The sequence below is a fragment of the Protomyctophum parallelum genome, assembly GCF_964188405.1.
Source record: "Protomyctophum parallelum genome assembly, chromosome: 3".
NCBI classification, from domain to species: domain Eukaryota; kingdom Metazoa; phylum Chordata; class Actinopteri; order Myctophiformes; family Myctophidae; genus Protomyctophum; species Protomyctophum parallelum.
In genome coordinates this window covers 54,437,709-54,581,887 of record NC_139698.1, presented here as the reverse complement: position 1 = coordinate 54,581,887, position 144,179 = coordinate 54,437,709, and the positions used below count along the sequence as shown (strand labels likewise).

Sequence of the window (144,179 nt, the reverse complement as noted above, 5' to 3'; positions counted from 1 at the left end):
CAGGATCTTACATCACAAACAGCAGGAAAATCAGAGCACCTGTTTGAGCCAGAAAACCCCAGATCACAGAAAATCTACTGAATGTTAAAAGTTCATGTTTTTTGGGTGCAAGGAGCCTTAATGTAAACGAAGTCCACACCCACAACACCAGAGGGAGTGCAACAAACCATGTACAACCCAGATCCGGCACAAACAAGGGACTAAATTATTTTCGCTCCTATGCCACCAAAATGTGGAACGCCCTACCAAGGGTCATTAAGGTCACATTCTCACCTAATACTTCGGTAGACTCAGAACCGTATGGGCGGGGAAAGGGGATTCTTGCATATTTAATTGGCTGCGGTTTGCCTTCACACTGTTATTCACAGCAATTGGAAACGCAGCAGGGGGGACCTTTATCAATGTGTTCCGTTCATAAACTATAGCCTACACAGTGAAATCTATGGTGATAAAATTACACTCATAACGTGCATGTGTCGTGCCGCCTGGGACCCCCCCCCCCCCCCCTCTCTCTCTCTCTCTCTCTCTCTACGCACGCAGCCGCCACACACTGTTCTTTTGGGCATGGAGGCACAGCGCTGCATGAGCGCACTGATATAACTCCCCAGTCCCACACAGTGACAGCACTCCATGTTTACGGCACGCACAGACATTAGAATATTATGTAGGCTATAATACACTGCAGTGTTTTTATGTGTTTTCTTAAGCAATTGATTAATGTAGCCTACACGTCCTCATTTCAATCAGGGCTTCAGTCTCCTTATTCGACCACGTCTATCCACAGTAACGGGACATCTTTGCGCTGCGTAAAATATGCCTTAACCGTCTCCAACTGTGTTCAGCTCCTCACCCGCCACATTATGTTTGCTTCATTTCCTTTATTTACTGCGGATTGCATTCACACCTGCACCGAATCGTAGTCAAGTGCGATTCGAAGCGAAGCGAAACCCACGTTTTTGGACGGAGTAAAATGCGGTTATTTGCTGCGCATTAGGATTCGAATGAGCCTTCACACCTGCCAAACGAAGCGCACTTTCTGACAATGCGCAGCAGGATTCGTTTTAATCGCAGCAAAGCTCTCTGGTATGAATGCGACCTAAGACATGTTAATCCCTTGACTCCTTCAAAACCGCTCTCAAAGGGCACCTACGGACGGCTGCAATTCGAAACTGGCCCCCATAAAATCTGAATCCCCCCCACCGCCCCCCCCCATTTTTTCCCCTCACTGTATATCTTTCTTTTCCCTTTTTGCTTCCTTTATGATGAATTCCTGTTCTGTTCTTTAACTAATAGAAGTGTCTATTTGTACGTCTCTAAATGTTTTGATGAATTGAACATGGTGGACCCTGTTGTAAACAAGTGTAATGATTAATTGGGTCGTCCACTCACAGTTAACAGTCTTTGTATTGAGTTTGTGCTTGAAATGTACTGTAATTCTGCAAACTGTTAATAAATATTTCAATCAATCAATCTGATTGATTAATCAGAAGGTGGAATAGAAGTGACATCACACATTGTGTTGTGTTGTGTATATGGGTGGGTGTGTGTGTTTTGCCCCTACAGTTTAAACCTGAGGCAGTGTAAATGTTTAACATGTGTCCATTTGAGAATAAAATTACATTAAAACAAAAAAAGTATTTTATGTATTTGAAATACAGAAAATACTCAATCTGAAAGTATTTAGATACAAAATACATCTCATTTCTTCCATCCCAGCGAAATACAAATTACAAAATACAAAAAAGTATTTCAAATACGTATTTCAAATACTGCCCATCTCACATATCCTACATCAAATAAACAAATAAAACCTTGCAACATGGTGCCTATAGTGCCTCCTAAACACACAAGGTTAAATGGTGGTTCAAAAAGCGTTTTGTTGCATTCTATGACCACTGTAATGCATGCTTAGATGCTTACCTGTGTGCACTGTGCTGTATATGTCCTGCTGCTGCTATCACATCAGACAGAATGAATGACTGAGTGGTGGGTAGGCATGCCGCCGTTTACCGAATTTCGGTAATACCGCGACAGGAACAGCCACGGTGTTGATACCGTGAGATTTCCGACCTTACGGTATTTGAATACAGCTTCGGTGGGCGGCGCATGCTGCGCAAGCAGCGCATATGCAAAGCAACTCTACTCGCAGACTAAAGCAAAACATTTATTTTCACCACACAGCTGCAGCAGATTGAAAAGTTGCTTCCTACCTTTGAGTTAGTGTTGCTGAAAGACACCCAGATCCAATTGTATATTCCATATTTCCATATGTACTAACCAGCGACGTAGAGTCTGTGGGGGCCACGGGGCCATGGCCCCCATGAAGAATCCTAGGGCCCCTTTCGGCCCCCATGAAGATTTTCGTGGACATTTTACATTTACATTACATATTTTCTGGGAATTCCGAACATTTTGGACCTCTCCGCCGGCAATCTGAGAATCCCATCGTCAAATATTCGGGAAAACAGCGCCTCCCCTGTTGTTCCTCAGGCAACAGTCTGTCTTGAGAGACACCGGCCGTCCAAGAGGTGTTAAAAAGTGCTAATCGGGTTTCTTTTGTAGTTGATCTTGAGGCGTGACATAACACTGATCAAGAATTCACCAAAGAGACCTAACCACAGACTAGTGAGACTACACACTGACTCGAGAAAAGACCCATATCGTCCAAAATAGGCTGATCAGTCGCTGTCTGTGTATAGGCTAATTCATTGGTAAAAGTATGCTAAATAACTCATTTTTAGACCATTTGGGAAATAAATAAATAAATAAATCCGCGGCGGCGGCCTCGCTTCGCTCGGCCGCGACAGTCCCCCCCAACGCAATTCTGTAGCCTACCCAAAGGTAAAACGCACCCGCCGCCTATGATCTCTCTCTCTCCCTCCGTATCTCTCTATATCTCCCTCTCTCTCTCTCCCTCTCCCTCTCTCTCTCTCTCTCTCTCTCTCTCCCCCTCTCTCTCTCATAATAATAATAATATAGTCCTGAAAGTCCTCACCTTGGCTTGGACATTGGCCTATAGAAGCTGCTTTAAAAGTACCAGCGAAAACAACTTATTATTTTCCGCGCTGCGGCGGGGGGGGGGGGGGGGGTGCGGGGAGGCGGGGCTGCGGGGGGGGGGGTGCGGGGAGGCGGGGCTGCGGGGGGGGGGGGGGGGGGGGGCCCCCATGAGGATTGATCAAACTCTTCGGCTCTGGTACTAACTATAAGTGTGAACTGTCAACACGGAGGCACACACAGTTGTGAGCATGCACAGATTGCACCACCTCTGCTCCAGCGTACAGGGTACAAAACGGCCATTAGGGGGAGCCATAGTAGCCTACAGTGATATACAGTGGGGAATAGCTATTGCTTCATTGATTGAATACTTTATTGGCAGAAATGTAATCAGTAGGCCTATAGGGTACAGTCAAACACATGTCCAAATGGATCACTGATAAAAGTCATTGCTGTCTTGTTTCCATTCGGTCCTGGGTAATCAATTCATAATCATGACAAGTCATGACAAGTCATGACAAGTCACACACACACACACACACACACACACACACACACACACACATATATATATATATATATATCACCCATTCTTGAGATAAGGGACAAAACTTTTTTCAAACTGGATTTTTTTTTTTTTTAAGATACATTCAAATCAAATGGATGTATTTGTAGACACAGGTCTCAACTACCAATATTGAGAAGGAACAGGTTTTTCGCATAACATTTCTTTCTAAAATGGGACATTTATGCACTTAATACCCGATTCATGTCAACTCCGTCAGACACACTAAAATACCTTTTAATTGAATTTGATAATTTCAACAATAATATAAAGTCCTCAGTTCTCTTATAATGGCTTTCAGTAATCAAGTTAAGTAATACAATTATTTTAATATTGTTTTTTTTCCAATATCACACTATTATGAAATATCCAATTTCTCAAATCCGTCATATCAACCTCTATTTTCAATATTATAACATGAAAACCATGTAAAAAAAAAAAAAAAACATCATTACGTATCATTTCAGTTGGTGTTTCAATACATATGCACAAAATATTTAACATCACATTTTCTATTTCTTTGGAAATTAACAAAAACATCACGGGACGAACATCTGACGGAGTTGACGAACATCTGACGGAGTTGACAAGTTTAACTGATTTAGGTTCTAGATCACCTAGGATCTTGATTCTGGTGACTAATCCCACATTTTCAAGGATGAGGAATACAGTGGTACTATTTATATTGGCCCTGTGACCATGGCAGCCATTTTCAAAATGGCAGCCACCTGCTGTTATCTTACAATAACTCAAGTTCTACACCACCTAGGATCTTGATTCTGATGACTAATCCTACATTTTCAATGAGGAGGAATACAGTTTTATCTATTTAGATTTATCCCGTGACAATGGCAGCCATTTAAAAAAATGGTGGACCTGCTATTATTTTACCAATTTAGTCAGGGAATAGGCCTATTATCAGAATAATGTCAAATCTGTGAATACATTTCTTACCAAGAATTTTTTCACCAATGTGTTTGTAAAGGTGTCTACTAACATATCCCACATTGGTTTCTATTGAACCACCCTAGAGGCATTTTTGACAGCTGCTGAAAGTTGGGTACCATACCAAGTGGCTATGGCAAAACTAGGGAGTCTATGGCCAAACTAGGGGTCAAACCCCTTGGGCTAAATTCGGCCATATATCCACTTGCCCAAATGTGCTGACCTCATTTTGTGATGATGGCTATGGCCGTTTTCAGCCCAAGGAGTGTTCTTCGTGCATAGCTAATGCTTGGAATGCATTCAGAATCATGAAAACTCCCTAGTTTGACATGTCACATGCTACTTAAAGCATAATGAACATTTTGCCTTATATAGGTTGTTGATGGTACCCCAACTTTCAGCAGCTGTCAAAAGGTCCCCTAGGGTGGTTGAATATAAAGCAATGTGGGATATGTTAGTAGACACCCTTCCAAACACATTGGTGAAGAAAATTCTTGATAAGGAATTTATTACCAGATTGTATTAATATCCCCTGACTAAATAACTCATCTTCTAGACCACCTAGACCCGACTTCACAAACAGAGACCCGATTGACACCTAAACAACAAGTTTGGACAGCCCCACCAATTAGTGTTACGGAAAATAGCAAGTGTCTACCCTAGGCCCAGAGGGAGACACAGAACTTAGATGCGGCTCACATGTTGCACGACTCCTCAACAAGCTGCCACCAGGGATGAGAGCTGAATTCTGCCGCACAATGCTCTGCGGCCCAGGAGCAACCAACACCCTGTTGGAGTTCTCTGAGTGGTTGAAGCATGAGTCCTAGCCATATAGCCTGTGCAAAGGCAAACACCTTGAAGACCTGCTTGAGGTGAACAGTGAGCAGTGAACAGTGAGCGAAAGACTGAAGACAGAAGATCTGCCTTCAGGACTATCAGGCAGGATGTGCAGACACTGAAGGCATCAGTGTCGTTCTGTGTCCCCAGCATGTCAACCAAAGCAATTTTACCAAATCAAAGGAGCCTTCACCTCAAGTCACCTGGGGCTGGGTGAGCAATCGTATCCTGTATCTAGCCTCACAACTAAATACAGACACTTGGCCAGACTGCCGTTTGAAAGGGTCAAACCCTTCATCCTGATTGGGGAAGACCACCCCACCTAATCACACCAACCAAACAAGTGAGGTTGGGGCCTCCAGGTGGGCCAGTAGCCATCTGCACAAGACTGGGCTGGACCCTGCAGGAAAGCAATCTCCAGCCAAGACAATGTAAGTTGACAATAACAGAGCCCCAGAACACAGAGCTCATGAGAAGGATGGAGAAACACTGGCAGGAGGCCACCAAGATACAACGCCACACTGCAGTGGCCAGTGAAGTCAAACTGTGCGTCTGTACCTGAAAGAGACAAGTCAAAGGCCAGAAAGCCCACCTCCTTTTAATGTCCTGTCAGTAGCAACTCAACCTGCACCTGAAATAAGCCCTGACCCCTCCCAGAGAAAGTTCATCCTTGAAAATGTAATGATTAGTCGCCAGAATCAAGATCCTTGGTGGTCTAAAACTTGAGTTATTGGTAAAATAACAGCAGGTTGGTGGTCACTTTGAAAAACAATGGCTGCCATGGTCACAGGACAAATCTAAATAGTACCACTGTATTCCTCATCTTTTAAAATGTATTATTAGTCGGCAGAATCAAGATCCTATGTGGTCTAAAACTTGAGTTATTGTAAAATAACAGCAGGTGGCGGCCATTTTGAAAAACAATGGCTGCCATGGTCACAGGACAAATCTAAATAGTACCAATGTATCCCTCATCCTTGAAAATGTAGTCTTAGTCACCAGAATCAAGATCCTAGGTGGTGTAGAACTTGAGTTATTGTAAAATAACATCAGGTGGCGGCAATTTTGGAAAATGGCTGCCATGGTCACCACGAGACAAATCTGTGATGGCCCTATAGCCAAAAATGTTCCTTAAGGCATGCTCTAACTGTGTGCCAAATTAGAATACGTCCCATTATTCAAAAACTATAATTTTATTGTTTTAGGAACACTTTTGTCAACTCCGTCAGATACATGTCAACTCCGTCAGACACAAAACCTGACGGAGTTGACGTCTGACGGAGTTGACAAAATGTCATTTGTTTTCATCTTAACCCTCTGTAGTACAATGTAGCCATTTTGTTTTTGCTTCATTTGTTAGCTAAACCTAACCCTAAACTTTTATAATAAACATTATTTTGGAATTCTTAACAAAGATCATAATAATGTCCTGACGGAGTTGACATGTAAAAGCTGTGACCACCCTGATATCAACATTGTTTGTTTAAAATATCAAACAATTGAATGCTTTTCAGACCAGGTGCTCCACAGTTGCAACAAATACAAACGGGACTTGGAAAAGGAGTCTTCAGGCTAAATCTGTCGACAATATTTTCTGATTAATTTAAGACTTTTAAAAAACCTGACGGAGTTGACGGGAGACGTGGGACACACATTTGATATGAGATATCTAATGGAAAATATAAATTAAAATTATTGTGTATATTGTTTGCTATGTTGTTGACAATCTACTTTAATTTAGTATGTATATTTATGTGATTGTGACAGTATTAGACACTTTTTTAGCAGTTTGAAATTATGACCACTTGCTGGGGACAGGCTAAATACAGGCGTTTTGGGGTACAGTGCCTGCTTTTAACTAATTCAGATGGCATATGAAAACAATTATAATGAAATTAATGGCATAATAATACACAACTGTATTACATTTAACTTTGCAAGTGCTTTTATTTTTATTAAATTAATTTATTTTTAACAATAATAAGGCTCTTATGTGTGGGACATGTTTTTTCCACTTTTGTCCCTCATCTCAAGAATGAGTGATATATATATATATATATATATATATATATATTATGTAGGCCTGCAGGTTGGGGAACAAAGAAGGGCTTATGAGGAGGTGGAGGTATTACTGTTAAGTTGCATCCAAATCCAATCCAACTTTATTTATATAGCACATTTAAAAACAACAGAGTTGACCAAAGTGCTTTACATAACATAAACAATAAAAGTGCACAAAATCATCAAAAACATATTATAGAGATACAAATATACACCAAAAACAGAAACAAACTAAAAAAATAAAACAAATATCTCACTCTGGGGTAAAAGCTTGGGAATAAAAAAGTGTTTTAAGACGGGATTTAAAAATAGGGATAGAGGGGGACAGTTTTACAGAGAGGGGGAGTTCATTCCAAAGTTAGGGGCAGCTACAGAGAAGGCACGATCTCCCCTAAGTCTCAGTCTGGACTTCGGGACCTCCAGCAGGAGCTTGTCTGCTGATCTCAACGACCTTTCTGGGACATACAATTTTAAAAGGTCTGAAATATAGGGAGGTGCTAGCCCATGAAGGGATTTAAAAACAAACAATAAAATCTTAAACTTGATCCTGAAACATACGGGGAACCAGTGCAGTGAAGCTAAAATGGGGGAAATGTGGTCACGCCTTCTTGTGCCTGTCAGAAGGCGTGCAGCAGCATTTTGCACTAGTTGCAATCTATAAATGCAGCCCTGGCTATAGCTCCAACATAAAGTGCATTGCAGTAATCCAGGCGGGTAGTGATAAAAGCATGTATGACTTTTTCAAAATCTAAAAAAGTTAAAAAAGGCTTCACCTTAGATAAAATCCTGAGCTGGAAAAAAGCAGATTTTAAAACTAAATTAACCTGTTTGTCCATTAAAAAGTCACTGTCCATTCTCACACCTAGGTTGGTTACTGTGGGTTTAATATATTGTGCCAGGGGGCCGAGGTCTACTTCGGACATATTTGCAGCAAGACTGGGTTTAAAAATGATGATCTCTGTTTTGCTCTCATTTAAATTAAAAAAATGTAAAGCCATCCAGGCTTTAATGTCATCGAGAAATTCCAGGAGTTGGTTTGGAGGGGTGGTACTGTCTCGCTTGATGGGGAGGTAGATTTGGGAGTCGTCAGCATAAAAATGGAAGGACATGCCATGTTTGCGTAGAATTGACCCTAGGGGGAGTAAATAAAGTGAGAAGAGAATGGGCCCAAGGATTGAGCCATGGGGCACCTCATAGGGGAAGGGGCAGAAGATGACATTGAGCCACCGGTGCTGACGGTGAAGCTTCTCCCAGTGACGTACGACCTAAACCAATCCAGTGCTGTGCCCTTTATACCCACCCAGTGCTCAAGACGTGAAATTAGGATAGTGGGGTCAATCGTGTCAAAAGCGGCCGTAAGATCTAAAAGCAATAAAACCACAAAATTGCCAGAATCTGTAGTTATTTAAAAGGTCATTAAAAACTCTTAAAAGTGCTGACTCAGTGCTATGAAGTGGTTTAAAACCGGACTGGAACCTTTCAAAAATACTGTTTCTATCGATAAAATCCTGGATTTGTAAAAGCACGACTTTCTCCAGAATCTTAGAAATAAAAGGGAGTTTAGAAATGGGTCTAAAATTTGAGAGAATTGTGTTATCTAGGTTGGGTTTTTTAATTAAAGGTTGCACTACTGCCTGTTTAAAATATGTTGGTACAATACCAGAAACTAGGCTGCTGTTTAAAATGCGCTGGATGTTGGGTCCAACAGTGTCCCACACTTCTTTAAGTAGGCGGGGGGGATAATATCTGTGGGACAGGAGGAAGGTTTTAGTTTAGAAACGATGGTCGCAAGGGAGGGATGGGAGACGGCTTCAATGTGAGAAAAAGTGGCAGTGGAAGTAAAAATGATTGACGGGTCAAACGAAGGGGGAGTAATAAGGGCTCTAATTGTAGTGATTTTATTTACAAAAAAGTGCAAAAAGGCTTCAGAGGTCTCTGGGGAGGGCTCAGAGAGGTCAGCTTGGGGTGGGTTTAAAAAATAATTTATTGTGCTAAAAAGTACTCTGGGTTTATGACAATTAGTTAAAATAATTTTAGAAAAGTGCTTCGTTTTTTCAGCCTTAACAATTTTCTGGTAGCAGTTCCAGCTTTCCCTTAAGGTAGTGAAGGAGATTTGCTGTTTGTCTCTCTTCCACCTGCGTTCGGCTCGTCTACATACCTGTCTAGCAGCGCGAGTGGTGTCATTTAGCCATGGTTCTGATTGGGGTTTAGGATGCATGACTTTCTTTGAAGCAACTGTGTCAAGGATGATTTGACAGGTGGAGAGAAAAGAAGAAGTTAAATCCTCAGCACCACAGGAGGAGGAGGAGTCCCCACCACTCTGTGGTACAGAGGAGCCCGCATCCATGGCCCTAGTGAAGGCATCTGAAAATTGAGCAGCAGTGCCAGGTTTTAGCATACGGCCAAGGCGAGCAGGAAGGCGCTGTTTCAGAGATTGGCGAGAGAGAGATAATTCAAATGAAATAGGCATGTGATCCGAGAAAGTAGCATCATGAATGTTAACATTAAGACAGATAAACCACAGGATAAAACAAGGTCAATTGTGTGACCACGCTCATGAGTGGGACCAGATACAGACTGTACAAGATTAAAAGCCTCAATAACGTTTAAAAAGTATTTGACTTGTGGCATAGTGGGACAACAGATGTGTGTGTTCAAGTCGCCAACAATCAGGACCTGGTCATACTTTGGCATAACTTCAGCTAGGAGCTCCGAGAAATCATGTATGAAGTCCTTATTATATTGGGGAGGCCGATATACGACAGCACATAAAATTGGGTGTGAGTGACCCAGCTCAAACATGTTTAGTTCAAAGCTGTTAAATGAAATGGTTAAAAGTTGTTTACACTTAAACATGTAGCTAGGTGTAATGTTAGAGTCCACAGAAGACATGTAAATATGAAATAAATGCTTAAACATGTAGCTATAGGTGTAATGTTACAGTCCACAGAAGACATGTAAATATGAAATAAATGCTTAAACATGTAGCTGTAATGTTACAGTCCACAGAAGACATGTAAATATGAAATAAATGCTTAAACATGTAGCTATAGGTGTAACGTTAGAGACCACAGAAGACATGTAAATATGAAATAAATGCTTAAACATGTAGCTATAGGTGTAACGTTAGAGACCACAGAAGACATGTAAATATGAAATAAATGCTTAAACATGTAGCTAGGTGCAATGTTAGAGACCACAGAAGACATGTAAAAAATATGAAATAAATGCTTAAACATGTAGCTATGTGTAATGTTAGAGTCCACAGAAGACATGTAAATATGAAATAAATGCTTAAACATGTAGCTATAGGTGTAATGTTACAGTCCACAGAAGACATGTAAATATGAAATAAATGCTTAAACATGTAGCTTAGGTGTAACGTTAGAGACCACAGAAGACATGTAAATATGAAATAAATGCTTAAACATGTAGCTAGGTGTAATGTTAGAGACCACAGAAGTGAACCTTTCAAGCCTGTTTTCTCAACTCGCTGTTTCTCTGCAAGACGTTATACTCTATAAGCCATATCTCCACAACTGGTGGGTCAAACTGAACCAATATGTCAATTTGAAGCTACGATTCCCTAATTCATATGACATGGGGGGGAATAAAACGAAAATTCAGAAAAATCCAATGACGGCTCCTCAATCCCCTCATTCAAATTTGGCCACAAATGTCAGACACAAAGCAGCGTAACACCTTTCTTTCTTTCCCTCCACACTCTGTGTGTCCTGACTCCATGGTTGCTGGACAGCGACCAGGAGCTGTTTAAGAACTTCCCCTCTGTGTGTCCTGACTCCATGGTTGCTGGACAGCGACCAGGAGCTGTATAAGAACTTCCCCTCTGTGTGTCCTGACTCCATATAGTTGCTGGACAGCGACCAGGAGCTGTATAAGAACTTCCCCTCTGTGTGTCCTGACTCCATATAGTTGCTGGACAGCGACCAGGAGCTGTATAAGAACTTCCCCTTGGTCATCTCGGAGCGCTGGCAGCAGGAGGTCGCCGAGACAGTCTACGAGGCGGTCAACTCCGACACCGATAAGAACGAGGCTCGCAAGAGGGCCAAAAACAAGCAGCTGGGCCCCTTCCTCACCCAGTGGCAGCGACGCTACTTCTACTTCTGTGAGACACACACACACACACACATGCACGCACACACGCACGCACTCACCCCTATGTGCGCCCGCACAACACTTTCAAAATATTGACCCAGGGTGCCCGGGTGAAGTACTTAGTTTAGACAGTTTTTGGTTTAGACTAGTCATTGGTTAGACCAGTCATTAGTCCTGCTACAACTACAACCTATCTCAAACCCTCACCCTAAACCTATAACCTCCCACGGGGCAGCACACCTAAACCTAACCTTAACCCATGTCTAACCAATGACTAGTCTAAACCTAACCTCCCACGGGGCAGCACACCTGAACCTAACCTTAACCCATGTCTAACCAATGACTAGTCTAAACCTAACCTCCCACGGGGCAGCACACCTAAACCTAACCTTAACCCATGTCTAACCGATGACTAGTCTAAACTAAGTATGCACCCTAAACCTAACCTTAACCCATGTCTAACCGATGACTATTCTAAACCTAACCTCCCACGGGGCAGCACACCTAAACCTAACCTTAACCCATGTCTAACCAATGACTATTCTAAACCTAACCTTAACCCATGTCTAACCGATGACTAATCTAAACCTAACCTTAACCCATGTCTAACCAATGACTAGTCTAAACTAAGTATGCACCCCGGGTGCCCAATGTTATTTTTGTCTTCTTTTTTTTTATTTTATGAAAATCACAAAAAAATGTTTGTTTGTGTCGTATCTGGACGCATAATTCTACCTAGGCTAAAGTCACTGTGGGAATCAATATTTCAGTCTGTGCATAGTAAGTGGCCTGGCTCTGCCGGGTGTGACAGGAATTAGCATGCTCTATTGTTTCCACCAAGAGGCCAGTTGATTAAGTCTCATACGTCACTCTATAGGCATCCCCCCACTGTTGATATGCAAAAGTGTAAAACACCTCTGTTTGATGTGGACCACATATAATGTCTGTGTTTGCGAGGTTAAAGAAGTCTTGTTGGGGCAGCCTGACCGTACGGTCAGGTGGGCTCTGGGCTCCGCGGCTCAACTCAAGGGCCGCGGGAAGCCCTCTGTTTTTGTCTCGGTTCTCGGCAATAAATACAATCCATCTACACTTCAGCTCATCTCTCTGCCTGCGTGCTCCTTCCTCTGATCGTCTGAGGCGTGCTGAAATACTCTTCGTCCTTTGTCTATTTTTAGTCCAGTTTAGTGAGTGTATAGTTAGGAATTACACGTCATTTGTTTTTTCAAAGACGTCCACATACTTCATTAGTTTATTTGGTCGGGACAGTGTATATTGATGAACATTACATTAGAAATGCAGTGTAAATATTCCAGATTTAGCAAGACTTGCTAATTTCCATCTGCAGTCCCCAGACATCAAACATCAAACAATACAAACAGGACTGAGATATACAGGACAAAGCATACAAATACCTAGTAGTACATTTCAAACGTAATAAGACTAGTAAGAATAAGAAATAAGAAAAGATTAAACTATTAGATAAAACTATTATTAGGGTATAGGTTTACTCTAATAATCTCTCTAGCACAGCATACAAAAGAAATACACCTAAAAAAAATCATGAATGGTTGCAGCTTTGGTTTTCGAGCAACCAGATTGTATTTAAAAGAGGAAAATGTAGTGCATCCCCTTATATGCAGAGGAAGTCCATTCCATTTTACACAGCCCTGTATACTGAGAGGACATTTTGGCCCAATGTTGTTTGCCGGTGCGGCGCTTGGCAGTCTCCTCCAGTTGTTGCTCAGACGTCCTGGGCACCACATACGGTCATTCCCAGGACGTCTGTGGACGTCTGTGGGCACAAAATGTGTTTTAACATCTTTATTTGCATTCACATATAACCCATTCTGACCTGAGATCAGATTCATACGAGGTTTCCACTGGACACACACACTGGTCTGATCAACTCATTCTGACCTGAGATCAGATTCATACAAGGTTTCCACTGGACACACACACTGGTCTGATCAACCCATTCTGACCTGAGATCAGATTCTAAAAAAATGTCAGTCGTTCTTCGATTTTTCAAAAAATAGCAGACCTACAAGCTCATATCGCGCCACTCGGTGGCGCGATATGAGCTTGTAGATCTGCTATTTTTAAATAGCTAAAGCATAACATGATGCTAACACCAAAATGGGTTTATTATTGGAACACAAACAATAGTGGATGTGCAAACTCTACAACAAGTGCTTCAGGATCCAGATCACGGGTACAGGAAGCATCGCCTTCTCCATATAATGGCGACCATGCCAATTATTGCAGACACTGAACAGAATTTTGCCGATGCCTGATCAGCTCTCGGCTTATTGGGCATGCCTGCAATCTGCAGGCCCCCTCACGACTGATTTATGGACATCACCGACCACTCAGATCACACAGGTGTGATTTTTGTTATTATTATATTGTTCTTGCTCGTCGGATTCACAGTCAGTCAAGCAGTCCTAGATATCAGAGAATTGAAAAAGAAGTCAGACTTTCCATCCATCCATCTTCAACCGCTTATCCGTAGTCGCGGGGGCAACAGCTCCTGCACCAGAGAGCTCCAGACTTCCCTCTCCAGAGCAACATTAGTGACTTCCTCCTGGGGGGATCCCGAGATGTTCCAAGGCCAGTGAGTCGATGTAATCCCTCCATCTGCGCCTTGGTCTGGGGGGGGTCTCCTCCCAGTGGGACTTGATCCTTGGTCTGCCCCGGGGGTCTCCTCCCAGTGGGACGTGGTCCTTGGTCTGCCCCGGGGTCTCCTCCCAGTGGGACGTGATCCTTGGTCTGCCCCGGGGGGGTCTCCTCCCAGTGGGACGTGATCCTTGGTCTGCCCCGGGGGGGTCTCCTCCCAGTGGGACTTGATCCTTGGTCTGTCCCGGGGTCTCCTTCCAGTGGGACGTGCCTCGAGGACCTCCCTAGGGAGACGCCCGAGAGGCATCCTAACCAGATGCCCGAACTTTGAGAAACTGTTTTGAGAAACAAACGGGATTTGCCTTCAGTGTGAACTAGGGTTGTCCCGATCGGAAATCCATCTGTGTGTTGTCTGTGTGTCTGTCAGTGACTGAACAATGTGTCTGTCTGTCCAAACTCCACACTGTCCGTAGGATACGTGGCTAAATCCTTTTAAAACGCACACGGTAAGTGTTTAAAAAACAACAACAACAATGGCAGAAACCCTCCCTGTTATACTCGAGGTAGAGTAAAGGTCCCTGCAGTGCACACTGGCCGCGTTCTCTGATTTCTAGCGGCATTTTTCCCGTCTTGTTTTCCGAAAAACTCTCCCAGTGTGCAACCAACTTAAGTGATGTTTTGTTTTTGGTTAAATGGGTCCCGACTCCCGACCCACTGTTTTGGGGAAACGGTGGGTGTAGTGGACAGTGTCCTCCTCTAGGTGTCAGTAGAGAGCCTGTTTCCTTCACAGCCTGGGCCAAGCTCCTGCTAGTAGGACGAGCTGTTTCAGGACCCCCCCTCTGTTTCAGGACCCCCCTCTGTTTCAGGACCCTCCTCTGTTTCAGGACCCCCCTCTGTTTCAGGACCCCCTGCTTTCAGTCTAGTTACACAGTGGTGCTCAAACAAGGACCCTGTCACTCTGAGAGCGTTCAAATGGAACCAAATGGACCCCGTTCCGTAGTAAGGGTCCATTTGGTTCTCAGTTTGGCCCCTAAGAGTTAACAGACCTGTAAGGATCCATTTCAAACCCCCTTAAGGAATCCCAAGGGTCCTCTTTGAGCAGCACACTGTCCAGTAGTTCAACCTCTAAGCTGTGTAGTAATTGCGGTCAGATTTCAGGTGTGTGAGCTTTGACCGTACTGTTGTAAACGCTGTCTGTTTGCCCACACACCTTCAATCAAACACCACCCATGTGGTCCCACTCCCAACGACTGATTATTAATCCCGTCGTATTTTTACTAGAAACTACAAAATGTCCTTCTTCCTGCCGGTGGATTCGATTTTTCACCCCTGTGTCAATAATCTAATGTTATCCTGGGCTCTACACACCCTCCGCCAACCTGGGGAGAGCAACGGACTTGAACGCGCATGCTTCCTTCATGCCTGAGTGTCCAAGTCGCTCTTTTTACACCTGACAGGGGGGAGTTTCCCTGGTTGGACGTACAGTAGCGCGTGGAAGGAACACGTTATTCCAACCAGTTCCTTTCCCCTCCATCAGGCGCCACGGCTGGCCAGGGGGAGTCAGTTTAGTGACCAGGATTACTGCATGTTTTTGTGAGGGTACTATACCCTATAGGGGACACGGGGAGAACATGCAAACTCCACACACAGAAAGGCCCTTTCGCCAACCCCGCCTTCGGGTATCGGCACCTCTTTTTCTTCTTTTCCTGCCGGTGGATTTGATTTTATCGGGTTGTGATCCACAGCAAAACCTGCTGACCATGGAGCAGATCGTGTCGGTGGAGGAGACGCAGATTAAGGACAAGAAGTGCATCCTGCTTCGCATCAAAGGAGGGAAGCAGTTTGTGCTGCAGTGTGAGGTACGTACCAGCTTAATTACCCTCTAACACCCGCATTAATTTCTACTTGCAAAAAATTTATTTCAACCTTACTACTACTTTGTACTACTAGGACTAAGACTAAAAAATATGTTAAAATAAAGTTTGATGAAAATTTTATAATAATGATATAATAATATAATAAATTAATAATTTACATTTTGGGGATATTTTTCACAATAATGAATAAAACATGTTCTAGACATTCTAATCACAAAAAAACATATATTACAATTATTTGACCTACTTTTATTAGGGTAAAGGTCAAAAGTCTTAGGTTAAAAAATGTTCCAGACATCTTTTATTTGTGTGAATTTCAGCCTCTGTGGGGGGTATTTATATGCAAATATCATGACCAATGGCATTGAAATGGCATTGCAAATATAGTTTTGAGCAATGGAAATAAGCAAATTAGCACAACACCCCATAGCCCCATTCAATTCCCATTCAATTCAATGCAATTCATGTAGGGCTTATGGTAGGGGAAATAGCCAATAATGAGCTTTTGCACAAAATAACACCTGGACCTCTTTGGTGGGGACGTAACAACTACAAAGAGAGGTAAGAAAGCCTTTTAGTATGGAATTCTCCTTTAACGCCATCGGGAGGGAAGCAGTTTGTGCTGCAGTGTGAGGTACGTACCAGCCTAACGCAATCAGCGCCGGGATTTCTTTCAAAATAGAAGCTTGAGGTGCCGGGAAGATAATATGTCCGCTTTTACTCTGTAAAGCCCCCCCCCCGCCTTCCTTTTCGGACACAAACCGGGAGACATATTTTTGCCTGCTTACCTCGCCATCGTTATACGATGCAGACATCAGGACATTCCCCATTTACAATTTAGGCATTTATCAGACACTCTTAATCCATCTATCAGACGCTCTTAATCCAGAGCGATTTACATTAAGAAAGAACAAAAAAGCATGGCAATACATCACATACATGAAAAGTTCATGAAACATGCGTAAGCTAAGAACGTAACAGTATTATTTACTATAGTCCTAATAAACCCCAGGAAATTACATCTGGCCACAGAAGATCACAGGATCTATTGAATGTGAAGGTAGCCTACTGGGGGAAGGCTTATACTGTGTGTATAGGCTCAATATGTCAGTTTGTCACATTCAGTAGATCCTGTGATCTTTTGTGGCCAGATGTAATTTATTGGGGTTTATTAGGACTATAGTAAATAAAATAAGAAAATAAATCGCCATAATATTTTGTAAAAAAAATACATATTTAGCCCCATGCTCGAAGGCCCCGCCCCCCTGTCAAAAACTGCTAAAATCCCAAAAGCGAAAGAAAGCAGCAAATGAAAGAAAATTAACACTCACCTTTTAGTTTCTCTAATAACAACCTAAAACATGAACCTTGGTTGAAAAAAACTAAAGTTGTCCTTTAACATGCTATAAGTCTGTATCAAATGCTTATCTAATTCTTGGGTCTTTGTGACATGAGACCAGTGTTTTTGGCAGCAAATTTCTATTTTAGTTTTAGTCATAGTCTCTTGAATAGTTTTCACTTAGTTTTAGTCACATTTTAGTCACCTGGAATGTTCTAGTGTTTAGTCTAGTTTTAGTCGACTAAATGTGATAAGATTTTAGTCGACTAAATCTACAGGTGATTTAGTCGACTAAAATGTATTTTTGCGGGCCTTGATGCCGTCATAATGACTTATTTTACACTTGCTGAAAATAGCCGATCTACAAGCTCACAACGCGTCGCGCTGCGACGCATTGTGAGCTTGTAGATCGGCTATTTTCAGCATGCAACCAAGTGTAAAATGACTTATACTGGATCTCTTGTCCACTAGTCCCTTCCTAACATTTTAGTCTAGTTTTTATTTGTCGACGAAATTGTCTTAGTTTTAGTCACCATAGCATAGTTTTAATTTAGTTTCCATTTAGTTTTCTTCAGTGGAAAAAGGTAGTAGACGAACATTTTTCGTCTTGGTTTTAGTCGACGAAAACAACACTGCATGAGACATGACCCTTGTTGTTTGTTGTGTATGTGCGTGTGCGTGCATGTGTGCGTGTGTTTGTGTGTGTGTGTGCGGTGCAGAGCGACCCGGAGTTGGTCCAGCGGAAGAAGGAGCTCACCGAGGCGTTCACCGAGGCCCAGAAGCTGCTGCGTCGAGCCCCAAAGGTCATCGGCAAGGGTCGCGCCACCGGGGGGGGCGTGGTCGATGGGCAAAATACATAAAAAAAAAAAAATTGATACAAAATACAAATACTGGGTCGAAAAATTTATCTAAATACAAAATACAAATACTGGTCTGAGAAATGTATTTGAGATACAAATACGTATTTTGTATTTTGAAAATACATGAAAATACATTTGTGTATAATAAGTAAATTCATAATTGATTGCCAAATATTAAATTAATGACCTGTCAGAATGTCTAATACATTGAAGATTATTAAGAATGATACACTTTATATTTTAAGCAAATAAAACAGGACCCACAAAGGAATGGTAACTCTGAACAACTGAAGGCCCGTCCTACTCTGCCTCTCATTTGTGGTTCAATTTGAGTGTGTAAGCCAATCAGAAGGCGGAATAGAAGTGACATCACACATTGTGTTGTGTTGTGTGTATGGGTCAGGGGGGCAGTCAGACAGATATTTCGTGAAGCCACTAAGGAAATCGGGACTTCCTGAAAGTTCATATAATGGCCTGTTGTGGCGCTGTCATTGGGCCCAAAAAAACCCATAGCTCCATAGAGGCCCATGTATTTGGGCCCAACTTCATCCTAGACTGTATTACCTTAATAAACATGGTCATGAATACTTTCTGCTTCCAGTCACTAGTTTAAAGTCTCATTTCTCATGTCATAATATTCTTTTTGGAAAATCATGGTCTCATTTATTAAAAAAATGACCATAAAGTCGCGTATGTTCTGAGGGGCGTGGCTACCGTTACAGTCTATGAACGTAGCCTGGGCACCATTTCATTTCGGTATATGATCCGGGCTGGAGCCGGATGATATGCTTACGTCATGTTGTAGGCAATGGTTTGCCTACAACAAACAGGAAGAACAGGCGGCGACAACTTCCTTTTCCCTCTCAATAAAAGCTCTCGCTTACGAGAGCTTTTATTAAACAATACTACAACATGACGTTACCACATCATCCGGCCCCAGCCCGGATCATACAGACTTTTGAAACAGAGACCAGGCTTTCCTCCGAGGCGGTGGAAAGCCTGGTGATGCAAGGTTACTATGAACGGGAGCCACCCCCCGTTCAGTCAAAATAAAAACCAACGAAGAGTAAGGGGCGAAGTCCCGCCTCGTTGTCTGGGCCAGCCAATGGCCAGCTGGGCCAAAACGGATCTAGAAATATGGCGACTTACAGTGCAAGGAATTACAGGCTTCATTTTACGTCCATGTTAGACCAGGGGAACGCTTTGTCCATATGGTATGGGTGTGTGTGTTTTGCCCATAGACTGTAAAAAATATGGACAAAGCGTTCCCCGGGTCTAACATGGACGTAAAATGAAGCCTGTAATTCCTTGCACTGTAAGTCACCATATTTCTAGATCCGTTTTGGCCCAGCTGGCCATTGGCTGGCTCCGTTTTGGCCCAGCTGGCCATTGGCTGGCCCAGACGAGGCGGGACTTCCCCCCCTTACTCTTCGTTGTTTTTTATTTTGACTGAACGGGGGGTGGCTCCCGTTCATAGACTGTAACGGTAGCCACGCCCCTCAGAACGACAGAGCGACTTTATGGGGAAAATAAATTATAAATGGGACCATCATTTTCCAAAAAGAATATTATGACATGAGAAATGAGCCTTTAAACTAGTGACTGGAAGCAGAAAGTATTCATGACCATGTTTATTAAGGTAATACAGTCTAGGTGAAGTTGTGCCCAATACATGGGCCTCTATGGAGCTATGGGTTTTTTGGGCCCAATGACAGCGCCACAACAGGCCATTATATGAACTTTCAGGAAGTCCCGATTTCCATAGTGGCTTCACGAAATATCTGTCTGACTGCCCCCCTGGTTTTGCCCCTACAGTTTTAACCTGAGGCAGTGTAAATGTTTAACATGTGTCCATTTGAGAATAAAATTACATTAAAACAAAAAAAGTATTTTATGTATTTGAAATACAGAAAATACTCAATCTGAAAGTATTTAGATACAAAATACATCTAATTTCTTCCATCCCAGCGAAATACAAATTACAAAATACAAAAAAGTATTTCAAATACGTATTTCAAATACATGTATTTCAAATACTGCCCATCTCTGCGCGTGGAGCTGTCCAAACCGCCCCTCACACACCGCAACAGCAACGGCCTGTGAATGATGGGGGGGGGGGGGGGGGGGGGGGGAACACACACACACACACACACACGACACAAACGCACACGCACACACACACACACACACACACAAACCTATTATCACACACACACACTGCATACCCACCCCCCTTCCATAGTCTATGTGCCCGTGAACACCACCTCCTCCTCGCCCAGGACTCCCCCATGTACCCCCAGGACTCCCCCATGTACCCCCAGGACTCCCCCATTTACCCCCAGGCCAGGACACCCCCATGTACCCCCAGGACTCCCCCATGTACCACCAGGACTCCCCCATGTACCCCCAGGCCAGGACACCCCCATGTACCCCCAGGACTCCCCCATGTACCCCCAGGACTCCCCCATGTACCCCCAGGACTCCCCCATGTACCCCCAGGACTCCCCCATGTACCCCCAGGACTCCCCCATGTACCCCCAGGACACCCCCATGTACCCCCAGGACTCCCCCATGTACCCCCAGGGCCAGGACACCCCCATGTACCCCCAGGACTCCCCCATGTACCCCCAGGGCCAGGACACCCCCATGTACCCCCAGGACACCCCCATGTACCCCCAGGCCAGGACTTCCCCATGTACCCCCAGGGCCAGGACACCCCCATGTACCCCCAGGGCCAGGACACCCCCATGTACCCCCAGGGCCAGGACACCCCCATGTACCCCCAGGACTCCCCCATGTACCCCCAGGGCCAGGACACCCCCATGTACCCCCAGGGCCAGGACACCCCCATGTACCCCCAGGGCCAGGACACCCCCATGTACCCCCAGGACACCCCCATGTACCCCCAGGGCCAGGACACCCCCATGTACCCCCAGGGCCAGGACACCCCCATGTACCCCCAGGACACCCCCATGTACCCCCAGGGCCAGGACACCCCCATGTACCCCCAGGACACCCCCATGTACCCCCAGACCAGGCTGCTGGCTGCTGAAACCCCATACGGGCTGATTTAGTAAACATTGACTCATCACCTCCCCGCGGCGCTCTCCCACTGACTTGTACTGGCGAAGGCCCGGTGTGTTTGTGTTGTGTTCCAGAAGGCCCGGTGTGTTTGTGTTGTGTTCCAGAAGGTCTGGTGTGTTTGTGTTGTGTTCCAGAAGGCCCGGTGTGTTTGTGTTGTGTTCCAGAAGGCCCGGTGTGTTTGTGTTGTGTTCCAGAAGGCCCGGTGTGTTTGTGTTGTGTTCCAGAAGGTCTGGTGTGTTTGTGTTGTGTTCCAGAAGGCCCGGTGTGTTTGTGTTGTGTTCCAGAAGGTCTGGTGTGTTTGTGTTGTGTTCCAGAAGGCCCGGTGTGTTTGTGTTGTGTTCCAGAAGGCCCGGTGTGTTTGTGTTGTGTTCCAGAAGGCCCGGTGTGTTTGTGTTGTGTTCCAGAAGGCCCGGTGTGTTTGTGTTGTGTTCCAGAAGGCCCGGTGTGTTTGTGTTGTGTTCCAGAAGGCCCGGTGTGTTGTTGTGAGATAGATCGACCCGGATGTGTCGCGCAACCCAAGTATTATTGGAGCCATTTTAAGTCTTACACTCGACTCGAAACAACACACACACACACACACGCCTCAGACGTCATGGTCTTGGAGATTGGACGGTATGTGCTGTGCCCCTTACCCTCCCCCGTACCGTACCGCCGTACCCCCCCCCCTCAGAACACTGACTGAATAGTCCCGCTCCCTGGCACCGCCAGGAGTGAACGGAGGGGGGGTGAGGAGGAGGAGGGGGGATGGACGGATAGATGTCCGTGTGTGTGTGTTTGTGTATTTCGTTTCTTAAGTCTTGCAGGAGTCGGTCAGTCAGTCGGGGAATGTATTTGTGTAGTCTTTCAAGAGACAGAGGGAGAGAGAGAGAGAGAGAGAGACGGAGGAGAAATAGCAAGGCTGCTTGGACATTGGTCCCCATCCTCTCATCCATTCCTCTGACCTGCTGAAAAGGGGAATGTTTTTTTTTCTTCTTTCACAAAAACCTCTTGAGGGCGCAGGGCCTGGGAACGTGAAAATAAGACCCATTTTTACACTTTGTCGCACGTTACTGGGGGGGGGGGGGGGGTAGTAGCCGCTCGACGCATGCCAACGTGACGCGTTGGGATCGGGGCCGTTTCCCCTGCGTTGCCGTACATTGATGACTTACTAATGAAGCATATAGCGCGAATCTGTGCGCGTCGTTTTTCAGACACTCGGGCCCCAAAGTCTGCATGTCAGTCCATCATCACATCATAGTCATGTCCATCACATCATAGTCATGTCCATCACATCATAGTCATGTCCATCACATCATAGTCATGTCCCTCACATCATAGTCATGTCCCTCACATCATAGTCATGTCCATCACATCATAGTCATGTCCATCACATCATAGTCATGTCCATCACATCATAGTCATGTCCCTCACATCATAGTCATGTCCATCACATCATAGTCATGTCCCTCACATCATAGTCATGCCCATCACATCATAGTCATGCCCATCACATCATAGTCATGTCCATCACATCATAGTCATGTCCCTCACATCATAGTCATGTCCCTCACATCATAGTCATGTCCCTCACATCATAGTCATGTCCATCACATCATAGTCATGTCCATCACATCATAGTCATGTCCCTCACATCATATTCATGTCCCTCACATCATAGTCATGCCCATCACATCATAGTCATGCCCATCACATCATAGTCATGCCCATTTGCAGCCATTCCGGTTAATTAGAACGTTTTTAGAAGCCTTTTTCGGCTCACAGATAAATCATAATCATTTGGTTTATGCTTTGGGTTTATAGTCAGTGTTTTTATACCGCCTTCCCCCCCCCCCCCCCCCCCCGGACGCGACACAGAGCCCACATAATACATTTTAAAAAAATACAGGTGTAAATAGGATATTAAGGTTTTTTGCAGATGGGACTTTGTAAAGGTTTTTACTAGTATAACTTAAGGTCTACAAAAACAAGGCGAAAGTGCTGCTGCGTATTGTGTCAAATCAACAAGTCAGAGAGAGGGGGGGGGGGGGTGAGGGGGGTGAGGGGGGGGGGGGGGGGGGGGGGGGAGAGGAATGTTGAACTAATTTCAGGGGTTTTAATTTGTCATGCAGTTGCAAAATGTTCCTCATCTGTGTTTGTGGATGCATTCCCAGAGCTGTGACATGCGTGTGTGACTTAAAAAAGAAAAAAAAAAAAAAAAAAAACATAGGAAAAAGGGGTGGGGTTTGACTATAGGGCTGTGTTTGTGATATTCTATTGTAGCCTTTATCCAATTAGGGGGCGAGAGGGAAGGAAAGATTATTGTCTTATAGAGAAATCGTTGTCACCTTTTTAAGGTGTCTTTTATTTTTGTAAACCAAACTGGTTTTTATTGTTTTTCATTGTAATTATTTTTATTTTGCCCAATGTGTTTCTTAATGGTCGTTCTTTGTGCCAAATAACCTGTTGCTGAGTGGAAGCCATCACCCCCCCCCCCCCCCCTCTTTAATCGATTTAGACCTGGGAACGATTCTTACAAAATGTCTTCTTAAATCCTGACAGTTTTCTGAAAACCCCATGTTTCTATATGTCAGTGGTGTCGAACTAGTTCATGTCAAGGACCCCCAAATATATATGTCATATATATGTCATATATATGACATATATATGTCATATATATGTCATATATATGACATATATATGTCATATATATGACATATATGTCATATATATGACATATATATGTCATCGGCCGCCGACCCCCATCTGAAAATATGTTGTTCCAGGACATACTTGTGACGATATCAACATTTTTTATCGATTTATTTTTTTAAACATTGTAAAAGTTTAGTTTTATTGCTTTTCTACCCGAACCCCAACCTGAACCTTTATCCTAAGCCTAACTTTAAAAGTATTTTTTAAAACAACCCTTTTTTTTTAATCTTGTGGGGACCAGGGGGAAAAACAATGTCTTATTTTACCTCACGAGTACAGTATACCTTAGTAATACAAGTACACCCACTTGCACACATTTGTATTACTGTGTACTTGTAAGGACATCAGTGTTGTAAACCAAACTGGTGTTGTGGAACGGACCATTTAATGGATGCCATTCGCTTGTTTTATCCTGTGTGCCATTTTTTTTATCCCTAACCCCAAGGCCGAAAAATAAGCAGATCGTCAAGCTCACAGCGTTTGGCAGCGCAACGCGATGTGAGCTTGTATATTTATGGTGCGCAACTAACTTAACTTCTCTTAACGAGGACCTGGAAAATTGTCCTTGAGATATCGAGTTCCCCACATTATACCACACTTTAGTGGACAATGGACATATCCCCCTAACTAGTATAGTAGTACAAGTACACACACTCTTAACGCACACGCACGCCTACTCTAGAGCAGTGGTTCCCCAGACTGGGGTCCGGGGACCCCTAGGGGTCCTTGAGGGAGTTCCAGGGGGTCCCCAGCTAAATGATAGTTAGGAACCAAATCGAGCCTTATCGCATGTTGCTCCTCTCCTCCCCAGGACAGGTTCATCCGATCCCTGGCAGCATGTTGCTCCTCTCCTCCCCAGGACAGGTTCATCTGTTCCAGCTCCTGCTGGTCCACAGTTCTGCGCCAGGTGGTTTTTGGGCCTAGTAGTCCCAGGTTTTCTTTTGCCTGGTGGTGTCCATCTTAAGGCCACCTTTGTGATGCAGTCCTGCTCCATCCTCAGTACATATAGTCCTATTAGCCATCTCAGGCGTCTGTGTGTGTAATGTCCTTTGTAATTCCCCGGCTCCCTGTTTGTTTGTACAGTTCATTGTTTGATATTTTATTCGGCCAAAATATCTGACCTTTTTTTTCATTGAATAGGGTCATTAAATAGGGTCATTAAATAGGGTCATTGAATAGGGTCATTAAATAGGGTCATTAAATAGGGTCATTAAATAGGGTGCCGTTAGCCTAATTTAGGTCAAACCGCAGGGGGCCCTTGACATGAAAATGGTTGAGAATCACTGCTTCTCTCGTGTGTGTGTGTGGGGGGGTGGGGGCCCTTGGCATATATTTTCAAAATGGCGGGGTCCGCGGGGCTAATGAGTGTCATTTTGGTGGTCCTTGACATGGGAAAAGTTTGTGAACCGCTGAGTAGAGTCATGTCCTCTGAAGGACACAGCACGGTGACCAAACGGAGCAGGAGCTTGAGGCTGTTTGTTCGGGTGTGTATCGCGGTGTTTTCCACCAACTGGCAAAATTGGATGTTTTTTTTATTAGTTGTTTTTGTTTTTTTTAAAGAAAAAAACGACACGAGCCAGCTAGCTCTCATAATATTGCTCCTGACGGGTTTCTGTCACATCGTCTCTCTCGGTGTGTAAATGTGGTGAGTGCGCGCAACGCAACACAACGCACGGCGCGCAACGCAACGCACGGCGCGCAACGCATTGCGTTTTATTCAGTGAAAGATGTTTTTGTTTTTGTTTTTTTTTGTCATTACACAATTTCTTGACTCGCGTAATATGCTCGACAAGACAACGAAAGGGTGGCATATAGGAAGAAATAGAAAATGACAAAAAAAAAACTACATTTTAAAGTAGGCCTATATATAAATATATGTGTATATGAAAAATGGACAAAAATGCTCTAGGTTTATTTAAAAACAATTAATGTAGAAAACAAAAAAAAATTGTTTGCGGGGGAAAGACTCAAGTTCTTTATTTTTATTTTTATGTGAGTATAATTGTTTGTGGTGAAGACTTAAAGGCTCGGATCTTGCACATAAAGAGTTTAGATATTGTACCTGCAAGTAACAGATGATTATTATTTTTTAAATACCAAGAAGACTCCTGCGCTTTTCATATTTATTGTGTTTCTTTTTCGGGGACGTGCCCCTCCTCCTTTCCCCCTCCCGAGATATTCTCTGTAGAAATACTCTTGGTTTACACACACCCATCGGAAAGAAAACATAATAATATTTTTTCATAATGCCATAAAAACACGAAATACTACTGGCTTTTGGGTTATTATCACCATTAAGGTCATGATGATACTGATATACTATTGATAATATTATTCGATGATGATTATTAAAAAAAAAGAAAAAATCGTGTTATACTGTGTGAGTTTACATGGTTCTTTAAGGTAAGAGGGCTTCTGCATGCTTGATACTATAGAGCAGGGGTTTTCAACTGGTTTTGACCCAGGGACCACCATTCTGACTAGCAGCAGCCTGGGGACCACCACTGTTGTGTCGGGTGGGTTCGATCTACGATGGACCCACCCGACACAATAGTGGTGGGGCATTCATGCACCATGGGTTAAGATTGTTTTTGTTTTCTTCTTACTTGTTACTCACTAATCACACTATCACAGGCTACATTCATGAGCTGGACAAAAAAAAACTAAGTATTTTAACAAAAGTGTTTTTTACTTGTACTAAGCAGGACTCAAAATAAGTCTCAAAATAATAATCCATTTCAGTTAATCACCCAAACACTGAAGACACATTTGACAGTCACAGTAGGTTTGTTTCTGACAACCCCCCCCCCCCCCCCACACACACACACGCACACACACACACACACACACACACACACACACACACACACACACACACACACAGAAACAGAATATATATTTTTATCTTATTCTATTAATCTAATAATCTTCTCTTTATTTTAACCAACCTACAACCTGCACCGGTTTATACATTACCTTTCTAACATACAGAGGGAACTGTTCATTGTGTACCGTCACTTTAAAAGCGTAATGTATACATCATCGTACGACGGTGTCACGCACCAAAAATAGCCAATCTACCAGCTCACATTGCACCTGGTTGCATCGCATTGTGAGCTTGTAGCTCTGCCTTTTCGGCAACGATAGACTGAGAAGTTGCACATTGAATAGTGAATACGTCACGTATTATGTGAGACTATTCAATCGATCCGCGGCAGATATTATAACTCTATGGCAGGGATATTTGACTTTCCCAAACGTATTATTATGAATTGGATGAATAATTATGGCAACGTCTTACCGTGCTTGCCTTGGGCAGCAAGCACGGTAAGCATGCATGCGTTGGGTGGAAGCACAACATGCGTTGGGTGGAAGAGAAGGATGGTTGTTCCGCTGCAGCAGCTGATGGCTCCGTCAGCTTTTTTTTAGTTTATTTGACACGTTGAGCACTTGACTTTTTGAATTGTAATGTTAGATTCGACTTAAGTTATTATTATTATTCACAAACAAGTAAAAATAGTGCAAATAAGTTTTAGCCTATATATATATTAGAAAGGTAAAAAAAAAAAGTAAAGAAAAAAAAAACCATTTCTGAATGCCTGGCTGCGGACCACCAGCAGTACCTCCACGGACCACCAGGGGGCCGCGGAGCACCGGTTGAAAACCCCTGCTAGCACCGAAGTCTGACGTCAATATCGGTAGAGGGCGCCAAATCCACAGGTTCATGTACTTTTTATTTGCATTATAATCCCCATAGGGGGGATTTTAGATCGCCTCGTATAAGAACTGTTAAAATAAACATGTCATCCCGGCCGCTTCACTCATATGGATATGAAGAATCAACTGACTGAGAGAACACGCTAATGTTATACTGCTACTGAATTAGTTACATTTTCGCTAGAAGCAGACTGTATCATATATGAGTGACTGACTGTTGCAAACGATACAGAGACACCTCCCTGACAATAACGCCGAGACAGCTTGTTTATTTTTGGACCACAACGCTTATAGTAGACGATATTAAGATCACCCCATGTTATTCTCCATAGAGACATTACTTCCGTGAACCAGGGGAATCGAAGGGATGAGCGAGTTACGTCAGGACTTCGGTGCTCTATAGATGGTAAAGTAAGTAGGCTATACTTACTATAGTATAGTGTAAAGAAAGTCAAGTATACTAACTAGACTACCAAGTAATATAGTCAACAGCGACATCTGCTGACCAAAAGGCCACTACCTTAAATCTGGAAGAATAAATAAGTAATATCTTTTCAACAGATTTTGAGCAGGCACGATAGTATAAATACATAATGTTGTTTTCTTTAGTTGGTTTGTTTTTTTAAATGATTCAACAATTTTTATAGCTATTTTACCTATTATTGAGTGGTGCAACAGCAATGTCTCCCTATGTCCTAAGTTGACTACTCCTATGTTCAATGATACGTGTGCGAAGGGCTCATCCACACGCAAACCAGTGTTGTTTTCGTCGACTAAAACTAAGACGAAAATGTTCGTCGACCTTTTTCCACTGACGAAAACTACATGGAAACTAAATGAAAACTAAGCTATAGGCCTAATGACATTTTAGTCTTAAATGACATTTTTAGACTAAATATACAAATATAAATTAGACTAAAATGTTAGGAAGGGATTAGTGGACAAGAGATCCACTATAAGTCATTTTACAATTGGTTGCATGCTGAAAATAGACGATCTACAAGCTCACAAGTTGCGGCAATACATTTTGTTCGATTAAATCAACTGTAGATGTAGTTATATTATATGTTGTCGACTAAAACTAGACTATAACACTAAAACATTCTTGGTGACTAAAATGTGATTAAAACTATTCAAGAGACTATGACTAAAACTAAAATCAAAATTTGCTGGCACATTTCTGGCCACTTTAAATCACTATCTTTGACAATCTTTGAGAGTTATTAACTTATTAGTGAGGACCTATTATATGAAGACAGGTTGAAAAGTGGTGAAGTGGTCCTTTAACAAACTGATTTGGACCAAACCCAGTTTCATCATAAACACTTTATTGATCAATCTGTCTGTGGTGTTAAAATGAAACAGATGGCTGTTATTCATTGATTACATTACATTGATTACATACATTACATAGTCTCCCCTTTATCTGAATAATATGAATTATCCTCTTGAACCCCAGCATGAATATTCTGGGGGGAACATTTCCCAAAATAGCACAATACCAAATGTCTATTTGGTGTACTCAGAAAAAAAGATGCATAACTAGAAAACTATTTCACAAATCCAATCGCGTGTCAACCCACATGGATAGTCGTACCATCCTCCATCATAAGCATAAAACGCAGCACAGTCTTCTCCTTCATCAACGTCAGGCTCACCAGGGCCCCAGTACCTGTAGAAGTAGAAACATTAATACATTACAATACCTTCACAACAAGGATTTTATCTGAATGTTTAGTTTTTTTTTTAATCATGACTTCAAATTATATTACATTATAATATAATGTAATATAATTAGAAGTCATGATAAAAAAAAACCCAAACATTCAGATCAAATATATATAATGATTATATATTTACGTACAAATTAACTGGGCAATGAAATAGACAATGGATACAGAGTAACTGTTGTATTATAGCCTTTGATTCCCTTTAAATTCTGGGCGGGAACCCCTTTTGGGGTTCTTTACAGTATGTAGACCTACAGTATTAAAAAAAGAAGAAAATGTGATGCTATGTAAATATTAGTTTTTCAGAAAACTTAGGTCAGTATTTAGGAGGCGTTTATAGAATGGGCCTCAGTAGAATAATGAAGGTAAAGTCTTACGTTGGTGTGGTCAGTGGTGTTCCATCCACCCACTTCCACACTCCTTCCTCGTCCCTGTCGGTCAATCCAATCCACACAGACTTGGATCTGACGAGTCTGACAACAAAGTCCTGGACAGACGGAGATGGAGTATAGGTTACAGCATGCACTAATGCACGCACTAATGCGCGCACACACACACACACACACACACACACACACGCACGCACTAATGCGCGCGCGCACGCGCACACACACACACTGCACCTGCTTCTCTCTGCTCTTTATGGTCATCAGGTCAGATTGTCTGGCTGTACAGTTTGCTCTGCTGTCCTCCCAGGTCTTCTTCTCAGTAGAGTAGTAGTAACACACACCATCACCAAATGTAAATCCATGTGATTCTAACGACAAAATATAATGTTAGACACTGTTTTTAATGTGATTAATGACAAAATGATGAACAACATGATATAAGAATGTATAAACACAGTGACGTCTCACTGACCACAATGAATCCTTTTCAGTTCGGTCAGGTTGGTATGTCTGCTCAGTAACTCATCAAAACTGGTCTTCCACTGGTCTCTCTGTTCAGTCAGGTTGTTAAATCTGGTCAGTAACTGGTCTCTCTGTTCAGTCAGGTTGTTAAGTCTGGTCAGTAACTGGCCTCTCTGTTCAGTCAGGTTGTTAAGTCTGGTCAGTAACTGGTCTCTCTGTTCAGTCATGTTGTCAAGTCTGGTCAGTAGCTGGCCTCTCTGTTCAGTCATGTTAAGTCTGGTCAGTAACTGGCCTCTCTGTTCAGTCATGTTGTTAAGTCTGGTCTGGAACTGGCCTCTCTGTTCAGTCATGTTGTTAAGTCTGGTCAGTAGCTGGCCTCTCTGTTCAGTCATGTTGTTAAGTCTGGTCTGGAACTCATCAAAACTGGTCTTCCACTGGTCTCTCTGTTTAGTCAGGTCCAAATCTGCAAGAAGGATAATCAACAAACTGATTAGTATTACATCCAGCTTTATTGTGATCATAAGTCTGCATTTGACAATGAGACAAAGAGAGGTGTCTGGTTGCTACAGGGGTTGAAGTTCTAGGAGTTTGAATCTGCCATGTTGCGTTTGTCATTGTAAAGTATCTATCTGTGTCCACATGGACAGACTTAGTGAATCTGCCATGTAGCGTTTGTCATTGTAAAGTATCTATGTGTCCACATGGACAGACTTAGTGAATCTGCCATTGTAAAGTATCTATGTGTCCACATGGACAGACTTAGTGAATCTGCCATCTAGCGTCATTATAAATGTGCATAACATAATGTCCTCTGCAAAGTCCTAGTAGTAGAAAGTAGTAGTAAGGTTGAAATCTCTTTTTTGCAAGTAGAAATATATCCAGGTCTTGCAGGGTTGAGTCCACTATGTGTCCACAGGGACAGACAGATCTGTTATGTAGCGTTTGTCATTGTAAAGCCATTAAGTCCACTTTGTGTCCACATGGACAGACAGTCAATCTGTAATGTAGCGTTTGTCATTGTAAAGCCATTAAGTCCACTATGTGTCCAGAGGGACAGACAGTTAGCAGACAGGACCAGGTCCTAAAGGTCCACACTGCAGTCATTTATTTTGGTGTTGGTGGATACCTGTTCATGACAAAATGTCTATAATGTTGGCTGTATATGCTCTGCATGTGTCAATGCACTCATATTGTGACTTATTGCATACATACACACACACACACACACACACACACACACACACACACACACACACACACACACACACACACACACACACACTCATTCATCCCCATCTACAGAATGTTCTGCTTTTCTAATAATAATAATAATAATACATTTTATTTATAAGGCGCCTTTCAGGGCACTCAAGGTCGCCGTAGGCTACAGGTTAAAAACAGTACAAGAACACAGTTAAAAGCAGAACAAAACTAGGGCACAGCTTGCCATCATGGGCACACTTCCCATACACTGCTCCTGCTTTGATGTATAGAAAATGTCTGCTTGCTTTTTAGTCACTGGGAATTTCCGTTGCTTAGTTTTTATTTATTAGTCCTCATTGGTCGCGTTACTAAACGTTCCTGTTCTCACTTTGAGCTTCTTCGGTAGTGGGTACTGTATTTATGAGCATTGTATGTCTGTCCTGTTTTTTGTTGTGTATTTTTTGTTTGTTACTGGCAGAGCTGTGTCACTTATTTTGCCTCTTGTCTTGGCCAGTTCACACTGTGTAAAAGAGACTTCAGTCTCAATGTGGTTTTTACTGGTTAAAGGTTAAAAAAAACAAAATCCATGCATGCACACACACACACACACACACACACACACACACACACACACACACACATCCACGAACACGCACGCATGCACGCACCCACACACACACACACACACACACACGCACCAAATCCTCAAATATCAGACTTTGTATTGAACTGTACTTTCCTGTGCTCTTTTTGGCAAACTGTTAATAATGTATTCAATCAATCAATCAATGAAACTATTCCTCACTCAAATATGAGACATAAAGATACAGTAGTGTTTATAAAATGCTACTCACTGAGTATGACCAGGACAATGATGCCAGCCAATAGGAGCAGCCCCACACACGCTGCAACAGCTTTGAAGAAATTCTTCTTAAATCCTGAATGTAAACATCAGACACATTTTCACTATTATTGTATACATTAAGGCATAATGTGAATAAAAGCGAATTCCATTAAACACATCCAATAAAGCATTGAGAGCACAAGAGAGGCCCTGTGATGCTATTGCGTAAGATCGATAGATGTGTTACTTAAATCATTTTATTATTATTATTATTATTATTATTATTGTAGTAGTAGTTTTCTTATTTTTTTTACCTCCATGCTGTGCTGTGTTCCCAGGGTCAGAACCTCTGAGGTTTTCGTAGTCGGTTAGTTCTATACCTCCAGGCTGTGCTGTGTTCTCAGGGGCAGAAACACTGAGGGTTTCATAAGTGTCGTCGGTCGGCTCTGGTGTGGTGTAGATGCTGTCTTCAGACATTTTAGGTTGAGTTGAGTTGAATTGAGTTGAGTTGAGTTTCTGAGTTTAATTGAGTTGAGTTGAGTTTCTGAGTTGAGTTGAGTTGAGTTTCTGAGTTGAGTTGACTCCAGTTGAGGTGTACACGTCTTCAGATATCGTAGTGGGTTTTCAGACTGCTCTCCTTGTACAGATTGATCGGACAGAAGTCACAAGAGAGGACGTTTGAAGATGGACTCTTTGAGAGAACAGCGATGTGGTCAAATTGCACTGCTTCCAGCCAATCAGAAAGCAGCTACTGTGGTGTAAATCTCCTCAGCAATGATGCCGGTGGATTGACTCATATGTGTCAATCCACCGGCATCATTTCTGAGGAAATTCAAAACAAAGACATGCATGCACTGCCCACTTTGACAGGCTGGGATGGCTTAGGGTCGACGACAGAGTACAGCATCTTGCAATGGGTCTGGTTCACAAGATTCGATACACCACCAAGATACCTATACGTACCTGTCTAAATACTTCCTTAATGTAAACGAAGTCCACACCCACAACACCAGAGGGAGTGCAACAAACCATGTACAACCCAGATTCGGCACAAACAAGGGACTAAATTAGTCCCCCCCCCCCCCCCTCACTGTATATGTTTCTTTTCCCCTAGCTACACTACAGATCCTGCTCTAGGGGCCCTCGTCCGCCCCCTATAGGCCCCTAACTACACTACAGATCCTGCTCTGGGGCCCCTCGTCCGTCCCCTATAGGCCCCTGGCTACACTACAGATCCTGCTCTGGGCCCCTCGTCCGCCCCCTAGGGGCCCCTCGCTACACTACAGATCCTGCTCTGGGGCCCTCGTCCGCCCCCTAGGGGCCCCTCGCTACACTACAGATCCTGCTCTGGGGCCCTCGTCCGCCCCCTAGGGGCCCCTGCCTGGCTCTGGCAGAAGTGACTCTTCTTCTCTGTATATTTCTGTGGCACTATAGCGCCACAATCTCTCCTAGAGGGCTGGGCAGTAATGTGACACTTTGGAGCATTGGAGCCCTCGGTGTGTGTTTCTTTATTTTTATTCTGGAGGGACAGATATAAACGGAACAGACAACATGACGTCTAATGATGACTTGACATGCCATTAAGCCTCATTGTAAACATAATACAGTACGGCGTTCCACTCTGGAGGGAAATCCATGAATGAAAATTACCCGTAAGATATGGACTACAGGACTAGTACACTATGTAAATATGTGATGTTGTTCCTTATCTGTTGCTACATTTAAAGGATACGATATGGACTAGTACACTATGTGAATATCTGATGTTGTTCCTTATCTGTTGCTACATTTAAAGGATACGATATGGACTAGTACACTATGTAAATATCTGATGTTGTTCCTTATCTGTTGCTTCATTTAAAGGATAAGATATGGACTAGTACACTATGTAAATATCTGATGTTGTTCCTTATCTGTTGCTTCATTTAAAGGATAAGATATGGACCAGTACACAATGTAAATATCTGATGTTGTTCCTTATCTTATATCAGAAGTCCCAACTATAGTCATTTGAATTTCATACACATTTCTTGTGTTTCATTCACATTCTCATGATGTGAAAGAGACTGTTTTAATTGTATTAAATTCTTTGAAGAGTCTGTTTTCACACATTGCCATTTATACAAAGACAATATATTGGACTGTAGGCTGTAGGGGTCAAGGTCAGGGTCAAGGTCGAGGTCAGGGTCGAGGTCAGGGTCGAGGTCAGGGTAGTTTGTATAAGTGGTGACCCTCTGAAGCACAGCTCTGCACCAGATAGAACCCTTCAGAAAGACCTGGTTGAACTGAAAGGGTCAATGACCTTTATAGTGTCTTGTGTGAGAGAGAGAAGAATAGAGAAGTTGGTATAGTGGCATTGTTGATGAAGACATGTCGGTGAGAGAGAGAGAGAAGAATAGGGAAGTTGGCTTTGTGGCATTGTTGAGAAAGACACTTACTGTCAGAATCAAGGGAGGGACAGGAACCCACAGGGGAGACGTTGTCAAGGGTGGAGCTGCCAACTGCAGAATTCCAAGTACAACTCAATACAAAAAATACATAAACTGCATAAAGCATTACACTTGTGCGCCTGATGGAGGGGAAAGGAACGGGTTGGAATAACGTGTTCCTTCCACGCGCTACGTCCAACCAGGGAAACTTCCCCCCCTGTCAGGTGTAAAGGAGCAACTTGGACACTCATGTATGAAGGAAGCATGAGTTCAAGTCCGTTGCTCTCCCCAGGTTGGCGTACGTAGGGTATCACATTGACACGGGGTGAAAAAAAATCGTGGAATAAAAAATAATAATAAAAGGTTTGGGAATCTATACAGTAAACAAAGTACATCAGTGGTTTTCAATATTTTCCTTAAAGGAGAATTCCATACTAAAAGGCTTTCTTACCTTTCTTTGTAGTTGTTACATCCCCACCAAAGAGGTCCAGGTGTTATTTTGTGCAAAAGCTCCTTATTGGCTATTTCCCCTACCATAAGCCCTAAATGAATTGCATTGAATTGAATGGGATGTATGGGGTGTTGTGCTAATTCGCTTATTTCCATCGCTCAAAATAATATATTTTTTGTATATATCCTCTCTTCATAATGTAAATAATAACCCAAGCGGCACACTTTACTACTTATTTAGATGGAAATAAGCAAATTAGCACAACACCCCATACATCCCATTCAATTCAATGCAATTCATTTAGGGCTTATGGTAGGGGAAATAGCCAATAAGGAGCTTTTGCACAAAATAACACCTGGACCTCTTTGATGGGGACGTAACAACTACAAAGAAAGGTAAGAAAGCCTTTTAGTATGGAATTCTCCTTTAACAAGGTCCATTATTTACTCAGCATTTGAGCCACGGACCACCATTTGATGACATTTAGCCTCTCAGACCCATTTGAGACACGGACCACCATTTGATGACATTTAGCCTCTCAGACCCATTTGAGCCGCAGACCACCATTTGATGACATTTAGCCTCTCAGACCCATTTGAGCCGCAGACCACCATTTGATGACATTTAGCCTCTCAGACCCATTTGAGCCACGGACAAGCTCACATAACGTCCTTGTGAGCTTGTAGATCTAAGCTCACATAACGTCGTTGTGAGCTTGTAGATCTAAACTCACATAACGTTGTGAGCTTGTAGATCTAAGCTCACATAACATCGTTGTGAGCTTGTAGATCTAAGCTCACATAACATCGTTGTGAGCTTGTAGATCTAAGCTCACATAACGTCGTTGTGAGCTTGTAGATCTAAACTTACATAACGTTGTTGTGAGCTTGTAGATCTAAACTCACATAACGTCGTTGTGAGCTTGTAGATCTAAGCTCACATAACATCGTTGTGAGCTTGTAGATCTAAGCTCACATAACGTCGTTGTGAGCTTGTAGATCTAAACTCACATAACGTTGTTGTGAGCTTGTAGATCTAAGCTCACATAACGTCGTTGTGAGCTTGTAGATTGGCTCTGTTTTTGCATAAGGTTCTAGAATTGTAGATGCTGCATGGGTTCAAATGAAGTGTTTCTTCCACCAGGTGGCAGTAAAGGGTTACAATGAGGCGTTGTGTAAAGTCTGGTGGCAGCCAGTGACTCAACTCTCTAGTCTAGAGTCTAGACTACAAAACCTTGTTTCAACTGCACGTTTTACACAAATAGGCCTATACTGACAACTTAAACATTCAATGTGTTTTATATCAACAAGCTACAGCTGCTGAACAATGGACACAACTCACAGCAAACCACATGAACATGTATTCATTAAACATGGAAACAAAAGAGTTAAAACTACAGAAATGAAAGTCTTTATAGTTTTGGCCAGATTTTAGTGTGCTTGTGTGTGTGGACTGTGGAGGGGTTAGTGTCACGTCACTATGGAGTAGACAGCAGCGCGCTGCTGAAGCAAGTCCAGGTGAAATTCACATCGGAAAATTAATATACGTGAGCCCACCCGGCCCACGGCCCGTTGGTCAGGGACAGAGACGGCCCTTTGACGGGCCGGTAAGGGCCCCGTCTTGCAGGTCTCTAGCGCGTGGTTCATTTTATTATTTACACTCCGCTTTGAATGTTCCCAAACTAAAATGAATATGTTCCTTATCAGAACATGCAATGGAGCAGTATGGCTTTTTCTACAGTTCCTACTGTACAGCCAGTAAACCATGGTATCCACAAGCTGCACGTTTCATTGCATGTTTGTTCGTTCATCATAAGGCTATGGAATAGTTGATATGCGGTCTGGTATGCTGGCTGCAGTGGCTGGCTTGTGTGGTGGACATTTTTGTCGAAATATATTTTTTGCCACGGCCATACAAAATGAGTGGACAATGCATTATAATCAGAATCATAAAGATGATGACCATAGAGGTCTGTATGTTAACAACGAGATTTTACAAATGGAACCAATTTACCCTCACAGTTGGGTTCTTATTAAATGTGGGGTCCCAAATAAAACATTTGATAACCTGTACTGTTGGACTCCTAATATGCCATAGGCATAGTGTCATATAATAGTACAGTGTCATACATATTCTGAAGAAAACCTGGAGACTCACAACACGCCCACAATTTTTTTTTTTATGGCAAACATTCCCTCTGGAAAATAAATTGTTTCAACAGAAAATGTAGTTAATTTGTACTTATTAGGGATGTGCAGATGAGCAGTGATGGAAAAAGTACTCAAATGTTTTACTTTTAGTAAAAGTATAAATACTGTAATGTAGATGTGCAGTTACAAGTATGGACCTGTATTCAAAATACTCAAGTAAAAGTACCACAGTATTGGCATCAAAGTGTACTAATAGTAAGAGTACTCTTATTGCAGAATGTCCCATTTCACAAGTTCAAAATGTGTACAAATCTTTTGAAAATAGCCACTCTACAAGCTCACAATGCATCAACACATTGTGAGCTTGTAGGTCTGCTATTTTCAAATGGCAAATGAAACGGGGTATCTGCACTGCAGACAAATTTAACTTTAATACCTTAAGCCTATTTAATATTGTGAGCTTGTAGATCTACTCAAACTGTTACTTTGGGCTTGTTTATCTGAAAAGACAATTGATTGATTAATCGGACCGATGCTGTTTAATAAATTAAAATAAAATAGAATCTGCCGATACCGATGTTTGCTGATTAATCTCCCATCACTATTGATTATGCATTTCTTACTGGGCTTGAGTTCTTTATTCACCAATGCCTACAAACCAATGGTGTATTTTATATGAACAAATAGCAACACACTTGATATGAACTGTTGTGATCCTGTCTTGTGTACATTCATTTTGAAGCAATGTCTTATGTGTTTCATGTTCATATGTTGCTTCATGCTCATGTTGCTTCATGGTTGAGTTCACTGACTAGTAAGTAATTAAATCCTAACTTATTTATTTCCCCCTCACATTTGTAGAGCGGTAACACATCTCACCAGGAGGGTGGACTCAGTGCAGTCCAGGAGGGCTTCTCAGGGGTGACAGAGAGGCTGGACATGCAGGATGGAGGCATCCATCCTGCAAACGCCTCCTCCTGCCAGCCAAAAGATTCCCCAAGAGTTGTCGGTATGTACTTAATCTACCTATTTATCTTTATCCTCAACATTTTTCAGGCCATGAAGGACCCCTAATATCTGAGAGAAATTAAGCATGGACGCCCCACTACATATTGTGTTGCAGATTAAACTTCCATAAAGTTCAAGCTATTTAGCTCTGCTCTTTTCTTATTTTATTAGACGATCTACAAGCTTGTACAACTCTAGAACCCCTTACCCTAAATGTATGGCCGTGACCCTACCCAGAATATTCATATTTTACCTGACAAGCACTTGGAATTGTAGGCGTTACATTTAGTTTGACTCTGTTCTTCAAATGTTTGAAAGTAGCTGATCTACAAGCTAGCCACAACGCCTCAAACTGGGAATCGTTGTGAGCTTGTAGATCATCTTTTTTCATGTTTTCTGCTTTCTTAGGGGGTTTCTTATGTGGGTATTGAAAAGGTCTTGAAAGTCATTCAATTGTGACTTATGCAAATACCCTGTATACACTTACTGTATAGGCTACTGTACGTTGGTTTGTTTACTGTTGAGTGAGAAAACGATGTGTGCACATTGAGCTGATCTGCATGGGGGATCCTCAATCATCTATATTACTGTTAGTATAACAGTATGTGCAATATTATCCATGTATAATGGCATTAAGCATGTACCGATATTATCTATGCCCTCTCCATGAAGCATGATTAGACACCACTGTATTAATGTCCCTACAGGCCGCTGTCCGGGACACCTACAGAGAGCTGGGGGCGGACTGGCACGTCCAGCCAACTGACTTGTACGTTTTCTTTTTACCTCAGTTTTGTGAAATAACAAAACCTATAGCCAATGGCAATTTGTATTTAAATTATATTTCTGTATGAGCGTTATCTTAAAAGTGTCATTATCCACAGCTTCAGGAAGGATCACAATGAGCGTGTCACCAAGGCGGTCATTCAAGCGATCAGGGATAGCCTACAGAGCCCGACTGGGGCACCCACTTGATCAGGAGTAAGTCTAATATCACATTTATTTGGGGACTCATGCTGCATTCACATGGGATCAGGCAGACGGCAAACCAAAGTCATTTTAGTGGACAGTAGCAGAACGGTAAATGGAACAGGACGGCACGGCAGCCAGAACTGGCCACGGTAACGGCAGACTGCATCAATGTTAAAATATTTTGCTGTCTACCGCTTGCTTGATCCTGTGTGACTGCAGCATCATTAAAGTGGTAATATTATCAATTTGGTCACCTGGCTTACCATGTGATCCTAGTTTACTGAGGCACTACACTGTCTCTGCATTCTATGTATGTTTACCTTGCTTAGGCTACTGTAAATCACTCTTGATAAAGTGTCAGCTGCTAAATGCCTAAATTGTAGATTAGTGTTGATTTGACACAGTTAAAGCTAACGGATGGCACACTGACCATCAAATATTGCAAAATGTAATATTGGTGTGTTTTTTTGTTAAATAGGTTAGTTTTCTATTCAAATAGTAATCATGTCTGTATGCGTTTGCTAAATAATAGGGGTCTCCCTGTCTCTTCTTGCTCTCAATAAACAGAAAATGTTCGTCAGAGTAACCCCATTTAGTTTGACAGTTTACATTTTGGCTGCTAATTTCTATCAGCATTCTTTTGAGATGCCTTAATATAATACATTTAGAGATCATAATGCATTTTTGTTGTAATTTGTCATTCACTAGAAGCCTGTAACAGGGCCTTTGAAAATATGAAGCAACAGAACAAAATGTAGTTGGCCGGGACACAGGATGAGATCAAACGGAGGAAGACTCTGACCAGCCGACGGGATCGGGTGAGTTATTGACTTGCTCTGCTGCAGGACACAATTCAAGTACAATACAATAAAAACAGTTGAAAATGAGGAAAGAATATACAGATGGAGGGGGTACAGCATTTTGTAAACAGAGCTATGTTGCATTGTTATATACAGTACATAAAGCTTTTTTTTAAACAAATAGAAGCAATTCTTTGCAGTCACTTTGGGACAAATGGCAGCATTCTTTTCTCAGGACTATTTAAATAGTATACAGGAAAAAAGAAATCTGATTTAAGCTCTGTTTAAAGGTAGCAGCTCTGTTTACATGTACAAGCTGGTCCAGCGGTCTACTTGGCACAGATGGTAGTCCTTAGGGTGGTTGTATACCATTATCCTCCAAGATATCCTCTTGTCACAACAGTTCACAAATCTTGCTGCCGTATTTGCACAGGTATGGGAGTTGTCATTGGTCATAGATTCAAACTCACGTGGTGTGTGTGGGTGTTTGTAATCTGTGGGAAGTATGTGTCTCTGTCTTGGTATAGTGGGCAGGTGGTATTTAGGGCCATGTCATGTGATCTACCTGTAAAGCCTTTAATCTACTGGTAGATCACGATCTACCTGTTGGGCACCCCTGCTGAGTGTAATCCTTTTCAATTTTGATTCTGTCTGGTCAACATCATAATTATGGGCCATTTGAAAAATAATGATGCCACATCTCTGACAGCTGATGCTTTATTGTGAGGGCAAATTACGTTTCTGAACGTCTCATCCTCCATATTTCCGCGTGCTGCTGAAAATAGCCGATCTACAAGCTCACAACTTGTTGCGGAGGTGACACGTTGTGAGCTTGCAGATCATCCATAAAATCTTCTTATGTGCTAGAAATGCAGCAGGAAAATCCAACCTCACTAAAGTTCCTCTTCTTCAACAGAAAGGTGATTCTGCATTAAAATGCTAGAGGCATTAAACTTCACAATTGCTTTAAACATCTGGTGAAATCCAATGAAAAGAATAGATACAGGATGTTAAAGTTCCACTGAGTAGCCTGATATTGTATACAAAAACATGAATTGATCAAGTTTGGACAGGTTGAACATTAAACCAATAACACTAACATGTTTAAGTAAGGTTGGGTTTGTTTAGAAAATACACTGTGCACTGTGTGAGTAATGTTTTTCATGCTCCCAGCTCGTGCTGCATTATTGGACGTTACAGTCCTTCCTCATGATGACAGAAGCCTGCTGGTTCAGTGGAAAACCCAGGCCTCCTTTGACATCACTGATTTTGTGGTGGAATGGAGACCTTTGTTAAAAACGGACCCCTCCCTCACCTTCTTTGACCTGGCTGACAGAAACCAATCAAGCCTCTTAATAACCGGTAAATATTTTAAGTTATAGTACTAAGTATTAGGGTCTATTTTTGAGGGGCGCTAGACCCTCCTATGCCCAGCTTTGTGTGTTTGTGTGTACCACATTTGTGATGATTTGATTGATTGATTTCCCAGTGTTGTGTGTTTGTGTGTATCACATAGGCCCCTTTTCCACCAGAGTTGAACCGGCCCGGTCCATGAGCCAGAGCTCCAAAATTAGAACGTTAATTATGAATTGAGTGGGCAAAACCATACCTATATTAAATTGTTTATAGAGCCAATATAACTAAATTAATATATGATAACCCTTCCACAGTAGTAGCTATTTTATATTTTATGCATATTTTGCTATATAATGCCTAATTTGCATATTTAAATGTACAATTTCAGAAAACTTGTAATACGTGTTCGTGTAGTAAGTAATCAACTGGGGAAGTTTCATGGTGATAACTATTAATTATTTTTTTACCTTAGTATTCACCTATCTTTTTTTTATTCAGCATATTTCTTTGGTGTCCTTGATCTTGATGATACATATCTGCATTAACCAATGTGCTGTTATAGTTTTAAACAGGCAATTTTGTTAAATAACTATTTCTTCTTGGGCACTGATCCACTCCAACCTTGTCACTCGCTTCGCTAGGCAGCTTTGATCCCTACGAGCCCTATCGGATCTCTGTATATCCGAGGTATAAGGATGGGATAGGCCTTCCTCTGACTGTTAATGCCTACTCGAGACAAAAGGGTAAGTCACTAAAGACATAGAGGTGATCACATAAAAGCACGGGAAAGGGTGTGGGGGGTGGGTTATTTCTTCTTTGAAGAAGGAAAAAAATCCTGCCTCCAGCATGAAAATGTTTTCAGTACCTTGTCCCAATCCCGATTTATTGTTATACACTAACGCCCTCTTGTGGAATTAAAGTGAATAACCTCTTTCAACATCAACCAGCAGAGAGGTCTCAAAACAAATTTCAGCTGTATCCCTAAAATATGTTCTCAAACTGAAAACAATGCTTCAGCAGTGTGCTGATTTAATGCTCATAATCCACAACCACACTTACTCATGGACGTCCCTTTTTACAGCCCCATCCATGGTACCAGAGATAAGAACCGAAGAGGTGGACTGGTGGTCTTCTGTTGAGCTTACTTGGGATGAAATTCCGTTGGGCCAAAGGAATGGAATCATTAGTAGTTATAGGGTATTCTTTTGGGATGAAAAAGAACACAAAAAAGGTGGGGGAAACAACCCTTATTATGGATCATTTCAAATATCCTGTTGTATGTTTTATGGATTAAAATACGGGACAATGTTAATTATTTTTATTTTTTCAGTTTGTGAAGCTGACCTGGAAAAGAGAATGGTAGTGCTGAAAGAGCTTAACACTGCATCATTGTACACAGCGTTCATCATGGTTAGCACAGGTGGTGGAAGTATGAATGGGTCGACAATTACTTTCAAAGCACCACAAATGGGTCAGTATGATCACTGGCTTTCTATGGAATATAGCCTACACTCCTACAGCACATTTATATTGCACACCTTTCATTGTGTATTTGTTTTTTCCCTTTCAGATGCAGCCACTCTTTCGATTATTGTAGCCGTGTGCGTGTTTGGATTAATGATGTTGATCACTATCCCCATCATGATTTGTTTCTTAAATAACAAACGGTGAGAACTGATGAGAACTTAATTCTAAACTCCTATGCTGTGCACAGTGTGGTGTGCTGTGCTGCTTCATTTGTACTCATTAGGAATAATTTCATTTCTCCTCTGCAGGCTAAAGGTGCATTTTTGGCCTTTAATTCCTGACCCAGCTAACAGCAGCATCAGGCCCTGGGTACCAAAATCTATAACTTTGCAGGATGCGCCCCCTCTCCAGGACAATCAAGAGACCGATCCAGTGTACCTCTCCCATCTGAGTCTCCTGGAAATGCCTAAGCAGCTAGATAAGAAAGGTGATGTGTGCTGGGTAGACAGTGGTGCAGAGGACACCAGTGACCTGGGAGAGTCTATTTGTGGTTCCCCAATCAGCTCTGGGTACTGTAGGTCAAACAGTGATTCAGTCCCATATGCCACTGTGATAGGTTCTGTTCCAAGCCAGCCAGCCGACCATCCTCATGCCTATTTGCGTTCTGAGTCCACACAGCCCCTTTTGGATTCTGATGAACCCTTAAGCCCAATGAGCTACGAGAACATCACTGATGAAATGCCCATGCAACCGTATTTCTTTGAGAATGTCACGATGCTAACCAAACAAAGAGAGAATCAGCTACTGTTTGGGATGACTTTCCTTTGCTCAGAGCATTAGTCATGACTGATGCTCAAAGTGAACTTTAATAAGGATACTTTATAAACCTCAAACCCTAAATGTTTTGACAAAGGTGCTAACTGCTAATGCTGAAATTGCATGTGAATTAGATGTAGCCCTCATTGTTGAATGAATTGATTTTGATAATGCGCAAAATGTCTGCTATGCATATTTGTCATCTTTTACACTTTGAAGATACATATTAATACCTCTAATAAAATATATTTTTTGTCACAATGTTGTGTTCACTCAGTCAGCCAGCAAAATAGCATGGGGCCACAGCACAGTTCCCATCAGCCCTGCTGAAAAATCCAGCATAGACCAGCATAAGCTGGACCAGCAACTTTCTTGCTGGTCTTAGCTGGTGACCACCTTTTGCTGGTCTTAGCTGGTGACCAGCTTTAGAGTGTGTTTTGGATGCCATCTTGCTGGTCTTAGCTGGTGACTGACCAGCTAGGTTTTGCTGGTCCATGCTGGTTTAAACTGGTAGCTGGTCACCAGTTTATGCTAGTCTTAGATGGTATTTTGATGGTTTTGCTGGTAACCAGCTTATGCTGGTCACCAGTTTATGCTGGTCTTAGCTGGTATTTTGCTGGTTTTGCTGGTCACCAGTTTATGCTGGTTTTAGCTGGTGACCAGCTTATAGTTTGTTTTGGGTTTAGGCTTATGTCTTGCTGGTGAATTTCAGCCAGGGTCCCATGGTATTAAGAAATCACACCTGTGTGAAGTGAGGGGCACTAATATATTAAGTCTAAGTGTGGGTCATGACCGAAAGAATAAGGTCGCGAATACAAGCAGCCGAAATGAGTTTTCTTCGACGGGTGGCTGGCATTTCCCTTAGATCGAGATAGGGTGAGAAGTTCAGTCACACGAGAGAGACTCGGAGTAGAATCGCGTGCTCCTTCACCTGGAAAGGAGTCAGCTGAGGTGGTTCGGGCATCTGGTTAGGATGCCTCTCGGGCGCCTACCTAGGGAGGTCCTCGACGCACGTCCCACTGGGAGGAGACCCCGGGGCAGACCAAGGCACAGTTGGAGGAAATACATCGACTCACTGGCCTTGGAACGTCTCGGAATCCCCCAGGAGGAAGTCACTGATGTTGCTCTGGAGAGGGAAATCTGGAGCACTCTGGTGGAGCTGTTGCCCCGCGACCCGACTACGGATAAGCAGTTGAAGATGGATGATTAGGTAGCTAGGTCGCAGTTACTATATTGCAAACAAATGGAACACACACACACACACACACACACACACACACACATCACAGAGCCTTCATTTCATCAAAGACACACACACACACATAACATCCCAGAGCCTTCATTTCATCACACACACACACACACACACACACACACACACACACACACACACACACACACACAACACAACAAGTGAAACAACATATATAATTGTCAACAACACACTTGACTGTTTTTGACTAAAACAAAATGTACACTCCAGAATTAGAAGAGGCCCAGTCCAGTGGCAAAGTCCTTGCTTTTTAGCTGACTCTCTTCAGACATGGAGAGAGAACACTGACTCCTACATACATGCTACTCATAGATGGAGTTGTACACTCTTTTTACTGTGACATGAAGTTTGCCTGCATCCTTCAATTTCAGAACAACACACTCCAAAAAGGTCAGTGTCTTTTTCAGTCCTTTAGGGTACTGGATTCTGAACACAAAATATATGCACAGTAGGAGTCCCAGTGCCATTGAGATGTCCACACTCTCCTCTGTGATTACCTGGTCATCCATCGACAGCATGATGTGGTCATATTTCTTGGGGTGACCCTCCCTGCAGCCTTTCAGCATCATCTTTGGTGTCAGTGCTGGTCTGAGCTTGGCCCTGGGGAGAGGGAATACCATTAACCATCAGAGAAACGCACACCCTCTGGCTAGTCTCCTGCAGAGCCACTGCGTCAAAAACAGAAACAACCATATGATAATATAAAAACTAATGCAATAATACAATGTGCTTCAATTACATAGTGCTTCATGGCTAACCTCAACTTCAAACAGCAACTCTGGTTTCTCCTTGAATAGTGCAGGCAAGAGCAGAATTGCTGCTTCCGATTGGAGGCCTTAAAAAAATACAATAATTTATTATAATAATGTTATTTTTATAATCCTTTAAAATCACGAGAACAAATGTCAGTCAAGTAGTGAGTGAGTGAGTGATCCACTTTTGTAATCTATAAATCAAACAAGTTCTACAGATTAAAGTAAATTGCATAAAATTGTTGAAAAAACACATTGGACCTTTAAATGTATCAGCATAAAGGTCCCAACGTTCATTCTAACGTTCTAACTAATTTTCAGCTAAAACAGATTGACAGTTTTTACCATGGTGCTTGGATTAACCTCAGCTGTCTCTGTCTGACGAGGTCACTTCCTTCCAGTCCATTTTTCTGTTATTCGTGCCATTTCATTGTTAGACACAAGTAGCTTCCTTTCTTTTTTAAATTTATTATGCAGTGAATCAAGCATGGCATCCTGTGAAACAAAGTTTTTCAAGTTGTTAAAGATGAATAGAAACACTAGAATTGCATCTCTTACTAGAAAACCCTTACTAGAAAGTATGGGGGGGAAAGTGCCCCTATTCTGAAAATAGCAGATCTACAAGCTCACGTGTCACACTGCAACACATGTGAGCTTATCATTTTGATTGATTTTTGTTGGTCGAGAGAATTGGTGTAGAATGTGGAAAGAGCAAACCAGGAATAGAGCTGACCCCAGTCTACACTACCAAGTATTAATTTACCAAGTATAGCGCTCAGTTTCAGTGGTTAACAGTGACACATAATAGAACCGATGCAGGTAACAACATGAACAAATAAAAACTTACATAGTAGTAGTGTTGAGATATTAGCCATAATAATTAGACACATTTCCAGGCATCGCATCATGTTCTTATTTTATGTACATAACATAAAATAATAAATAGTGGTAGATAAGTAGAGCAACTAACTTAACATTATATTACTCATGTTGGCTATTCAACATAATATCTGGTCGCAAGCCCAATTTTGCACCAGTGATTCCCATAGGAGATTTGTGGTAGGCTATTAATTCAAAATTAATCAGGACATTTGACAAAGTTTCAAGGAAAATAGCTATAGCCAATCTACAAACGCACAGCTTATTGCAATGCACTCAACATTTCTAACATACAACTTTGGTGTACTCAAGTCAATATGCCATGGGTTCACATTCTGGCAAGTGGACTAATATATCAAAATAGATTATCTACACCAGCCGCCCTAAACAAGTCACTATGCGACCGTTGTGAGCTTGTCAATAGGGTATTTTCAATATTTTAACTTATAATTATGCCCTATATTGAAAATAGCCGACCTATGTGTCGTGACGCCAGGGTTGACATGACAGTTGTAAATTAATAATGGGCCTGATATTTGGGCAACTGCACCCGAAGATAGTTAAAGCCTGTGTTTTTCCCAAATGGAAGGCTTATATTAAAAATACTCAATATCCATAAACAGCCATTTCCACCGTCTTCAAAGAAACCACACCAAAACACGGTAGGAAATAGCCCCTCCGCCGCGGTTCCATGTGCTATATGGGACAAGTAGAAATGCAAACAAATAGCAAATTACCTAAATAAAGTTTGGGAATTGTGAAGCCATGTCAAGGGATACAGGAAGACATCTGGTTAGTGGGCAGCTCGGGCCCAAAGTAACATTCTGTCCAAATTATTAACAAAACATTGAAAAATCGTCTGAAGAAATAAAGTAAAGCATTGGTTATCATGTTTGCTTCAGATCACCCCTGTAATCTTTTCATCCATGGCACCCCTGGCTGAATTACATTGTCATTTACTGTAACCCTGATCCATGACATTGAAAATAACTTTACTTTATAAAATAGCCCGTTCTCTTCAGCCTCCACAGCCCTTCTCATCAACTTCATCATCATCTCCGTGGTGGTCTAGTGGTTAGGGTGCGGCACTCTCACCGCCGTGGCCTGGGTTCGATTCCCGGTTAGGGAACACTGTTTTATGATGAATTCCTGTTCTGTTCTTTAACTATATGAATGATGAATTGAACAATGTGGACCCTGTTGTAAACAAGTGTAATGCTTAATTGGGTCGTCCACTCACAGTTAACAGTCTTTGTATTGAGTTTGTGCTTGAAATGTATTGTAATTCTGCAAACTGTTAATAAATATTTAAATCAATCAATCAAAAATCTCCTTCTCACCGCCGGGTGACACACTTCATTTTTATGCTTGTCGGCAGCTTACATCTGACGCGGAGGACAGCGTCAGATGTAAGCTGGCCGTCGCGCAAGTCGTCGGCGAAAACAAAACTAGTTTTAAAACTCGGCCGGGAGGCAAACTCCAGTCCCCAGTTCCAAAGGCACGTATGTTAACCAGTCGATTAGACAGTCATGACTCGATAGCCAAGTAGCAACCCAGCAACATATAGCCTACACTAGAATGCGCCTTTGTCTGTGTCAACCTCTTGTCACTCAAACGTCACTCTCACGCCCACTTCGCTAACGAAGAAATAGAGGACTACAGGCGTTTAAATAGGCTTCCGTGTGTGTCTCCTCTAGGAACCGCCCAAAGCCCCGGAAGGATTTAAAGTGAGACCTGACGCGACGTCCAACTGACGCCTTCACGCCTGACAGTGTATTCACAGGGAGTGGCTGTGAATACACTGGCGGGCGTGAAAGCATCAGAAGTCCGTCGCGTCAGGTCTCACTTTAAATCCTTCCGGGGCTTTGGGCGGTTCCTAGAGGAGACGCACACGGAAGCCTATTTAAACGCCTGTAGTCCTCTATTTCTTCGTTAGCGAAGTGGGCGTGAGAGGGACGTTTGAGTGACAAGATGTTGACACAGACAAAGGCGCATTCTAATGTAGGCTATAAGTTGCTCTGTTGCTACCTCGCTGTCGAGTCATGGCTGTTTAGCCGACTGGTTAACCTACGTGCCTTTGGAACGGGGGACCCGGGTAGGCTACGCCTCCCGGCCGAGGAGTTTTAAAACTAGTTTTGTTTTCGCCGACGACTTGCGGACGGACAACTTACATCTGACGCTCTCCTCCGCGCGGCGTCAGATGTAAGCTGCCGACAAGCGTGTGTCACCCGGCGGTGAGAAGGAGAAGGAGATTTTTGATTGATTGATTTAAATATTTATTAACAGTTTGCAGAATTACAATACATTTCAAGCACAAACTCAATACAAAGACTGTTAACTGTGAGTGGACGAACCAATTAAGCATTACACTTGTTTACAACAGGGTCCACATTGTTCAATTCATCAAAACATTAAAGACGTACAAATAGACACTTCTATATAGTTAAAGAACAGAACAGGAATTCATCATAAAACAGTGTTCCCTGACCGGGAATAGAACCCGGGCCGCGGCGGTGAGAGCGCCGCACCCTAACCACTAGACCACCATGGAGATTGATAATGGAGATGAGAAGGGCAGCACATGATGAAGAGAACGGGCTATTTTATAAAGTATAAAAAAAAGTTATTTTCAATGTCATGGATCAGGGTTACAGTAAATGACAATGTAATTCAGCCAGGGGTGCCATGGATGAAAAGATTACAGGGGTGATCTGAAGCAAACATGAGAACCAAAGCTTTACTTTATTTCTTCAGACGATTTTTCAATGTTTTGTTAACAATTTGGACATAATGTTACTTCGAGCAGTTCGAGCTGCCCACTGCCCAGATGTCTTCCTGTATCCCTTGACATGGCTTCACAATTCCCTCCCAGGGGGCGTTTGACAGCGTGAAAGAAGACAACTACAAGTATAACTCCTCCCAGTGGACGGGCTGCAGGCTGCATCTGTTCCATTGGCTAGTGCCTATCACTGCCGGGTGACGCGCTTCATTTTCACGCTTGTGCGCGGCTTCCATTTGAGTCTGTCCGTCGCGTCCATTTGAGACTGTCCGTCGCGTCGGTCGGGCGCGGAGGTGGAGCTTATTTTCCATCCACCAGCTGTCTAAAAAACCCACGAAGAAGAATACTTGAGCTTCAAGTTCACGCCTGCTGACGGCTAGATGTGCTCACAGGGAGTGTGTGTGTGTGTGTGTGTGTGTGTGTGTGTGTGTGTGTGTGTGTGTATTTATCACTCCCATTGTAACAATAACCAATTATATATATATATATATATATATATATATATATATATATATATATATATAGGCCTAGGGCCCTAGGCCTAATATACATCCATCACCCCAGCCATAGCCTGTTCAAACCACTTCCGCGCCCACGGCGGCCGGGCAAACGCTATATGAGCATCAAGAGCAGCACCACCAGACTCTTGAACAGTTTCTATTTGTCCAATTAGACTGCTGAACAAGAGCTAGGATTGGTGATGCCACACAGACTGAACTGAATTGGTCTCCTTTAGTAGAGACTACTCTGTATATACACATGCTACATCACTTTATTTATTTTATATGCATAGGCTACATATTGTACCACGTAGATTAGTCATGTACTACCGGTATGCACTTCCTTTCTTTTAACTGCAATGATGAGCCTGCACAAATAAGAATTTCACCCATGTTACTTGTAAAGTGATGTGACAATAAAGTTTGATTCTGATTCTATAATTGAAGGTCGCAATTATATTATTATTATTATTATTATTATTATTTGATTATTGAAGGTTAACTATAGAATCGTACGTCACCCAAAATTATTGTGCCCAAGTCTCGTGACATCATTATGACATCATCAGGGATGATAGTAAATCAGGGATTATATAGTAAATGCGACCTGCTATGGAGATCCTGATGTCATCAATATTAGTATATGGATATATGTCAGAACCTGACATTCCATTATGTTGATCGTTCCCCATCCGTCCTTCCTCTTCGATAAAAAGTTTGCATCCATCAACCGATTCTAGCATCGATAGCAGAGCCTAGACTAGAGCGTTCAGCTGTCACATTATCCTATTATCCTATCCTATCTATTAGTTAGGTCTAGTCAACATGGCGATCCCCTTGTAGGTGACAACCGACAAGTGATATTGCCTGCTTGCTATATTATTATTTTGATCGCTGATTCTTGAAATACCCAATTACTTTAGCAGCCATGTTCACGGCAGGCATGGCTTTGCGAACCGCTCTGAAATCGTCGTCTGCGGTTTTTGGGGAGAGCAGAGTTTTAATGTCCAGCCTGATGGGAACATGCTCCGCTCCTTCATGCACCTCGGCATTAATATCGAGGCATGACCGAAATGGTAAGACGTTTATTTTAGCTACACAACACATTATGTTCATATATTATAGTGTGATCATGTACACTTTTCAGCTAGCCTTGGATCAAGACTATTTATTCTGGGCTGATTTGTAAGTAACACTGTAATGATAGTCTCGACTCTCCAGATTTACGGCATTAGAGCTATGGACCAGAGCTAGTCCACATCGCACACCGTTCTTTAAGCTCCCAGTAGTTTATCCATGTGTCTTGTGGTCCTATGACCCCTCCGGGTCTTCATCAGGAATGATCCTGATGAAGACCCGGTGTTACAGTTTGACTATGACTAGTGCCTGGTTTGTCTGGTTCCGTGGGCTGGATTTGCGCGTGCATGAGCCGTCTTTCACAGCTGTCTCATGAAGGGGGCGGAGCTATCTTCTATCTTCTCATTAAATATCCATCCGATTGTTTGTGGAATCTCACTTGTATGAAACAGTGACAACATGCACTTATAAAACACAGTTAGAATGATGAAAATAAAAAATAAATGAAAATATCTGTGGGAAGTGGGATTCGAACAGTCTTTGGAGTGAACCAAAATAACCTTGGAAGGTGTGCGCAACCCATTACACTATGATGCGCTGACAACTGCTGTAGGAAACGATCTATTTGATCCTATGTGTGTCTGTCCAGGCGTGAACTTGGTAACAGTATAGTCACAGCATGCCATTTCATCTTGTGACTCTGTTTTTTTAACAAATATAACCACTCCGTTGAACTGATCAATGAATAGCTGTAGAAACAAGTCAATGATGTTGCTATAGTCACATCATGAAACACAAAGGGCCGATTCATACTCCTATTTTAGAGCCGAATAAAAGTCTGTTTAATAGGCTCTGTTAAGCCTACAATGTGACGTCATTTGAGGTTCGGGGGGCAGGCCCCGTCCTAAAGTCGGCTCTTCGGTGCTACTGAAAATTTCTGACGAGGCAAAATCATTTTCGGCAATACAGCGCCAAAACAGCGGTAAAATAGGAGTATGAATCGGCCCTTTGTGTTTCATGATGTGACTATAGCAACATCATTGACTTGTTTCTACAGCTATTCATTGATCAGTTCAACGGAGTGGTTACATTTGTTAAAAAAAACAGTCACCAGATGAAATGGCATGCTGTGACTATACTGTTACCAAGTTCACGCCTGGACAGACACACATAGGATCAAATAGATCGTTTCCTACAGCAGTTGTCAGCGCATCATAGTGTAATGGGTTGCGCACAGCTTCCAAGGTTATTTTGGTTCACTCCAAAGACTGTTCGAATCCCACTTCCCACAGATATTTTCATTTATTTTTTATTTTCATCATTCTAACTGTTTTATAAGTGCATGTTGTCACTGTTTCAGACAAGTGAGATTCCACAAACAATCGGATGGATATTTAATGAGAAGATAGAAGATAGCTCCGCCCCCTTCATGAGACAGCTGTGAAAGACGTACGGCTCATGCACGCGCAAAGCCAGCCCAGGGAACCAGACAAACCAGGCACTAGTCAAACTGTAACACCGGGCTGACCCGTAGGGTCCCTGTGCGTTACTTTTGTTCGTATGGGAATGTCGGAACGCAGACATAAATATGTTCGTTAACATCGTTTCTGCAGCGTTTGACAGCCTTTTTTTGTTTGAGTTATTCTGAATTCGTGAACTATAAGTACCTATACAAACCGCTGCGAATATCTCCTGTGGCGCGGAAGCCGTCCCTGCCTCTGATCTGCTCTGTAATAGCTAGCTAGCCACTAGCTAGCCAGATAGGCGGTACAATGAGGTGTCAATAAACAAGGAAGGAAAAGAAGAATCAAAGCGACCAAATCGGTCAAACAAAGATTAAAAATACTTAACGGCTTCCGCGCCACAGGAGATATTCGCAGCGGTATTTATAGGTACTTATAGTTCACAGATTCAGAAGCCCTCACACGAAAGAAAAGTCCTGAAAGAGCGCAGACAGGCCTTATCCACGGTGTTTGTTTTATTTATGTTCGCGTACCAGGTGGCAGGGTAGAGCTGGAACAGGACCCCATGGTCTGGGTCTAAAAAATGTCAGAAACATCAGTACCATTGGGTTCTGCTTGTAGGGCTAGTCTGTGTTATGCTGGAGCACCAATCTGCTGTGATTTTGAAACCACCAGAACATTTGTTTTTGCACATGTACATTAAATGCATGAGTACTGCCTGCGTACCACGGCGCCACAGCTGTAATAATAATCTTAGTTTTTTTCATATTTACTTAAAATTAAGTTTTGTTAATTACCAAAACTAACAGAAGGATTGTTAACCCATCCCCCCTCAGCTTGTGGAAGCTTTGCCATTCAGCCAGTGAGACATTATGCCCGACCTGCTAGGAAGAAGAAGCAAGGTACAGTATACTATGTGTAATTCATACTCTATCAATTGATTACTTTATTAGACAAAATATGTAAACGGCACAACTTAAAGGACCACTTCACCACTTTTCAACATCTCTTCATATAATTGGTCCTCATTAATGTTCATGATTAGACACATCTCATAGGAAGGATGTGGGCAGTTCAGACACCCGTCCACCAGTGACAATATTGTTAGGCAGATGTTTTGAAATATATTTAGATTTTTATTATCGTGAGAACGATGGCTTCCATTTTTTCATCGCAACTTTTCAGGGAATATAAAGCCTGCAGTTTCTATTAGCTTGGATTCCCCATCGATGATGTCACTGGTGGACGGGTTTCTAAACTGCCCACAGTCCTCCTATGAGACATATGGGTAGATTTTGAAGGTGCGTTTTACCAATGGAAATACATAAATTGGCCTCGCTCTGCGCACAATGATCATTATAACAATGTGCAAGAACATATTTAAAAAGAAGGAAGAACTTTATATTTGTGGACAATCAAAATATGTTTTTTTATTTTAATGTGGTGTCATTCAAATTAATCTGGATATGGCAGACTCACTATTTAGAAAATAAAAACATGGCACTTCATTTAAAATAGGTTACAGACCCCTGTTATATGCGCTTCTTTTGGGATTATTTTTATAGACCTATTTAGTTGTTTCTATGGGACATGGCAACACTGCAACAGCTGCTCTCTGCTGGGCAAAGAGAGAGGCTTTCTTTGGTAAAAATGTTGAGATTAGAAACGGCCATAATTCTTACATTTCTCAACCTTTAAAAAAAATAAAAACATCTCCATAATCCTTGGGAACTTTGCTTTCATACGCTGTATCACACCCGATTCAAGTCTTCTTAAATAAAATGCTACGAGCGAACTCGGCGAAGACCATACCATCGGGGCCACAGCATTACGCAGCACGCATTCAACTCATTCCTTCCTCGTGATTTGAATGAAATAAAATATAATAAACGTTATTTTACTGTTTTTTTTTCAATAGAAACAAATAAAGAGCGTGTGTAGGCTACTGTGTGCAAGTGCAACAGTGCATATACATGCATGCACTAGGCTATATTTCTTCCGTGTCGGGATGGTGATTGAGCTCTTCAAGTTCACAGCCCGTTTGTCTTTCAGAAAAAAACGTTGATATTAGCCTATAAACACTCATGGTTCTCTCATTTCTCAACCGTTTTATTAAATGTAAAAATCTCCATATTCCTTAGGAATCTTGCTTTCATTCGCTGTATGGTACATGGTTCTATCGTTATCGAATTAAACAATATCAAACGAACTTGCATGTTCGGGGGTTAGACGATTCTGGGAACATTACGCATGGATTGCCAATTTGCCAATATGCTGCTATCTACTCGCAGTTCCATTCCGATCTGAAAGGTATAGGTGGGTCTGTTATTTTGAGGCATAAAGGTGACAGCATGCAGTGCAATAGGAATAATTAACCCAAATGTGACAAAGGCATGTCATGTCTTCTATGGTGCCAGCCTGAAGAAATGTAATACCACGATCCCCAAAGTGCGCATTCCGTATGTGACATCAGCTGACTGGTAAATAGAATAGTACGGACATGTTGATTGGGTACGTCTCAAACACGCCTTAAACACACCCATGACTAATTCAAGGCCGTTTTGCGCACTCCGCGGGGTGTCAAAAGCGCTTCTTAACATGCCCAAATTGCAATATGACATACCACATGCCCCCAGATCATAATACTGTAATTAGATTAGTAATATAGAAGTAAGTAAAATAGAAGTCCTAAATCAACCCCATAGACTCAGTAGAAAATAATTGTGGTATTTTATCATGATCATTAGTGAGGACCAATTATATGAAGATTGAAAAGAGGTGAAGGTACATTTGGGTCGATAGAATAACACAAAGTCCTGGAGACTACTGTTTCCATTGTGGTCCTATGTATTCAATTAATCAACCTCCCCCTGTGGACTCCTGAAAGATGGATGAATTTTAGGCCTGTTTTGAAGGAAGCCAGTGATAGTCCATACTAGTATGACAATGTTGCATGGTAGGTATAGTGTACTACATGGTTATGATGATGGCTTTCTCGCAAACAAATTAGCCCACAGTATGACAATGTTGCTTCGTTTCCATATTCTGGGGGAATATTAGCCATGATGAAAAGTATAATACTGCCCCCCACAGGCAAGATTTTTTAATGTCCCAAATCTCAAAGCCAAAATGGAAGCTACAGAATCCAAGCAGATGGTGATTTGATTATGAACGCTGTAGGGTGAAAGCCATCATAGTACATAATACCATGTAACATTGGACAGTTGTTTAATCACACACACACACACACACACACACACACACACACACACACACACACACACACACACACACACTAATAAGTAATCCAACCTGCCATGAAGATGTTTTGCTGATCATTGTGACCCAAAAACATATATCTACAGTACAATTTTATCAATATCACCCAGCCATAGTAGGTTTTACTAAATTTGCAAACTGGATTGCATAGATAAGCAAACCTCATGTTGTCTGGTTAGAGATACAATCACAGACACCTTTTTTTCTTCTACAGTCCCTGGGAGCCAGCTCAGTGATCTACCCCCAACCATGTTGAAGAAAGAATATGCTGCTGTTCCCCTCGCTCAAACGTGTGTGTGTGTGTGTGTGTGTGTGTGTGTGTGTGTGTGTGTGTGTGTGTGTGTGTGTGTGTGTGTGTGTGTGTGTGTGTGTGTGTGTGTGTGTGTGTGTGTGTGTGTGTGTGTGTGTGTGTGTGTGTGTGTGTGTGTGTGTGTGTGTGTGTGTGTGTGTGTGTGTGTGTGTGGTGACACTGACTCCTGTTCTAAAGCTGATGCTTTGTGTTCATAGGACTGATGACATTGTCCAAAGACTGCTTAATTTGGAATTGGCAAGCCATGTATGTTTCTTTTCCTCCTATAATAGTATTTAATAGTTTCATGACTATTATCAGATTTCTTCAAAGCCTATAATGAAATACTGATATGCCATTCTTTAAAAAATATAAAGTATATTGTCTCTGTCAGGTGACACCTTGTATGTCAAAAACTTTTTATTATGCTTTTATTATTATTACCGTAATTGTTTTTTGAAAATATCCCATCTACAAGCTCATGCATGTTGTGGTTTCTGCCCCAAATTGCTGTGACGGCTCAATGTAGTTAATAATTTCCATGTGTCTTCAGAGTGAGAAACTCAAGCTGAAAAGGGACCAAATGATTGCAAAAGTCCAGATGGATGAAAGTGACTGCAGCTCACCACAAGTGAAAGGTGGGTTCCCTTGGTTCCCATGAACTGCTTTTGGGGGTCAAATAAAACAACCCACGCTTTGTTTGTTGGATTAAATTCCTCTTTGGATGGAAACTCTCTTCACTTTAGTGTTTGTTTTGTTTCAGTGGCCATTTTGACTACAAGGATCAGAAACTATCAAGACCACTTACAAAAGCATGTCAAGGTATGTTAAGCAAGTTAATTCTGTGTGTTTTTATGTTTTAGGTTGCAATGAGTCCCCTTCATCCTGTGTATATGTGCATCTTCTTATTAGTGACGCAAATGACATTTCAAGACAAAGTGTTCCATCATGTTGCAATACAGTGAAGTAGCACAACAGATTTGGTACAAGAATATCTTTCTACATTTCCTTTTCTCACTGTGGTGTGAGGCTAGTGTGTGTGCAACAGGATATCCTGTGTACAACCCCTCAAGAAATGAGTACATACCATGGTCATGCTGGGAAGATTTCACGCCCAGTTTTACATTCATATTGCATATGAATTTGAAATTGTCATGACTTTACCTCGCTCATGGGTTTTCATTACTTTCATAAAGGCCTTGAATTGATCTGGAACATGAATGATCATCAGATTTTTTTTGCAATAACCCCTCACCTACATGTAAATTGTCCCTAAGTTAACCCTATTTCTCCTCACCATTTGTTACTTTAAATTAATTTGGCTACTACCTCCATTGATTCCGTTCAAATTAAATGTAATTCCAGGACATGGCGAATAAGAGACGCATGCTTATGGCCATTGATCAAAGGACAAAGCTTTTGAAGAACCTTAGGTTGGTTAACTACAATGCCTTTGAGAATGTGTGCCAGCAGCTGGGCATCACCTACACCTTCCCTCCAGAGTATTACAGACGCATCACCCGCCGCTGGCTGGCCAAAAAGGCTCTTTGCGTCAAGGTAGTCAACACATATGGCAATTCATGCTGCATTCTGTGTTTGTGGATTTTGATATGTCACCTGGTGCATATTGACTAAATATTTCATATTGGATTCATGTGTCTTTCTTAGGTCTTTCAAGAGGTGCAGAAACAAAAAGCAGAAAAAAAGTTGAAGATGAAGCAATCTGAAGCAATGAAGCAATCTGTCGCCAGCACACACAGAGAGGCGTCAGAGAAAACCCAACAAAACTCACTATAGAGGATAATGTGGATTGGAATGTTTGTGTTTGTATGGTTGATTGTTTCTATGGAATATTAGTGTTCATCAAGAAAAATCACCATGATCATGTTTCTGTCCAAATGTGGTGGAAATAAAAAACAGCATTGCTGTTTAAAGAAGCTTTATTGATGGTAATTGTTTATTTTTTTCTAGTATTTATATTAAAATGATGTAGTAGTAGTAGTGAGACTAGTGACCATGTTGATTATTATGACCTTTAATGTTAAGATTTACTTAAAGACAGTGATGAGATGTGGCAATGACTATTTTCTACAACAGTGGTTTTCAACCAGTGGTCCTTGAGGGGATTCCAGGTGGTCCCCAGCTAAATGACGGAGAGTTGGTAACCAAATGGACCCTTATTAGACCCTTACAGGTCCATTTGGTTTCATTTTACACACTCAAGGGTTAAATTATTGTTAAACATCTGCATTACTCAATTTACAAGAAGTCTACACAATTAGAGAATGTAGAGTAATTGTAATTTTGATCAACGTTTGCCTGGTACCACATCAATACAGCATAGAATTGTGGACAAAACTACAAATCTCATCTCGTGGACCCTGGCTCAAATGCTGAATAAATAATGGGCCTTGGCATGAAAAGGGTTGAAAACCACTGATCTCTGTCAAACCTAATGCACACATGGCTTTGTGCTTTCTGGGTGGACCTGCACAAGTTCACTTCCCTAACACTTAACTGACCTGATATTCTGTACACGTGTGGGACATTCACTGAGCTGACATTCTGTGTGGGATGTTCTTTCACTTCTTGACGTATGCAAGAGTACGAACTAGTCATAAAACGACTACTAAATAAACCAAATTTTGTCCCCATCTGAGCCTCTGCGGTGAAGATTGTTGTCATCCTCGGAGGTAGCTCTTCAAACCACAAGCTCTTCAGTCTTCACAAATTAAACGTGTCATAACTTCCTGTGTGATATACGTGTGTGATCTGAAGGAGTGCAGACTAAAAGCCTGTTCTCTGGTGAGTGATATAGTCTTTTCTCATGTTTCAAGAGTTAATTTATTTGTATATAAATGTAATGCCTTAATTTTGTTAGTTTAATGTAATAAGAGTGCAAATGAGTCTTGAATGAACAGTGAGAATGTGAGTTTATGTCTGCAAACTAGTCCTGAGAAACAAATGAAACTAATTGAAAGGGTAACTAGACTATTGAAAAGGGTCTGGTTGTGATACTATTTACAGTTGATGTAAATTATGTTTTAGAATCACAATAAGTAATCTATTTGTGTGCAGGCATATTCACACGCCAATAATTAATTATTAATTGAATTGCTGGTACCATTGGTACCTCTTGCTTCCTGTGAGTGGAAACTTTACCCACATAAAAGATTGGTTAATGTCATGTAGACAGAGCTTTGGATTTCCTTCACACAAAAGAAGACTTGCAAGAGAGCTTTCAAAATGCTGTTTTTTTCTTCCTTAAATAGAAGTGAAGTGACACATCAACCGTTGACCGAGGAAACTGTTCTGTTCCAGTGTGTACAACTACACGTGATCTTCTCTAGGTGGCTGATACTGAGCAAGTGAATCCATCAAACAAAAAATGTCTAATCCAGCAATCACTCACCAACCAGGTGCTGGCTCATATGGGACAAATGTTCAAACAGGAGAATGGTCTACTGGCCTGTGCTCCTGTTGCAGTGATGGCCTTGTCTGTGAGTAGATACCATTTCCCCCTCCAAAGCTAATTGCCTATAATCCAGCATTATTTGATGTAAACAACCCAAGTACTATACACACAGCTGTCAGTGAGTTTTTCATACTGTGCAAATGCTGTTTTCTCTGTATTTTACAACGTGTACTTTGTTTCATGCAGTTGCCCTGGGATGCCTCTGTAGTATAGCACTCCCCTGCTACACAGCAAATAAATATGGTGAGCACTGTTGCCTGGGTCTGGTGCCAGGAGGCATGACAGCAATGAGGACTCACATGAGGTTGACATATGGTATTCAGGTATGTGGTACTCCCATCAGACAATTTTACTACCTACTGGGGATTTGCATGTGTCCCCTGAAATGTGTATCATTGAGCCAATAGAGCACACCTGTTTGCTTAGGAGGGACAGCCACTGCAGTTGTGTTAGATTGGTCAAACTAAATATATATTCACAAAATAATTAAGTTACACAGTGTAGCTTTAATGCCTCACACTAATGAGAATAATGGAAATGAATATACCTATTCTCTATCTGATTATTAATCACTTTTAAATCTCTGCTGTAATGATATGATTGCAGTCTGTCCACGAAGTTGTGAAAGACGGGAAGATATTTTACTATCAACATGTTTATGAAATTGCTTCTTTGCAACATTTTATGACCAAGCTAGGAGCTTGTGGTTGTGTAACGTAAACGTCCTAATATTTTACTTTGGCAGGGGACAGTGTGCAACGATGCCTTGATGACCTGTTGCTGTGGGTTCTTCGAAGTGTGTAGAATGGCAAGAGAAATCCGCATCAGGAATGGAGAAGTTAATTCATCTTAACGGCATGCCTATCATGAATATGCCATAAACTGAATTGATGTTTTAAAGTGATAACATAATTCATACAAGTTATACACCTTTTAATTGTCCTCACTTGCATTAATGTAAAATATATTATATTGTGTTTGTGTATGAATTAATGACAGTGGCCTCATTGTATTATGATCCAATTCTGCACAACGCATTATGCAGTTTATTTTAAGCATATTATTCATGATATTGAAACACTCTGTTAGAATAGTCACTCGTATTGTCACTTTTTCAAAGTGAAATTAAATTTGTTTTGCTGGAAATGCACTGAAACCACAACGAGGACCCCTGGGGGTCTACAGACCCCAGATTGAACCACCACTCCGCCCCTACAGTTAGGCATAGCGCACGGGAACCTGATTGGTTCTTTTCTTCGTGGCCTGGCAACCAGAAGAAGCTTACTGACCCTCCAAGCATCCGACACCATTGTACTGTCAACGCTCGTCAACATCAATATTACCTTACTAAGCATTTAACATCCGTTCGAGTGACTTCAAAATAAGAGTCTGTAACGCATCAAACGTTTGTAGTTGTTTGGAACCGTGCAAAATGCATGTAAAACGTATTGTATGTGTTCTATTCAATAGAACGGGGAATATGGAAACAAGTCCCCTGGAGTATTTATGTGTTATCCTTAGTTTTAGGCAGCATAACCTTTGCATGTGCTACCTGCCTGTACTGTTATCAATAATGTTATGTTAATGAAGTATGCAATTAATCAATATGTAATCAATATGCTTGTAATTTAAAATAATTATATGAGGTAAAAGTTGGCTTGTGCAAATGTGTTTGTAATTTGATGGAAGATATTGCTAGTTCAAACAGTCTAATTTGGCTGGCAGATAGGCTACCTTCATTGGCGCTGGAGGACACACGTCGGACACCAAAGGGACACATCTTTGAGTTGAAATGTATTTATTTCCATTGGAATTTGTATAGAGGGTTGATTGAAATCTTTATTTCGCAGTATGCAGAATGGGTTTCAACCGAAAGCACAAGTCAATATAAAAACTGCTACTTTGTGGATGAAACTATGATAAAGCACCAAAGACTTGTTTACAACAGGGTCCACCATTTTCAATTAATCAGAACATAAGAGGTACAAATATACACTTTTAAGTTTTATTATATGATTATTATTGTTTTGGTTGAAGTCCCTTAATCGGAAATGACATGCTTATGGAGTTGCTGTTTGAGGAACGTGTTGTTTACGCACCTATATGATTTACACACTGACGAATCACTGGTGCTGCAGCCATCCCATCCCAGTGTGCAAGCTAGCAAAATCCGGCGCACCTATTATTTATTGGAGAGAGTAGACTAGTAAACCGCCATAAACAGTCATGTCTTCTTCGAGGACCCTACCCCTGCTCTTCATCAATCTCGGTGGCGAAATGCTCTACATTCTGGACCAAAGACTCCGAGCCCAGAATATCCCTGCTGACAAAGCCAAGAAAGGTAGCTATCTGAGCAACTATGCACAGCTAACGCAGCCAAGGCTAACGTCACTCTGTACTATTACATTTCATTAGCATGTGAGAGAGTCACGACTTTTAGTTGATCCAGGTACAATCGGGGTCTGGACAGCTTGCTGTCTTTTGTTATTGGGTTATTGAAGAAATCCGTTCTTTTCCCAATGACCTGTGCAGACCAGTGAAGAGTCCTGAATCCTGATCTTTGATCAGGAGTCTGGAGTCTTCTTCCATTTCTATGGAGCTTTTACACCAGTGGTAGCCCTAGAACGGCTCTTGTTGTTACATACCGGTTACCACTGGTGTAGACCTAGAATGCCTGTGATCATTTCATTATACTGTATGTAACAACAAGAGCCGTTCTAGGGCTACCACTGGTGTAAAAGCTCCATAGAAATGGAACAAGACTCCAGACTCCTGATCTTTATTTGTTTGTTAAATGAACACAGGCATTCTAAGGGCCGATTCATACTCCTATTTTACCGCTGTTTCGGCGCTGTAGTGCCGAAATGATTTCGGCTCGTCAGAAATTTTCAGTAGCACCGAAGAGCCGAGTTTAGGACGGTACCCGCCCCCCCGAACCTCAAATGACGTCAAATTGTAGGCTCTACAGAGCCGAACCGACTTTTATTCGGCTCTAAAATAGGAGTATGAATCGGCCCTAGGTCTACACCAGTGGTAACCGGGTCGTTGGCAACACACAGTGAATCCGTTTTAAGGTACACAGTACAACAGGCTACACACAAACACAACATATTTTAATGCCACAATGTAATTATCTTCACCTCAATTATTTCAAAATAATTTAAGAAAATGTTATTGATAGTTTATAATTACATGTTAATATGAGCTCATTAATTGCTATCCATTGCCAAGCAGTTAACATGTTGGCCTTGATCTTATATTAGGTGCAGCCTGTCAGTCTGTGTGGTTGTCAGAACATTGTCAGTTATTTTAACTGTTTCCTTCTTCAATCCATTAAGACTACACTGTAGCTGCCTGGATAGAGGAGGACAGAAGGAGAGGTATCCCTGCATAGTTTATCATTATGCAATGGCGCATCAGTAGCTTCTGCTCTGCTTTGGCCTAGACCTTAGTGGAAACCAGCAAGCCAACAAAACAAGACGCCATTACCATATGATAATACATGGTAATAACATCTTCAACTGCTTATCCGTAGTCGGGTCGTGGGGGCAACAGCTCCACCAGAGAGCTCCAGACTTCCTTCTCCAAAGCAACATTAGTATCTTTCTCCTGGGGGATCCTGAGGCGTTCCAATCCACGGCCAGTCTGGCCCTTGGTCTGCCCGGGGGTCTCCTTCCAGTAGGACGTGCTTCGATGGCCTCCCTGGGGAGACGCTCGAGAAGCATCCTAACTAGATGCCAGCCAGAAAACTAATTTCAGCCGCTTGTATCTGGCGCTACCTTATTCTTTCGGACATGACCCATACTTAAGTTCATGCCCCCAAATAGTAAATAAGATACTTAACAAGACTTTCAACTGTAAGTACAGTAAGTAGGAACCTTACAGTTATAGGTCTCCTGTGTCTGTAGAGTTACTGTGTTAGGCAGCTTGCTGTACACCCCTGGACATGAACGACGCAGGGAGTCAGGACATACCCCAATCCAAAACGTGATGCTGAGTGCCATGCAGGGATTCATTGGGTAACATTTTTATAGTCCTTGGTATGACTTGGCTGGTGATTTAACCCCGACCTCCCAATCTCTTAGCCACAAAGGCCATGTATCGTGCACTGGAACTTTTATCTGACTCTAACAATAAACCTGAGCTTGAATACATCACTGCAAGCAAGCTACCATGTATGTAGGCTACACTGCTGATGGTTCTCAGACCTGCTGCTTTGTTAGGGCCTTTGGGAATAGGCACAAGTAGTAATGGTTTTGTAGGGCTGGGCGATATGACTTCAAATCAATATCACAATTATTTCAAACATTTGCCTCGATTACGATTAATGAGCAATTATAAAAATAATAAAACATCGTTAAAATAGCTGATCCACAAGCTCGCAACGCGGTGCATTGTGAGCTTGTAGACTGTCTATTTTCGCTATTTGGTCTGTACAGGGGAGTCTGCTGGGGCTCGGCACACTCGCATGCTGTGCCACCATTGTACAACAAAGTATAACACAGGGCTAAGTGGTTAATCAGACTCATAGATTTAGTCGATTATAAAGATCTATTAGAATGTATTCGTGTTGATTCGTTGATAATAATATATACAAAACTGCTTATTGATTATTCAATATACCTATATGAGATAATTGGTACTAAATGTCTGTTTCGATTTTTCAGTTAATTGTCCAGCCCCTACTTTTGCGTGCCTTAATCTGCACATCTGCCTGCTTACGAGTCAATGTCACGGCTTCAAATGCTTGTCTGTAAGTAACCACAATACATTTGGGTCCTGTTGTGGTTTTACTATTTGCATTTGACTAGTTATGAACGACATCATCACCACAATGTTCAACAAGAAGTTTCTGGAGGAGTTGTTCAAACCACAGGAGCTTTACTCCAAGAAGGCCCTGCGGACTGTTTTCGACAGACTGGCCCACGCCTCCATCATGAGACTCAACCAAGCTAGCATGGACAAGGCATGTGTAGTGTTCTGTTGAACAGTGATTTTACACATGAATACACGTAGCCCTAGGGCCATGTGCTGTCAGTGTAGTCTGTGAGTGTTTAGTTCACTTATTTCTCAGATATTTTACTAAAGTGTGTGTGTGTGTGTGTGTGTGTGTGTGTGTGTGTGTGTGTGTGTGTGTGTGTGTGTGTGTGTGTGTGTGTGTCTGTGTGTGTGTGTGTGTGTGTGTGTGTGTGTGTGTGTGTGTGTGTGTGTGCGTGCGCACGCGCCTACCTCCTAATTTTGTTGTAGCAAAACAGATGGTCATTTTAAAATGTAATTGACTGAGCCGTGTAGCTTTCTTTGGATTTGTATTCATTCCAATCACTGCTGGCTGATCAGTCAATTTGAATTTTGTTGCCTTGTTTTCCTGCTCACAGCTCTATGACTTGATGACCATGGCCTTTAAGTACCAGGTGCTTCTCTGTCCAAGGCCCAAAGACGTTCTCCTAGTGACTTTCAGCCACATGGATGCCATCAAGGACTTTGTGAAGGAGACCCCCAGCATTCTCAGCCAGGTTGATGAGACGTTCCAACAGCTCATTGAGGTACAGCATGCCTAGCTTCATATCCTTTGGTATTTTCCTTTAGTGTATCTTCCGTGAGAGTGGACTAGAGCCGGCTGCTGTACTGTATGTGCCATGCATTGTGTCAAACTACTGGGTCATGTTTTGATTGTGTTCATTAACATTTTGGTCAAATGTGACATAAGTTACAATATTTTCAATTTGGTTATGATGGTACATGACGGCTCTTGTCCATTATGACTTTATTAGGGTCCCGATATTAATCACTCTTTCCACCCATCTTCAAATTGTATTCTCCTCCTTATTCTTGTGACCACCAGGGTGGAGCTCTTTGGACTGCAACTTCAGGTCCCATAGCCTCTGGCTTTTAATAAACAGCTTACAGCAGGGAAAAGTAAAACATTGGCTTTCTCAGTCCCTGCATATGCCAATATTCAATGCCCATTGTGACATATCAGTTTGACTGGCCAATCCCACTGAAAAAGATTCATGAGAATAGACACTACAGAGTTCACGAACATGGCACAAATAGGGTCATGACAGTGAACTATGGCTTATGGTATTAAGATTGTTGCTGTTCACTAACTGATGTATTACTGATTTTATTTTATGTATTTTGTTCCCTTTCTTTTCATAAGATGTACACACCATCATCTAATGGTGAATTCCAGCTGATCAGACAAACACTTCTCATCTTCTTCCAAGACATGCACATAAGGGTAGGTCCTCCGTATAGACTCACTGTATAAATGATTAGGCAAGGCATTTTTAATTCCAAGGACCGCCATAACTCAGAGTTACATACATGTAAAAAATCAAAGATCCATTTATCCACAAGGGAAACTGAGTGTCTAGACCCCTCTTCAGACCATGTTTCAGCTTTTTCTATTTTCTGTAGTAAATCTACAATCCGAACTTATTTCTGTTGCAACAATGTCTGAACTAAGCCAAGCTCTATGGCTGCCTATGGCCGTCTGCTTCAAATACCATTACTGCCATTGTCGACCAGCAGGTGTCATTCCCTACCCACACCGTGGTCAATTTCCTCATTCTAAGGGAGACCACCTCCAACCAATGCAGATGTACTTCTTGTATTCTCTACCATGCAGATTGATTAAAGTCACTTTTCACTCATTAAAGGGATAGTTCACCCCCAAAATGACTTTTTGTCCCTATCGAATTCATGGATATTTGTATTGCTAAGCCAATAATCTTATGAGAGACACCTATGGAGACACAAAGAGTCCTCTGTGTCTCCATAGGCTGATTCTCATAATTCTCCACGTGTGGAATGCGGCCAAAACGAAAAAAAAATATTGTGTCCCTATTTTCAGCATGTCATTACAGCTGAAAATGTTCAAAGATTTTCAAATCTGATAATTAAAATACAAGTTCACAATGTGTCACCATAATATAAAACAATGTGTTGTGAGCTTGTTGATCAGTTATTCTCTCCACACAACACCAGTATAAGTGACAGCGACGTTGTCGGATAGCTGCACAAAGTGTTGACGTTCTCTTTTCTTGCAATATCTTCGTAAACTGTCCCAAATGACATGTTCTGTGAAGTCTTTTCAGGATGCAACACTTGAAAATAGGGCTTAGGTGCAAAGTCCTGGATTGTAGCTTTAATTAGTCTCCATTTGTGATGCACAGGTGTCCATCTTCCTGAAAGACAAAGTACAAAATTCCAACGGCCGTTTCGTCCTTCCCACCACTGGTCCTGTTCCCCATGGATCACAGCCGCCTGGATTGATCAGGTATATTTAGCAGGCCATAACCTGCTAAAAGTGAAAAGAATCATGTCCCTTAACTACATCAGATGAGTTTTAGTTTCTACATTCTGATTTTTCTGTCCCCAGACACTGTCATGTAAAGATTGATTGGCGTAGCTGTAGCTAATAGCATTACAGAGGTCTTGTTATGCAAGACGTCTGTTTCTAATTTGAAGCAGCCTCTACACTGTCATGTCTTTAGTGTTAATTTAACCCAGACAGTAATTTGAAGCAGCTTCTGCACCGTCAACTCCTGTGTCTTAATTTAACCCAAGGAGTGTGCAAATGTACCGTACAAATTACTTTCGTACATTCTTGGAGTTAAATTAACACTATAGATTTTACTATGTGCTTTCAGCCAGGGCTCCAGCTGGTAAAGGATTGTGTGTGTGCTCCAAATTGTGTTTATGATGACCTTGGAAGTAGAACGCACAGATACAATAAATAAGCTTGAAATGTGAATAGAATATGGGCTTGGGCTTCTATCAAAGATCATAGCAGTTTCTCCCAGTCTATTCCTCTACTATTTAAATCATTGACTTGTTTGGCATCTTTTGGGAAGTAGCGTCTTGTTATACAGTAGGTCACAAAACATAATCCTAGAAGCATGCAAGGTGTGAAATATTTCTATAATTAATTGTATTTTAATTACCTGTATCTGTAGGCAATTTAAAAAAAGTGCCTATAATATATAAATGTCTGAACACCGGGAGAACAAGAAAAATAAGCAGTGAGATGAGATTGTTGAAAAAGGATTCATCAAAGAAAACAAATACTGAAAATATGTCATGAAAACAAATGTGCTGAAAATATGTCATGTTGTTTTTGTATATTTAATAACTAGAATGTTTAGCTGCACTGGCGAAGAAGTGAGCAGGCTACAGTTCCCAAGTGGAGGAAACTACAGCAGTCCTCTCCGAGAGGGCTCCTTTGACATGTTTGGAGACAGAGTTATCAAACTAGGCACAAACATGTAAGATGCCAACATCACTATCTGAGTTAGCTTGTTAAGTACAGAACATGTTCTTGATTGCATTGATGAAAAGTACCGGTATATTAACGAGTACTATCAACTTATAAATACTTACGTATTTGTTGGGCAGAAACCTTGTATTTCCATATTACAACTTTTTATGTATCATGAAACATTTTTAACCCATTTAGGCCTGACCTCACAATTTTACGATTTTGAGGATTTTTCAAAAATAGCAGACCTACAAGCTCGTAGCGCGCCACTCGGTGGCGTGCTATGAGCTTGTAGATCTGCTATTTTTCAATAGCTAAAATATAACATAATGTTTAAAACACCAAAAGGGGTTCCCACCCAAAATGGGTTAAGTGAAAGTGGTTAAATATTAAACCAATGCAAGCTTGTGACTATAACTACAATAGATCAATTTTCTGAAAAAGTAACCATTTTGGTCATACAAGGTTTCAACTCGACAGCAAAGATATTTTGACCCCTGACACAACGGCAAGTTATTTTATATTGTATTCACATGCATTATGTTTTGTTCCACTTCATTTGTGTTCCATTTTAATCAGTTACCTGTTTATATTGTAATCATGATGACATTTAGGTACAGCGTCAGTCGCCCAGTGGAAACCCACATGTCGGGGACATCTAAAAACTCTGCACAGCACACTAAGGTAAGCTATCAAATTCACCGGCTGGATTCAAAATCAAATCAATAACATTCATCTGGTATGTGGCAATACTTGGAATGAAATAGTAAATTAGATATGTCCCTGTTCTCATGTGCAAAGTACATCAGGAGTATAATGTCATCAAGACAAACGTCTTGATGACATTTTGGAGAGAGACCATTGAAGAGTGTCACAGTACGATATTGTGGCTGTCAGGCAAAAACCCTTGTATCTCCATATTCTTCATACAGTTAAGTTTGTCTGTGGGTTTTATGCATATTCAACCAATACAAAGTATTAACAAGAGCTTGTAACTAAACTACATTGGGTCCATTGGAAAAGTACAGGCTTTGGACGTTTCTGCCCGACAGTGATGCTCTATAAGGGATAATATACAGAGAGTTGGTAATTATTGTAAAATAAACCCCATCAAGGCTGTTTGTTTTTAGGAACAGAGGTCTGCTATCTGCAAATAACAGACCTAGCCTTAGATTCAAGTATTCAACAAAGCCAAGGAGTAACATGGTACCACATGACATCACTCTTCACATACCATGAAAGGGACAGAACGGGAGCACAGAAATGCCTTGAGGGGGAACAAAATCATAATGTGCATTGGCGTTCTTCTGTGTCACCAGGTCAACGCTGCTCCCAACCCCCTAGCCAAAGAAGAACTAAATCTACTGGCAAGGTTAATGGGAGGGTTGGAGGTACAGAAACCTGGCAACACAGGCACTGGCTTCCGGGTCAACCTCTTCGCAACTGACGAGGAAGAAGAGTGAGTTTCTCCTATTTAAAAATGTGTGTTTGTGTGTCTGTGAATTGTCTGTCATTATATGTGGTGTAAATTTGAATGATGTGTCAGATATGTTCTATATCGGGTATGAGCTGCTCCCCCACTCCCCCTCTGTGTGAGGAAACGAATGCTTTGACCTGTTTAATTATTTAACGCTGATATTTTTCTCACCCCAAGGGAGGCATTGAAATCAAGACCAGATGAGTTTTCATATGAAGTCATAAACATTCAAGCAACAACGGTAAAGATTATTATTTGTCTGTACAACCTGATGTTTTTTTTCTTTTCTTTTCTTTGTTTAAATTGTTCCATGCAAGTCGGGAATACATGCCCACCCATTGTGCAATACTCGTGTTATCTGATGTACTCGTACCCGTTAGCTGCACACACATGGCATTTTGCTTCGGAGCGCCGCTTTTGTTCGCTTCCTTTACTTTACTATTGATTGATTGATTTAAATATTTATTAACAGTTTGCAGAATTACAGTACATTTGAAGCACAAACTCAAATCAGATATTACGGGGGCCAGTTTCGAATTGCAGCCATCCGTAGGTGCCAATTGAGAGCGGTTTTGAAGGAGTCAAGGGATTCACATATCTTAATGACGGTTGGTAGGGCGTTCCACATTTTGGTGGCATAGGAGCGAAAATAATTTAGTCCCATGTTTGTGCCGAATCTGGGTTGTACATGGTTTGTTGCACTCCCTCTAGTGTTGTGGGTGTGGACTTCGTTAACATTAAGGAAGTATTTAGACAGGTACATGGGTATTCTTGGTGGTGTATCGAATCTTGTTGCAAGATGCTGTACTCTGTCGTCGACCCTAAGCCATTCCAGCCTGTCAAAGTGGGCAGGGGTGAGGTGGGTTCGGGGGGTGAGGCCAAGTAGGAGCCTGACCAGTTTGTTTTGGGAGGTCTGGAGCCTTGTTTTAAGGGCCTTTGATGTGCTGTGGTACCAAGAGGTGGATGCATAGTCAAAGAAACCTTGTACTCCTCCTGTTAAGGTCTTCAAGGTGTTTTTGCTGACCAGTGAGGAGATTCTGTAAAGGAATCTTGTTCTTTGATTTACTTTTTTGATTACGTTGGAGGCCATTTTATCACCGGAAAGATTAGCCTCCAGGATGGAATCTAGGTAGGTAATTTCATCTTTTCGTGTGATAATATTGTCACCCACTCTAACCAAGAAGCCATCTGCCTTGCTGAGATTACTATTTGATCCGAAGAGGATGGATTCAGTTTTTCCCAGGTGTAAGGATAGTTTGTTATCAGCGAGCCAGGTGCAGATTCTACCGAGTTCAGAGCTGAGGGTCTTTTCAACCTGCAGTTTGTTCCTGTCCGACTGAGACCAGCAGTGCTGAGTCATCTGCGAACAGGAACAAGTTGCAGTCACAAGCTGATGTCATGTCACTATACAAGTAAGACGCGCAAACGCGGGAAGCGAACGCAGCTCGTGTGTGTGTGGTTGTGTGTGTGTGTGTGTGTGTGTGTGTGTGTGTGTGTGCTACAGCTGCGCCCTGTGTGTGTGTGTGTGTGCTACAGCTGCGCCCTCTGGTGGCCGGCGGGTGGTGTAACAGCGGGACAGACACACAGACAGACAGACATTCAGCCCTTGCTGTCATAGTAAGTGGCTCACTGCGTTCGCAACTATGACCACAGCTCTTGTAACTTCTGTTCCATTGTACTTGCAGTGTATTGGCAGCACAGCACAAACGAAGCTGCTCAGCCAACCAGTTAAACCGACGGGTCAGGTTTTCCAATCAGGAACTTATATTGGCTAAGCGGCACAAATGTTACTCAAAGCTCCCAAGCCCCAGAACCGTGGTAGAACAGTGAAGCTGCCGTTGCCTGGTGGTCAAATCTGGGATAGCAACACTTCAGCATTTAAAACGCTACTGCATGTGCGTATACCATTTGAAACTCTACTGTGCAGTGTGCATGCCTCTATAATCTGAAACGCTAGCTATTGGCTATCTATTGGCTCCATAGAGTTATATATCTATAGAGAAGACACCCGAGTTCTCCTTCCATCCACTTGCATTAAGTTGCTCAAAAGCGCATGAGGCGGATTCACTCCTCCTTCCTGGTAGGAACAGAGTGCATTCTGGGATGGATTGGCCCCAAACACATGAACGCGCTGCCGTTGACTATCATTGTGCCGTTTGTGCGCGTTCACGTATGAAACATTCGTTCACGTGTCATGGCCCCAATCACATGAACGTGCGCAATGATAGTCAACGGAGCAGCGCTGGCTCGAGCTGCAATACCAAATCCGGCCACTATGTCCATTTCGCCTCAGGGTTTCCTCTGGGTGCCTTCTCTAGAAATATATACTCTAAGATTGGCTCCGATATTGGAGCCAACCAGGAAGTAGCTGTACTTCTGGTTGTTTCAAACGCCACTGAACAACTTATTGAAATTAATAGTTGTGGGGGCAATCCGTCTTCTAGAATTCAATGGAAGCTCCGCTAATCCGTGAAGCCGGCGGGTCGGGTTGGACAATCAGGGGATCCCGATTCCCTACTCCCCCAAACACACACAAACGTTGTTCCGACTTAACCCATTCTGACCGGGCACCCATTTTGGTGTTGGCATCATGTTATGCTTTAGCTATTGAAAAATAGCAGATCTACAAGCTCATATCGCGCCACAGAGTGGCGCGATACGAGCTTGTAGGTCTGCTATTTTTTGAAAAATCGAAGAACGACTGACATTTTTTAGAATCTGATCTCAGGTCAGAATGGGTTCATCAGACCAGTGTGTGTCCGGCGGAAACCTCGTATGAATCTGATCTCAGGTCAGAATGGGTTAATTGCTACTGGCACACACATGCAAAGTTTGAGGCCATTCGATCGGATGGCACCTGAGTTATGCCCGGGACACACAAACCCACACACAGGTTTTGTGAATTCATAGTTAAGTTTGGCTGAATAAAACTGATGAGGCAGCAACCTTAAGTTTTGTCTTTGGCTAAGCTAAAGATTATACATTATCAGAGATACAAGCCTTTGCCAGTCTAACAGGATGTACTGTAATAAGACATAAGCCTTACTAGCAGACTGCTTCCTTGCCGTGATTGATGGATTACCTTGACTTTCAGGACCAGCAGGCCAATGCCGAGCTAGCCAAGATCATGGGAGAGTTCACAGAAGCTACAGAGCCCTCACCCAGTGCCACCAACAAAGGAGACGATCTCCTGGCTATGATGGACGGTCTGTGACCTGGTCTCCACGGCAACAGTGCCCACGGACAGGGGTACAAAGTGTACTGCTAGCAACAGTGCATTCTACTGTGGACGAACCTGTCTACTGTCTGTCGAACCTGCAAAACCATGGTGACTGTCACACATACACACACACACGTGCACTCAGCCAGAAAACCTTGTTTTTTAGGGTGTCCCTCAAAGTGAGGTTCCCTGAGAGGGTTCCAAATGGACCCTTACAGGTATTTAACTCTGAGTGGACCTAGTGGACCTGCAAGGGTCCATTTGGTTATGAGGTTCCTTGGAATTAAACAGTTTGTGAAAAGCTTTGAAAATGCAGATATAAGCAGGTCTTCTCAATGTCAAACTTCTAATGCTTGCAGTTTGCAAATGAGGAAGTGCAGTGGGTCAAGCTTCAATACATTGGGACATGTTTGCTGCAAATGGGAACTTAAATGACTCCAGATGTAGACCTGTATCAGTTTGTTGTAAATGTGTATGGTGTTAGCTAAACATCAGATTTATCTACTTAAGCCTTTCTTTCAGTCTGCTGTCCCTGAAAAACAGTTATTTAACTTAAGGCGCAATTCATACTCCTTTTTTAGCAGAAATAAAAGTCGATTTGGCTCTGTAGAGCCTACAATGTGACGTCATTTGAGGTTTGGGGGGGCGGGTACCGTCGGTGCTACTGAAAATTTCTGACGAGCCGAAATCATTTCGGCGGTAAAATAAGAGTATGAATCGGCCCTAACTGTTGCACCGCTAGATCAAACTCAAGTGTCCTTTCCACTGGGATTCAAAACACGGATTCCCTGAATCCCATAGACGAAACTTCCATATTTTCCAATATGTTGACAGTCCTGCAGTACCTTTTTATTATGCACTATAATGTAAAGTTATCATAATTTTACAAAGTGCAGGCAGTGGTACTGTAATCTCACAGGGATTTTGATGGACAACTCATGCTCAGTGATGGTAGCCAGAATATTATTATTGATATTATATTCTGGATTGTCTGATATGTAAATATGTTATTGCAGAGTATTTATTTTACATGGTGTTTGTTAATGTGTACATTTAGGATTTTTGGCAATTGCAAGAATGTTGAATATAGAATGCATTTTTATAACACATAGGTTGAATAAAATACATTGGAAAAACATTTTTTGAATTTCCTTTGTTGTAAAGGTTGTTATTATAGGCACCATTGCACCCTATCTATTTTGGTGGTGATTGTGAAGCAATAGTTTTATGTGCTGTATACCCAACCCACAGTTGTATTGCAGTTAAGTAGCAAGAACACAAGAGGGAGCTGCTGGCTATATGTTACGTATGAGTTCAAGGTAAAAATTGAATTGCCTTTGCCACATGATGAAAATATGAATTAACAATTCACAATAGTCCTTTTAAAATTGTTGCGATTTGAATGGCTGTTGCTTACCTGGAAACCAGACAGAAACTGCCAGAGCTAAATAAATAAATAAAGGATAATGCAGTGATATTAGTCTGGCCATGCCAGGCTAGGCTGTTGATGTCCTTTGAGTAATTTATGTTTTCTCTATAAACTTTCTTTCTTTCTGTTACAGTCAATTTACTCTTGGCGTATCATTGTTGCCACAGATTAGTATTGTTATTGTTAATAATTAAACACTGCCTTAACTCAAACTGTCATGTAGAATCTGAAGAAGCATTTAAAATGTCCCAGTGGCCAATAGACCACAGTAAGTGTACACTAGTACCAATTGATTAGACTTTTTTCTGTCATTTGAGCACTGCATATGAATGCTTGAGTGTCATCCACTCAAAATGGGCTCCCCTGAAACCTGCATAGATCTACAATCAGAATTGCCATGGCAACGGCTCTGTCAGTGCCCAAGTTATTTGTGTGCGGTGTGCCTCCAGACAAAAGTGAAACTATGATAGTCTCAGCACGTCTCATAACCCCCTCCCCCAGTCAACCACAGGCTTTCAAACTCATAATGTTGCATACCACGCAGGCAAAACATGCTGAGACAGTGTTCTGAATGGATCAGGGGGTGGGGAATTCAGGTGAGGACTTCCTAAATCTAGTCAAAGAAGAGAGAAGAGATGAAAAAACTATACCTGCCCTCATACAGCCTGTCTTCAAAACAAACACAAGCTACAGCTGAGATCAGCAACACTGCTCTGGATTCAACTTGCCGGCTCACTTCACCAAATAGCCAACCCATTTAAAAATGCCTTTATGTTGTTGTTTTTGTTTTGTTTTTAGATATATTTTTGGGGCTTTTAGCCTTTATTGATAGAGATCACAGTAGCTTGACAGGAAACGGGGAGAGAGATGGGGGGGAGACACGCAGCAAAGGTCGTCGGGATCGGGACTCGAACTCAGAGTTCGAGAGTATGTTTTGCACTCCGTCCGTGTGTGTGAGTCTGTGTGTCCGTCCGTCTGTTAAAGGAGAATTCCATGCTAGAATGCTTTCTTATCTTTCTTACCTTTCTTTGTAGTTGTTACGTCCCCACCAAAGAGGTCCAGGTGTTTTTTGTGCAAAAACTCCTTATTGGCTATTTCCCCTACCATAAGCCCTCAATGAATTGCATTGCATTGAATGGGAATTGAATGGGGCTATGGGGTGTTATGCTAATTCGCTTATTTCCATCGAAAGAAGTAGTAAAGTGTGCCGCTTGGGATATTATTTACATTATGAAGAGAGGATATATACAAAGAAATTATAATTTTGAGCGATGGAAATAAGTGAATTAGCACAACACCCCATAGCCCCATTCAATTCAATGCAATTCATGTAGGGCTCATGGTAGGGGAAATAGCCAATAAGGAGCTTTTGCACAAAATAACACCTGGACCTCTTTGGTGGGGACGTAACAACTACAAAGAAAGGTAAGAAAACCTTTTAGTATGGAATTCTCCTTTAACAGCTAATCTCCAGCACCGTTAACCCGTCGATGCCAAATTTTGCACACACTCCCTGGATGCCAACGATGAACCTCTGCTCCAAATTTTCCAACACGGCCTGTTATAGTGCCACCAGGATGCCGACTTTTGACTTTTGAATTATTTTATATTACTCATCCAGATCCTGTCCAAAAATCACGCAAATCATTACACAGTATCTCTATAGTCATGTGTTCAAGACGCATCGGTCCGATATTTAAGATTCCATCCTAATTTACTAACATTGGCTTTCAAAGTTTGCAGGATTGGCCCATTTTGAACAAAAAGCCTCAAATCATGAACGGAGCGTGCAATTTATCTTTCCTACTAGGCTGAGGAATACTGTATATCCCACCCTTTTCACATTGGCATGTTATTGCAAAACACAATTTTGTAACAAAATGCCTCAAATCATCCAATTACCATCCAAGGCAAGAAGAAATGTCACCCTTTTCACATTGGCCTATTATAGCGCCACCAGGAGGCCACAACCTGACCTGCCCTGGTGGAGACCTGTGCCCCGAGGGTCACTTTTTCTAGTTCAATATGTTCCACTACTGGATTTCTTAAGACTTTTGATAAGTTCTTTAACTAACATTTATGAAACAAAAAAAGTTTAAAGAGTTTCTTTTGCAATTTGTTTAACGTGTCAACTCAGCATTTCAGCAGCTTTGAGCTGGTCTATCCTAAACATGACCAAAGAGCATTTAAAACAAGCTTCTCTCCCCACCCTTGCATTTGGAGCTATGATTCACAGTTTCCTCTTCCAAACTGTGGGCAGGAGCAGGACACCGTAAAAGCCACCGGCTGACAAGTGTTTCATGTGGCCATGCAGGCTGCAGGGGCATATGCTGCTCTGCTGAGTCGAGGCAGGAAGGAGAGTGCAACAACCTTTAGGTTACCCTCTTTATTTGACGCGGTCTTCCTCGTACGAGTCATACCTGCCCACTGGTTTGAAATTGTTTGAAACTGGGAGCGGTGGCGGGTGTAAAAGTCAAATAAGGGTTTCTAAATTCGGAAGGGTGGTCTGGAGGTTCTTAAGGTCGCTTGGCTCTGGTCCAGCTTCTGATTCTGCCCTGCAAGGTCGCTTGCATCTAAAATGTCACGGTGGGACAAACTCCAGGTTAAGCTTGTTCGAAGCATACTTTAACCTCTTATTTGGACAATAAAAGTTTAATATTACGAATTAAACACCAAGACAACAACACACGCTATTTTGATAACAGGGTATGGCAGTCAAATGTAGCCTATAATGTAAGCTCGTCCGCAGGGCTCTAATTTGCAATCAAGGACAGGATATACAGTTTCAATCTGACTCTCTGAGTCATAATTCTATTCTGAATGAAGAGCAATTTGATACTGCACGTTTAGAACAGTCTGAGTTGCTCATTACAGCACAGCAGCTCCAAAAGCCTCAAATGCATTTTCATCGATTCATAGTTGTAATGGCATGATGTAATCTTATTCACTTTGCAACCTTCCTATTATTATTATTATAAATAAATAAAAAAACATTTCATCATCGGCGCTCAATCATTTACCAGGAGAACAGACCAGGTTCCTATTTACTGCTCAGATCCGGCATTAGAGCCAGAGCCCGCCTACCGTGTCCGGTGATTTCATCACACATGACCGTTACACACATACCGTTTCCGTATCCGCTCTAGGCCGGATCTGCTACCTCCAAAGATATAGAGATCGAATGTATTTCAGTCTAAAAACACAGGGCCACTGTGATTGGCTGACAGTAGCTGTCTGTCATTGCTATAATCATGTGCGTCATTTCCGTTGTCAGGTGGTGCTTGTCGCTGTGGAAAGATGCGAGCAGGGAGACGGAGCAGAGGCTTTTCCACACATTGTTGCTCGTTTCGGTAGCAGCAGCAAGCCGAGCAGCGGCCAAAAAACGACCCCCTTGGCCCCCTTTCAGTTGGAGGAACAAACGGCGTCGTTTGTGTGAGAAATGCCCCGCTTGTAACGACACGACGTGAGACTTTAAACCCCGGCGGTGTTGGGCTCGAGGTAAGAAGCGAGGTTGACGAACAAGGAACGCTTCCATCGCGCGGCCGAGAATAGCCGATCTGCAAGCTCACTATGGATCAAGAACGCTGCTCCTCGTGAGCATGTATATCGGCTATTTTTGTCCGCGCGACGTCGTCGTACGACGAAGCTTAGATAAAGGAGAGCTCCTCGGTTATGCTATGCGATATAACTCCATAGTACGAGGGTGTCGCTTGTCAAAAAACAACAAATCTACAGTGCTATCACTCAGCGCGTTGTTAACTTGTAGATCCGTAGTGTTTTTTGCAAGCGGCACCCTTGCGCGATGGAGAATTTTAAATGAAGCTTTAGCCAGCTGGAGCTAATTTGTTTAAATGGCCTCCCGGCTGAACTGAGAAACTTCGCTAGCTATGTAACTTATTCGCCTCTTGCCTACACACACAACCGTGGTGTGAATAATGTACTGTGTGATGGCCTCTGTGATACTGATGCATTCATGCTGCGTTGGGTAGTTTGCGTTCAAACACCACCAACTCCTTGTGTCGCTTGCAGTATGTGCCCCCTTTGTGTGGCTGGCTGGCCGTGGCTTGTTAAACCATGTATCCAGTTAGCTTTGTTAGTTTGTTGTACTTTCCTTTTGCATGTATCACATTAGCCCAAACATTTAGATTCTCGTAGAGGTTAGAGATTCGTCAGAATCGAAAAAAAACCTCTACGAGAATCTAAATGTTTGGGCTAGTATCACATATATGCTTGGCGTTGTAAATCACTCGTATAGCCCACCTTAAGTAAGATGTTATCTTCGCTGGCTGCATTTTTAATGTATGCAAATGCTGCATTCATTCAACAGTAACTTCACAATGAATGGCAATATTATGGGTGGCTGTGTCGAGACGACGTGAGGCGGCAGGCAGATAGTTATTGTTGTGGGGACAACATAGCCCCTGGCTTCCCCGATAAGCCTTACTTACTGTCTTACGTGCATAAATTGCATCATTGCCCTGCACACTCAGTCTGAGTCTGTGGTTTTATTTGGATTAACAACAGTACACGCTGTAACCAGATGTCTGGAGTCCCTGTGGTCATAAGATGGATCCACCAAGCAATACTATATCTGTCTTGATAAATATTTAGATCCAGTTGCATCATGACCTTGTGGTCTTTGCCATGTAGAATGGTCAAGGACGTTCTGACTAGATGTAGCCAGCGACTGCAGCTATAGCTCTAGAGCTGACTAGAACTCGCTTGATTGATGGGCATGTCAACATTTCAATCAGACAATAGGATTGAAGCCCATATGACCTTCGAGCTGTAAGGGAAAGACTGTGCAAGAGAGGCAGCAAGCCCTTTGTCCTCCACACCTGCATTTGATCAATTTATTGCCTTTCCCATAGGCTTATGTTGATAAGTGATTCATGAGCTTTTTTTATATTAGATCATATAATATATATTCATCAACTATGATGATTTCCTGTTCTGTTCTTTGGCCATATAGAAGTGTCTATTTGTACGTCTCTAAATGTTTTGTTGAATTGAACAAGGTGGACCTTCTTGTTAACACGTGTAATGCTTTTTTGAGTCCTCCACTCACAGTTAACAGTCTTTGTATTGAGTTGTGCTTGGAATGCTGTAATTCAGCAAACTGTTAATAAATATATCGATCAATCAATAGCTTCTTCAAGTTTCCTTTGTTTTCTTTGTCCTTTCGGGCATTAAAACAAAGATGTAGGAGTTCCTTGCAGAGCCCGCCGAGTGGCATTCAGCCAGCGTATCTGCTACAATAGATAGTCTTGTGGGTGGATCTGCAGCCACCGATGTGGTCGTTTTGTCCTCCTAATGCTATTTACAGAGGCCACATTTTCGTGGGCACTGACAGCATGTCTATCCGCCTTTTGTGTGATACTGTGATTCAGAAACAAGTGTTTCTGTTCTCCTTTCTCTGGTACAATTGGAGGCAGATTTGTCTCGCTTGCTAGATCATCGTCTGGAGAGAGGCAGACTAGTGTCAGACAAGGCTGTCATCACACTGAAGTCATTTAGGTCAATGTGCATTAGTTAGGAACTTTGACCTCTGCTTTTTAGAGCTGTCGGAAGTTTCTTTGAAGCAGGGCATCCACTGTTGAGTGGGTAAATGTTTAAATTGCTGTGAAGTGTGGGGCACCTTCTACCCGTGAGTCACTTTACTGTTAAGGGTTCAATGTGCATGGATTGCTTAGCAAGATTTGTAAATACTAAGTGGATGATTTCCAAACTAAGGGGATATGGGTAAGTTTTCCTGGAAAATGATGGAATTAAACGTAGCTGTGTGATGAGTTGAACTATGCATAGCTACAGATAACCCTGGGCTGGGTGATATGAATCAATACGAAACTTTTGCCTCAATTACTATTAATGAACGATAAAGGGAAAATAGCAGCAGATCTACAAGGTCACATGATTGCTTCTAAATAGCAGTAAATCTTTGGTTAATTGCCCAGTAATATATGGCTTTGTCTGAAACTGGCTGATAATGGTATGGAAATTCTTGCCTACTGAAGCAGTTAAACATTCAATTTCAATTTATACTGTGTTCACCTAATCTGTCAGATGCATGGATGTCATTCAGTTGTGGCCAGTCAGACACATAGGATCATAATGATGTGTCTTATGATCATTGTCCCTTTGACTGCTTTATAATACTCTGTTCTCTTATTTTCTGTATTTTGACTCTGGGTCACTTGTGGTTTTTTTGTGCACATAAATGTTGTCACATGGAAACCTCATCTCATCGCCCTTGGTGGGTGATGACTAGTAGTGATGGCGACAGACGGGCAAGAGATGTGATGACACTGTCTGGGATCACAGAAAACCTCATGGTAGTGAGAATTCATATCGGCCCACGCTGACTTCCAAGTGCCAACTCTTCCTGCATGCCTCTGCGTTGCCAAAATGCTGACCGGCAAGTGGTGCACCAAAACTATTTTGAAAACGCAGAAGTGTGTAGGATATACTGTATACTTGGTAATGTAACTGTGATTTCTTTGTTCAGTTTTTCCTACTGATTACTAGGGCTGTAGGACATTTCACATCCTCATTGGTGTCATCACAATGACATTTAAACCATTTTCAGAGAGGAATTCTAGTCCATGGGAGGGAACCCCCGGGGCGACAGCTGGGTGAATCACTCCCTTCAGTTCTAGCACCACTTCCTTGTTACGGGAACCGGGGGTTGGTGGGGGGAATCATCATAGAAGAGCTCATTATAAGCAAACAAAGCTCAAGCTTCTGAAATCCTGGGCTGCAGGTCTACCGGTTTACTGTACTTTGTGTCACAATTTGTCACCAGTTCCTCTGGTATGCGTTTCTCCTACTAGTATAGAACGCTTTGAAATTAAAGGTTTTGGCCCTGCAATGACACGCATGTCATTTCTGAGAGGGAGCCATGCCTCACCAGCCAGGCCTAGATAAGCTGCCTGTACAGATTTTCAGATAAAACCATGCAGATTAAGAGTGGAAGGATTTTCCTGAATGCTTTGCAACAGTAAAACGCTAAAGCCGGACCTCTGTTGCAATGCTACAGAGCCTCTGCAAGATATGTCAATTGCCGAGCACTGCCACGCTCATAAAATAATTTGGTGTCAGAGCAAAATGTTTTTACATTGCATTTTATTATTATTCATTTCAAATGCAGAACACGGGGTCATGGGCCCCTTCTAAATGCTCCATGTGGAGGCTGAACCTTTAGGTGTTGCCCTTGACACTAACAGCCATCATGCTGAATGGAGTCGTAATGGCCTTGCATTCGCATTGAGGTGTTGGTAAACGTGTGGGAGGGGTGTTTAAAACAGGCTGGGAGGAGTTTCCCTGAATTTTACCCCCTTTTTCTCTCCTGTCCTTTTTGGTACTGTACCACATAACACAACCTAACCTTGCTCTCAGTCAGCCAGGAGGTCAACTCCTGATGTTCTTGGTACGGACTATGGTCATTCATTTTAAAGGACTGCTATTTAAGCGCATGAAAGTTTCAGTTTTGTTTGATCATGGAGTTATTTTGTCAGATTAACTACTTTAGTCCTGGAGGCGTAGCTCAGACGAAACTGCAGACTTTGCATCCTTGCAGTCAAATGTCAGTCTTCAGTGCTTTAATTTGCCTATATCTTCATCTGATATATTTGTTCCCCCTGCAGAGCTCCAGTATGTCTAAGCGACGCTTGTCAGAGAGGGGAACTGGGGAGACCTCGAGCCGGCCCAGCAAGCTCCTATGTCCAGGGATATCTGGCAGCAATGCCAAGAGAGCCGGGCCCTTCGTCCTCGGTAAGGAAGATTTATTTAAGCCCCAAAAGGGGGGGCCTGTGTGTATTGTGTATACTGTGCAGGAAAGAGGTGGGAATGGGGGGTGTCTGTGTGTACACATCTGAGACAAGAATGTGAAGAATCTTTCTGATCCCCTTGACATTGGTTCAAAAACATTCAGTCTGTGGCTTCCTACCTCTTCTCAAGAAGACCTGTCTTTTCCATATTTTCAAAATCTGTCAAATCTTCAGCATTACACACTAAACGGCAAGTGCCAAAGAGAACAAGAGGCTAAAAGGTGTGAATGGCTGCATGCACATGCAGCCTAAAATGACTTGCAGAGACCACACACTTCAGCATACCTTTTGGTCAAGCAGCTGTCTCCCCTGCTAACACCCCCCTCCCCCCCCCCCCCCCCATATCTCACCTTTTCACTTGCAGGGCCTCGCCTGGGCAACTCACCAGTGCCCAGCATAGTGCAGTGTCTGGCCCGGAAAGACGGTACAGATGACTTCTATCAGCTCAAGGTGTGTGTGTGTGACTTTTTTGTATTCAAATGTCAATGACTTAAGGTGGTTGCAAACTGGACGTGTTTTTCGGAAAACCCACAGAAAGACGCTGCGGAAAACGGGTCTAGTGTGCAACCACCTTTACTGTAAGCTCATGGTTCAAAAGCAGTTTGAACATTCCCATCCAAACAATGTTTGACCATAGTCATTTGAACCTTTGACCTCCCTAAGTACGCACCCTTGTTGTCAGTGTTCATTTTATGGCTCACACTGTTTCAGCCTGGGTCAAACGACAGGCCACAGTCAGGCTATTTCTTTATTGGGGCAATCCACTAATGTCTTTTTACACAAAAGTCACATTAGGAGGTGGAAAAGAATGAGAAAGGTAGCACCCTACCTGGAATGTCAACTTTTGACCTCATGCCATGTCCATGAGGTGAGTCATTCTGAGACCCCACCCCCCAGGATTGCAGCGCCTCAGTGTCTACAGCATGGCTTGTTTACTACGCATTGGGACATGTGCCAATGTGTCAAAGCTTTAGTCCCCTCTCCCCTGCCTTTTGCCCCCAGCTGCACAGTCACACTTACAGAGTTTAAATGTGCCCCCTATTTGGCTGGTGTCATTTGTGTTTTATTGTTTTATTGAAATGATCAAATGTAAACAAATAACTATCAATTTAAGAAGTACTCGCCACTCTGCTCTTCAACTGCCCCCATTCCAAAAGGTTTTGTCTCAATGAATCAACTTTCCAAAAGATTTTGTCTCACCTTCCAACATTCCAAATCCATTTTTTTCATGAAAAACATCCCCAGGCCCCAGATTGGTTATGGTGAATTATGTGACTCAGGTAGGCAGGTAAGGTAGGCAGTGTTTTAATTATGAAACCACAATTAAACAACATTGCATTTATGTTTAAAAAATCACACCAGTGTGAACCGAGTGGTGCAACTCCCGTCTATTGGTTCTCTGTATCATTCCAATTTGTATCGTTCCAATTTCTTCTCTGTATCGTTCCAATTTCTTCTCTGTACTCTGGTGCCCCATACTGGTATAAATAAGTAACATACCCGTGCTCACTTATACAGGTACACATACAGGTACCTACCTAGGTACACGGACATTGCTGGATGTAGGAGTGGTTGCACCACTCAAAAACTGTTTAGTAGCTCAGTAGGACTTGAAGTCATGCTGTAATGTTTTTTGCCATTACTAGCCTCGGTACTCGTGAGCACATTAAAGTTCTCAGTCGCCACGACTGATTTTAGTCTTTTTGATTCCATAGAAGCCATCATCATGTTTTCTTTGGAGGCATGTTGCACAGCAAAAACATGCTCTCAATGCGTCATGCATTGAGAGCTTGTAGATCATCTATTGTCGGATATTTTAGCGCATTTGATAATTAGGAATGAAACAAAACATTAAAACCTTAATCTGTGATTTCTTTCACCTAGTTGACGGCAGGGACAATATTACTAAAACATCATAATTTTTCATATTGTGTTGATTGTTTAGGAATCAGCACTAGTGTGTGGGACGGCTAGTTTCACGCTGTCTCACTAATCGCACATCTAGCACTTGGTCAAGCAAACCTTTTCAGTCGTGAGATGTTATTTTGCTTTAATCCATGTGAGCATGCAAGCTAGTCTAATAGCAATGAGGTCTGTCATGCAATTCACTTCTGAAATGGGTCGTTACGTTTTGGTAGTTTAGTGATTATGGGTGGCAAAGGTGAAGCAACATAGTCAGGTGGGGTGAGTGCCCCTTTTTTTTGCCTTGTCCCAAAACTTCTGTGCGTGGCCCTGCAGCTGCATAGTTCAAACCCCCTGCTACATGCTAAGCTATGGCTGCGTGCTTTTCCAGTTAAATTATTGTGCTTGCTATAAGAATGGTCTTAATCTCAAGTGGCACAGTCTTTCGCCCGTTTCTCATCCTTTTCAGAGTATGTGTCAGGTGACCTCTGACCTTTGTGTATGTGCCTTGTTTCAGATCTTGACACTGGAGGAGCGGGCCGACTCTGCCGGGGAGACCCAGGAGGAGAGGCAGGGAAAGATGCTGCTACACACGGAGTTCTCTCTGCTGTCCCTGCTGCACAACCAGGATGGAGTGGTGCACCACCACGGTCTCTTCCAGGTACTAGTCTGTAAAACCATTAGGCAGGGTGGACTACTAGCAATATGGCCATCAGCCAAGGGTCTCTCACTTGTCCGAGTTGCCCTGGAGAAGAACTTAAGCTAAATACTAAGAAAATAGAGTGCTGTGGCTTTTAACCCATTTTGACCTGAGATCAGATTCTAAAAATGTCTTCTATATCCTGACATTTTTCTGAAAAAGCTATGTTTATATGTCAGTCGGTCTTCGATTTTTTTTAAATAGCAGACCTACAAGCTTGTATCACGCCACTCGGTGGCACGCAAAAAAATGGGTTAAAGTGATAGTTCACCCCAAAAAATGGGGTGTGCAACTATCACATTAAGCAAACGGCATGACATCAAATGGACAATTTGTCAGAAATTGCACGATTCTCAAAAAAGGCTATAAGAATGATACACACAGACATACATATTGCCTCAATGCATAAAAAGAAACATGGGCTTTGTTATATAGTGACAAGAGAGAGAACATTGATACTTTATATACTAGTCTGTATTAGTCGGCACCTCTGGGTGTTTTACAAAACACACTGGCATCACCACAGTGACGTTTCAGTTTCAAAACAAGTATGGACGTGCTCTTCTTGCCTCAGAGAGTCTGCATACTGTATCATCGTCATTGGGACTAATTTGCTGCTTTTGTTTTAATCAGTCTTGGTTCGAGTGGATAGAAAGGAGAGTACAACTAAAAACCCATAGACTTATTTATCTGCAGTCGTTCTCTATTCACAGCACCATCCATTCACAATGACTCACTCCCTCACCTCCTTCCTCCTTCCTCTCTTCCCGTACGTCTCCTGTGCTAACTTTGTTATTGTGCCATCTGCCTGCTCTCGTATGTGTTGCACAAGCTCCTGTCCCACTATAGTAGTGTTCTCAGAATAGCAGCATTGAGCTGTGGCAATCTGTGATTCATTCAAGGCCCACGATATTGATTGAATTAATATAGAGCATCCCCGCTGCACTAGAAGCAGTTTGTAATGAAAGCGCGCAGAGGCCGTAGCTCTCCCTTTGACAACCTGATACAGAAATCAATGGAGGAGCCATGGTTCTGCTAAGACCTTAGGCATAAGCTTGTGCAGTAGAATGACCTTTTTGTTATTCATCTTCAGTTACCGCATCCCCAGTAAGGGGGGGCGGACGCCGGACGTGTTCCATTCACATCTAGAGCGTGCTACTGTTGGCTGGACTCTGGAGGCATGGTTATTGATTGCATTCCCAGGCCAGGGTCCTTCCCATGTTGAGTGGATCACTTTGATTGTGTCGTGCGCTACAGGAATCCATTCCGTGTGATTCATGCACAAGCTGATTATATTAGTGATGTATATTAATCTACGGTCAATTAGTTGGTGGTGGTGGTGGTGGTGGCGTGTTATGACGTAACCCATTCTGACCTGAGATCAGATTCATACGAGGTTTCCGCCGGACACACACTGGTCTGATTAACCAAATTCTGACCTGAGATCAGATTCTAAAAAAATGTCAGTCGCTCTTCGATTTTTCAAAAATAGCAGACCTACAAGCTCGTATCGCGCCACTCGGTGGCGCGATATGAGCTTGTAGATCTGCTATTTTTAAATAGCTAAAGCATAGCATGATGCTGACACCAAAATGGGTGCCCGGTCAGAATGGGTTAATATAAAAAAGGCAGCTTCCACCCAAGGACATTACACCAAGATTGTCATAGAACTGATTTTTAAATATCGGTGAGTCATAATTCTGGTGACTATCTTTAAATCAGTCAATGTTTTAGGGCCAAAATACATTTTATATTATGAACCCATGATAATACACTATTTAATAACTTTAGATTATTTGTTATTCTTTAAATGCCTCTTTGTATGCTTTAAAGCAATGAATAAAATGTGCGGTAGGAATAAAACCTTGCCTTGTCTTCACATTTGTCGTATTTATTAACTTTTCCAGGACCGAGCGTACGAGATAGTGGAGGACATGGAGGCCAACAAGGTACGCAGGATGAAGAAGCGAATCTGCCTGGTGCTGGACTGCCTGTGTGCCCACGACTTCAGCGACAAGACGGCGGACCTCATCAACCTGCAGCACTATGTCATCAAGGAGAAGCGACTGAGCGAACGCGAGGCCATCGTTATATTCTATGATGTGGTGCGAGTTGTGGAGGCCCTGCACAAGGTGAGATCCATCTGACCTATAATGTATGTACGTGTGCATATAATATATACAGTAAGTACAGTACTGAAACGCTTATGACGATTTATTTATCCATATGCTGAAAATATATCTTATTTATTTTTATTGCCAGGTATTGCAGGTGTATGTACAATACTAAAATTTCACAGAATTCTATTTATTTAGTAATTCCATTGGTGAAGGTAACGGACTGCTAAAAATGCAAACATGCTCAAACTTTTTGTGCCTTTCTCAGCATGGAAGGCAAATTGCATTGTTGTTGTTTCGGGTCATACATCCCTTCGATGACTCATTTCCCATGTTCGTGTGCCACTCCCAGAAATGAGATGAAAGATTGTTTTGATTGCAGTGATTCACTCAGAGCAGTTTGACCAATCTTTCCTCTACTTCTCGCTTTCTCTCCCTGCAGAAAAATATTGTGCACAGAGACCTTAAGCTTGGAAACATGGTGCTGAACAAACGGTAAGATGAACTGCGATCAATCTGCCAGTCAGGCCATCTCATTGGGGCCCTAGTGCCTTCATTAGTCCTAGTTGTCAAGTTAGCCTGACAGTAAGTCGCTCACTTTAGACTCGGTCATGCATGAGAGCCCTCACAGCCAGGCCCAGCGACCTGTATCCAGTGTGCATTTGACCTTATACCCAGCAGGGGTCAAGTTCGCAGTCCCCGATCCTGGGACCACCAATGCTAACTTAAAGTCACTTTTACTGAAACTACTCTTGACTCTCCTGTCTGGTTCTCCCCCATGCCTGTGTGTTGAGTAAGACTTGATGATTCATTTCCCGCAGTCACATTCCCTGGAAGTAAGGAGGAGGAGAGGGGGCTAGAACCTAGTGCAAAACAGAGGGCGAAAAAATGCATATTTGCTTTGTTCTCTGGAAACTGGCTGGTGGTAATGGGGGTCAGAGCATGTGTATGTGCGAGCGTGCGCACACATGCAGGGGAATGGCACTGCATACACACAAACACTGGTGTGTGTGTGTGTGTGTGTGTGTGTGTGTGTGTGTGTGCGCGTGTGTGTGTGCGCGCATGAGTGCACCTCAGGTCATAGAGTCCCACAAATCGGATAGGCTCTGCGGAATGCAAGCTCCTCATCCATAAAGCCCTCTCCAAACGTGCAGAGTGTGTGAGAAAGACTGAGTGAATTGGGGGGGGGGGTGTTTGGCTTTCAGCCACTCCCTTTTCCTCCCCCTTAAACAGCTAATTCTGCTGTAAATTCATCCAAAGCATATTCTTTGCTATAGTGAGACATTATGTTGGCAGACCATGTTTAAGTGAGCATTTTGTATCAGAGTGCGAACAGCTATTGCCATTTTCCTCATTTTGTGAAATGTGTTTGCACAGCAGAGTGCACACTCAGACGCTGGAAAAAATACCCCATAAAGCCAGTCTTTTGATACGGGGGCCACATGACTAACAAACACACGCTCTCAAGCCTACGCATGCTTATCTAAATATACATACAGATAGACACACCTTCACAGCTAACCATGCATACATCCGACAGCATGATTGTGCATATTCACAGGTCTGTTCATTCTCTTGTGGAACATCACCAGTTTTATATGCATGAGTGCATGCGTTGAAATGTAATGCTCCCATGTATGGCGTCACTTTCACACACACACACAAACTCACGCATGCATACATTCACCGGCTCTCTCTACACTCTCGCTCACACGAGCACATGCACTCACTGTGACACACACAGTCAGTGCTGTAGCTCCGGTGGCCGGTGCCCTCACCAGCAGTGGTGGTGATGAAACAGGAGAGTGTTTTGGCCAGAGAGAGGGAGGGGTGGCGGAGAGCATGGAGCAGACGAGCGGAACACTCCGTCCCAGCTGGAGACAAAGGAGAGGCCTGCCAAAGGCCCCATAGCTCAGGGCTGACTCACACACCGCCATGCACGTCACACACACAGAGTCATCTCTCTGTTTACCCTCTGCTTTCTCCCTTCATTTGCAACCATCCCACTCTCTTTGCCTTTACTCTCCTTCCCTCTTTGTCTTTGTTTCCTCATCATTTCCTCACTCTCTCCCCCCCCCCCCCCTTTTTTATGTCTACCTTTTTGCCTTGAAGTTGCATTCGCTAGTGCATTTTCTGTCCCCTAACGCCAGACATGCAGAATGGGATTACAATATGGGATTAATTAGAGCAAGGACTCCCCTCTCCCTTAGCCTTGTCTGTTCCCGCTGTCCTAACGTCACTCTGGTAAATTCAGCATCAATTAGCTTAGCAGTGTTAGGCAAACGATGATGCGATTTCCTCTTGCAAGGCTAGCGCACATGAAGTCGTAAGCGTTGATTTCACTCTTGATAGTGCAAAAATGGACCCATAATGATTTTGTTGTGCAGGATGCTGTAGATCTCTCATCACGGTTGTTGACTGTGTGCATGTAAGGCTGTATCGATTTCCCTTGACATCTTATTAATGCTGACCGGCAGTTGGATGTGCATACATGATACACCAACACACAGTATGCAAACAAACACAGCCACACCACACCCAGGTGCTAATAGGACTTTGTCTACTGTATAGATTGCTTTCAGTTAATTGAGATCAGCAGGGGTCTGGTGAGCCATCGTTTTGCCATTGTGTTGAAGATTAGCTCACACATTTGACATTTGTATGCTGCTGCCCTTGCTTTCTGCTCAACCCCCCCTCCCCTCCCCCTACACACACACACACATTTTGTCCTGTTGACTCGCTCGCTTGTTTGTCATGTTTTTGTTGATGCTGCTGTAAAATGAGTTGGTGGCAAACCTTTCTCCAATTTGACCAAAGTGCCAGCTCATTTTGTAGTCCTGGAGACAAAAGGGCAAAACGTTGGGGGGGAAAAGGCCTCAGCCTGTCGTGTAATGCTGTTCCCCCTCTCAGGGCCAAGAGAGAGAGACCCTCAGACGTTTAGCTCTTAAAGAGAGGTATTTTCGGGATGTGCAATTTGCAAGTCCCTGTGCTGAGGATGCCCTGTACTCGACCTTGTTCCATCTCGTCACCAGGGACGGGGTTTATTTTCAGCAGGAGGTTGTGGGGAGAGTTGGGGAAGGAGGAGGGGTTGCAGTTGTGTGGCCTGTTCGCATTTCTGGTTTCCTGTGTACCGGTGGGGTCACATGACCAGGAAGCGGAGATGGTGCGGTCTCCCATGTCCCTGGGGACCCTCGCCTCAACAAGGCGAACTCATTCACCCAATCTCCGGTGCAAGAATAGAAGTCTGGGTCGTGATGCGGGCAGACAAAAGATACTCCACAAAGGAGGCATTTTATTTAATGTCGAAGGACCTTTAGTCCTCCACTATCTCGTACTTTCTCCAGCCTGTCTTGTGCACATCATGAGGCCACCATAGTGCTGCAGAGATGCATGTTGCTGTTTTCCAGCTACCCACCCAGAAGATATAATTGGTTGAAAATGATTATTTAAACGGATCCTTGAGTGGAACGATCGGAGATCAGAGCATCTACGAGTGTGGGTGTTAAAGGGAATTGGCTCCAGACATTAGGATGAGAATGCATGGATAAAGCAGAGTGTGAAAGTGAGAGGGAATAGGGGAAGCTGTTGACCTCAGGTTCTTTAGAAAGCGGATGTGGGTGAGGAGTGTGATCCTGCAGGACCCAGCAGTCTGTAGAGTGTGTGTGTGTGTGTGTGTGTGTGTGTGTGTGTGTGTACATGTCACATGCATGCATTCTTAAATTGGGACCAATTGAGTGGGTGCACTTGAAGGTGTTTGCATGTATGTGCATAATTCTAACAGCCATCCCCACCACATATACAGGTTTCCATACCCTATTTGTCAGTGCAGTGCCACGCAGTCTTAGTCACCCAGGCAATTATCCCAAGCCACAAGTTGACTCACATGTTTGTCAAAGCATGGCTTTTTATTTTCTCTTTAAGAACAAGGAGAGGCAGAATAGTCCCATAGTCCCCCTGGTTTAAAACCCTATATGATTTCACTCTGCCACACACAAACTGTTTATCTTTGATGAGTCAGGCAAAGAAATGGGATCAGCCCACAGTGTTTCCACAGAAACCAAATTAGCCGGACTTCCACGGTAACCTCAAAGCGCCAGTGTGTCTGAGGCGCACACCGAGATATCACAGGCATGATGAGAGTGGGATGGCTCTCTTTGGATGTGGTTACAATGAGGAGCATAAGTCTCTTTCAGATACTATTGCATCTGCTGCCTCCACAAGTCGCAAGGCCCTGAGAGATCCATTAGACAAGAGAATCAAGTAGGGCTGCCACGGTGCCACCCTCATCCAATTGTGTCGGTTCACTACTTTGTGTGGCCTGCCTGTCACATTCTAAGCTTTCCTGCGATAGGACAAGCATTCAAGCTATTATTTGTGTGTGTGTGTGTGTGTGTGTGTGTGTGTGTGTGTTGTATCAGTAAGTGCAGGGAACGTGCAATTGGTGAACTCACCCATTTGTCTTCTGTTTTAATTTAGTACTCACCGGATCACCATTACCAACTTCTGCCTGGGAAAACACCTGGTGAGTGAGGATGACCTGCTAAAGGACCAGAGAGGAAGTCCGGCCTACATTAGTCCAGATGTACTTAGTGGTGAGTACACAATGTGCCTCACACACTTCACTTTCACTTACAAAGACCACAAATATGGGATTATATCATTGTTGACAGTGTACAGTGAACACAAACATGATAGCATTCGAGGCTATTGTGAGGTAATGAAAGTACAGCAAGCTAGCAACGGTATTGATCAGTAAAAGCCCCACGTTTTATAGACATGATATTTATAGACCTGCTTTGAGGCAAACAAATTGGCTGAGGCTATGTTTCCATAGCAAACAGATGGGCTATTCAGCCAACATCACATGTTAATCTTTGCGGGTGATAAGAATGCTAGATATGTTAAGCATTTTTCAGTGTTGGCAGTCACTCACTGCGTCTTCACTGTTGATCCTGTCCTGATATGCTCCTGTTTCCACATAATGCATGGCCTTGAAAGGCAGTTGGCCCCTGTTCAGAAGGCTGAACCTGCCAAATGTGAGTCCAGCTGAGAAGCTGCGAGTTATTCAAGTGTGTTGCATAACGTCGGAGAGTCGGTCTCGTGTTTGATTGTCCGGCAATTAGGCAACAAGAATCGGGGTGCATACTTAGTTTAGACTAGTCATTGGTTAGACATGGGTTAAGGTTAGGTTTAGGTGTGCTGCTTCGTGGGAGGTTAGGTTTAGGGTGAGGGTTTGAGATAGGTTGTAGTTGTAGGACTAATGACTGGTCTAACCAATGACTAGATTAAACCAAGTACTGTCTAAACTAAGTACTGCACCCACAAGAATCAGGATGTGTCGCAATCGGCATGATTATAGAAAAGCTGCATTCTTTTTTCCCCCTCCTTTCTTTTTCATTTACTTGTAGGTTTGTTAATCATGATGCTGAGCTTAGTATTTCCTTAAAAATTATGTAGCGGAGCGGACGTTCGGTGGATTTTCTTTCTGTGTGTTGTAAGACGTACAGTTGTTCCTTTAAAACAAAGCTAGATGAGTTGAAAGGGCCCTGTATGCCATTAGAAAGGATGTTTAAACCCCCACGGTCCATTCATTAAAGCATTAATTACTAGAATCCTCACTCTGAACACAAAATTTGTCTTATCATTGTACATCATCATGACATAAAATAGACACTATGCCTATTTTTGTGTGGACAAAAATAGACACTAAGCCCATTTGCTCAGACACATGACATAAATTCTCCATTCATTGTCAATAATAAGAATTTAATGTTTAAGATGAAAATCTTCACTAATAGCTGAATATAGGAGGGGCTAGCACCCCTCAAAAATACTGATGCCATTGCCTACACAAACAAATACCTTGCTTGCCTTCAACCAACCAGAGAAAACAATCTGTACATAGAAACCCCAGAGTGTGTTGCTATATCAGCGTAACGTGACAGACGCACAATGAAAACGGAGCTTTGGTGAGTCACGCGTCGGGTGAGTCACTGGAGGGAAACTACTCCCATTTACCTCCCCTCCCATTCCCAGCCTGTTCCTGTATGTGTGAGCGTGTTTGCATGTGTCACAAGCCTTACCATAATTGCCTGCTGCCGATGTTGCCGCCGTACTGGCTGTGACAACACTGCTTATGGTTCTGCTCCGCCCTACGGCCCATCTCTGGCTTGCTCATCGGTGCTCCAATGATCGTAGCCCCACACACATACTTTATACTGTGGCAATTGTTCAGCACCTTATAACTTTGTTTGTTTGGAAAGGTGCTTTATAGATAAAATGTACTTACTTACACTATTCCGTATGGCAGTGAGGTTCCTCATATGTGTGGGAAACGTCGTCGAGTAGAAAATACATTCTGTTTGAGTTCCGTCTGTGTCACAGCGGCCTATTAAAGCAGCCAATGATGGAATGCACACTGTCTGCAAAATAACAGTACTAGTACGTGCAAATGTTAAACTATATAAACATTATTTTCCATTGATTTATTTGAAACCCCACCCCCCATAGTCTGGCAGGGTGGAGTGAGAAATGTGTTAATATAGTTTTGGTTTTATTGGCCTAAAATATTGTCTATATATATATATACATACATTCATGAATGCATTCCAAGCATTAGTTTTGCACAAAAAACACTTGTTGGGCTAAAAATGGCCATAGCTGTCATCACAAATGTGATGAGGTCAGCACATTTTTGCTATAGATGTTTTTAGCCCAAGGAAAGTGTTTTGTGCTAAACGAATGCTTTATTCAGAATTATGAAAACCCCCTTATTTGACATGTCACATAAAGCATAATGAAATTTTGAAAATGTGATTCATGAATGTATGTATATAGACAATATTTTAGGCCAGTAAAAAATATATATACCAAATTTCCCACTTTGAACAAATATAAGTCAGTTGATCATGACTCGTTGATGTAAACGCACTGAACTCCTGTCCTCCCGTCTATTTCCAGGCCGACCGTACCGTGGAAAACCCAGCGACATGTGGGCTCTTGGCGTGGTGCTGTTCACCATGCTCTATGGCCAGTTTCCCTTCTACGACAGCATACCTCAAGAGCTATTCCGCAAGATCAAGGCTGCCGAGTACTCCATCCCAGAGTGAGTGTTCAGTCGTCCTGCCACTGCTCTGCATCCATAAGCGTTTTGTTGTCAAAGTGCCTTATTGCACAGCACTGGCATGCATGTATTTGTATTTTTATGACATAGGCCTGGTTCTTAAACTTTTCCATGTCAAGGACTCCCAAACTGTTATGTATTTGGCATAGGACTCGCAGAAGAGAAGATTTATGTTCAAACATTTAATAAAAACAATTACTTAAAATATATCGGATGTACAAGCTTGCAGTGCATCACCTTAATCACCTACACCACACCCACTTCTCCTCTTTGCTGACTGTTGATTTTAGTAGCATCCTTCAGATAATGCTGACGGCTGTGGATGTGTAACCTTTTCCTTCCTGCGCCCCATTTCCTCTCTCCTCCTGTCAGGGATGGCCGCGTGTCAGAAAGCACCGTGTGCCTGATCCGTAAGCTGCTCGTATTGGACCCCCAGCAGAGGTTGTCTGCGGGAGAAGTGCTCGAGTCCCTGAGCGCCATCATTGCCTCATGGTGAGTGTTCCCCCTGCTGGACAATAGAATAATTACATGGAATTGTGCCACAAAGCACAAGTTATTTAGACATTGAGCAGCTTTACCATTGCTACATTGTTATGGAATTGATTGAGTTGGTTGAGAAGTATCCATTCCATTCTATCTGTTTCTATTAATAAAATAAAAGTTTGACTTAATTTTATTCATTCTATAACTTCATGTAGATGGGTTGATTATGGCCTAGTTGTATGATTGACATGTTGCCTTGTATCATGCCCAGGTATTTATTCACTAATGTTCTACCAATGATAAATATCACTTAAAATATACATTTTGACTTGATCTCTCTTTGTTTGTCTTTATCTGTCTCACAGGCAGTCTGTGTCATCGCTAAGTGGTCCTCTCCAGGTAGTTCCGGACATTGATGACCAGGTCAACCATCCTGAGCATTTGCAGGAGGTAAGGGCCTAAAACCATTGTTTCTCCACTGCCCTCGACAACAAAACAAATCAATCTCTGATGCAGAAGTACAGGTGTTCAACCTAATGGAGTTCTGATTTAACCTTCTGGGAAAGCTTGCATCGAATCCGCTACATTACAATCCGTTACATATTTGGGGGGACGACCGGGCAGAAGGCCCATGGTGCGCAGGTTGGTCTTGGTGGGTTTTAGGCATTTAGTGTTTGAGGAGCGGAGGTTGTGAGTTGAGGGTTAAAGGGAGACTGCACACTGGACACGTTTTTAGGAAAACCGATGGAGAAATGCAGCTAAAAATGTCTATGCCAATTAGCCCTTAGCTAAGTCCCTTCCCAACCCGTCCTTGTCCAATAGGCACGTTGGGAGCTAGGAGACGGGACAAGCTGTCCTTCTCCCCCATTGAGATGCATGTTAAATGACGGGATTTCTCCATATAAAATCGATCATTTCGTTAGTAAAACCTTCAAAATGTCTTTTGAAGGAATCTAGTCAACCAGGCCTGCAGTAGGCTATGCACTGGAGACTGGACAAATGTGCATGACATTATTTAAATTAACTAGAAATACGAGGAAATGACAGAGGGAGAAAGCAACTTTTAACGACCACCCGACCATAGTTTTCATGTTGCACGGTAGGACTACGGTCATTAGTATTATTGTCGTCACCTGGGTGAGTTTCCCAACGTTAAGCTGTGTATGTGTTCAACTACACAGCCATGCAAAATAACACTTGACAGCTATGAGGTGACGAAAGCTTGACCTGCATAGCAACAGTTTCTAAACTATTTGGATTGGCATTGGACAATGGGATTGGGATTTAGCGAAGGGCTAATTGGGGAATGTAACTGGTCTCTCAATCAACAGTAAGAAGTTGTTCTAAAAATAATTGAGTGTCTATGCCATTTTCTGTCCCACTGTCCCATTTTGGTCATATATTTCCAAACATTGTATGAGCTATAGTTGGGCTGAATTTAGTATGGCATGTGCATTGTTAATCCATTTTAGGCGGGAGGGAACCCATTTTGGTGTTGGCATCATGTTATGCTTTAGCTATTTAAAAATAGCAGATCTACAAGCTCATAGCGCGCCACCAAGTGGCGCGCTACAAGCTTGTAGGTCTGCTATTTTTGAAAAATCGACTGACATAGAAACATAGCTTTTTCAGAAAACTGTCAGGATGTAGAAGACATTTTTAGAATCTGATCTCGGGTCAGAATGGGTTAATATGGGCATGTTTAGGAAAATTCTAAGACTTCCCTACTCTCCACCACAAGGCTAAGGTGACAGAGGAGTCCTCGCAGTACGAGTTTGAGAACTACATGCGCCAGCAGCTGCTGCTGGCAGAGGAAAAGAACACTATCCATGAGGCCAAGAGCGGCAAGCGGCAGTTCGGTAGCATCCCCCCTGTGCGCCGCCTGGGTCACGATGCTCAACCTGTCAGCCCCCTGGACGCTGCCATCCTGGCCCAGCGCTTTCTACGGAAGTAGTGCCCCACAAAAGGCTCTGGCCTCTAAGCCCTGCCCCCTCCCAGGGGCTTAGGCGCACAGAGTCCATTCAGTGCAGGGGGGAACGCTGTACCCCAATACAGAACGCACCTACAGGGGTCCTGGCTCAACCCTGGGTAAAGGGGCCCCTATAGGTAAGCTTTGGGCTAAGCTAGGGGAACCAGACACGGGGGAGAGGACACCAAAAGAGAACATGCATCTTCACATCCTACGTCTGGGATCCCCCTCCTGTACAGTGAAGTCGGGAAGGCCTGGTGGAGGATCTGAACCAAAGCCACCCCCTGACCCCCCCATCCCCTCCACAATCCCCCCCCCCCCCCCCCCCCCCCCCCCCCCCCAAGATCCTACCACAGTCGCTACAACAACACCCTACCTGGAGTGTTGCAGAAACTACTATGCCCTGTGTTCCATCCCCCATATACTGAGATCTTCCCTCATGTAAAACTTTGTACCCATCTTACTCTGAGCAAACCCTGAGCAATACAGGACAAGAATCATGTAGCAACCCCATCTCTCCCCAACGGTATTGCCTCAACTCAGATCAGCCTAATCACGACGGACATCACTCTGCTATACCTCCATGTTCCCCCACTCCCGTCTGTCTCTTTCTCACTCTGTCTCTCTCTCTCCATCCTGTCAGTAACAACAACTTCAAATCAATCAATCTACCTCTCTCTAGCCTGAATTATACTTGGTTGCATGCAGGTGTTGCACATTGGAAATAAGCTAAATGTACAGGCCGCGACACGTTGTGGAGCCTGTAGACAGTTTATTTTTTTGAGCATGATGCTGGGGCGCAACAAAGTATAACTCAGGCTTACGTCTCTTCTGTTTGTAAAACCATGTTCACTGTTCTTGAGAAAAGCAAAACAAGGGATTGTAAAAGGGGAGTCTAAATGCTACCATCGACGACATAGCATTACCATGTTCTGGAGGAGCAGAAAAAGGAAAAAAAACAACCTTGAGATATTTTCTAGTGGGTTACACTCACAATCTGAATAAGCTTTTTTTTTGTTTCCTATTAACCACATAAGTAGCATTTACCCTTTTCTATTCACAGCGAAGACGCAAAATATCAAAAATGCACATGAGGCACCCTTTGATTATATGCAGAATGCATCGTCTCTTTGCTTTTCGCTCATCCCTGTGGAAATCTATTTTTAGCATCTAGGCAGCTAGTGTCGGGTACCTGGAAGTCACAACGCCAAGAACTGAATGAGAAAACACTGTTTTACTCTCCTCTACCAAGGCATGTTTAGTAGTAACACTTCCTCAGTGCCATTACAGTGAAGATCAGGCAATGATTTATTTTTTATTTTCCTTTTCTTTTTTTTCTATTGCCAAAAACCATGTCTTAAAAATGATTGTTAGCCAAGGAACTATACCTCCAGCCTCGTTCAGAATCAAATGGCTTCCAGGTATTTCTACTTCCCTGTTCTATCCTTCATCAAGACGGCTCAAAGTGTTTTTCGGGTGTGAATGTGAACTTAATGCTTTGATTCGTCTGCAGTATCTCAGTGTATTGCATGTGTGATTTGTGGCCCAGAGTATGTCTCATACAAAGAAAGGGGTCTGAACTGCTGCAGAGTTGTGTTAAGCCTAATTTATGCCCTTGTAGAATGATGGTGTCGCTTGCCTATAAGAGCAGATTTTGTTTTTAAATCTTGTATAGCGTCTTCCGATTATTTCCCTTCCAAAGGAGTATTCTTCTATGGAAGTCTATATTCCATTATTCTCTCCTCCTGGGATATGATCTGGCTAGTCGTCATGTTTTTTCATGATGCATAAACTCCATTCTTATCTTGAGTAGCAACCAGTTCACACTTAGGTGCTTTATCTCCTCTTTGTATTCCTTGATAAATGCCAGATTGTTAGTTAGATATGCACCCGTGTTAAGCATGGACATTAATGGCCGATTTACAAGCTCACAAGTACAACTTGTCGCTTGGTGAGGCATTGTGAGCTCGTAGATAAAGTAAGAAATAATCTGGCTTTACAGCAATATAACAAGTTGGTCCTATTATGTGGTTGTTGGAGAGCTTTCCCTTCCTGGTGGACTAGTGAAAGCTGAAAATGGTTTCTTTTTGGCAAGTGACACTGGTGCGATATGATTCATTCAAGTATGAATTAGGTTTTCAGCTCTGACATTCGCAGACGCCCCCGTTAAGCTATCCTCCATTGTTTTTTCTATCTGGCCTGCCTCAGTGGCAGACACTGTGAAAACCAGAACAGGCTTTGCTAAGACAAGGGGCTTGGTTGAATGGCTCAGTTATCATCCCCCATCACAAATGCTTAGTGCATATTGGGTAAATATCAACTTTGAACACATTGCCTTTCTCAAGCCCCCTCTTTTAGCTTAACTTGTAAATGCTTGTATTATCTTGCTATATAGACTACCTGAGAAGACTAGCAGTAATCAATACTGTACTTTTTCATAGAGAAATTACAGGTTTAAAGTGTAGTTGTCAGGTCCTTTTGAACGTGGGATATACTCACATCTTCACCAAAGGAATTCGCCCAAACACTGCTACTAACCTGTGAATATGTTGGGCATCTTTATTCTCTATATTGCAGCTTGCCCTTGTGTGTCTGCATTAGGCTATTTAGACTTCTTCCTATTTATATCCAAATTTGATTGCATGAGTAGGCCGCTGTCTTCTTACTACTTCCTCTTTTGCTTCTCGGTAATTTCATGTAAGTTGATTTGTTATTTATTCACTAGTGTAGACCGTTTCTGTTGTTCTTTTCCCAGACATTGTGACAGGTATTCCAGACATGGACCAAGCCTACCCCAGGGCAAAATATTACTAATCTCCTAATGGAGATGACCATGAATGGCTTGATGTATTTTGTTGTGTGGTGTCGTGCACCGAAAATACAAGCTCACAACGTGCCAATGTGTGCAAGTATATAGATGGGCTATTTTCGTTGCACGGAAGCACGCAAGCGGTCCCGGTATAAATCACCCTTGAGAACAACCCCTTTGTCCTGGACTACTCTTGGTTTGTGCCTGTGAACCCAGTCCAAAACATCTCTTCTCTCACAGCTTTAAGCAAAGTACTTGCGACGTATTTCAACCTTAGCCATAGTTTTTTTTTTTTTTTTTTTTTAAGCTACCTTCATGGAAGAAATGTCTATGGTTTTCCTTTTTATTTTTTGTCATTTTGCCACTGATTCTGTGGTCAATTTAAGCTACACTAATGAGACTGACTCTGCAGAGTTCTATTTTTTACAAAAAAAAAATTATACCGCACATTATCTTCATTTTGATGGGAGTGATTTTTAGTGGTTTGTACTGCTGTCACCCCCACCCTCTTGACCCATACAAGGCTGCACGCTCTGGCCAGTATGTAAATATGTATCATCGCAACTGCGCCAGTCCCACTGTACGTAGTGCCCTCTATTGAAACGACACCAATTCTTGTTTCAGCACATCGATTGGCATGCGTTAGAGCAGTGGTTCTCGAAATCCATAATTTCAAGGACCTCCCGAACTCTGATCGTGTTAACATGGGGCCGAATGGGCCGGTCTCCATTTGGTTCCATTTGTTTGTACACGCTCAGTTACTGACCTGTAATAGTCCATTTGAACACCCTCAATGAACCCTGAGGGACCCTTGAACCCCATTTTGACCACCACTGCATTAGAGCATAGCCAAACACCACCAAGCCACCACATTCAGGATATCGTAGAAAATGACAGCTTTCTCCCACCTCAATGTGAATTCCCATGGGTATAAAGCAGTATTGTAGTAGCCTAGATTGTTAATCAGAAATGGGTGTTTTTCTTGTTTTGTTTTCTTTTATGAACACACTCATGTTTGTTGAACGCTGACATAGTGATCATCTGTAGCGAATGTCTATCAATGCCATATTCCGTGAGTCCCCATAGAATATTACCCAACTATTGAATTGTAAACTAGAGGTTCAATAGACAGTTGATGTATTATCTGTCCCTCATTCAAAATGTCACGTTCTAGCTGGTGGATTCTTTTGACCGCAGTCGATATTTCTTTTCATTTTATTTTGACGGAGTTGTATTGAATGGACTGCAATGTTCTGTGGACTGAAAAGCATGGACGTAGTGTGTGGTGAAACTCTTTGTATAAGACGTGATTCATTGCATGATATTTGAAATGAACTTGTGAGCTGTACGACGACAACCGTGTAAAAACATTTTTTTCTTTTCTTTTTTTGGGTGGTCCTACCCTAAAATCTTGAAACAAAATATCATTCTTAAGAAGACTGATCCAATATTTGGTTTCTAATGCATCCAAATTGTCTTTTGGATTGTTCACCCAATTTTCCAATGGAGAGATCCACTTCACTATGTAAACAATGTATTGGACTTGTTGACTATTTCAACTGGAAACTAGATCATGTAGGATATGACATGATGTGGTGGTAGATCATTGAAACCCAATGGGATAATGTGTTGTAAGCTGCTTGGTTGAACAATGGGCATCTAAATACAAAAAAATGAAACTGGGTAATTGTACAGATGATAAACACGTTTGTATAAAAGACATATTTTTGTACTTCATCAGAAATCTACATGCATGTCAGCAATAAACTTTGATATGGAAACAATTACTTTGTGTCTTTATAGGACTTGAAAATGACATTGTGCTTAATTCCAACATTGGCCAGTAGGTGGGGCACTTTCTTAGAAAATGAAGCAAAAAGTTCTACAAGATGTACACTAGACTGAGTTAATGACTGTTGACATGTTTCCATAAATGGGTGGGTGGAAAAGTTGCCAGAACTTTTAGGCGGTTGGTGTATATGTGCTTAATATGACATGAACAATGTCATATTAAGACTAGAGAAGATAATATGAATAAGAACAGGATGTAGATTGAATTGGCCCTGTATTTATAGTATAGCCTTGAGGGGTGTTTTTTTGGACCAGCCGCCTGCTGACTCCAACAGCACAGCAAGACCCTGTGGGCAGCTCCCCCGCCTCACCTCAGCCCTCGGAACACAAACACACCCTCTTGAGTGGGGCATTAATTCCATTAGACACCGTTGCATCTGCCAATACACACACGAGCATGAAAGGTTCATCAGATGTCTGCACTCTGCAGACACCTAATTCACCTAACGCACCGTGGTAATGTACTTTTCCATATAAGCCTCGGCAATGTGGTTTCACATACACTATATTAATTAGACAAATGTAAGTGATATGTGAACCATTTATATCTATTGGTTTTGGACCACCATAGGCCTACATGGATGAACCATGAACTCACACACCTTTGTTTTCAATGCTGCATGATTAAATCAAAACTATCCTGGAAGATCTTTCAGCAGTCACAGCTGAATCTCCTCTTTGCATGTATTGCAAGCGTTCTGTCTTTAGCCACAGCCTCAGACTATTTGTGATTTAGGAATTGTAGCACATTCTGTTGCTGCACTCACTGCAGGGCCACATCAGCCAAATGCCCAAAGGCATCAGTCAAATGCAATGTTGCAACGTTGACATGATATAGAGAGGGTTGACAAACTTGACATGCCAAATAGCTGTGCCCACTGCTCCGAGACCACCCAGAGAATGTCATAGTTAAATGGTACCGAGCCACCTCTGCTAGAGTCTAGAGCCTCTCAAGGGAGTCTGGTGGCCTTAGGGGTGAGCTCCTCAGAATGTAATGTTCTCATAAACGTTGACCAGCTGGTCCTTGAGAGCTCATCCAGGACTCATGTGTTTCATTCACAGAGGGGAAGATGCATACGAGACTATGTCATTGTTCTGTGATATCCTCATGTACCTTAGAGGATTATGCAGTTTTCGGTTCGAGAAAAATAGGCCATATCTACCCATCTGGATATCGCTAACATGGGATAAACTGGGACGCATGCTTCCAGATGTGTGTGTGTGACTGCATTATCATAGCGTGTGTCTGTATATTGTATTTGTAACGGAATGTTTAGCTGTGAAATATGTATGTGAATTAAATGGTGAAGCGAGTGCCTGCCAGCAGCAGCTTGTGTGTGTGCACTGTGCGCACGTTGTTTGCTTGCGTCAGGTGTGCAGTTCTCAACCCCCCCCGGCGGGTCGCCACTGATAATGTAAATTAAGAGTTTACATAGTACACATTCAGTGCATTCATAAACTTTCCTTAATGATTATATCTGGTTTCAGTATTTATTTGTGATGTATTTTCGCTATTATTAAGGTTAGTGTAGCAGTACATTTGTATTGGGAGTGGGAGTGGGGAGGGGGGCGGAGAGGGGTCGCGATACATGGCCAAAGCATTTCCCGGGGGTCCGCAGCCAAAAACGTTGAGAACCCCTGTTCTACAAAACATAAATGATTGGCTCCAGCTGTGTCTGAACCTTTTGGACCTGTGTGTCACACATCAGCTGATCGCACCAAAAAAAGAAATCCAATACTAGTCGCCTTGTCAGAAAACAAAGTGAGGCAACAACAAAAAGACCAAAGAACAAATGCATTTCAGTATTACACCAAAATACATTTATTTCTGGTCCTGTTGGGAATAAACGTTAAAAAGAACGTGTGCGTTTGGAAATGAAAAATAAACTCAAACATCTGAAAGAAGATTAAACTCCAATAAAGAAGTTGTTGACCACAGCGTGATTTTGTTTTTGAAGCTTATACAAAGATGTTTGAAGTGTCCTGACTCTTCCTGATGTCTTTGTTTCAGTTTGTTTAGTAATCCGATTTAGAGCTATAAAAAATAACTGCAACCACGATCCACTTAAGTTGATTTGAGCTGACTCTGAGACAGAAGTCCATGTTCGTGACCCAATTAATTTCTCACTGAACATGAAAACACCACTGGAGGTCTGTCTAAAATTAGTCCAATAAAAACAGATGAGCTTGGCTTTCAGGACCACAAGACTTGAAGTTCTCCCCACAAGAAAGGGGCAAAGCAATTTCAGTGACTTGAGACAGTTGTAAAGCTGGTGCCAGTACAAACCAGGGGCTTTGTTGTGGCACCTTTGAGGGGGGGGGGGGGGGGGCATCTCAGTCCACTTCTCAAGATAGTAGCACAAATTACTGTAATAGAGGGTTTCCTGTTCAAATGTTTCTGCATTTCACAGCCAGAAGTAGTTGTAAATTAGATTTATTTTCCCATTTATAATTTCCTAATTAAGAAAACCCCCATCCAAAACACAAACAGGATGTCACCATAAAGTGGAGTTATTTTGCATCTATCTTATCATTGGAATCTTTTATCATGACAGGGTCTGGTATTATGGTGTTAGAAGGTACACAGTAAGTGTTAATTTAACCATGGGCCCATCCATAATGTTACATTACTATACTCAGGGTTTTGCAGTCTGAGTGTATTATTACTAAACCTTCACAGAGACCATGCAGTATAACCCCCCGTCACCAATCATCTGAAACCCATCAGTGACCCGGCTCTCCCCATTGCAGAAGATTACTTTCAGCTGCTGCCTCTCTCGTCGTATTATCTCTGTCTCTCTGTACCACTCACTCTTCCTGTCTTTCTCACTGTCTATTTCAGTCTAACAATCGATTGTGATCAGAATGTTATAATGTTATATTATCATTTAAAATCTTAGTGTTTTGCCAAATATTCCACCAGTGGGTCCCACTTCCGGCCCACAGGTTGGGAATCATTGAATCGCTGTTCTATGCGAATAAAAGTATGTGTTTGACATGTTGCATGGTAGAGGGACATCCAGTCCATGCACACTTATCTTTGGACAAGGCTTTCATTCTGTGTGGAGACAGAGCATACTTCTTGCATAATTCTCCAGAGTGCAAAGGCTGAGTCCAACTGATGATAAAAGTGTTCTGGAATGACAATTGAGAATATACATAAAGAAGCACTCAGTAGTGAGTGTAGTACTCTGCTAAGGCAGCACAAATGTGCTTGGAAATCTGACAATAATTTGACTGAGAAAAAGGTACAAAAAGTGAATAAAATCTGCATAATTGGCATAAGTATTGATTGCTCATGTGATTTACATAAATAAATCAACATTCTTTGTATAAAGAATCCATTTATAAAACATGGCTATTTGTGTTTGTAATAACTGCAATATTTCCCCAAGCTTTCGAAACTACATCATACAAACACAATCTTATTATTTGCATTAAAATAACAAATCAATTGAAATCTGCTCATAAAAAATATGTTATGATTTATTGCTGAAGTTTACTTTTTATACTAAACACAGAATGTTGGCATTTATTCACCACTAATGACAAGAAGCTACAATTTCTTTGTCAAATGATAAACAATCACTGCCATTTGGCTGCCATGTTGGCTGAAATTGGGAGTTCTGTGTGTTTACCTTTAATGAATGAATTAACAAGGACAAAAGTATGCATAGTCTGGCTCTTGCCAGATGAGCTCACTGTCCTAAAAATAGCATGCATCGTCCTTTCTTTTTGCAATAAATACTGTGTAGTTCATTCGGTTCAGTTCATAAGTTATGTATGTCAGGGATGGTAGGGTGCTGGTTTTGTTCAGGTTGATGTGTCACATCAAAGCCGCTGCTATGTGGGGGAACTCATTTGTCTGAGCGCTCACTTTGGCATGCCTCACAAGTCTCAAGGCCTCGCTTTCAGCACAGTTACCTTGTTTCACATTATTTTTACAATATAGTATATATAAAAAATCATGAAACTATTTCAATCTAAGAGCAGTATGAAATGCTACATTTAAGTCTATAGAGTGCTCCAGGGATTAGTCGGATTTAGCATTATTTAGCATTATTTTATTATTTTATGTGAAGTGAGGGGCGCTAATATATTAAAGTCTAACTCATGTTGCTATGATTAGGTGATGTATTGATGATGTAAAACAAACGGTGTCAAAACAAACATTAAATTCTCTTTATTGTTGATGGCATTTAATGTTTGTGTTACAGCAGGGCTCCACCGGGCGTGTTGCGTCTCCGTCGTGTGCGTCAAAAAACTAACCGGGGCAATTTTAATGCAGTCACGCAACGCAACGCGGGCAGTGGAGCCACCTTTCATTGATTAAAAAGGGAACATTCCCTGACGGTGACGGAGATGCGACGCTGACGCGCCCGGTGGAGCCCTGGTGTTAGGGACAAGATGAGGGCCCAGGTAGGACCGGGCCTTAATTTCCGGGCCTGTTGAGAACTGTGGGGGTGGGGGTGCTAATAACTTTGGGGCAGGACCGTTGGAACTTCATTCCGAGTTTGAATGGACAGTCAAAAGGTCAAAAGGGCGAAAACTAAAGTTCTCAACAGGCCTGAAAATTAAGGCCCGGCCACCTGGGCCCTCATCAAACCCTGTACACTAAAGAGAATGTCCCCGCTGCCACCCTTAGATTTCCATATACTTACTGTATGGAGCTGACCTGTTCTGACATTCCATATGTTGATCTTACCTCATCAAACCCTGTAGACTCAAGACATGCTCCTTATATGGGAAGTACATAATTCATTCCATGTTGATCTGACCCCCCATGTCAGATCAGTGCCAGCGCTCGCCTAGCAATCTGCCGTCAATGAGGCGGCACACAACCTCGCCCTTTAGGGTGAGGTCGCGTCCGGTCTGCCTCCGTGTGTGTACGGTTGTAATGCACGTAACTCAAGAACCGTTTGCCCCACCGACTTCAAATTCGACACACACGTTCCACACCCCTGCAGTGAGTGCAGTGCCCGGTATCGAGTCAGTCGGACCCACGGTTCTCCAGAACACCACAAAAGGCTCTGCCACACCCTTTTCACATTGGCCTGTTATAGCGCCACAGGTGGATTTTTGCAAATCACATTTATGGAACAAAATGCCTAAAATCATCAAAGGCGTAAGAAGAAATGGCACCCTTTTCACATTGGCTTATTAGAGTGCCACCAAACATCACACACACTCCTATCCTCCTGGTGGAGACCTGTGCCCAGAAGGGCACTTTTTCTAGTTAATCTTGTTCCTCTGTGTCCTGTTGGCTCCAGCAAATCATGTGGTAATTGTCCATGTTCACCTGTACCTGTGAAATGGCTTTTTGGGGCATTTTACTTTGAAGTTTGAAACGTAAGCCTGTGTGTTTCTGAACCAATCGGGCTGTTTTACAAGTGAGAGACAGACGGGAGGAACGTGCAGCAATGGGATTAAAAAAAGGTGAATGAAATTGAGATAATTTGGGCCGTGTTACTGCCACTGTTACTGAATCCCCCCGATACTGCATGTCTGTCATGTTAATGTACTATTTCTAAAACTCTTTTGCTCCACAAATTTCAATTACTGCCTCCTTATTCCTGTGCTTGGGTCCAGCTTCTGAATCCCGACAAGAATGAGTTATGTATGTTTGCCTCAGAAGCCAGTGCTCTCCTACCAACATTTTTGCATTTGTACATACTGTATTGTATTACTGTATGTACCTCAAACAAATGTTATATTATAAATTAATGTGAGAATATTCTTTTCAATACTTGTATAGGCTGTTGTTCTTATAGCCTCTACCCCATCTGTCTTCTGTCTTCGCCTCTCATCACCTCCTCACACAGCATGTGTCAGTGGATGTGGAGGAAATGTAAAATGGCGCGGGAGTGGATCTGTCATTTTCAAACTGCCCCCTAACTCTGAACATCTGGTCCGGAGGGGGGATGAGGGTGACCCTGTCAATGGGAGCCCTTGTTTGTCCTGTCAACGCCAGGGGAGCAGCCTACCACAAGATGAACAAGGAGGCAAAGGTGTGTGTACGTGTACGTGTGTGCATAACTGCATATGCATACTGTGGACTGTCAGTGTATGTATTGGAATGATGTATATGCTAGCTATTGGGCACAGGCTATATACCTATGAACTAGGGCCTAGTTCATGTAAATGTATTTTTGTTATCCATACTCATTTAAGATGTTTGTGGGTTTTAAGTGACTAATCTCATTTATATTGGTTCATGGTCACCCTATTTCTGTCCATATACTCCCCCTTTCAGCTTGACAATGCACACACTCTCTGAAAAGACATTTCCAGAAAGGCCTGAAACACCTCCATCTGGAATTACCTACAGCCAATCACATATTCAAACTCTAGTTGAGCCTAGGGATTGTGTGATTCATTTCAACTGCCTGCCTTTTTTGCAGAAATCGGTTTTCGTTGAATTCTCATTCAGCTCCCCTTGAACAGGCACACTCAAGCTGGAATATAATGGATAGCATCTGACATAAACGTAAAACCACTAGAATCAAGCTGCTCATTAGCAGCTTGATATCCAAATACCAAATGTTGAAATATGATGGTATCAGGCCCTTGCCTCCAGTCTGTTTGACAAGGAAAACATTTCGGTGCCATTCAGTCTTAAATCCTTACTCAATGTTCTGTGAACTGTCTTCCTGGATGACAGATCCAAGTGCAAAACAAGAAAAAGAATATTGGAATGACTATCAATCATAGGAATTCTCATGTGACATGAGCACATATTAAATACAAATTTCAAACGCAAACAAAAATGCCCAGAAACCCAGAATTTGTGTGGTATGCTATGCACACTTTGCCAGTCCCACAGAGGTTAAGCAGCGGCCGATTGTGGGGGAAAAAGGAGTGTCTGCTGGGGATTGGAGCTGCCGTCCACTGGTGATTACGACTCTAACAGCTGTCCCCTCTCACATACTGTAGTCAGCGTACGTACACACTACTCTCAGCGAAGGGAGAGACGTCCAGGAGCATTGAGAGCTCACACTGCCTAACTGCAAAACACAGCTGTTTTTCTGCACCTCGCCATTCCTAATGATGTTTGGGTTCGTGCCACATTCTTCTGTTGTCACAGAAAGAGAGAAATCACCATTCACACACTATTAGTCGTAATTCAGTTACTGTACTTTGGCTGCGGCTGCTTTACAGAGTGCAGAGGGATGCAATGTAATGTCTCCATTGGGGCTATGTGGACATTATGATAAATCGGGGCAGCAATGGGTGAGCGCAATCAACATGGTCATGTTTTGTTACTGCCAGAATGCTTTAGACATGTTACTAACATACTAAGTAAGACCCCTTGTCTGCCTGAGCTGCAAACAGCCTTCGCTTCTCTGTGAAGCTTTGCAGAAAAGGCCTTCTTTTGCCTCAGGATTTGTAATTTGATATCCACCCATTGCTTTTGACACCCTTATAAAGCACAACAAGCTCTTTCACCTTGAAGTACAGTATAACCATATTAAGGAGAGCAGAATAGATGAGAGGCTGCTGAATTGATTTAACACTTTTCAGTAGGCCTACCTGAGGCTTTGTTGTGTTTCTTGAATTCATAAATGCCACATCATGAAACAGCAGGTTTTGGCAGCAGATTTGTGGCTATCTCAAACAGATCAATCATTTACAGACGCTAGAAGTTTTCTCTTGAAATATGAGAACATACAGGCAAGGTGAGATCCCTGTATGCCGATTCAAACACACTGCCTTATGTACTACACTACTACAGCAAACAACATTTACAATTGTTTTAGTTGCCTTAGGTTCAAGATTCATTACTTGTAATATGCTATTGGCTGTTTGTATTCTTTTTGGAAAAATATAAAAAGATACGGGGACGCATCTAAGACCCCCTTCCTCTTCTACTCTGTGTGCATCCTCCATCTTGTGATGGGATACTTCCTTGGTTTCAATCTGTCTCTTCAAACGCTGGCTTTGGTGTGGGTGGTGGTGGCTTATTGGTGTGCGTTTGTGTGCGTGTGTGATTCCCTCTTCTCTCTCTCTTCTCGCTCTCTCTCTCTCTCTCTCTCTCTCTCTAGTGAATAGTTTCTATAATCAAAGAGACCTACTTCAGAGCCTGGCCTAATCTCCATAAGCCCATCACTAAAGGCACTCATCAAGGCACAGGATGAGACAAATGAGTTGAGCGAGAGACAGTGCACGTCTTGGTGTAGTTGGTTCTTATGATGTATGTGGTGAGGAAAAGAGATCTAAATTATCTAATTCACAGACCCTCAAGCCTTGTAAGCAAGGCAAAAGATTGTGTCGTTTGACATATAATGCTTAGTTCACAGGTACAAAAGTTCTGTGCTAGGTAATTCTGACAAATTCCCTAATTCACAGACCATCAATGCATTCTCATAATGCTCATTATTCCACTAGTTATAGTTTCCTCTCTGTCAGTCACCAAATGCAGTCTTATTCTGTCAGAAGGGAGAACTAAAAGTCAGAATATCTTCTTTTTGTGACATCCAGTTTGGCCCACTTCACTTGTTTCAGTTGTTTGCCCTGGGAACAAAAGGAGGAGGAAACACATAAAGAGAGCAAGAGGAGGTTTGCAATAACCCACATAGCACTGTGCCTGGAGGTCATATTTTTAACTGGCACGTTCTCTCTGTCTGAACCATAACTCTCCCCACAGAGAATCAAATGCAGATATAGGTAGTCATTATAGGCTTTTCTAGGGTAACGCTTTAACGACCGGCCATGTCTATTCTAGCCCAGTCTGGATGAAGATGGTGGAGGGAGGGAGGGTGGTTCTGAGAAAAAGAATCTGGGTGACAAACAATCACACAGGGTGTAATTCTTGCGGCGAGCTCCCTTCGCCTCACTGAGGCATGGGTGGAGTGCCACTTAACTAAAACCTCTACTGCCAGGATATCCTGCTCCGTGCCAGGCAGGCAGGCACCCACGGTGCTGAGACATGTCAGGTTTGAGTGCATCCCAGTGTTCTGGCCCAGATGTGAATTCCACCAGGGTTTGGTTTGGGGTCTGACTCTGTATACCGGCGGTTGGTCCGGGTTGTCTCTCCAGGTCTTTGCAGGGGAACTGTGGTAGTAGGACATAGGTTTTCAATGTGGGAGCAGGGGGCGGTCAATTGGATAGGAAAATAAATAAAATGCAATGCATTTGAATATCTACAGTATAGTCCTATACATTTATATTCTAATTCAATTCATAAAAACATTATTCAACCCGACGGCCCTAATTTGGCCATTATTTCAACATATTTCAAAATATTTTAAAAGTATATAGCGAAAATAGCTCAAAGCACACAATGAGTCGCTGTGCAACATGTGAGCTTGTAGATTGGCAATATTGCAATGGAGTGCTGCGGTACAGACAGACACTATGTGTGGGTCCTTGGCATGGAAAGGTTTGGGAACCCGAACCCCTGTTCCAGGCCATAGTAGACTGAACTGGAGCCTGCTGAGGTCTGGCTGAAGTATGCCCATGTTTGGAGCCTCAGCTGGGAGGGTCACCTGCTGGTGCTGCTGCTGCTTACACAGCACAATGTTTAGCTTTCAGGTCATGTGGTTGCTGTCAGTCATCCACAAGGTTTGGCTGGAATCGCTGGATTGTGAAGGGATCTTTTCTGGTCTGCATAATAGCATGTCCTCGTCTCTCCACACTGGTTAGCAGTTTGTTTATCTATGCACTTGGTAGCTGTGTAAACTCCAGTATCTCAAAGGACAGTGAAAGTGTGATATGCAGTTATGCACCATCAAGCCTTGCAATCTGCTGGATCTCTGCTTGATCGGGTGATCACTATAGCCTCTGATGATGTCACTGCTGTCAGTGCTGTGCGAAATTGTATTATTCATGAGAGCTTTTCTTTTCACTATCACATCCAAACCTGGACACGCGTACATGGTGTTGGAAAACCACCTGACAGCTACAGAAGCTGTATATCAAACTGAACATGCACATGCAGGCTGTATTCCACATGCCTTATTTGGACTTAAGAAAATGAAGACCTCACTTTATGACACACAATTTAATTCTGTATTTCTTTTTCATTCTTTTTTTCTATGCTTATTGCAGTTGCTTTTTTTTTTGCAAAGGGCTGCTCTGTTTTTAACAGGCTGTGGTGACTTAAACTCCTGAAAGGCTATCATTTTCCTGGAGATAATGTATGTATTTGAAAAATACAGTGGCCAAGCCATGCCATTCTATTTTCTCTGGAAGTGACGCAGACTGTTTCGTGTTAAGAACACTGAAATAACATGGATAGGGGAACTGTTTCAGAGGCCCCGAATATTACATAGATATGATCTCTTCCTGTGTTAATTTAATTCAGCTACCGAGAAGCCATTTCTGCTCTGGGAACATTTCAAACCTTCCTCTGCTTTCATTCTTTCTGTGTTTGATTTGGACGCAATCTCAGTTAATTACAGCCTTAATCACTAATTTGCTCAGCAGAAGAATGGTGCCGCTCGAGCCGTAAACACATTCAATTTCATCATGTTAAGAAGATGAAATGCAGTGGGGGGGGGAACGCAGCACTGGAATGCTATACATCAACTGAAATACGATTTGAAGTGCTTAATCTCTCTCAGAACAGCAATAAAGAAAGCTGGACTCCTGTTGTTCACCTCAACAGTATAACATCTCCTTTCCTCCTCCATCTGTGGATGGGATTTGGAAACTCGGCATCCAGGCCCCTATATTGCTTTTTTTTTAACTGTACAGTAAGCATTGAAAAAGGCGTCCCACAGTGCAGAAAATGGCTTTAAAAGGCAGTAGAAAGCGGTTCTGTTATTTACAAGGCCCCTAGCAATCGCTCTCCTGTCTCGTCGTCCCACTATTCTCCTGACGTTGGGTTAACCACTTCAACCTGTATATACTTCAGTTCACCGGGGTTCCCCAGGAGTCTACAGTGGGCCCCTCCTTTTAACTTTTAAAGCTCGTCATGGTCTAGCACCTATAGCTTTCCATCTATGTGATTGAAGATGTGCCAGTGCGTACTCTAGATCAGTGGTTATCAATGGTCCGGGACCATCAGTGGTCCTTGAGGGGGTTCCGGGTGGTCCCTGATGGACAGTTGGAGTTGGTAACCAAATGGACCCTTTATAGATCTTTAACGTTTGAGAGCGTAACATGAAATCTTTGCCCTTACGGGTCCATTTGTTTTCTTTTTACGCTCTCAAGAGTTAAATTAAAAAACATCTCCATACTTAATTTACAACGGTCTACACAATTAGAGAATGTAGAAGAATTGTTATTTTGATCAATGTTTGCATGCTATCTCTCCTATTATGGTAGCCTGAGGGGCGTGTCATTCCCCCTTTAAAATACTCTGGTAGCCACGCCCCTTTCCCCTCCACAGTCCACACACACCTGCTGCAAACAGACAGACACTTAGGTTTGGTAGTAAAAGGCTAGTGAAATAAACAACTTATAAAGTAACTTTACACCTCATGGAAGTTGAGTGGAGTAGTCTGGGTTGTTAGGAAGTGAAAACTGCTGAAGTGTGTGACAGTTTGAAAGAGAAGTCTTCATAATAACTGCTTGTTTGTTCTGTCTTTATTCTGCAGGTGAGTTAGATGCCTATGCTAAGCATTAACTAGCCCTCCAAGCAGAACCCAAATGCTACTGAAGTTTCTGACATTTGTTCGACCCAGTGCATTGGGTCCTGTTCCTCGTCGTCCATGCCACCTGATTAAAACATTTACTGGCTCGTGTTTACATGTTAAAACGCCTCCCCGCGGCATGTGACGCCATTATTTTCCTTGAGTTATTCTGAATTCGGTAACTTTAAGTAGCTATACATCCCGGTGCGAATATCTCCTGTGGCGCGGAAGCCGTTAAGTATTTTTAATATATGTTTGCCCGATTTGGAAGCTTGGATTCTTCTTGTTTATTGACACCTCATTGTACCGCCTATCTGGCTAGCTAGTGGCGCTATAGCTATGACACAGCAGATCAGAGGCAGGGACGTAGCCTCACAAGCCAACCGCACACCGGGAGGCGGTACAATAAACGGTAAACAAACAAGAAGAAATAAAGCGACCAAATCGGTCAAACAAAGATTAAAAATACTTAACGGCTTCCGCGCCACAGGAGATATTCGCACCGGGATGTATAGCTACTTAAAGTTACCGAATTCAGAATAACTCAAGGAAAATAATGGCGTCACATGCCGCGGGTCCTATTTTAGAGAGAATCTCCACATCCGCATTTAGGAATTTCCATACGAAAATACACTAGCGAGCAGGGACCCAACGTAAAACTAAACAAAATATCAAAAAAGTTTTACGTAGGGTCCCGAAAGGGGCTAAGCATTAACGTGTGTGTGTGTCAGTGTGTGTGTGTGTGTGTGTGTGATATGAACAAACATAAAGGTGCTGTGTGCATGAGTCCTATATACATTAAAAGAATACATATGAAGACACAATGTTTTGTTTTGTGTGTCACAGCACCAAATCCTTGTATGAAACTTCATTCTTAACTGTTTACTAGGCATGTAACGATTCACTCCGCTCACGATACAATTTGTATCACGATATGAGGTTCACGATACGATTTTTCACGATATTTTAAACAAAATTTATTTTCCAGAAAAATTACAGTTTTTTCTTTTTAATATAATTTATCTTCCCTCCGAGCTTTTTTCACATTTTTTATTTAACTACATTGCAAAGGAAGTAGCATTACTTTTGACAGTGCAGAAACATAATTGCCTTCCTTGATGAGCATCAACGACCATCATCACCTGGGCACAGTCACAGACACACACAGCTCCCCTAGCCGCAATTTGCAACTCTAGATTTTTTTACAATGGGTTGAATCTAGAGTTGCAACAAGCTCCATCCACTTCCTATTCATCATTTTTGGTTTGTGATCTGCTTGTCTTAAATGACGTTAAACTCACCAACATTGCAGCTGCAGTCCAAGCTTGAATTATCCTCTTTCAATCTGCCGAGCTTGTTTTTCATAAAAATCCACCGTAGACATGTTATGAGCTACTTTCTGTCAAGACATCCTCTGCAAGTGATTATTTAATAAGATATTATTAAGTGCTGGAGTTTGGAAGCACTCGTCGTATGTCACTGAACGGCCCTGCGTTCCACCTGTTTCGAATTTGCACATAATGCAGGAGGCAGCAGCGCGACCCGTTAATAAAAACGAGTGCTTCCAAACTGCAACACTTAGAAAAATAATCACTTGCAGAGGATGTCTTGACAGAAAGTAGCTCATAACATCTCTACGGTGGAAACCAAAAATGATGAATATGAAGTGGATGGAGCTTGTTGCAACTCTAGATTCAACCCATTGTAAAAAAATCTAGAGTTGCAAATTGCGGCTACCCTAGACAGTGCTCTACTACTGAAAGTGACTCATTTCTCTCCAAAAGCACTTGGAATATGACTAAAGCTCACATTTCACATCACACACACCATAATTCATGATTCTTTCAACCTGAATTCTCTAGATTTATATCTCTCAATTTATTTCAAGGCTAGTCAGGCATGTCCAAAGTCCCCACAGATTCCTTCCTAAAATGTATGAGTTATCCGATATAAAACTAACATTACATATATGTACACCTACGTATACTAGGCTGTGTAGTGACAGGATAATAGGCTATACTGTATGTACTGTATACTACTAGGCTGTATATGTTGTAACCAGAAGGATGCAGTATACCGTACGTATACAGGCTGTGTATGTTTGTCTGCCCTGCTGTTGCTAGTGAGTTGTGAGTCTGTGACAGAGTAATAATAACTAGAAATGCACTCTGTCGAGCTGCCAACTTGCGCTTTGCACGCCATGAATGGCCTACTTGTGTGCGAGCAGAGCGCGCAACATACGGAGTCAATCCAATTGGCCGAGGGGGCCACCGTCATACGCAACAAGCTGCCAACTTGGGCTCTGATTAGCCGAGCAACGCCACCGAAAATACACAATCCCTCATTGGATTGGCCGAGCGACGCCACCAAAAATTCACAATCCATGATTGGCCAAGGGGACCACCGACATACGCAGCCGAAAACAGTACTTGCGCTCTGCTCGCGCAAGTAATAACTTGAATTTATGTAGCGCAGTGTACAGTGTATATGTGGCTCTTGGTCAGCTCACTTTCTTTCTTTCTACCTTACTTACTTATACTCAAAGCTTATGGTGTCTCTCTCAACCTGCTCCACAGGTACACGAGCCAGGATGATGACCCCCAGACCCCCAAGCTCGGCTTCTTCTCAGCCCTGAGTCCATTCTCCTCCTGTGACATGCTGTGAATGCTGGAACCTAGAGTCTAATCTAAATGCCTGACCACTATACTACACCAGAATGCTATGTGCAGAATGATACATCTAAGGCTGAGTAGAAGATGGCAGCCAGGAGATTGAGGCTGGCTGGTGCCATTGATACAGGAAGGAAAGTACTGGCCAGCTAACCAGATGTATGGAGGATGGAGATGACTGGAGACGCCGCTGGTGGGCTCATCATGAACTACACAACTGATGAAGTCGGCTCAAGGTAGGGCTCCTTTTCTGCTGCTGCTTGTTGTGGTTGCTGAGGTTCGTTGTGAGTTATTGTGACAGGGTGGCTGTATTGGTTCATGACTGGCATGGTGGCAAAGAATGTCTCTATATAGGCCTATTCTTTCTTTCTTTCTTTCTTTGGGTATCCCGTTTGGTCCGGGGAAAAATACTTAAATTGTTGATGCATTCAAATGTGGCTGTATCCAACAAAGATGTTGTGTCTTCGAAAACTATAGATTTTCTTTCTAATCTTAACACCCATGGAATGGTGCATGAACCACCATTGTGTCCGGTAGGTCTATGATGCTCTTAGTCAAGATGGTGGTCCCTGGATCAAAATCTCTGGTAGGGTTCATAAGGCTAGGTTGGTGACCAAAGGAGATCGGGCCTTTGCCCTCAAGGCCTCCAGACTCTGGAACAGGGTAGAGGACCTCAGGTTAACCAGATCATTAACTCGTTTTAAATCGCTCTTTAAAACCCAATTCTACATAAAGAATAGTAAGCAAATGTCCCAGTCTATATTCAATCTGTGGCACCTGTTTGTCATTGTTATGTAAACTTAGTTAATTGTTAATAATAGTTAATATTGCATCGTAGATTATGGTTTTTAATTGTTGTAACGTTGTTTAAAAAGTGCTATACTAATATATTATTATTTATTTCTTCCCTCTACACCGAATCTCTTCACTGATTGCAGATATCCAATCTACAAGCTCAGAATGCTTTACATTGTTCGCTTGTATTTTTGGCAATTTTCAACAAATTGTTCGCTTGTTTTGACATGGTCAGAATAGGGATGCTATGGTTCATGTGGTTAAGGAGGCTTTTACATAGGCTGTTAAGCACTACACCTGGGTCAGTGAGGAACAGCTGGGCCGGCCACGACAGCAGCAGGGATCCAGGGCAGGCAGACGAAAAGGTGCTTCAGACTGAGGAGAGCTTAATGCCAAGGGAGAGTGAGGGAGTTCCAGTCAAAGAGTGGGGGCAGCAGAAATAACAGAGAGGGCAAGTGTGTGGAGGATCCATCCATGTCTGTCAGACACATACCGTCTCAAAGGTCAGTCAGGTGAATACTAGCCCTTTGGCTTTGTGTGAGCTGTAAAATCCTGAGTGTTAATTTTAGTCTGAGTGTGGAAATGGACCCTCACGGCAGCTTTGGGGATGTTGGTGCATGCGTGACTGTGTGCGTGCGTGCGCGTGTGTGCATGCCTGTGTGCGTGCGCTTGTGTGTGTGTGTGTGTGTGTGTGTGTGTGTGTGTGTGTGTGTGTGTGTGTGTGTGTGTGTGTTAGTTAGTGTGTACTAACTAACACACACTACTAGTGTGTAGCTTGTTTGAGTGGTTCTGTTGCCGCACATTTCTGAATGTTTGTGCATGCATACCATTGCATAGGCGTCTGGTACTGTATGTGTCTGGATGTGTGTTTGTGTTGATATGTAAATAAATAGTGAATGCTGTGTAGTTGTGATGAACAACAAACTGGTGATTTTCATTTTCAGCCTGTTCTCGCCTTCCAGATCCAATAGTGCCCCTCCCCTCAGTTTGACAATGTTTCAACACACACACACACACACACACACACACACACACACACACACACACACACACACACACACACTGTTCATCGTTTCAAGGCAATAATTTGTGTGCCTGTAATAGTTTATTTTCTCCACTCCCTGTGTCCTGGGGTGAACTCGGCACCCCTGCTTTACCAGATTGCAGGTCTGGCGTTAGTGCATTACTAAGCCTCTTGCCTAAACATTAACCCCCACGCAGGTCCAGCCAAACATGAGCCGCTGGTTCTATTCCTGGAAGCAGAGTGTGACGTGACAATGACTCATTATGACCCCCAAAAAAGTTATTTGTGTTCATCCACGGATCTCTTTAGATGTTTAGGAGAGACATTGCACGGCTGCATGATCACTCGGGGAGATCAAACTGTATGTTTGACAAGATCTATCAAGATCTATCAATGTCCACCAGCCAGTGGAACGTGGAACTCAGGCCGAACATTTGATTTAGATGTCCATTTAAGGTCTTATGTCCGGGTTTGGCTCTTTGGAATGAATGATACTCCTCTACACATTAATCCTATGACCTATCATCCCAGGTCTTAAAAACTAAAATCCAGAACTGCACGGTTCTGGAAGCGTTTGTCTTCTTGGTAGACTCGACCTACATCCAGGGCTGATCCTAGACTTTGTCCGGAAACACATTTCAGTATCACCGTACAATTTCTCATTTAATGTGCTTCATGATCGCTTGTACATTGCAGCTATCCATTATTACCCCCACACATATTAGACCCAGAAGACATGCAGGCTACAGGTGATGGGGGACATATGGAGTGTGCTACGTGCTATTAAGGAGGTGAACCATCTGGGGGTGTAGGAGGGGCAGCACATGCGTCCCACAGCCTTGCTCTGTGCTTCTTTGTAGTTGTTGTACACAGCTGCAGCGCTGGAATTTGCAATGTAAGGGGAGATGTTTATTGCGTTTCACCCAGTGGAGCAAAAAGGGAGATATGCCATGGATGGATGGCACCTCGGTGAATGCCAATGGGTTCAGTGAATGGAGTTCACAGACTTTGCATCACGGCGGTCTGGCATTCTTCAGTGATTCATTGAATTGGCCAAAGTTTATCACGTTTACTGGAGACGCTCTCCGACCCACAAGAGCTCTGTACCCGGTATCTGGAATCACTACTGAAAGTTCCAAACATCTTTGAAACCTGTCAAGATGTTGTGTGAACCTTCACAGGCATATTGCGAATTGCACATGGTAGATTCATTGCAACAACATACTGTAATGAGTTAGGAGTGGATTCAGGTTTACGCTACAGTATCATCCATGATAGCATTACACACCCACCAACACAAGTTATGTCATGGGTGATGTGATCTGAAAGCCATGAAAGCTATCGAGACCCATAAACCAACAAGTAAATCACCATAGCTTCAATGTCTTGGCGAAACTCTCCAACCTATATTCCAGTGGAGAGGTCAGTGATGGGGTATCTTACAGTGATGGGGGCTGCATACTGTATGCACTGGAGCCTTAAACAGGAAGCTTATTTATGAAGTCTTGTGGGTTTTCTTCCAAAACCATGCAGCCATAATGTAAACACCCTGACACTGCACAAGCTGATTACAAGTGAGGCAGATGGTTTCCACTCCAAGGGAGTCATGTTTTCACATTCCCCTGTCACGGGAGAGCTAAGAAAATGCAAGCCAGCACACACACACACACACACACACACACACACACACACACACACACACACACACACACACACACACACACACACACACACACACACACACACACACACACACACACACACACACACACACACACACACACACACACACACACACACACAAGTAATAAGTATACATGCATGCGACTCAATGCGAGAATGCATACGCATAGCAATAATACATGCAGGCACAGACATAGACATGCACCGGCAGCCTCCAAATTATCAGCTTTCAGTTCTCACATACTACGCTGTCTGTGCTCGCAGGCCTTGATATATTCTGTGTGCTAAAGGGGAGCTGCTATCGAAAGAAATGGCTCTGTACAGTACACACAATCCTCATAAAGAATTGGTGGGGGGGGGGGGTGATTTATACTCCCCACCAATTTGGCAGTGTGCACTGCTTGTGCTATGAGAGAGATTTGTCTGAAGCCACAGGGCTTTGCGCTGATTAAATTGTATTGCTGTTTTCAATTAAATTGTGTAGGTTCACGTCTTAGCCTTGGAGATGAATCCCGACGGGCTCTGTTATACTGTATCTTCCCATATAATTTAGTTGTATGTATGTGCTGCTATTCTTTGAGCACTTCAAATGAGCCATGATCTCAGGATGTGCATGTTTGATGGATGGAAATGAGAAGGCCCTATCTGTTCCTGGCTGTGCCTAAAGCTTACAGTGCTATAATTCTTTAATACAGGGTTGAGCGTACACACACTAGACTAGAGGATCAGAGCTGGGCTGTACATGTCAGTTCTTGCTGTAGGACCTCATACTGTAGTGCAGGTGGGGAGAGTAATGCTCTTATTAATGGATATTGGAGAAGTGCCCATGCATGCAGTAAAGATCAAGAACACATGTTGGATAGTTGGTGATGGTGTGGGAAATGGGGGAAAGGCTGCACTATGACATACTGTACATTGCATATGTGTTGGTTTGCGACCAAATTAACTTTCCATTGTTCTTTTTTCACCGGGAGGCAAAGTCCCATTAGGATTGTGCATATGTAAGCCAGACTAAAGTTCTGTAAAATAATAGTATATGAATAGTCATTTGTTTTCTAAAACACGCTCGGAGCTCAAGAACAATTAAGACCCTGTGAGGCTGTGACAGACTGAAGTTTCAGTCAGTGCAGTTTCTTCCTCCAGCGTTTTGTTCTGTTGATTGTTAGATGGAATCACATGCGTTTCAAATGAAGCATTCAGTTCACTCAGCCTTGTTATCTCTGGTAATCTGCATGTGTTGATCACAGCTACAGGGGTCATATGCTCGGTAAAAAGGGTAAACGACCGAAAGGCCGCGGCAGTGACCACAGTCCAGAAGGATGCCTCCAGCCCTAAACTGTTTGTTTTAATGAACTGTGAGTCAACATTTACCAGCAGAGGAAGGGGGGTTGGTTAGATGGAGGGATAGGAGGATGGGAAGTGACCCGGCGTTGAAGGATTTCATGGAGTTTAAGCTTCTGCAGAGGAGCGAACAGGAAGAGGATGCCTGAGTGATTCAGACTTCAGAGGCTATGTAAGTGGTGGGGTGCTAAGAGATGGGGTGGAGATATACTGTAAGTGCTCTGTGCGTGCGTGCATGTGTGTAAGTTGGTGTGGGTGTTTGTTTGTGTGTGTGTGCGCACACGTGCGTGCATGCATGCATGCTTTTGCATGCAAATACACAGTATGTATGTCCACACACATGTATTTTGCATATAGCCTTATAGAAAGTGTGTGGCTATCTATCTGCACACCTCTTCATCCATTCCGAAACTAACAAAGACGACCAAAAAGACGTTCATCACTGATATGATGTCATCTTGAGTCTTGACAATCCAGCCTGTGAAAACGTTACAATTTAATCAAAGACTTACGCAAGTCACGTAATATTCATTAAAAAGGACCACACATTTCTTCTCGAATCTGTGCCATTTAACGATGTAGCGACAGCTACAGCAGACATTTTCTGTACACATTGTCATGTTTGTAACAAAACTCTTAAATCGGCCATCCCTCCTCCGTCTCCTGTCTGGCTTGTTGGATCCTGCCCCTAGAATGTGAATGTGTGCAGTGAGTGAACCTGGTCCTAGCAACAGTACCGTGGCCCTGGCTGCCAACCTGGCCATGCTCTCCAGGCCCTATCAGCAGCTGTGTGTGTCAGCCTGTTATTACCCTGATTATACTCCTCCGGCACACTCCTCCTGGCTCCACCTTAATAAGAAGGGAGAGAGAGCTTCAGATAACACGCACACACACACACACACACACACAAACGAGACACAGACACAGATCCATAGAAACTCACTTGCACATTACAATGACACGCACACTCGCGCGTACGTGCATGACACATAACAATAACAACTAACTAACACATGCAAACACATTTACAGATGCAACTTGGCACACATGCAGTTTTGCATTGGTAGATGCTCCGCTAGTACATTCATGTTTGTACATATGCCATTTATGCACTTCCAGCATGGAAAATGGAGTTATTATTGCCACACATTTTTTTTATTCTGCACAGACCTCATGCACTGTGCATGCTGGTGTGTGGTATCTCAATATTCAAACCCGACACTCTGAAGCAACATAGCCATTCTTGGACTTGAAGCTGTGGGAAAAGGACAAATGGAAACAGACTATTTGTTGTCATATAGTTTTCTATGTCATTAAGTGGACTTAGAGGCCTGTGCAATTGTTTGTGGTAGTAGCAAAAAAAAGGGCCTACGCCGCCTACCCCACCATCTCTGGTTGGCATTTCACTCTGACTTGTTCTCAGGACAGACATAAATAATGCTCACAACTGAGGTATCAAGGGTCAGTCATTTTAGTTCACATCTGTGGGATAGTTCAAGTTCCCATTCAGCAAGCCTATCTTGGACCATGCGTATGGGATGGGGGGAAAGCATGTGTTTTCACAAAGAGGATGCAGGCTCTGAGGCCCAGCACCCACTGGGGAAACCTATGGCTCCAGGAAGTACATCGCAGAGTCACACAGGGGGCGGGACCCTGTGGATTTATGAGGCACCTGATTGGCAGGTGGAGTCCCAAGGGGGTTATTATTGGCCGGTGTACAGAGATTGGCAGGGTAAAGTGGGGCAGGATTAGAAATATTGTCTGTTGACTTGGTGGCCAGATGTTTAGCAGTCTCTCTGCCCACTATTCTTTCTTCTTTGGATGAGTTCTTCTAAAAGAACTGAATGACCTCCTTATACATGAGCAATCCCCCAAACTCTGAATCTCCTTTTTCCCCCCATGACACAGATGCAGGCAAAGTCAATAAGAATATGTTTGTTATTGCTCTGCATCGTCACAAGACCACCTCAGCCAGATTGAATGCAATGCACACGCCTGTAGGCCATACAGTCACAAGGGATTATTACCAATATTTAAACAAGTGACTCTTTAATTGGGCAAGCCTCACAAGGCGTATTTTCTTCCTTTTTTCTTCTTAAAGGCTTTTAGCATTGTCCTTTATTAACTATTATAGCTTTTCATAGAACTCTTTGAGCAGGGGACTCTTTGTCTCCAATGAGCTCTATCAACTAGGAAACCATTTGCTGATAAATTAGAGTGCTCACGCACCTCACCTAATGCTAGCCCTTGGATAAACCACAATGCAGGCTGTAAAGATAACAGTAAACAGCAAAATTACAGTACACATTTTTGAGGGGCGCTATATACGTCACTTATTCTTGAGATGAGGGACAAAAGTGGAAAAAACATGTCCCACACATAAGAGCCTTATTTATGTTAAAAATAAATTAATTCATAAAAATAAAAGCACTTGCAAAGTTAAATGTAATACAGTTGTGTATTATTATGCCATTAATTTCATTATAATTGTTTTCATATGCCATCTGAATTAGTTAAAAGCAGGCACTGTGCCCAAAAACGCCTGTATTTAGCCTGTCCCCAGCAAGTGGTCACAATTTCAAACTGCTAAAAAAGTGTCTAATACTGTCACAATCACATAAATATACATACTAAATTAAAGTAGATTGTCAACAACATAGCAAACAATATACACAGTTAATTTTAATTTATATTGTCCATTAGATATCTCATATCAAATGTGTGTCCCACGTCTCCCGTCAACTCCGTCAGGTTTTTTAAAAGTCTTAAATTAATCAGAAAATATTGTCGACAGATTTAGCCTGAAGACTCCTTTTCCAAGTCCCGTTTATATTTGTTGCAACAGTGGAGCACCTGGTCTGACAAGCATTCAATTGTTTGATATTTTAAACAAACAATGTTGATATCAATGAGGTCACAGCTTTTACATGTCAACTCCGTCAGGACATTATTATGATCTTTGTTAAGAATTCAAAAATAATGTTTATTATTTTAGTTTAGGGTTAGGTTTATCTAACAAATGAAGCAAAAACTAAATGGCTACATTGTACTACAGAGGGTTAAGATGAAAACAAATGACATTTTGTCAACTCCGTCAGACGTCAACTCCGTCAGGTTTTGTGTCTGACGGAGTTGACAAAAGTGTTCCTAAAACAATAAAATTATAGTTTTTGAATAATGGGACGTATTCTAATTTGGCTCACAGTTAGAGCATGCTTTAAGGAACATTTTTGGCTATAGGACCATCACAGATTTGTCTCGTGGTGACCATGGCAGCCATTTTCCAAAATTGCCGCCACCTGATGTTATTTTACAATAACTCAAGTTCTAGACCACCTAGGATCTTGATTCTGGCGACTAATAATACATTTTAAAAGATGAGGAATACAGTGGTACTATTTAGATTTGTCCTGTGACCATGGCAGCCATTGTTTTTCAAAATGACCACCAACCTGCTGTTATTTTACCAATAACTCAAGTTTTAGACCACCAAGGATCTTGATTCTGGTGACTAATCCTTACATTTTCAAGGATGAACTTTCTCTGGGAGGGGTCAGGGCTTATTTCAGGTGCAGGTTGAGTTGCTACTGACAGGACATTAAAAGGAGGTGGGCTTTCTGGCCTTTGACTTGTCCCTTTCAGGTACAGACGCACAGTTTGACTGGCCACTGCATGCAGTGTGGCGTTGTATCTTGGTGGCCTCCTGCCAGTGTTTCTCCATCCTTCTCATGAGCTCTGTGTTCTGGGGCTCTGTTATAGTCAACTTAGATTGTCTTGGCTGGAGATTGCTTTCCTGCAGGGTCCAGCCCAGTCTTGTGCAGATGGCTGCTGGCCCACCTGGAGGCCCCAACCTCACTTGTTCGGTTGGTGTGATTAGGTGGGGTGGTCTTCCCCAATCAGGATGAAGGGTTTGACCCTTTCAAACGGCAGTCTGGCCAAGTGTCTGTATTTAGTTGTGAGGCTAGATACAGGATACGATTGCTCACCCAGCCCCAGGTGAGGTGAAGGCTCCTTTGATTTGGTATTGTAACATTGCTTTGGTTGACATGCTGGGGACACAGAACGACACTGATGCCTTCAGTGTCTGCACATCCTGCCTGATAGTCCTGAAGGCAGATCTTCTGTCTTCAGTCTTTCGCTCACTGTTCACTGCTCACTGTTCACCTCAAGCAGGTCTTCAAGGTGTTTGCCTTTGCACAGGCTATATGGCTAGGACTCGTGCTTCAACCACTATGAGAACTCCAACATGGTGTTGGTTGCTCCTGGGCCACAGAGCATTGTGCGGCAGAATTCAGCTCTCATCTCTGGTGGCAGCTTGTTGAGGAGTCGTGCAACATGTGAGCCGCATCTAAGTTCTGTGTCTCCCTCTGGGCCTAGGGTAGACACTTGCTATTTTCCGTAACACTAATTGGTGGGGCTGTCCAAACTTGTTGTTTAGGTGTCAATCGGGTCTCTGTTGGTGAAGTCGGGTCTAGGTGGTCTAGAACATGAGTTAGTCAGGGGATATTAATACAATCTGGTAATAAATTCCTCATCAAGAATTTTCTTCACCAATGTGTTTGGAAGGGTGTCTATACTAACATATCCCACATTGCTTTATATTCAAACACCCTAGGGGAACTTTTGACAGCTGCTGAAAGTTGGGGTACCATCAACAACCTATATAAGGCAAAATGTTCATTATGCTTTAAGTAGCATGTGACATGTCAAACTAGGGAGTTTTCATGATTCTGAATGCATTCCAAGCATTAGCTATGCACGAAGAACACTCCTTGGGCTGAAAACGGCCATAGCCGTCATCACAAAATGAGGTCAGCACATTTGGGCAAGTGGATATATGGCCGAATTTAGCCCAAGGGGTTTGACCCCTAGTTTGACCATAGACTCCCTAGTTTGGCCATAGCCACTTGGTATGGTACCCAACTTTCAGTAGCTGTCAAAAATGCCCCTAGGGTGGTTCAATAGAAACCAATGTGGGATATGTTAGTAGACACCTTTACAAACACATTGGTTAAAAAATTATTGGTAAGAAATGTATTCACAGACATTATTCTGATAATATTCCCTGACTAAATTGGTAAAATAATAGCAGGTCCACCATTTTTGAAAATGGCTGCCATTGTCACAGGATAAATCTAAATAGTACAACTGTATTCCTCCTCCTTGAAAATGTAGGATTAGTCACCAGAATCAAGATCCTAGGTGGTGTAGAACTTGAGTTATTGGGAAATAACAGAAAGTTGGCGGCCATTTTGAAAAATGTCTACCATGGTCACAGGACAAATCTAAATAGTACCAATGTATCCCACATCCTTGAAAATGTATGATTAGTCACCAGAATCAAGATCCTAGGTGGTGTAGAACTTGAGTTATTGTAAAATAACAGCAGGTGGCGGCCATTTTGAAAATGGCTGCCATGGTCACAGGGCCAATATAAATAGTACCACTGTATTCCTCATCCTTGGAAATGTGGGATTAGTCACCAGAATCAAGATCCTAGGTGGTCTAGAACCTAAATCAGTTAAACTTGTCAACTCCGTCAGACGTTCGTCCCGTGATGTTTTTGTTAATTTCCAAAGAAATAGAAAATTCGATGTTAAATCTTTTGTGCTTATGTATTGAAACACCAACTGAAATGATACGTAATGATGATTGCTTTTTTTTTTTACATGGTTTTCATGTTATAATATTGAAAATAAAGAAATTGGATATTTCATAATAGTGTGATATTGGAACAAAACAATATTAAAAGAATTGTATTACTTAACTTGATTACTGAAAGCCATTATAAGATAACTGAGGACTTTATATTATTGTTGAAATTATCAAATTCAATTAAAAGGGATTTTAGTGTGTCTGACGGAGTTGACATGAATCAGGTATTAAGTGCATAAATGTCCCATTTTAGAAAGAAATGTTATGCGAAAAACCTGTTCCTTCTCAAGATTGGTAGTTGAGACCTGTGTCTACAAATACATCTATTTGATTTGAATGTATCTTAAAAAAAATCTAGTTTGAAAAAAGTTTTGTCCCTTATCTCAAGAATGGGTGACAGATTTAACGTTTGTTTTTAGTTCAATGTTTGTTTTAAAAATGCCATTGACAATGAAGGTAAAATGTACGTCATTTTGTCCCTAACACAAACATGAAATGTCTTTAACAATAAAGAGAATTTAATGTTTGTTATCACCATTACATCACCTAATCAACAATAGTTAGTCTTTAATATATTAGCGACCCTCACTTCACACAAGTTTTTTGGTGTAATATCGGTTAAATCTGTCATTATTCTGAAGCTTTTTACTGTGCCCAAGGAGTAGTTTGGAATGTAAAACAGAGACTGTGAATAATTTCCTGCTGGCAGGCATGGATTGTTTATGCGTAAACCAAATTGCAGCCTCAGAGGGCCACAAGGCACCCGCAACGCTCTTGGGGGTTTCCAGACTGGAATAGTTGGCCCTTTCTCTTGATGGTGCAGTGGGCATCAGTGGACGACATTATGTGAATGCATTGATGATGTAATGCTTTTAGCTTCTTCTGTTTTTTTCTTCAGTTGGATGTCCCACAACATAGTCTGGGGTCTTGGGTGGGCTTCTGTCTGAAGGGTAGTCTGTCTGAAGGGTAGTCTGTCTGAAGGGTAGTCTAGTGATTAAAAAGAGGCTCAATGTATGCAATGTCATCACGCATAATGTACAGTATGTGTGCACAAGGATATACTGTATGCTAACACAGTATATAAACTAGGTGGTTTATCAGTCTTGTAGTACAGGCAGCCCAGAGTGAAAATAATAAATGGGACACAGTGCACAAGACAGACACATGGTTTATAGACTCTGACGTATGAACTCAGCCGGCAGTGTTGAAGTAAGATTAATAATGAGGCTTCTATGTGGATTTTGGACTTCATGTGGTCATGACGTCAGTCATCTCACCGCAGAATGTGGTGGTACTTCCTTACTGTTAGTGTGCAGAAACACTGATCACTGTTTCTAAGATTAGCCCCAGACACACACACACACACACACACACACACACACACACACACACACACACACACACACACACACACACACACACACCACCAGCAAAATATATATATATATTTAATTTGTGTACTCATCTCATTCAGTAGTTAGTCAGTTGTGAAAACAGACACTTGGAAAAGTATTATGCTATTTATTGATTGCTTGGATACTTTACTAACAGGCTTTGGGCCAAGCTCCTAGGGGCTAGGCTTGTTTCCATTGTGGTCCTCTGTATAATATCGGAATCATTCAGAATCGGTATCGGCAGATATGACCCTGCAAATAATCTGAGATTGGATATTGGTCATAATTTCATAAACGTCCACCCCTAGTAATTAGCATACATTTTAGGCCCGACCCCCTGGTTGGGCTATATCTTTTTCATGAAGCCCGAGGCCTGGCCTGGCCTGGCCCAGCCCTGCTAATTCGCATACATTTTAGACCTGACCCGGCCCAAAATACGCCGGGTCGGGTTCGGGCCGAATTTGAGAACTATACAGAAATGCAAAAGAGTGATCTGCATGGCAGACAAAATTAATGACCAGATTCCAGTGTCATCTCGGTGTCATGTGAATGTATGTGTGTCACACAGGTCAAAACATGCAGCTCTCAGGTCACCTTCATTTGTCTTCCTTTCTCTGTTTTTCGTTGCATGGTCAGTCGACACGGAGGCTCCTTGGGGAGATTTGTCACTGTGCTGTCCCTATATTTGTCTCAAGGCGGGGGAAGCGGCCAATCAGTCAAGTGTTTGGAAAGTGTCTGTTCTGCAGCGGTCAAGATAAGCATGAGGCCAGGCTGGAGTTGGAGTCGCCAGGTCAGGGGGGTGGCGGTGGAAGGAGGGAGGTCAAACCGGGGTCTAAGGATCGGAATGTTCTTGATGTGCTGGCCGCCATAACTAGGCTATAGAAATGCACTGCCTTTACGAGAGACAACCATTTTGTCTTACTCTTCGTTTTTTCTTCAGCTTAATGTCGTGCGCCTGTCCGTCCGTCCATCTGTAAATCTATCAATAGTATCGTGCACGCACGCGCGCGCGTGTGTGTGTGTCATTAGACCATAGAGTCTATGTCGGATGTCCCATATTAAACGGTTGTAATGGCATTGACAGAATTGTTGACATTATTGCCAAAGATGTGTCACCCATGTTTGATTCCTCTGTTGTGTTTTACAAAAATTCCTGTGTGAAACCAGAAATGTAGAACAGCGGTAGAAGAGAGGTTTTTCTATTGGAAGTTGGCTGTGCTTATGATTCAAGTTTGGAGGAAGCTTTCCTTACTATAAACAATTAAAATATCAACCATTTCTACTAGCCCTTATACATCTGGCTATACGTGTCAGCTCATTGTTTTTATATTTGGCATCTTAGGCTATGTCCACGCTGGTGGTCAGAGGCTTGAGGATTATGGGGTTGTCCAAGTGTAAGGCAAAGCAGCTTGCAACATACTGTACTGTTCAATCTGCTCATCTATTTGGAGGAGAAGGTGCTTTCTGTCCCCATGATCTTTCTCCAGTATTGGTAATATGACAGACTGAAGTGACCAATGTTGACTGTGAGTAAGTTCATGTCCATGTGTTGCTTATATTCTGTACATTTAGCGTGTGTGTGTGTGTGTGTGTGTGTGTGTGTGTGTGTGTCTGTGTCTCTCTCGCGTGCGTGCATACGTGTACTGCTAAATGGCTCCAGTCTGCTCTGGGCCTGAGGCCTTATCAAACCAAAATCACCACCCTTGGTGGGATTTAGTGTCAGCCTCAACATTTATACTGCCTAAGTGTTAGTGGCCATGGGGATATGCCTCATAACATTAAATGTTGTCCAGTCAAAGCCCAGCTATAATCTTAGAGACATTTTGGCTGAAACTGTGATGCCTTGGCAATGCAACGTTTCATTTCCATGACGTCCAAACATTGCTACCGAAAAAAGAAAACCGCTATGCAGCATGAGAGATGCCACAAATGACAAGTTTGCAGTGAACAATTGTGAACATTTCAAGGCCGATTTCATGCCTACATATAGGAACTGATGTCATCACTCGACCCACAGATCGCCCACGTGAGTCACACATGCATTGAGTGTGACAGCATCAGGGAAGTGAAAAATGTGATTTCTGCACGCCTGAAGGGGTGAACCGTGATCGATGTGGATAATGGATTCATTTTAAACTGCTCAGATATCTCTGCACTTCAACCTGAAGTAGAAAAATAAACAAGGCTTGTGCGTGAATACACAGTCCAGGAGATTGCTTTACCTTATTCTGAGATATATAATTGCCAAATGTATTTATGTTATGAGTTGTCCATGTACATCTAAGTCTGTGTACTTCAAGGTCAACAGTTAATTATTCACTGCCTGAAATCAACAGTTGACCATTAAGCTTAATTTATACTGTGTATAAATTAGGCATTCGGTTTTTATCCCTCAGCAGGATTTTGAGGAAATTATGTAATGATGACAACCGAGTACATTTCAGTGAGAGTTTAACATTTTTACATTTTGTACAGTTCAGGGGCTTTTCCAGGTGAGCTTTTCAGGTTAATGTTGTACTGGGTTCCCAGTTTGGTAAGTAAGTAAGTACATTTTATTTATATAGCACCTTTCGCAGAGATGACAAGTGCTTTACATGCAATATAATACAAGACAAAGAAAACAAAGCAGATACAAATTGCTGTACAATTCAACTAAAACAAAATGACTACAAGCATGATGAATCAATAAATATAAGATGAATCAGGAAATTCAGGTTGAACCGTCCACAAATGCTTGTTCAAAGAGGAACGTTCTTAAAAATGTCCACAGAGGGTGCAAATCTCAGGGCTATTGGAAAAGCATTCCAAAGTTTGGCCGCTACAGCCTGAAAACGTTTGTCACCTTTGTTTTTTATTTGGTGTTACAGGATATGATTAGATTTTTGAGAATTGGAACGATATTATGGGAAATGCAGGAAAGTGACCTGTAAAAAAACACTTTAAAGTTCAAGTGTACTGTAAAAGCTGAAAATGGTGTATGGAAGAGTCCACAGGGAACCGAACGCCTTCAGGCTGGCTCATGTAACACATTAGGCAATAGGCATACTGTAATATACTTTCATACAGTGCACAGCTGTATGCAAGCACAAGACTCACAAAGAACTATTCTTGAGTATGCAAATAGAGTCTGTAAGATGGTATGTTCAAATGTGGTCGTTTTTGTGAGATGCAGTGTTCGTTCACTTCGTTGTGTGCTATAATACTGTTCAGATGTCTGTAGAAATACCTTATTTAAATGGGATTGCTGCCCTATCTTAACTCGATTAGATGATTATAAGATTTTGCATTCAAAACAACAGTTTGTGGTCAAAACTAGACAATGCACTTGCTTGAGGTGATGGAGAGTTTAAAAAATGTACAGTATATGCTGTTGTAAATTTGTAATCGTAGCCTAGGATGTCTCCCTTAACATTATTTCTTAAGAATGCTGATTGTAGATACTGATAGGAGTATGCCTCCTCAACATTATGAATGAATTATGCCGGCTTGTCATTTGACCTCTTGATACATCCTCACCTCAGCATCATCACCAAGCTGACAAATTGAGGAATGCGAGTGCTGTGCACTAATGTGCTCAGGTCCTCTTCGAGACCCAAGGACTTTTTGGCACAGAGTGTCAAGGAGTGGAAAGCTACAAGGAGGGAGGGAGAGTAAGAAAAAAATTGGATGAGAGAGTGAGTGCAATGTCAGCGTGCCAGGGTGTTGAGATGTTTATGTAATCCCACTCTGCTGTGCCCACCCTCTGCTATGTCCGATCTCTCCGTTCCCCAACGCCTGAGCCGAAGTGCCAGTTTAAACTCTGTCGACCTCCTCTGTGGAGAGTAAAGGAGAGGGATGGAGGGAAAGGAACACTAAGGCTTTATCCCAGCCTCCACGCACGGCCCTGGGGGCTGTGAGACTACTGCCTACCACGTGGAGGGACCGCCTTGGTCTTTATCCCAGCCTCCATGCACGGCCCTGAGGGCTGTGAGACCACTGCCTAACACGTGGAGGGACCGCCTTGGTCTCGCACTCTCCTCTGAACGATTTCCTGTCTCAGGCCTTCCCGCCTAATACCAAACAGACCTCTCCTTCTGCCTCTCCTCTATTCAACCCCACTGCATGGGTGTGCCGGAACCATTTCTTGATGCAGAAGTACTGGGCCAAGGAAACTGAAATACTTCAACTTGTGAATTCACGTTAGAATCAATTGACTTTTAAGAAAAGGTAAAGGCAAGGGGATTCAACTGATTGAAAAGTCAATCTGCAAAAATAGACTGAATATAGAACCCAACAAGACAACACAACTCAATGAAGGACATTCATGAATGGACTGGAATGATGCTTGATTGTGACCGAAGGTCGCAGTTAACTATGGAATCGTGCATTTCCCGTCAGTGTGTCAATAATAATAATAATACATTTTATTTATAACGCACTTTACATTTGAAACAAATCTCAAAGTGCTACATCAAGAGAAGAAAAATAAAATAAAATAATCCATAAGTATATAAAAAAACTAAAATAAGGACAATTCATGCATTTCGTGGTAGTATACATTTAAAAGGTTAAAAGCACACAGGGCATCTTAAAAGTCCAACTCTCCTTTTAAAAGCGTCCACGGATTGTGGTGCTCTCTGTTGGTCTGGGAGGGCATTCCACAGCCGCGGAGCAGCTGAGCAGAAGGCCCGGTCCCCCATAGTGCGGAGATTGGTCTTTTTTCATTTGAGTCTTTCAATTACCAGAGCGGAGGGAGCGGGTGGATGTTGGTTTTGGGGGTTCAATGAGTTATTTTAGATAATCCGTTGCTGTGGATGCACTGATGGGTGAGGACTCCTCCCAGGGAGACGTGCTCGGTTCTGTCTGTGAGGTATGTGGTGAACCAGTTGAGTGCAGTGTCGGTGAGTCCTATGGTGGAATGGAGAGGAGAATGGTGTGGTCTTCACTGGTCTACTGTGTCAAATGCGGCTGACAAGTCCAGGAGGATGAGGAGGGAGGGGGAACTGTTATCAGCTGCCATCACCAGGTCATTAGTGAGTGACTGTGTTGGTTGTTAGGACACATCACGTGACATCATCAGGGATGGATCATGTGACATCACTTGACATCATCAGGCATGGAGATCCCTGATGTTATCAATATTAAGCACATATATGGAGATCCCTGATGTCATCAATATTGGCCAGCAACCTCAAACCCTTAGATCTCCATATATGGAGCTGACCTGTTCTGACATTCCATATGTTGATTCTTCCCCATCCATCCTTCATCTTCAATGTTTCCCTTTTGACTGATACCTGACTGTCCATTTAAACTCTAGACAGGCCTGCCCCAAAATTAATAGTGCAGCCGTGCCTGGCCGGCAGCGAAAACTATAGTTCTCAACAGGCCCGAAAATTAAGATCCTACCAAAGCACCAGCCAAAATGCCAAATCACCAGCGCTCGCGCAGCAGTCTGCTGTCACCCAGGCGGATGCGTGCACGCGACCTTGCCCTCAGGTGTCTTACTGGTGTTATATATGAACCCCTGCACTGTGACTGTATTGTGTCTGTTTTATATAGAAGATATATGCTCACAGTGTGAGCTTACATCTTCTATTAATTTATTTTATTGAAAAATCTTGAAAATGTTGAGTAGTAGTTTGAGAACTAGTGATTTAGAAGGCATTTGTGGAATCGGACTCAGGGGCTATTCCCTTATGACGAAGCATGATGTGAAACGTGTTGTACAATAAGACCATAGTGTATTCTTTAGTGTGCACTGTGCAGTCCCTTACTTTTTTTCTTGCCTATGTTTCCTTGCCTTGACGAGCACCTCCTACCTGGAGTCATGGATGTGCATGAGTGCAATTGGATATTCCCTTTCCTATACTTTGAGGAAGTACCGGTAGTTATTAAATGGATCAAGGGTGAAAGTGAATCAGTGTATGTATATGTACTGATTGACTATGTACAGGGCAGTGCTCATGATAAATCTGGCACCACTCCTAGAATAGCTGTCTTGAGATATTGTGGTATCTGAGTGTCAAACACTCTGTTAATGTCATTAAAAACATTATTCCAGAATTGCTGTAACTTAGGACATGTCCAAAAGATATGCGTATGGTTACCGATCTGTTCACCACATTCCCACCAGCACTCAGTTGTAGGAGTAGTGCCTGCTCTACCAGTCAATAATGGAGTCTTAAAAAATCTGCTTACAATTTTCCATTGATATTCTCTCCAAGAGTTAGAGTTTGTTACTTTATGCACTTCAGTGCAGGCGTCTAGCCATTCTTCTTGTGAAATCTCTTGCTGTATTTCTACCTCCCACTTGGCTTTTATATAAAGAGAATTATTGGGAACCATTTCTAGCAGAGTTTGATATCAGATAGAAATTACTTTGGCTTTTGTATGTCCATAAAAAGAGATTCCAAACTTGAATGTTCGAATGTTGTCCCAGTCATCATGTCTTTGTAAATAGTGTCTTAGTTGGAGGTATCTTTAAAAATCAGTTCTGGGCAGATTAAAAAGAGGAAAAAAACTGGTGGACAAACCTCAGGCGTAGCAAACTCCACCCCTGGAACTTTTAACCACCTGGTTGATTCATCATTTTCTATCCATGTTTGTTTCTGTAACGTTGGTTATGTCAGCAATTAATAAACTGGCCCAAATGTAACAATGAAGGTTTCATTGCTTGCCTTACATTAACAAAAGTATTCCAGTAATTCATGCCAGGTCACAGTGTGTTCAGTGCAACGTGTCGCCTCAGAAAACAGCTATTTCTCGCTTTCAAAAACATTCTTGAGAGCAACGTTTGGCTGTAAATTACATTGTGTGTTTGTTTATGGATGCCATTGGGTACGGTAAAAATCAAGCAGTGTAGCAGGTGACTTTGATTAGACAGCGGTCTGTTATTGACCACAAATAACACGCAGACGATCAAGCATTAAACCAATCGGTGTAATATAAAAAACTCTAATTGGCGTATTGCCATTAAACTCGCTTAGCACAATTATGAACCAGAACCCTAACCATTTGAGTGACCCCATGACTTTGTCTCAATTGCCACCCTCAGGCCAAAATGTCAGTTTTACATACAAGACATTTCGTAATCTAATAGGCAGATTTCAGGATGAAGCATTATTTGCTGGTTTAGATGTCATTTCTTGCTATGTATGGATGCCAATAACTACGCATATTCATATTGAACAAGCCAGCCAAGGTCCCTGTGGATCGATAAATTCCTTTTCTGTGTTTTACATGGAAGCCCAGTGTTTCTATGAAAGGAAATGTCTGTGCTTTAAATGTATTTCTTTGCTGGTAATAAATGTTGTTATATTTCAAGGGATGTGTGCTTGCGTGAGCATCCATGTGTGCGTCTCATTATCGTGCGTGTATTCAGAATTCAGATAGAACGGAAAAATATGGGCAGGAAGGAGATCAGCCTCCTGATCACAAAACAAGCCTCATACACAGAAGCTCCAGCCATGGAATCCCAGCTGTGTCATAAAGAGGCTACTGCTGGCAGATGCCTCCAGTGTGTTTTCTTTTTTATTGGGAGTGGAGGTGGGGGGTAGAGACATGTGTTTTTGTGTAACAGTCAGAGAGGGAAACGGTGTGGACTTCACCTGAAAGCGTAGTTTCTAGCCTGGACCCATCGGACCCAAGTTTTAATGAGTATCTCTCAAGCACCAATGTGTGCGATAGTTGGAGAGACGAATGGGACTCGATAACGCGCAAGTAATACTGTGATTTTTACAACCCTTCCTCTCCTGCGCCTCCCTAGTCCATTCTTCAGTCCATTCTTTCCATGTTGCTCACTGTTTTTCTTTTTTCGCTGGAGCTGAGTAATCAGAGATGTTAACACCACGTGTTTGGAGTTTGAAATCTCAGTGTGTTTCTGATTTAAGAAAAAGCTTAGTCCCCCCCTCATCCTTCCAGTGATATCCATTTCTGTGTACTATTTTATACACATGACTAATTCATCTGGGCATGGTGCTTTTTTTTTTTGTTGGTCAGATGGATTTTGGTGTCTTGCTTTTCTCCAGGGTTTGCGAATGGGAGTTGAAGCTTGACTGACTGCATTAGCCAAGTCAATTATCAGATTAGTCCCAGTCTTTGGAGGGGGAGGGGGGACTGTACATTTTAATATGATGAGCACATTTCGTGTTTGCATGTCCACGACGTGGGAAATGTTGCATATTTCTGTCTCTGTTGCGCATGAATGTAGAACTAGATTTGTTTCTCTACAGCTGGAATGGTGGTGTGATGTCTTGCATGGTGTGAAGCGTCCTAACTGGCCTGCCACAGCCTTTTCAAGTGTTTTACATCCACCCGCCCACGCAGTGCAGATCGACAACAAAGGATCTCTTTGGTAATGCTTTTGAAAATGTGTGGGCGATGCCTTCTCAAACTGAACGCACTGCAAATATTAATATAGGTTACAGAACATGGCTTTCGTTCCTTTTATTCTTTGGAGACACGTTCGGAGTGCATTACCTTAACTCACCCTGGCAGTGTGCTTGGTATATACACAAGCACACACACACACACACACACACACACACACACACACACACACACACACACACACACACACACACACACACACACACACACACACACACACACATACACACACACGGCCCCTTCACAGCATGTTGCATCCTTTTCCACTGGCGCTCCTACTGAGAAAGGCCCCCTGTCACTTTCTATGAATTATAAAATGTCTACCTTCCACTTCCAGTGGCCCATTTCAGCTTGAGGCATTATCAATAGTTCAGTTAAATCTTTTCATAACTTTGTTGTCCAACATGTCTTCATTGAGAGCATAGTGTGATGTGTCTCCTGACAGCATCTCTTCACTCTTCATTTTGTTCCCTTCTCTGACCATCTCTCACTTTCTGTCACTTTCTTTCTCTCGGGCACAATTTTTGGAGGCCTGCCTATTGGTTTGACAGCCCATTATTCCACCATTAGTCCGAAAAACCAATGGTGCTTCGGAATAACCATTTTAGTTTTTTTTTTGTAAAACTACTCTCTCACCTCAGTCTCCCTTTCTCTTTCAGTTACTCTCTCTTTGCCTGTCTCTTTCTCTTTGTCTTGCTTATGGACTCCCTCATTGTCTGGCGGCGTTGGTGAGACTATGTTTTGCACCCCCCGTCCATCCGTCTGTCCATCTGTGAACAGCTAATCTCCGGCACCGTTGGCCCAGTCCTGGATGCCAGAGCAGAACCGTCCTCTGCCCCAAAGTTTTCACATTGGCCTGCTATAGCGCCACCAAAGGGCAGATGTTTTTTTTAGTGGTGCAACCACTCTTTTAGTTTATTTTATGATAGTTTTTATGATAGCGGTACCTGTCACTTGAGCTCCCCTACCTGTAGTAGCAGCTCCGGTAGCTGTAGAGGGCGCTCCGCCACCCCAAATGCACATTACAATATTCAATACAACTCTTATTATTTTCATTTCCAAGTCAACTAGGCTTCTTCCTCGTCATAGCTACTTCTATTTCCAGTACGAATATGGAACGTTCATACTTATTTTTTTGTTATCAAATGTTTTTTATTTAAGACAAAATAGCACAATAAAGTTCATAGTTTATAGCCTTGGGGACAGCATGCGTTTAGTTTTCAATACAAAATGGTGAGTTCCTATGAACAGAACTGACTGGTTAAATTGCCAAATCTCGCAAAGACACCTGTCTTTACAACATGGCTCGATCAGAATCGAATATCATAACGCTTGCTTTGGTGGGCCTGAAATAAAAAAAGTACAGAATTAAGTAGTAGTAGGATTATTGAGTTGTCATCGGAGGAGGAGGAACTTGGATAAGGACAACAACAACAACAACGCGCATGCAGGTATTTAGCATTGCATGCTGTTCTGATGATGGTCCACACTAAGTTAATACTGTATATTATACAGTATTAACTTAATTTAATTAAGCCGCTGTGCCAACTGAACTGCAAATGCCTACTGTAGTTGTGTGTTGTGAGCCAGCGGGCCCCTGTGTAAACTGCTGCTGCAAATGTTATTGATTGACTGATTTGGAAATTGTTATTCAGTTTGTAGAATGGGTACAGTTCAAACGAAAGTAGCCTACACAGGTCAATACATAATCTGACTGCTATAAAACCAGAAAAAGCTTAAGACTTGTTACTTCAGGGTCCTCCATTTTCAAGATCATCAGAACATTTAAAGACATATAAAAACCATCTAAATGACTATTGTGCTAAAAAGAAATTGCACGTGCATGTGTGTGCATGTGCACGCATGCGAGCTCCGGCACCTAAGAATTTAGAAATTAAGCACTGACACACACCATGATTCACTAGCCCCCTCAACAAAAAAAATCTAATTCCAAGCATGGCGTGGTGCCATGCCAATAACATTGTGCAGGAAACCCTGATGTCTTCCTCTGGCTACGGCTGTCAATAACGCTTGACTCCTATAGATAGCTATGTGTGTCCATGGGTCTCTGGGTCTTTCTCTGGCTGGGACAGCTATTTCCAAGCACAAAAATTGCTTTTCACAACCAAGTGTCACTGTTACGCAGCCTAACACACACACACACACACACACACACACACACACACACATATATTAACTGTATATATGATGATTTGGGGTGTTACAGTACAGTACAGTAGAGGGACCCCCTGGAGACCCCCACACGGTAACTCTGTCATTTCTCGACCGTTTCAGACGCGGGGCGGCTCGCTGGAACCGGGCCGGCACCTAGGCCATGTCCCTGTGGGTCTGAATGCAGCGTTCGATTGCCTTTAAACTTTGCACGAACATCCCACGAATCAACTTTGTGTCTTCTTTGCAATAACTTCATCAACATAAATCCCCTAACTTCTACAGATTCGACTCACCTCTATAATGACTGAATTCCGAACATTGCTTGCCCATAATAACCTACCTGACCTTGTTTTACTTTCTCTGCCTTCCTCCTTTCTCTAACCCACCTTCCTTCCAGCCCAGGGTTGCAGAATATAAATCAGCCTCAATGACAGGTGGACATCTGCCAACCATGAATAGATCCAAGGCAGGAATGCGATGAGTGATGCAACTCTCCTGACAAAAAGCTCATATCCTGGACCTGGACCTGGGATTCTCTGGACCCTCTGTTCCAGCACCATTGATTGAACTGACAGTGATAGAGAGTGGATCACTGGAGAGATTCCGCGTTCCTATGCCTCTCGTTTTGCATCCAACATTGTTTGCATCCATGCGATGTATTTTTCGTTCTGGGGAAAAGTTAAAATTTGTCAAAAGAAAATGTTTGAGCTGGAGCGACGAGAAGACCCACTGGAAGGAATAATCAAGTGAAATCCAATTGAACCGTGTCCACCTCCAAAATATGTTGTAGTCCTTCATGGGTGCTCAAGTTTTCCCTCTAGTGGGCTGCTTAATGAGTGAAATATGTGGGCCAGAGACCAAGGTGTCCTTTCCAGCCTCAGCAGGGTGTAGCACAATAACAGCTCTGGCACTGATGCTGACCCTTTGGAAGGATAAAATGAACCTAGTGACGCACTAAGCCAATTGAGTTTTTCAGTACTGGTTCCATGGCGCTTAGTTGTTCTTCTCCGTTATTATTGTGAAAACTTTGCCTCATCGTACATTGATGGGGAATGTCACAATGCTTGCCCAGGCGTATGGCTTCAATCAAATCTGGTCAAGGCTCAGCTTGGTGGCCCAGACGATTTACAGCTGAGCCTGTTCAGATGGCCGAGGGTGCCCTGGCAATAAAACTGTTGGTTGCAAAACACGACAGGCGCAAGCTTTGGAGAGTGTGCTGAGAACTTGAACATGAACAGCACAAACATGGAAGAACATTGGCACTTTGGCTGTGTCTGAATCGTGCGTAATGTCACATAAGGCTAAAATAAGATGTGTGCCATAATCGTTGGCTGTGTGTTTCTGAGTGGAGCTCGCAACTGTTAGCAATTAGCAAGTTCCTTACAGGGAGTTGACATATTATTGTGATTACATGTTTACCATGTTTTGTGTGGGACTGCTCTCCTCTGGAAAAAGATTTTCCCATCATAGTTGAAATGCATAGTTTTGGACAGAAAGGAAATACTCTAAAACACATTGTAAATCTATAATATGACATGATTATGCCTCTATAAATAAGTCACAGGCTAACCATAGTGTGTGCCATCTTTTCTGAGTACACATAGTGATTGATTGTCCAATGTGTTTGTGTGGGCTCAAAAGTGTAGTCTGCGGTCTATTATAATTCTTGCACTGTTCCTCGGCACAGTATGCCAGGGCATACTACCATGCTCTGTGCGTTGTTTTGGTGATGTTAGCCTTTGCATCAATGTCATTGAAAGAAATCCCCTTACTGTATACAGCAATGGTTATCAAAGTGGGACTCCTCCTTGAGGGGGAACCCTTACAGATCTGCAACACTGATCCATTCCAAATGGAACAACAATGGTCCATTTGTACTCCATCAAAGTTATGGAGAATTGGAATTAAAAGGTTTGAGAACCTCTGCTATGCCATATTATATTGTTATACTGTGTTAGGACACACACACACACACACACACACACACACACACACACACACACACACACACACACACACACACACACACACACACACCGCAATATATTTTCTTCAATTTGGTGAGAACATCTACTAAATATCCATCACTGTGATGTTCATATTTGTTGGTGTTGTTTGTCATCCCGTTGGATTCCATGTTGGAAAATCTTGGTGAGCTAATTTGCCTCCCCCTATAGCTACAGAGTTGGCTTTTTTTCTCCCTGTTTCCTTAACGACAGAGGGGAAAGCTCCCCCCTCCTACCACCACCACCACTCCCTCCCTTCCTCCCTCCCCTCGTCCCCAAGCCTGCCCATTTTAGGCTGTTCCTCTGTTTTCCGTCTGGGAAGGGGATAGTATGACAGCCTTTCCTGCTTCTAGTGTAGTGGGGCTGGGAGAGAGAGATAGAGAGAACTCTGTTACTCACTCCAACTCTGAGAGGAAGTTGCCACCTCTTCCCCAGGCTCTGTGTGCAAACTCACACATACACACACACTCTCTCTCACACGCGCAAAAACACTCCTCAGGACCTGAACACAGCCGGCAGCAGGGAACCAACAGAAACGGTCAGGATTGCTTGTAATGTTGTTTTTTCAAAGTTTTGGAGGGAACGAAGAGGAGTGTTTTGACTGAAACGTGCAGTGCAGCTTGGATGTCACTGAGGGGGAATGAGTAGTCTTTGGAGGGACCTCTTCAACTGCCTGGTGAGTGTGATGGTTTGCAACTTTGCATCAGTGAACTGACACTAAGGAAAATGTGATTAAAGTGCTGCTTTATATCTTTCTGTCAATGTACATTGTGTTTGGGGGAGGTAGGGGTTTATTACTTCTGAAGTTTTCATGTTTTGCAGTTGATGCACTTGAAAACTTTGAAGGGTTGCATCTGATTTAGGTTGCGTGCATTTTAAATTACTTGCTGGTTCCTTGGGGCTATCCATGGAGTGCTGTAAATTACAAAAAATGCTGGCATCCATCCACACAACTGCAGCAGATGGTGTAGTCTTGTCCATTGAAGTTGACGTCCATTTACGTGAAATATGAGGGGCTCTTATTTTATTTGTTTTATATGAGAACCAAGCTTGTGTTTCCACTCTCTTAAAAGAGTGTGTTTACATCCCATCTAAAGGACACAATTGAATAGGAAAGAGACGAACCATGGTGATACTTGCTGGAGGATAGGCTGCTCATGGGGTTCTCTCTTCACTCCTTGATACAGTTTTACAAAGTGTTTAATTTTTTAATGGGCCATGGTTCCAAACTGAACTTTCTGTTCTTAATCATCCAAACATTAACGGGACATCAGTGCAGAGTGTGTAGCATGTTCTGTACAGTATGTATATGATGAACCAGTGCCAGAGAGGAGATACAGCACATGCAGTTGAGTGGGGTGGGGGGTCAGCCTAGGTCCAGTCTTCCTGTGCAGCTGTATGTTGGCTAACCTTGCAATGATTAATAGGCTGTTGCAATAAAAGCAAACATCCTGTTGCATTCTGTAGTTTTTTTACAGGAATAGTCAACAGTTGGCACAAGAGAATCAGGACAGGGGGTGACACGCTTTGATAATCATTGTTTTTTTCCCCCAGCATGAGTATATACTGTATACAGTATACATCCAGCAGTTCTATTAGTGGAAGCAAGAACAACACATTATCCTAAAAGAACACATTTATACAGTAGGCATGCATACAAATCACCAGCATGCAACAAAGGTTCCCTCTCTATTTGTCTTTCCCTCTGCGTCTGTGTATGTCTCGCACGCGCATGTGTGCATGGACACACGCACGCGCATGTGTGCATGGACACACGCACGCGCATGTGTGCATGGACACACGCACGCATGCAATGACTAATTCACACCTTCACACTAGAACCCAATTAACCATATGCTTCAGCTCCCATGGTTCGCTCTTCACAGGGCTGCTGTGGTAAACACATCTTATCAGATAGAGAGGGAGAGATATGGACCAGGGGTCTCCTTTAATTAACATTATTGGAGTGGGAAGGCTCTTTAGCTGCTTCACCAGTCAGTCAGATAAAACCCCAGATAGCAGGATAAGTGTGAAGGCTTTTGTAACTTATCCCTTCAAGGCTGTTTGGGGACAGTTGACTTGTGTATGACCTCTCCTGGCTATTCATACCCGAGCAAACTTTCTTTTCTCCCCCAAGCCCCACCGCCATGTTTATCAGTGGCCTGCCTTATCTGTCCTGGGGATGTTGGTTTACAAACTCTCTGTACCCGTTGGGTCATAGGCCAATCCCCGATTTGAAACGCTTCCCTAAACTCCTATAGAACAGACTATCACTATGCAACTTTCAATACAACATGTAAACTCTGCTTCATACAGGACAGACCAGCACATAGTAAATTAACACCTTCACAAGCTCATGCAAGAAATGGTAGTCAGGTCTTATGGTCTAATGTAGCCTATACATTAGCAGTTACATTTTAGACAAAAAAGAAGAAACTTAAATGTGTTTTTTAATTTGTAGCCTGAGATTTATAATGCAGCAACAAGAAAGGTTGAGGGGAGTGGTTAGTGAGCTCATTTTAAGGTGTAGATGTGGTTTCCAGTGGGGAGAGAGAGCAACCTGTAATCTTGTAACCCTTATGAACAATGCACTGGAGCCTCCTCTGGGAATCACTGTCAAATGTTGCCAAACCAAGTGAGATGCAGAACTCAAGTCATACACACCCTTAATCTATGCATGTTGTGTGAATATACAGTTCACCCTCTTTGTTGCATTAAAAAACACTGTATTCATTAGACACTTTTACAAGTCTTTTGTGTTAGACACCTGAATATAGTTCTCCAGATGGGCCACAGTGCGGAAAAAAGAGTTTGCCCTTGGGGAAGAATCTATGTTTCGCGTTAAAACACCTCAACACAGTCTGACCTTCATGTAGGGCGGGGTCTGTACTCTGTAGTGACTTGGTTTCCCTACCATTGAAGACTAGAAATACTTTAGAGTTGTGAATAGGTCTATATTAGTGTTTGGATAGACAAAAGGTTATGAGCTGCCTTCGACTGCTGTAATCTCCCACAGCATAACGCAAGCAACAGGGTTTTATAGTCATTTGAGAAATAGGGAGGGTTGAGTGATATGTCTATGGAATTGTGTTTAGCAAGACTCTCACAAACCACCGTAGTCTTACTGGACTTACGGCTTACTGCTGTCTAGTAGGGGCTCTGAATGGCCCAGGAACTCGACTCTACTGGCTTTGGATGATGTTTGACATGCTAAGTCTGAAGGGTTTGAATAAGCTTCTCTTCTTTCCCTGGACACACGCACGGGTGTGCATGCACGCACACACGCACACACACGCACACTCACTCACACGCGTACACAAATATACACGTATTCAGACCTTCAAAAGCTTCCAAGAACATAACATAAGCTACAGAATGGACTGGACTTTGAATTGGTCTTGAATTTGTTTAAACTCTGCATGGCTATTTACACATGGCAGCTAGGCTATTGGGAAATAAAATCCAACAAAAGAATGCAACAAAGCGGGGTCAAATAGTCTTTGCAAAATACTTATCAGGGTTTGTTTTAGCTTACTTAGGCACCACACCACATGGGTGGGGTGTCACACGTGGGACCAATACAATACAACGTTGTGCCAGTGAGTTTAGAGTGACAGGAGAGTATTACTGTAGAAAGTACTGACCTGAAAGTATATCTAAAATGTGCCCATTTGGTTCTCTATCAAGTTAGGAAAAACAAGAACTGTGATTTATTTCCAAATTTAACTAGACAGCATTAAAGATGGAGTGCCACGATTTATTTTCACCCTAAAACATGATCATCAGGTATTATTATAATATAAGGAGGAAGAACTCTTTCCAAAAAGTGTACAGTATTTGTTAAAGATGGAGTGCCACGATTTTTTTCCACCCTAAAACATGATAATCAGGTATTATTAAAATATAAGGTGGAAGAACTCTTTCCGAAAAGTGTACAGCATTTGTTAAAATCATGCTTTTAAGTGGACACGCCCACCAGTTCATTAAGTTGGTTTGCCTGGTGGGTGGTGATGGGTGGTGATCCACCTGAACTGAAGCCGCACCCACAGCTGTAGTTGTATGATAAAGAAGGAGGGGTTAGGGGAGGGGCTGATAGTGTGATGTCACTATATTGCTGTTTACTTCATTGGCCCGTTTGACTGTCAAGGGTTCAGCCTCCAGGAAGAAACCCTAAATACAAAGTTAATACACCATTGCACATAAAAACAACTCCAGGGTGTCTAATGAAGTACTGTCACCTCATAGACACATGAAAAGCTGGAAAAATACAAAAATTGTGGCACTCCATCTTTAAAATCATGCTTTTATGTGGACACGCCCACCAGTTCATTAAGTATGCCTGGTTTGCCTGATGGGTGGTGATCCACCTGAACTGAAGCCGCACCCACAGCTGTAGTTGTATGATAAAGGGGGAGGGGTTAGCGGAGGGGCTGATAATGTGATGTCACTATATTACTGTTTATTTCATTGGCCCGTTTGACTGTCAAGGGTTCAGCCTCCAGGAAGAAACCCTAAATACAAAGTAGTGAAGTACTGTCACCTCATAGACACATGAAAAACTGGATCCAAAACTGGCACTCCATCTTTAACGTTATAAATAAGCCTACACTAAATAAACTTGAACCTTGAACCTTGACTGGTAACAATAGTACCATAGAGACAGAGACCCACAACAACCACTAGCACTGGAGAGCTCCACACTGCACAAAAAGTATTCATTTAAATATGCGAGTATAAAAATAGACCCACAGAATTTTTGTGGTGTACTGTAGTTTTG

The 144,179-nt window shown here is 42.5% G+C and overlaps 6 protein-coding genes and 1 long non-coding RNA gene across 8 annotated transcripts in view; 6 read left to right on the top strand and 1 right to left on the bottom strand.

Annotated features, from left to right (window-relative positions):
• Window positions 1-30,570: 30,570 nt before the first annotated feature.
• On the bottom strand, window positions 30,571-32,771 carry LOC310855488. Its single transcript, XR_014569001.1, has 3 exons — window positions 32,645-32,771; window positions 32,341-32,424; window positions 30,571-30,746 (listed from the first exon to the last, which is right to left on the bottom strand). It is a non-coding gene; the product is annotated as an uncharacterized lncRNA (long non-coding RNA).
• Window positions 32,772-34,700: 1,929 nt separating this feature from the next.
• Window positions 34,701-44,007, top strand: LOC310856756 (interleukin-6 receptor subunit beta-like; the record flags this gene model as incomplete). The annotated part of the gene is made up of 9 exons (XM_083762231.1): window positions 34,701-34,706; window positions 38,222-38,365; window positions 40,979-41,060; window positions 41,314-41,502; window positions 42,138-42,239; window positions 42,578-42,727; window positions 42,827-42,967; window positions 43,067-43,163; window positions 43,272-44,007. 9 exons carry the CDS (start codon window positions 34,701-34,703, stop codon window positions 43,801-43,803), a joined length of 1,443 nt encoding a protein of 480 aa, XP_083618357.1. The 3' UTR covers window positions 43,804-44,007.
• Window positions 44,008-50,786: 6,779 nt separating this feature from the next.
• mrps15 (mitochondrial ribosomal protein S15) lies at window positions 50,787-58,005 on the top strand. The gene is made up of 8 exons (XM_083760494.1): window positions 50,787-51,038; window positions 53,339-53,404; window positions 55,996-56,071; window positions 56,289-56,337; window positions 56,624-56,708; window positions 56,834-56,892; window positions 57,436-57,627; window positions 57,739-58,005. Exons 1-8 carry the CDS (start codon window positions 50,891-50,893, stop codon window positions 57,865-57,867), a joined length of 804 nt encoding a protein of 267 aa, XP_083616620.1. The 5' UTR covers window positions 50,787-50,890; the 3' UTR covers window positions 57,868-58,005.
• An 806-nt stretch (window positions 58,006-58,811) lies between these two features.
• Window positions 58,812-60,424, top strand: LOC310856173 (cornifelin-like). Its single transcript, XM_083761420.1, has 4 exons — window positions 58,812-58,879; window positions 59,346-59,570; window positions 59,732-59,868; window positions 60,291-60,424. Exons 2-4 carry the CDS (start codon window positions 59,459-59,461, stop codon window positions 60,396-60,398), a joined length of 357 nt encoding a protein of 118 aa, XP_083617546.1. The 5' UTR covers window positions 58,812-58,879; window positions 59,346-59,458; the 3' UTR covers window positions 60,399-60,424.
• Window positions 60,425-61,439: 1,015 nt separating this feature from the next.
• Window positions 61,440-72,548, top strand: oscp1b (organic solute carrier partner 1b). Of its 2 annotated transcripts, XM_083761933.1 has the most exons (12): window positions 61,440-61,482; window positions 61,549-61,886; window positions 62,884-62,925; window positions 64,357-64,511; window positions 64,921-65,088; window positions 65,706-65,786; window positions 66,724-66,827; window positions 67,687-67,815; window positions 68,423-68,492; window positions 69,128-69,267; window positions 69,463-69,526; window positions 72,380-72,548. In XM_083761933.1, the coding sequence occupies exons 2-12, from the start codon at window positions 61,772-61,774 to the stop codon at window positions 72,497-72,499; spliced, it is 1,188 nt and encodes a 395-aa protein (XP_083618059.1). In that variant the 5' UTR covers window positions 61,440-61,482; window positions 61,549-61,771; the 3' UTR covers window positions 72,500-72,548. The 2 variants fall into 2 exon arrangements, with proteins under 2 accessions (XP_083618059.1, XP_083618060.1); XM_083761934.1 differs by lacking the exon at window positions 62,884-62,925.
• Window positions 72,549-77,231: 4,683 nt separating this feature from the next.
• Window positions 77,232-96,342, top strand: stk40 (serine/threonine kinase 40). Its single transcript, XM_083761714.1, has 11 exons — window positions 77,232-77,432; window positions 81,578-81,704; window positions 82,125-82,210; window positions 84,180-84,323; window positions 86,270-86,494; window positions 86,922-86,974; window positions 90,956-91,071; window positions 93,440-93,584; window positions 93,975-94,094; window positions 94,451-94,535; window positions 95,827-96,342. Exons 2-11 carry the CDS (start codon window positions 81,587-81,589, stop codon window positions 96,037-96,039), a joined length of 1,305 nt encoding a protein of 434 aa, XP_083617840.1. The 5' UTR covers window positions 77,232-77,432; window positions 81,578-81,586; the 3' UTR covers window positions 96,040-96,342.
• A 43,402-nt stretch (window positions 96,343-139,744) lies between these two features.
• Window positions 139,745-144,179, top strand: part of eva1ba (eva-1 homolog Ba (C. elegans)) — a 16,578-nt gene continuing 12,143 nt past the window's right edge. Inside the window, exon 1 of the mRNA XM_083760919.1 lies at window positions 139,745-140,078. The gene's annotated coding sequence lies outside the window, so the exon portion shown is untranslated. The remainder of the gene's footprint in view (window positions 140,079-144,179) is intronic.

Excerpts from the sequence above, each read along its gene's own strand:
- mrps15 (XM_083760494.1), top strand. The coding sequence starts at position 50,891 with ATGTTCACGGCAGGCATGGCTTTGCGAACCGCTCTGAAATCGTCGTCT. Across the intron at positions 53,405-55,995 it reads TGCTAGGAAGAAGAAGCAAG|TCCCTGGGAGCCAGCTCAGT; the intron begins GTACAGTATACT and ends TTTCTTCTACAG. Across the intron at positions 56,893-57,435 it reads ACTTACAAAAGCATGTCAAG|GACATGGCGAATAAGAGACG; the intron begins GTATGTTAAGCA and ends ATGTAATTCCAG.
- LOC310856173 (XM_083761420.1), top strand. The coding sequence starts at position 59,459 with ATGTCTAATCCAGCAATCACTCACCAACCAGGTGCTGGCTCATATGGG. Across the intron at positions 59,571-59,731 it reads TTGCAGTGATGGCCTTGTCT|TTGCCCTGGGATGCCTCTGT; the intron begins GTGAGTAGATAC and ends TGTTTCATGCAG. Across the intron at positions 59,869-60,290 it reads GGTTGACATATGGTATTCAG|GGGACAGTGTGCAACGATGC; the intron begins GTATGTGGTACT and ends TTACTTTGGCAG.
- oscp1b (XM_083761933.1), top strand. The coding sequence starts at position 61,772 with ATGTCTTCTTCGAGGACCCTACCCCTGCTCTTCATCAATCTCGGTGGC. Across the intron at positions 61,887-62,883 it reads TGCTGACAAAGCCAAGAAAG|ACTACACTGTAGCTGCCTGG; the intron begins GTAGCTATCTGA and ends CAATCCATTAAG. Across the intron at positions 62,926-64,356 it reads AGAGGAGGACAGAAGGAGAG|TTATGAACGACATCATCACC; the intron begins GTATCCCTGCAT and ends GCATTTGACTAG.
- stk40 (XM_083761714.1), top strand. The coding sequence starts at position 81,587 with ATGTCTAAGCGACGCTTGTCAGAGAGGGGAACTGGGGAGACCTCGAGC. Across the intron at positions 82,211-84,179 it reads ATGACTTCTATCAGCTCAAG|ATCTTGACACTGGAGGAGCG; the intron begins GTGTGTGTGTGT and ends GCCTTGTTTCAG. Across the intron at positions 86,975-90,955 it reads AACATGGTGCTGAACAAACG|TACTCACCGGATCACCATTA; the intron begins GTAAGATGAACT and ends GTTTTAATTTAG.